The 144,179-nt window shown below is 32.9% G+C and overlaps 2 protein-coding genes across 2 annotated transcripts; one reads left to right on the top strand and one right to left on the bottom strand.

Moving 5' to 3' along the window:
• Positions 1-27,285: 27,285 nt before the first annotated feature.
• Positions 27,286-29,205, bottom strand: LOC118183878 (zinc finger BED domain-containing protein 5-like). Its single transcript, XM_085817838.1, has 3 exons — positions 29,170-29,205; positions 28,122-28,401; positions 27,286-27,968 (listed from the first exon to the last, which is right to left on the bottom strand). The coding sequence occupies exons 1-3, from the start codon at positions 29,203-29,205 to the stop codon at positions 27,286-27,288; spliced, it is 999 nt and encodes a 332-aa protein (XP_085673964.1).
• Positions 29,206-30,562: 1,357 nt separating this feature from the next.
• LOC118183877 (UTP--glucose-1-phosphate uridylyltransferase-like) lies at positions 30,563-136,895 on the top strand. Its single transcript, XM_035353486.2, has 15 exons — positions 30,563-30,741; positions 38,669-38,794; positions 44,253-44,360; positions 65,069-65,251; positions 75,056-75,189; positions 76,689-76,757; positions 84,288-84,421; positions 91,558-91,646; positions 96,567-96,635; positions 96,947-96,978; positions 105,512-105,608; positions 114,533-114,611; positions 123,077-123,243; positions 127,762-127,866; positions 136,643-136,895. The coding sequence occupies exons 1-15, from the start codon at positions 30,715-30,717 to the stop codon at positions 136,748-136,750; spliced, it is 1,527 nt and encodes a 508-aa protein (XP_035209377.1). The 5' UTR covers positions 30,563-30,714; the 3' UTR covers positions 136,751-136,895.
• Positions 136,896-144,179: the final 7,284 nt, after the last annotated feature.

Genomic DNA, 144,179 nt, shown 5'->3' with positions numbered 1-144,179 from the left:
GCTCTAAAGCATGATTTTATCTACAATTTAATACTTAAATTTGAATTCATTTCTTTTGAGCATTTACTTTTAGCATCTAAAATTTCATGCTTCTAGACTAAATTCTACTTTTACATAACTTTCAAGTATTTGTTTGTTTACAAAATTCTAATACATATGATTTTTACAATTTACCATAAAATGAATAACGCATTCTTCGCCAAGGTGGCGGCACTGAAACTAAAGTTCTCATTAATACAAGAATACGAAGTTATTTTACTTTCGGCCCAATTTTGGCTTTAACATAACAGAATTAGTCTTTCGACCAACAGAAACTGCTTGTTCTTTAGATTTTATACTTAAAGAAAATAATACTTTTGCCTTTGCTAAATAAAGTAAAACAAAACTAAGTCTTAACCGAGAAAAATTGACTTCCGTCAAAACATAGAACTTCGTATTTACGCATAACATTTCGGAACAAAAGAAAAAAATTTTTATAGAAGATTTTAACTTATCTTTGAGTTTTCGATGATTGGAACTCCGACATCCTCTTCTGGCAGAACTGCTCCCACGATATGGAATTCATCCACGTCAGTCGTCTCCTGTGTGTCCTTCGAGTTTCGTCCATGTTGTTTTATCTTTTTCGCCCTCTGTATGCTGGCCTCTTGGAGTGGTAGTCGTCGGGTTGCTGTCTTTTCCGTTTTGCCCCTGGACGGCTGGTCTTGGCGTCCTCCGGTCTGGAATCGTGCCTGAATTTCTTCTGTTGGTGGTGGTCTTTTCGTTCCTTCTGCTGTCTTTTCGTTCTCGGGAACGGCGGCCTTGTTTGCACCTGACTCTCTGGCCCTGGAAGCATTTTCCTCGATGCAGAATTTCTACTGCGATACGTTGTAACTGGTGTTTTCCTCTTTACCAAAGCTTCTTTACGCGGCGGCGTTGCTTTCTTGTATTTCTTAAATGCTGGAGTCTGAACGTTTTCATTTCTTCTTTTCGGTACCGTCGCATGACTTGTAGAAGGGCTAGGTTTCTCTTCAGTTCTCTGCTTCTTGGGTGGTGGAGCGGGTGACGTCAATTCTTGACCTTCCACTTCTTTTACGCTTGAGTCCTGCAAGAAACTTTTAAGGATTTCAAAATCATTTTGATTATAATATTTTTTCACCTGATCGGGACTTGCTTTACAGATTTCCCCTCTCTCGTTCTTAAGATACAATACGACTCCCTTGATTTCCTGAATTACATAGGGGCCTTCAAATTTTGGAGCTAACTTTGCAGTAAAATTGTCTGGGACACTTGATAAAGAAAATTTCCGCTTCAACACTTTATCCCCAACTTTAAAATCTGCTTCACGGCGTTTTCTATCATAATATAATTTTTGTCTATTTCTTGCCGTAGCCGAGCTTTTAACCGCCTGGTCAATGAGTTTTTGCACATCTTTTTGTTTAAATTCTTGCTCTCTTTGTTGCACAAAGAATAATTTATCTAATGGCGTAATTAACTTCCGTCCTAAAAATAATTCTGTTGGAGTTTTTCCGGTAGTATCGTGATTTGCCGTTCTTAAAGCATAAGCTAACTCATTTATGTAGCCATCCCAGCGCTTGTGATGTGTGCTAACATAACTTCGAATTATTTTTATTAACTCTTTCTGCGATGTTTGCCTGTGGTCTATACGGAACCATTTTGATATGGCGTATGCCAGGTCCTGTGCAAATGTTTTCAAATATTTGTCTAACGAATTGTTTAACGTTATCTCTAATGACTTTTATCGGTGCACCGTATTTTAAAATGTATCTGTGTAAGAATGCATCTGCGACTGTTTTGGCTGACGCGCGTTTAAGTGGAACAATTTCTGTCCATTTTGAAAAATGATCTACAATTACTAAAAGAAAACGATTTTTATTTAACTCACTCTGGGGGAAAGGACCAAGAAGATCTATGCCTAAAATTTCATTCGGAAATGTAGCGCGAATGCTATTTAAGTACCTGGCCGGGCTGTAATTAATATCATTTATTAACTGACATTGATTGCAGGACCTGACATACGCAGTTACTATTTTGTATAATTGCGGGAAATATACCGCCTCGCGTATCCTTTTTAAAGTCTTTCTGACCCCTAAATGACCCGCTGTTTTCGCGTCGTGTAATTCCTTCAAAATGCTTAATCGAAGCGAGGCTGGGATCACTGGTTTGTACTCAAGATTTTCGTTTGTTGTTTTCGTATAAAATAATAAATTATCTATTATTTCATAGTTTTCTGCTCTATTTCTTATCGCATCGATATCTGTGTGCTCAAAGCTTTCGGGGGTCTTTCAAATACGCATATATACTTCCAAATTCAGGATAAGCTTTCAATTCAGCAATAATTGTTTCTCTAGAATCTAAAATTTTTGAAGTCAACACAGCGCATTTGAGTTCATTTCCTTCATCGTCCAGTTTTATACGAGAAAGTGCGTCAGCTACATTGTTTTCCTTACCCGGTTTATATTTAATTATGAGATTATATTCTTGAAGTTTTAAAGCCCATCTTATTAACCTGGGCGTTAGGTTTTTCCCCGAGTAAAGTCTACCAACAGCCGCATGATCCTAAAAGACTGTTACTGGCGCTTTGCCGAAATAAACTCGAAATTTGTGTACAGCCATTAATACGGCTAATGTTTCTCTCTCTGTAGCTGTATAATTCCTTTGTGTAGGGTTCAACGTTTTACTAAAAAATGCTAAAGGCTGGCCATTTTGCACGAGAACGCACCTACAGCATAGTCCGACGCATCTGCTGCAATTTCCAGGTTTTCGTCCCCCTCCGGGAATTTCAAAACAAGGGCTTTTTACCTTTCAAATGCGGTACTTGCTTCTGATGTCCACGCGAATTTACTTTTCTTTCTTTTAATTACTAACAAGGGTTCAACAATATTAGCAAAATCTTTTATGAATGACCGATAATAAGAACATAACCCAAGGAAAGAAGAAAGTTTCTTGGCGGTGTTGAGAGAACGGAAATTCTTGATGGCTTTTATTTTTGAATCTTGAGTTTCTATACCCTTTTGAGAAATTTTATAACCCAGATATTTAAGTTCTTTAGTTGCGAACTTGCATTTTGAGGCGTTAATTGTAAGACCGGCCTCTTTTAATAATTTAAAAACCTCTTCCAAATCTTTAATATGTTGTTCCAACGTACTACTCGTTATAATTATATCATCTAGATAGATCAAAGTCGATTTTCCTAGGACAGGCTTTAGAACAATGTCCATAGCTCTCTGGAATGTTGACGGGGCCCCACACTACCCAAAGCGCATGCGTAACAATGCATAAGTGCCCGATTTTGTGATAAACGCGGTTTTATGTATATCTTCAGGTCTCATAGCTATTTGATAGTAGCCAGACGTTAAGTCCAACGTAGTCATGTATCTAGTAGATTTAATCTTTCTAATAATTTCCTCTATAACCGTCAAAGGGTAAACTGTGAATTTAGTAACACTATTACGTTTTCTGTAATCGATAGCAAACCTCCAAGCCCTTTTATCCGAAGGAGGAAACTCGTTCTTTTTCCTACATAGTACGACTGGACTCACGTACTCACTAGTTATGGGCGTTATTATCTGGTTCTTTAACATTTCCTGAATATGTTCTTCGATGATTTGTTCTTTCTGTTTATCATAGCGGTAAGGTTTAGTCCTACAGGGTTTGTCGGCAATTAACTGAATATCATGCGTAATAATTTGACAACTACCAGGCCGCTCTGAAAACAAGTTTGAAAAAGTACTCACCAATTGCTGGATGGCTTGGCTTTCATGGTCATTCAAATGGCTAAGGTCCACTTGCGGTTGTTCCACTGGTTCCACCACCCTCCGATCCATTTCCAGCACAATAGAACTTTCCTGAAAATTCAGTTTGGCCTTCGCGGCTTTTAAAAACTCCATACCTAAAATAAGTGGACTTTGCAAGTTTTTTACTACAAAAATTAATACTTTAAGGCTTTCGTTTTGAACCTGTATTTTTAAAGACAATTTTCCAATACATTGACAAGTTTGTCCTTGCGCTATGATTTCTGTGTTTTTATTTTTAAATCGTAACCTATTAAAATTCTTCTTGAAAAAAATATCACTCATAAAATTACCTTCTGCTCCTGTATCGATGAGGGCTTCTACTGGTACATCGCCAACCAAGACTTGTATAATTGGTAATTGTGAGTTTTTTACGATGACCGTATTTAAGCATCTTCTTGAGGGTTTTTTCAAAATTTCCGGGGTCTGGACCCTCGCTTTTACAGGCCCCTCTACTCGTTTAAAGCTTTCCTTTCAACTTCTGCCTTCTGGGTACGCGGACGGTTGTTTTCAAATTTCCTTTTTGGGCCTTGACCTTCGAGCTTCGATGAGTTAGCTTGATAGCTCTTTCCCCCATAAGATCGGTTTGCATTTCTGGTCTGCTCATTTGAAGATTGCCTTCGGATACTTTGAGAATACGATGCCCCTCTAGCATTTTCCGCTATTCTGCGATTTTGGAACTTGACCGCCAATTCGAAGAGTTCCTGCAATGTGCTTGGGTTTCTAATTTCGAAGTAATCTTGAACAGCAGGTAGCAATCTTTTGTAAGATTATTTCAATAATCTCCGCGTCGGGTTTCTTCCCATACATCATATCCGCCAGTTTAATTTTTCGCAGAATAAAGTCCGTCAACTCTTCTATATCCCGTTGATAAAAACTATACAGTTCGGCTTCTAGCTTTGCTCGATCTTTCACTATGGGGAAGGCCTTTAATAACGATTTTTTGAAATTTTCAAATGTATATGTCTGGCCTCCGAATTCCCCTAATAAAAATTTGCCTATATTCTTCCACCATAGCGAGGCCTGTCCTCTTAGTGCAGATGTGGCGATGGCAACTTTTTGTCTTTCAGGCACAGGGTAGAGCTGGAAGTGATTTTCGAGGCCTTCTAGAAATATCGCCACCGAATTTTTTCCGTTGACGTTTGGCTTGATTGACGCTCTCATCGTCTGGACCAGGTATCCATATCCTTCCAATTGGCTTGCCATTTCTTGTTGTTGTCCAGCAGCTTCCATCCAGCTTTCGGCCGTTTCAGTTCGACAAGTGTTCGGGCGCCAATGTATTGTTGCGCGGCCCCAACCTGCACGCAACAATAGTGGTGACTGCTATGAACTGGAAAGTACACAAAGTCTTGAGAAGGGTTTAAATCCCTTTTTATTCAACTTTAGAAATTACAGATGCGTGCTCTTGACGCTCACAAAGTACGCCGACCCGGCGGTAAAATAAAAATAAGAAACTAAAAATGAATAATAACAAGTGTCTACCTACGAGGCTCTCTAAACGTAACTAACCTAACCGCGTTCTAAGATATCGCTGATAATTCAGCAAACTTCTGAATATTACGTCGAAAGATTTAACTATCTGCCGAGGCAAGCACACAGGCCGAAACGCGTGGTTCTTCAATTTCTACCTAGCCACCTCCACGCTCGTGAAGCAAGAAAGCACACTTTCGAACTCGTTTCCCTTCTATTTAACTCAGAATACTTCCACTGACTATTTTGAATACTTTGCGCGTTCTACTAAAATTTACATACTCTGGCATTGGCAATTCCAGGGGAAAGTAAGGCTTGACAGGAAAGATAGTTTGACTTAAAATAAATGTTAGTTAAAATAAATATAAACCCTAGAAGATAAATTATTGCTGTCTAACTGCTGGCCTCGTCCTTGGTTCCAGGTTTGCAAATAGTAGATAGCATCTGGATCTGCAGCAGTATGCTGAATTACCGCCCGAAGTGCCCGGCTTTTGATATAGAGCCCAGTGAGTATATGACGTTAAGAAATGCTGGACGAAGTGAACGGGAGGTCGAAGATGAGTAAAAAGGGTATGACCAGGAGTCACAATTCCTAAGAAAGCGAAATCTGAAAAAGAACAACCCAGCAGAGCAGTGAGGAAAACTTGTGCATGTTTGTGTTGCGCATAAGTAACAGAGCTCAGTCAGGACACAGTATAACTCAGTCATGACACAGTATATTAAAGACATTTGATTGGTTTAAATAGCTGAAGTTTAGGCAGCCAAGTTTAAGCAGTTTGAATGGTTTAAATGACATAGCTTTCTTAGAGAAATTTGCATTCATTCTGTGAGGAAATTTGTCGGCAGTCTCAATCTGTAGATCATTGTGCAAAGTGCTATTACAGATTAAGTAATGCTCTTGTGTCATCATTTTAAGCAACTTATTTTGCGTGACTTGAAGTTTATACAGATCATTATTTCGGGATATAGCCCAGGGAGGTGACGCATAAGCGAATACGGTCCTGATGATGGAAATATAAATATGGAGCTTTTTGTCGAAGATCAAGCTTAGAATCAGATGTAAGCAGGGGAGTGAGACTTTGAATTGCTCTAATCATTTTGGCACTTGCATAATTAATATATTCCTTCCACTTAAAGTTTGACGTGTACTTGGGCCTAAATAGGTAGCTTTATTCTTTATCGGCTCAACTGTATCGAATAACTTGAGTTGCGTAGTAACTGGTGTTTGCGAGTACTCTTTCCTGATAATCAAGAACAATTATAGTATTTCTTCACTTGGAGCACCAGTGCTCAAGTTCAGATATGATTTTTTGGAGCTTTGAAATGGCAAGATTTGGGCATGCAGACATGACAACAATCGCCGTGTCGTCTACATAGCACCCTGTAGAGTCATAAGGAATTTTTTGGAAGCAAGCAGACGGGAAAAAACGGGACTCGAACCACGGACCTCTCGAATACCTTCGAGCGTGCTGACCACTACACCACAAATGCATGCCAAGAAGGCTGATGAAATATCTTATATACTTCTCCTTTTAAAGAGCGACTGGGGATTAGGGGACCCAGTCGCCAAATCCTGGTGGTGGAGAATCATCATCCACCACCCTTTTAGTTCGGGAGTCACTGTAGAGTCATTAGAATTTTTTTTGGAAATGAGACGGGAAAAGGAAGCAATGCCCTCACCGGAACTCGAACCACAGACCTCTCGAATACGCGTCGAACGTGCTTACCACTACACCACGAAGGCATGCCAAGAAGGCGGGAGAAATACCTTGTAATACAATAAACTATTATGATTCATATTCATTGTCGGTAAATCTGCCGTTGTCAGTTACAATAATAGATAGCCTCTGGTGAAACGATATTTAAACAAGGTGAGACTGACCAAGTCTTAGGGTAGGTGGTTGTTTCTGGCAATGTTAGTGTACCTTTCGGAATTTTTACTCTTCGTGAACTGTACAACGGTGGTTTTCAGTGATATTTATATTAATAGGCCTTTGTTTACAGAGGCTAGTGATCAAGAGTGGGCATCATCAAGGCTGAAATTTCTGCACTTATTCATCTCAAAACAACTACAGATTATGTCACCAGAAGCAGCATTTTGTCCGTATATAGAACAAATTTTGCAAACAGTCGGACTAGCATTTTTTAGTTTTTCAAAATAGTACAATATGGCAAAAATGAACTTCTGGGTTCATCTTTAGCATTGCAGAGATGCTAGAATTACTCAGCTTGAGCAGAACAGACATATTTAAACATCCACTTCAATCAAGATCGTTTCTTCTCAGTAGTAAAAAAATTATTAGTAGAAAATTAATTTCTATTTAAAAAATTACAAGACTTTCTGGATAATCCAGTATGTTGGAATAAAAGGAGCTTGCGTACAATGGGAGGTCATTGAGAATTGTAATAAAAGTTACCAAACATTCTGTATTTTGGGATATTTTTTTTAATATCAGAGGATTAATCAGTTAATATCTGAATTCAATTTTATTTTACGTCATTGAGTAGTTCATTAAGTTAATCCATACAATTGTACGTTCCATTAATTTTATTTTCATAGTGTTTATATTTTGATAAATAAAATTCTTTATTTCATAGTAGCACTTTTGTCAGTATAAGAATTTGACAAAATTGCATAATGTAATAAATTTAGCCCAAAAATGTAAATTTATGTCAATTTGGCATTCTTTGGTGCTGCGTAGTGTGAAAATCTCCTAGTTTTCCAGATTAGCTGATTGGCAATTATAAAATTATTATTAAGAAGTACATTTGCTTTAAAATTCTTCAGTTTGTTTGGCAACTGTAATTATAATTTTAAGACTTTAGTTATGAAAGGCCAGTGCTTGCCAATTCTGTACTGTGATAATCTAGCACAGCGATTCTCAACTTTTTGACTAACAAGTACCATCTAAACAAAAAACTGAAAAACTTTAGTACCACCACTACATTTTACAATAATTTTTTTGTCAATTTACCATTAGAAATATTAAAAAAAAATATATATTTTGTCATTTTCACTACCTATTGACTATTTCTATTAAATAGCATAGATAAAAATATTAGATTAAAAACTAGTTACCGTTTTAATTATCTAAATTTAAGTTATAATACTTTAATTCTAAAATATAATGCGAAATTCAGGCCTGTTTGAAAGAGAGACAAATTTCTTTGTGTCTGGTCTTATTTCTCTTATTTTTAAACTCAAATTAAGATCCACTCTTAATTTTGTTTTGTATTGGTTTTTTAAATATAACACGGAAGAAAATCCTTGTTCACACCAATAGGTTGTGCAAAAAGGCAACAAAAATTTACTAGCTTTATTTGAAATGCCTTTCAATTCTTTTTTTTTGGTACAGCCAAAAGTTAACAAGTATGTTATTTCTGAAATCTTAAGTTAAAGTTCGATCACAGGAAATTTCTATCAATTGTTATTTTTCTTCAGGAGATAAAATTTCAGGTACATTGGAACAAAATGGATTCCTAATCAAATTTTCAATTTCATAATTCTCGGGAAAATACATGTTGAAATTGTTTATCAATGAAAAACAATGATTTTTAATGTCGGATGCTAATTCCTTTATTTTCAAATTATTTTCGGTTAGAAAACTTTCTAAAAGTGCTGAAAAGTTTAAAATATTATTAGCCAATTGCTTGATTATTAGTTCGAGTTTTTTATCATTGCATTTATTTTATCTCTAATTGTTAAACAAATTAACACTTTTTCCTTGCAATCCTAAATTGAATTAATCTAACTTTCCAAAAATATCAGCTAAATGTGCTAAACGCGCCAACCATAATCCATTAAATAAACATTTTTGCAATTCAAATTTTGAATCACAGATGAAAATTTGAATTTCTGATTGAAGCTCAACAAGACGATTTAAAACTTGGCCTCTGGATAACCACCTTTCTTAGGAATGTAACAAACGCATTTAATGCTCACTTCCCATCTTTTGATGAAAAATTCTAAATATTCTTGAATTTAAAGCTCGGCTTTTAATAGAATTAACAATTTTCACAACTTGATTCAAAACCATTTTCAGGTTTTCGGGGATTGTTTTGGCTACTTGCGGTGAAGGGAGCAGTGAGTAAATATAGTTTCAGGAGCGACTTTCTTTATTTCAGAAATAACGCCGGAATGTTTTCCTGGTAAAGTAATCAAATCAAATCGTATGATTTCGTATTTCCGATCAAAACAAATTATGATATTGGTGCGTGCGTAGGAGTTCGTTATGGCTAAAGTGCAGAATTGCCCACTTATTTGTTTGGCGCTTTTTACAAGAGTAAGAAGAATTGGATTTTTTTCAATTTTCTTTGACTTTTTAAGTGAAAATAGGTCGATATGTACATGGATAAAATGTCAAGGGAGTGCACTATGCCATTTTTGTGCAATTCTGGGATTTTTTTAAAGTGAAAATAGGTCGATATGTACATGGATATCGAGTATGTGCAATTCTTAAAAACGTACCAAGCAGTGGGCGATTCTGCACCTTCTTCGAATGCACAAGTCCAATGAAAAATGAATAAAATGTATTATTATCACAACAAATAAAACAAAAATGATTAAATTTCCACAAATATGCGTACAATATTGCAATATCTCACAGTAGTTATTTTTTAAACTACTAAAAACGTTCAACAGTGTTAAGTTTACGCTTATGTATCCTTAGATTGCCAATAGATGGCGGTAATGTTTGTGAAAAGAAACTGTGATGTCATAATTATGTATATGTATCAGTTCATCTTTTGTGTTCGTAAATAAACATTGTGTGGAATAACGCTCCTCTGTTCATTACTTTACATTCGATCCAGTCTGATTTATTAGAGGCTTACATATATTTTGTTTATGGTGCCTGCAAACCGGGATTATTACGAACCAGAAAATCGACAGACTGAATAGTTCGAAAATGGAGGGCGTTCTTAAAAATTTGAAAAAGAAACGATCGGTTGTAAGACAATTAACTACGAAATTGATAAGTCGAAACGAATTTAGCAATTAATATTCCGCTAAATGAAAAAATTGAAATAATCGAGGGTTTGTATGAACAGCTGATTGAGAAAATCAACGAACTGAAGTTTCGATTTCGAAATCGAAACAAAAGTAACATCGGAAAAGATTGAGAATGAAGTTATGCTAAGTCAAGAATACCAGGATAAAACTGTTATATGGAGAGGAAGAATGCAACGATTTTTGAAAAGGAATTCGGAATGTTCTAGAACAGTTCATCAGAACGAAACGGCTAATGTTGCACTTCCAGTTGAAACGAAAACAGTGAAGTTACCACGTCTGCAAATCGGAACTTATTACGGAGATTCGTGTAAATGGTTGGACTTTTGGAACCAGTTCGAAAATACAATTCACATTCATAGCGGATTGAGAAAAACTGAGAAATTCGAAGTTTAGAATCGTTAAATGTTACTTCTGGAAGTTATGGAAATATTCTCTCTCCTATTATTTTGCAGAAATTTCCAGAGGAATTAAATTTGGAATTTAATCGAAGTCGAAAAATGGAAGCAGGATTTGATATAAAGGAACTTATAGAATTCTTAAAAATGGAAGTTAACTGTTGAGAAGCTGCAAGTTTAATGAACTCTGCGAAAGCGAATCAGAAACCATACATTCGTCAAAATGAACAACGCACGAAAGTTTATCCGAATTATAAACCGAAAGTTCCGACTGCTTCAGCTGTATCAACAACTGGATACAAATGTATATTTTGTGATAAAGAAGACCATACGGAATATAAATGTACTAAGATGAATTCTGAAGAAAAACGCAACATTTGGAAACGTACAGGAAAATGTTTTCTGTGTTTTGGATGTAAACATTTAGCTATCAACTGTAAGAACAAACAGTTTTCCTGCAAAAATTGCTGTGGTAAACATCATGAAAGTGTATGTGTAAATCCCGCATCAGCTGTCTCCAGTGTAAAAAATAAGGAAACCGAAACATCGCAGAAATTGTTCAAAATTCTTCTGCCAAAACTGGATCTAATATTATACTTCAAACGGTGTATGCTGTGGCTGAGGGCAGAAATAAGAATTGTATTGTGAGATGTCTTCTTGACGGCGGTAGCCAAATCTCTGCAATTCGAGAAGATTTATCAAGAAAATTACAATTACCAGTGAAAGGAGAAACTGTTTTAAATCTGCATACTTTCGGTGAGAAGAACGCGAAGCACTGGCGTCGAAAGAAAGTTGATATTACGCTCCGAAATATTAATGACCCTGAAAAATACATAAATCTCGAAGTCATTGAAGTACCAGTCCTAACAAATGCCGATATACGAGTACCAGTTGTAGAAATCAAATCCAACCTCCAAGAATTGGGCATCACTTTGGCAAACTGCGGTGGCGCCGATGCAATGAGTCATATTTCCCTTTTAATCTACGCGGATAGTATGTGGAAAATAGCAAGCGAAGAAATAAAAAGGATAAACAGAAATGCCGTAGCGATGAAAACCTTGTTTGGGTGGTGTATACAAGGCAAATTTTCTTCATCAGACTTTCAAATCCATGATGTGTGTTTAAACGTAAGTGTAGAAGAGAAACTTCTAAAAAGCGTCGAATCGTTTTGGAATATTGAATCTATAGGAATTAAAAATATTTCTGACGAAGAACAAAATGAAATGGCGTTTCAAATATTTAACAACTCGATTACACAAAAGGGTGATAGATACGAAGTTAGACTTCATGGATAGATCAGAATGTGACTTTAAGGGACAATTTTAAGAATGGTGAAAGACGATTTTTAAATCGGATCGAACAATTTAAATCAAACTTGAACTTTTATGCTCAATATAAAAAAGTGATTGACTGTCAGTTTAAGGAAGAGATCATAGAAAAGGTCGATCTTGGTACTCCATCTGGGAGACGAACTTACTACATACCTCACCGTGCTGTCATCCGTGGAGATCATAATTCTACAAAACTTCGCATTGTTTATGATGCTTCATCAAAGGAAAAAATCATGAATCTCTAAATGATAATTTACTACAAGGACCAAATCTTCTTCCTGAACTTTTGAAAGTTTTGATAAATTTTTGACTTCATCGAATTGCATTTACGTCAGATATTGAGAAGGCATTTTTGCAAATTTCTGTTGCACCTGAAGATCGGGATTCAATGCGATATTTGTGGATTGATGAGAATTCAAGTTTGAGCAATCCGAGAATTCAAGTTTATCGGATGTTTCGTGTAATTTTTGGAGCAAAATCAAGTCCATTTTTGCTAAGCGCTTGCATTAAGCATCATTTAAAGAAATTTAAACACATCTATCCCAGAACTGTAGAAAAGTTAGAAAACTTCATGTAGGTTGACGATTTTATTTGTGGATCAGATAAGGAGGAGGAAGCTATACAAATATATCATGAAGCCAATGATATAATGAAAAAGGCATCAATGACTTTGACCGAATGGAATTCTAATTCGGATACTGTAAAAAACCAGTATAAATCAAGTGACAACTTCGTTAGCTTTAAATTGCCTGACTGTGATTCCGCCTCAAAGATTCTTGGACTTCAATGGGATACAATTAAGGGTATCTTCTTTTTTAATGCACAAGACGTTATTGATTTCATCCAGCCAAATGACCAAACAAAACGTTGTGTTTTGAAAGCCGCTTCAAAAATCTTCGATCCTGTTGGGTTTCTTGCTCCATATGTTGTTCAAGCAAAAGTTCTCTTTCAGGATTTATGGCTAAAAGGTGTTGATTGGGATGAAATTATACTAACAGAATTGCAAGACAAGTGTAACAAATGGTATAGGCAACTATGTGATCTACCTAATATCCAGATTCTTCGGTAGTATTTTCGTGATATTGATGAAACGCCTGAAACACTGGAACTACATTGTTTTTGCGATTCATCTCAAAGTGCTTACGGAGCAGCAGTGTACGTGAAATTCTGTAGCTTAAAATATTCTGGAGCAAGTTTAGTGATAGCCAAGAGCAGAGTGGCACCCCTGAAAAAATTATCTTTACCAAGACTCGAGCTTATGGCAGCAGTGTTATGTGCAAGACTTGTAACTACCGTCCGTGTGTATTTTCCTCAAGCTAAGATTCATTTATGGACAGATTCTCTTATTGTGCTTCACTGGATAAAGAACTCACCACGGCGATGGAAAACATTCGTACAAAATCGAGTGTCTGAAATTCAAGACAAAACATCCCTGGATATGTGGCATCATTGTCCTGGCTCAAATAATCCGGCCGATAAAATCACACGCGGTGTAAAAGTGAGTGATCTTGTAGTAGATCAAGTGTGGTGGCATGGACCTCCATGGCTTGATCAAGATGAAATGAATTGGCCTAAAGTGAACGAGCATAGTAACATAGTAGTAGTGTTGAACATAGTAGATAGTAGAACATAGTAGATTGTAACATAGTAGATAGTGTTGAAGAAAGAGTTGTGGCTCAAGTTACTAGCAGTGTTCAACCTTTACAACCTAGGTTAAAAATAGAGAACTTTAATGACTTAGATAAGCTTTTAAGAGTCACGTCATATGTATTTAGATTCATTAATAATTTGAAGTCACAGAATAGAGTTATTGGTCCTGTGACCAAAAATGATATATGTAATGCTATGTGTTATTAGATTATCACAAGGTGAATATTTTTTGAAGAGTTGAATGATGTTAAATGTAAAAAACCATTGCCTCATAATTCCAAATTGTTTGGGTTAAATCCAGTAATGGATGAAAAAGATTGTTTAAGAGTTGGAAGTAGATTAGTAAAATCATCATTAGATGTCGATGAAATTCAGCCTATAATATTACCAAATAATTATTTTTCTCGTTTAATTATTTTGAATTGTCATGAAAAGGTACTTTATAGTGGTGTAAATGAAACTTTAGTGCATGTAAGAGGGAAATTTTGGATTTTAAAAGCTAGACGTTTTGTAAAATCTGCGTTACATGATCGTAGATTTTGTAAAAAATATAATGCTAAAGCTGGACACGAGATATCGGCTCCTCTTCCTGCTGACCGAGTGGAGAAGGCTCAACCATTTGAGGTAAGTGGCATAGATTTCGCTGGCCCTTTGTATTTAAAGGATGGTACAAAAGTGTATATTTCATTGTTTACCTGTGCAGTGACTCGAGGAGTCTATTTAGAATTGTTATCAAATTTAAGTACAGAGTATTTCATTCAAGCCTTACGTAAATGTTTTGCACGTAGGGGTATTTGTAGAGTTATTTATTCTGATAATGCTAAAACCTTTAAAACTGCTGATCGTGAATTAAAATATTTGTATAAATTATGTAAAGATGAAAAGGTTCTAAATTTCCTTGGTAAAAATGGGTTTGAATGGAAATTTATTGTAGAAGATGCTCCTTGGTGGGGCGGATTCTGGGAACGTTTGGTAAGATCCGTAAAAACTTGTTGAAAACGTATCTTAGGTAAAGCTGCTTTATATTAGGAAGAACTGTATACAGTTTTAGTTGAAGTTGAAGCTGTTATTAATTCTAGACCTATAACTTATGTATACAATGAACCAAATGAACCTGATCCTCTTTCACCATCTCATTTTATAACTGGATCTAGCCCTTAGCTTGTCGAGTGATTTTCTGCGAATCCCTTTAAATCTGTCGCTAGTTTTGGACCGAACTTCCCGTAAAATGTCGCGAAAATAACCCTAAACCTCTGAAAATTGTCAAGCAGTTCTTTTGTTATGTCCCATCCCTCCCAGAATTTTACTTCAATGATTCCGCTAAGTGAGATTGATTACTAGATATTGTTCGGTAGATGTGAGCTCTCAAGAGAATTGCAAAAGGCTAGACTCTCCATGATGACCGTCTTAATGCCGCAGGATACAGCTGGGAAACGTAAAAGTTTGCTTCCCTTAAACAATCTTATCTCTACATATCTTCTCTACATATAATAAAAGAAAAAGTCTATCTGTGTGTGTGCCTTTCGTTCGCGCTTCGCGTAAGCTAATAGACCCACGGCTACGAAATTTGGTATATAGGTACATCTACACAAGAGCTAGTGCACTTCAAAGCGATTTTTTCGAAATTCGAATTCGAATTTTTTTTAATTTCATGTTTTGTGACGAAATCGTGTCATTTTGAAACATAATGGGCTATAGGAAAGAGAGATTTTACTCTACACACTCCATTTTCACATCGTCATGAAACGTAGGCACTTAGCTATTTTACGAACTTAAAATAAATTTCGCGTTACAATAAATCGATTAAATAAGAATTTATTTAACAAAGGGAGCTTAACACTTTTTCAATGGGATTTTTTCTAAAAAAGTTTATTTTTAAAAATGTACAGTTTATTTTTCTTTGATTTTTTTTGACACGTTAAACTTTCATTCTTGCGAATGCTTTTACAGAAAGAATTTTGGAAAAATGATAATATTTGGCATTTTTAAAAGATTTTTTAAATGAAGCTTCCGAGTACACTTCTCACATCTCACATCTTTAAAAATGTGATTTTGGCAACAATTTTCCTGTCTTATTATTGTTGATAGATTTTTGATGAAATCGCATCATTTTGAATAGTTTCATTCTTTTAGAAATATGGGTTTGGCAACAATTTTTCATCGTATTTCTTATGTCACTGTTTTTAAGAGATTGGCATATTTTATTGTCATTTTTATATAAATATAATATATTTTTATTGATTTTTTTTGATAAAGTTGTTTTGTGGAGTAAAATTCTGTGCGGAATTTTATGTTTTTTGAGTTGCTTTCATGTTATTTTTTGCTTATTTCACTGTTTATAAGATATTGAAAAGTTTTGCATGATTTTTGTTCTTCTACGGAAAGTTTGTTAATTTTTTAATTAGGATAATTAATATTTGTATTAAGAGATATAGCTTATTTCATTGTAATTTTTTCCCTTGAAAACATAAGATAAAATATCATTATTTATACTTTGCTTTTCAGAATTTTTTGTTTTTTGCATTCCTTTATTTTATTTATTGCTCATTTCACTGTTTTTAAGATATTGAAAAGTTTTGACTGATTTTTTTAGGAAACAAAATTCTTAACCTTCTTTATACCATTTGAGTTCTTAAGATTTTGCAAAGGAAATTTGGTTATTTTATTTATCAGGATAATTAATATTTGTATTAAGGGATATTGCTTATTTCATTGTAATTTTGTTATACGTAGTAACTTCTTTTATGAAGTTGTTCTACAGAGTAAAATCCTACGCAGTTTTTAAATTTAACGTTTGGAGTTCTCTTCAGCCATTTTCCCGGTACATTTAAAAGCCAGACGAAGGCTCGCAGCGAAGCTGCTAGTTTTCAAATAAATTGGTTTTAAAATTTACCCGGTTAAATTTTAAATTATTACGCATTTTTAACCTAAGTAACCTAAATCTGTATGTCACTGATTATCACCGGAATTTCAATGCAGACTGATTAAACTGCTATCACTAAAATTATATTCTGACAAATATCTGGTGCAACTTTCATTCCTTCTGAGATATTGCTGAAACATTTCGTATTATTTCCGATTTTCTGTATTTTTGTCATTAATTAAAAATCTTTAAAACCTTCAGCATTTTCCTGTATTCTTTAACTGCATGCAACTAATAATTATTTTAAATAATCTTTTTTCCTTAATTATTACGTAGTTTAAATCAGCGTTATATTTTCAGATTTTCACAGGATTAATTTCGATGGTTTTACCGAACCATCATCTTCAGCTGCAAAAGCGCAAATGAACGAGATAAGATATAATGAAAATTAGATTGTGAAAATTTGAAAATATAACGCTGATTTTTGTTGTTTGACTTCCAATTTAATGTTTGTTCGGTTTGTTATTGTATCTTAATTAAACAAAGCAATGTTGTTACTTATTAGCTTACAATATAATTTATTCAATATGGTATTTTTGAAAATATATGGTATTTAAGAAAGAGTGTTGCTGTACATTTGGTAAAGTATAAATAAGCATTTCATTTAATAATTATAAAAGTTATTAACTATTTAATAATTAATAAGAATATGAATAATTAAATATTTTTTCGGAGATATATTTTCCGGCGATATTTTTTTTCTAGGGATCCCAGCATACATTTTTGAAGCATTATGCTCTAAATAAATGTCTTGTTTGAACATAGCATTTATTGACAAATCTGTAACCAAAGGAAATACCTTACTAGGGAGGATATTCAAACAAAAATTTTTATTAGAATAAATATTTTCGTCATTTTAATACTACTAATAATATACAAACATTAATTTAAAGTTCACTATAGTTGAGTGAATAAGATTGCTGGATGTTGGTAGTTTGTTGTTGGCAACCGAACAGTTTAGCTGCTTGTGGTCTTTATTATTTTCCCGATGCGTAACATGAATTCAAGCCAATTTTATTTAGAAAATTGCCCACGAAGGTGTTCTCTTAAAGCAGATAACCCATGACTTCTTTAAAGCTGTAAAATATAATCTGTGGATATTTTCCGTTATACGATAACACGAAGAAAATGATTTCCTATACGAAACATATGATCAGCGCTGTTATTGCCCGCCGTTTAATTAAATGCATCCATCTTATTCCTTACAATTAATTTTCCTTTTTCAAAGAAAGTTTGATTTCAGTAAAATGTACTATTTACAATGTGTCATTTTATTTTGCTCGTTTTTTATGCAAATATTCAAATTCAGATAGATATTGCGTAAGTTCAGAAAGCCAACGATTTTACCGCTACTTCGTTGGCGGCCTTTTGTAGTATTTTGTAGTATAAAAGTAATCGCAAAGACCCAATCATTGCGTACCGACGGATGAATTAAGTTCAGAATTTAAAGAATAACTTTCATTCGTGCTATTGCTGTTAGCATTGACATTTGGACAGATGTTAATTTATTTGAAATTCTTTTAATGTAATTAATTTATATCTTTAAATAACTGATCTTCTGACTGTAATTTTTTGTGCGGAGTATATCTAACCCTTCCGTACACTAACTGTTTTAATTAATTTACACTCCATTAATTTTAAGAGATTTTATATCGATAGATTTCTTTCTAAAAATGTTTCAAGGATTACATATTTTTTTCTTTAGATTTCGAAACATTTTGGATTTAAAATCTTAATAATAAAATTTTTAAAACAAATATTTCTAGAAATTCCTTCGGCGTATTCATTTATTCCATTTAGTTGAAGTTTCGAGTAGAATATCTTCCTTTCAACATTCATATAATTTTTATATGTCAGTTCGCCATTTCTACGGAGCATAGAGCCACACATACGAGTACAAAACTCAGGCATGCTGAAAGCACAGTTTTAACATTTAAGAATGTAAAAAGAAGAATATACCATTATAATAACGCGCATTTGAAATACGAAGGCAAACAAGAAAGCTGGTTGCAACATTTTATATTTTTTCCTGACGAATCAGAAATTGTAATCATTTTTCAATACAAAAATAAACTATTTGATTCTATAACATATAGCCATAAAGGCGTCCTCCGTTACAATTCTTATTTTTTCTTGTTTCTACTAAAATTCGGCAATGTACTATAACAACGTCGGATCCTGTTTGACTTTGTTTGTATAAAGTACCACAAGGCAAACAGTTGTAAAACGATTTATCTTCTTTCGCAAACTTTTAGTCGGCACACAGATAATACATACCTGCTGTCTGACAAAGATACTTCACTCTAAGGACTTTTCCTAAAGTGCTCTTTTCAAAGAGACTTCACACCCTTTAAGACCTTTGTGTCAACTGACAGGCGCCTGCAGAAAGGTAGGGGAAGGAAGACCAGATCGCGTTGTCTAAACACGTCTTAAGCAATCTTTGCAAAATTCGGGCTTCGTGTATACACGTCTTAAGCACTTTTCGTGCGATTTGAAATTCGTGTAAAGACGTCTTAAGCATTTTTAAAGAAATTCTAAAAACGTTTAAACACGTCTTAAGCAGTTAACTGTTTTACCTTCACCTGAATCTAAACTAGAATCTACAAGATCTCAGTTGATTAAAAGATGGAAGCATAGTCAATTAATATTAGAGCATTTTTGGAAAAGGTTTTATAAAGAATATTTGTTAGAATTAAGATCAGTCATGTTTTCAAAAACTCCAAAGAATTCTCCCGTGTTTTAAATTAATGATATTGTACGAGAAGATAATGTGAAACGCTGTAACTGGAAGATAGGTAGGATTAAGGAATTATTTCATGGAAGAGATGATAGAATTAGATCTTGTGAGATTCAGTTGGATAAGGGTGTTGTTAGAAGACCAATTCAAAGAGTTTATAATCTTGAAGTTCAGTAAAATTGATACATCCGTTTACGGATGCATGGGGGGAGTATTAAGTTTACGCTTATGTATCCTTAGATTGCCAATAGATGGCGGTAGTGTTTGTAAAAAGAAACTGTGATGTCATAATTATGTATATGTATCAGTTCGTCTTTTGTGTTCGTAAATAAAGGTTGTGTGGAATAACGCTCCTCTGTTTATTACTTTACATTCGATCCAGTCTGATTTATTAGACGTTTACATATATTTTGTTTAAACAGAACTAATTCAAAATACAGAAAGCTAGTCCGATTTCACCGCGAAATCGCTACGGTCATCAGCAGCAATTTTCTAAACAAACTCATAAAACAACTAACCAATTGATTCCAATGCTTTAAGCTTTTTAAATGCACGAGAATTTTCTCGAAATCAAAAAGAGAAATTTATTTATTAAATGGTAAATGCACGTGCTCTTGTATTTTTAATTTTCCAGTTCTTAATATTCGTCCCGCGCTGCACTGCGCAGGGAATAAAACAATTTAATCTCTAATTCTACTAACATTAGCTATTTAAATACCAAATCCGTAGCATTATTATAATCTACACATGTATTAATTAATAAGCTACTCTTGAAACGTATTATGTTTATCATTTTACAACATTTTCTGCTCTTCCGTCAATCTGAAATATTATTCGTTGTTCTTGACCTTGACTGCAACCGACTAGGTCAAGAAAAAAATAAAAATAAAATTTAAATGTGTGAGGGCAGCTGCGATCACGAAAGCTGGAGGCAGTGTCTAAACATAGCTCCGGAATTTTTAAATGTTTCATTAAATGTTTTCAACTCTCTAAAAAAGTTTAATGCACCTTTCCTATGCAATGTCTCATTCATCAAATTGAAAAAGGAAACTTCGCTTCTTCGAAACTTCAAATTTCTTTTTGGCTGTTCACTATCAACACGAGAAATCCAAAAGAAACCCTGACACGGAATATTCAGATAAGTAACATTCTGTTCTCTATACAATATCTTATTTTCTATCACTAAAGTGCCATTAAATTTCTTTATTTATTATTTTCATAAGATTCTAACATATACAATAGTTAGTAACAGTAGCAAGTCATGTGGTTCTTTTCTTCGTAACTCAGTGGTTTCCAACCTTTTTGTACCGTCTCCCCCTTTTAAAAAAATTGGTGCGCCCCCCTTTAAAAAAAAATTGTTGCGTCCCGTTAATTTATCTTAAAATCAAATTTCATAAATACTCAACTGTATTATAATTTATTTAATGGGCTACAAAATAATATACAATATTATGTAAAAATATAATATATTTATTATAAGAAATATAATAACAAAACAAAAAAGAATATATAATTAATACTACTACAACATAAAAATTTAATGCGACGGTTGAGCTTGTTTTTCAGCACAAATTTTCTCAAACCGTGGTATCATTGAAGAAATCGCGGTTCTCAGTTCCTTTTCAATCATTAAGCGAGATCGATACTTTGTTTTTAAGACAGCTACTGTAGAAAAACCAGTTTCACATAGGTAAGATGTTACAAATGGCAATAAAATTTCTAAAGCTTTGTTTGTCAAAGTAGGAAAATCGTCCTTTCCTCGTAGCCAAAACGTAACAATATTATTTTCAGCTCGAAACATCTGCTTTAATGTGCTATCACTAGATAAGTCAATTATCATTTCCTGCTCTGCTGTCGTAAGGCCAAAATCATCATATTTTTCAATCACAAATGGGTTTCTAATCCATTCATATTTGGACATGTCAAGATCTTTAAAGTACAACGAGAATTGCTTCCATAGACTGGTCAAATGATTATTAATAATGTTGCGTGCGTACGGGTTCGTTATGAAATGAATGCACAAGTCCGATGAAAAATGAACAAAAATTTATTATTATCACAACAAAAATGCTTAAATTTTCTCAAATTATCATGCAGTATTACAATATCTCACAGTAGTTTTCTTTTAACTACTCAAATGTCAATAGAACGTAATTCAAAACAGCTAAAGAACGCTAATCCGCGAATTCGCTACAATCAACAACAGTAGTTTTCTAAACAACAACAAACTAAGCAACTCCTACAAATTGAGATGTTTTCCTCCTTTTATAAGATTTTAAAATCACGCGCTAGAATTTTCCAGTACTTTCTCGAAATCAAAAAGAGATATTTATTTATTTAATGCACGCGCTCTTGTATTTTTAATTTTCCTGCTTAGCTTTCTTTTAATATTCGTCACGCGCTGCACTGCGCGAGAAATAAAACCATTTAATTTATAATTGAACTAACATTAGCTTTTTAAATACCAAATTCGTAACACTGCCCCCTTCCCAAGGACTGCACGTCCCGGGCAGTACAATCCCTGGACAGGAAGCTAAACTTACAACTGTGGCATAAATGCATTAATAAGCATTACATTACAATAATAAACAACATGAACAATAAATGCAATACATAAAACAAATCAAATGCTATCAAATACAAATTAAATACACATTTAAAAACAAAATGGACCATGGTCTTATACTATTTACAATTATTTACATTATGTACTATGGCCATAGTAATGAGCTAACCTGTCGTAAGAGTTCGAAGACTCACGGACCCGAACCACGACGTCATTCGTGTTCAGCACTGTATATGGACCATCCGAAGGTGACTGTAATTTAGGACTCAGTCCTTTTCGTTGAATTGGGTTCCACAACCACACCTTGTCTCCTTTGTTGGATCTCTGTCTAGTAGCTCTAGTGTCGCATCTGGTCTTCATTTTCTCCGTCGCCAAGTTGACTCGCTTTCGTGCAGAACGGTGCATCCCCTCAAACCGGGCCTGGGCATCTTGGATGTGTTCCTCAGGCGATGAAGGCGCATCCGTAGGGCGACTAAACAGGCAGTCACAAGGCAGACGAAGGTCTCGACCGAAAAGCTTCTGGGATGGAGAATAGCTGGTAGTCTTGAGTTTCTTTTCGACCCTGGTATGATTTCGGCAGCTTCCCGAGCTCGATCTTTCGGACAAGGCGTCGACATTTCCAGGCGAGGATCCCTTTTGAGGATGGATAGTCATGCCATCAGATGCTGAAAGCAGCTTATTGTTTTTGAAATCTAAGGAAAAATTGTATTTCCTTAAAAAGTCCAATCCGAGTATGCATGGATCTGTAATATCCGCCACATATGCCGTGTGATGGTAGGCGGCACTTCCAAACGTGATGTTTACGTTTAACTTCCCAGTTATGTCGATCTTGTCACCAGACGCAGTCTGAAGGGTAACGCAGGGCGGCGTCCAGATAAGTTTGTTTCCTAGTTGTTGAGCCAAATCTTTTCGGATGATGGTGACGTTGGCTCCTGTATCTATAGTCATATTGCACGGAACTCCATTAGTATGTCCTATTATGAAAAGTCCATTACTGCCGCCTCTCACTGCAGAAATCTGAAGCGCTTTAAACGGGGGCTTTTCATTATCTGGCAACCTCCGCCCCGCGAGATGGCCACTAATTAGTTTCCCTGCTGCTTGTTAGAAGCGGTCTTAACATCAGTACCCTGGGGTGTTTTGCAGTTTCGTCGTATGTGTCCTTCAGCACCGCAGTTCCAGCACTTAACGGTCGGTTTCTTCTCACCAATATTCCGTCTCAAGGCGTTCAGTTGTCTAGTTAAATCGTCAAGTCGAGCGGTGACTTGATCCCCTGGCTTCTGGACTTGAGCAGCTCTGACTGGGTGGCGGTCTCGACGAGTGGCTTGCTGGGCTGCCTCAAATTTCATGGCGTACACTAGAGCACTTTTTAAATCTTTTACATCCGCCATTCGTAGAGCTTTCTGTATTTCAGTATCTCGGATGCCGTCGATAAAGTATTGCAAGGACAGGATTTCCCTTGTTTCTGTCGGGCATTCCGAAAAGGCGAGATGGGACAGCCTTTCAACATCCGCGGCGAGCTCCTGAAGTGTTTCGGTAGGCTTCTGTTGACGAGATTTTAATTGGAGCCTGCTGTAGTCTTTTAAACACTTCTCCCCAAAGCGCAACTCCAAGGCGCCGGACAGAGCTTCGAAATCTAACCTTTTGTTTTCGGGAAGAGTCTGAAGGATATCCGCTGCGTCGGCTCTTAGAGAAGCGGCGAGATGACAGGCCTTAGCTTGGGAATCCCATCCATTCGTATCCGCCACGATAGAAAATTGTGTCTTATACACCTGCCAGGAGGTCTTCCCATCATATGTGGATAGCTTCAGAGGTGGACGAGCAGGCATTGGTAAGAATTTAAAATCATCACTCCTGCTCCCTGCCGACGCTACGAATTTCTTTAAAGTATCCATTTCTTTGGCAACTGCAGAAACTCTCTCATCAATTTGTTCTTTTACAGAAGAAACTCTTTCTTCTATTTCTTCTTTCACCGAAGAAACTCTTTTTTCAATATGTCCAACTTTATTTTCAACTGCGTCGATTCTGCCTTCCATAGCTTCAAATTTATTTTATGCAAGTAATTTCTCTTTTCATTTCTTCTTGACTAGCTTGAACGGCTTTCATTTCGTCCTTAACGGATTCCTGGCCCAATTTCATTTCTTCCTTAACGGATTCCTGGCCCAATTTCATTTCTTCCTTAAATGATGCTTGGCCAGCTTCCATCTTTTCTTGGAATGCAGCAAAAGCACTAATGAGCTGTCTCAATTGTTCTTCCATCGCTCTTGTTATTGGCATTCAAATCCCACTTCTGACACCAAAAATTGTTGCGTGCGTACGGGTTCGTTATGAAATGAATGCACAAGTCCGATGAAAAATGAACAAAAATTTATTATTATCACAACAAAAATGCTTAAATTTTCTCAAATTATCATGCAGTATTACAATATCTCACAGTAGTTATCTTTTAACTACTCAAATGTCCAATAGAACGTAATTCAAAACAGCTAAAGAACGCTAATCCGCGAATTCGCTACAATCAACAACAGTAGTTTTCTAAACAACAACAAACTAAACAACTGCTACAAACTGAGATGTTTTCCTCCTTTTATAAGATTTTAAAATCACGCGCTAGAATTTTCCAGCACTTTCTCGAAATCAAAAAGAGATATTTATTTATTTAATGCACGCGCTCTTGTATTTTTAATTTTCCTGCTTAGCTTTCTTTTAATATTCGTCACGCGCTGCACTGCGCGAGAAATAAAACCATTTAATTTATAATTGAACTAACATTAGCTTTTTAAATACCAAATTCGTAACAATAAGAACTTTACTTTCTTCTATTTCATCAGCAAGACAGGTAATTTTAAAAGTGGGAAACATGTCACAGTTATTATTTTTCAAACTTACTATCCACAGTTCCAATTTTTTCATAAATGCAGTAACCTTGTCTTTCTGCGTAAAAGCATGAATTTGAGCCCCTTGCATTGATTTATTTAAAATACTGAGTCTTTGAAAATTATCAAGTAAATACGAAAGCTTTACAAGGAATTTCGTGTCATAAAACAAGTGTGCTTCATCTCTATCACTAAGAAATATGGCGATCTCTTCTTTTAGCTCAAACACCCTTTGAAGTACCGTAATTTCCGGAAGAAAGGCCGCATCAGCGTAAACGCCACACTCGAGAAAAATGGCGGGAAAAAATTAAAATTACACAGAAACACCGCATCCGCGTAAACGCCGCAATAGATTTAATTGTGTGTGACATCGTCGTGGGCCGTATAGATGCAAAATATCAACCTATGTCTTGATATATGACATATAAGTTAAGAAAATTGCATGAAATGAAATCATAACTCAAAAATAAATTAAAGGTAAGAAATGTTGAAAATATATTTGTGTTCACGAATATACTTATATATACCCACTAAAGAAGTCCATATTTGTAATACTCAGACTATATTATAAAAAAATGTTGCAACAACGAACTATTAAATTTGGATTACAAAAGGAAATTTTAAATTTTACTTACAAAAGGAATTACAGCAAACTATACATCATATGAAGCCATGAAAATCTGATTCTTCACTTTCTGAATTAAGATTTAGTAAATCCTGATCCAAGTCTTCCAGATCGTCACATTCATCCTCTTGGTTTACAGTCTCTTTATCTAAAGATATAATTTCAGCTTCTTTGAATCCTGCTATTATTGACGATGATTTTACCGATTTCCACGCACTTCCTACCCACTTTGCAACTTCTTCATAAGATGCTCTACGCATTTTGCCGCTTTTGGTATACGTATGCAATCCTTCACTCATCCAACACTCCCACCGCTTTCGGACATCAGCTTTGAAAGATTTATTACCTGACAAATCTAATGGTTGTAAGATTTTTGTCAAACCACCAGAAATTATTGCTACGGTCGTAGACAATTTTTGACATCTGGTTTTCACTGACTCAAGTAAATGCGCACGCATGGAATCCATTATCAATAAGCCTTTTGGTTGGAAAAAAGATCCCTTACGATACTGCTAAACTTTTTGTAGCCACTCATGCATGATTGTTTCGCACATCCAGCCGTTCTCGTTTGCACAAATAATTACGTCATTAGGAAAATTTCCTTTCGGAATAGTTTTCCGTTTAAAAATGATCATCGGCTTTAGCTTGTCACCGTTTGCGGCACAAGCTAACACACATGTAAATGACGTTCTTTCATGCCCCGTCGTAAGCACAGATACAGTTTTTGCACCAGTTTCATCAACAGTTCTGTTTGCAGGAGAGTCAGAAGCTAACGGCGTTTCATCCATATTTATTATCTGTGACCGAAGAAGTTTTCTTTTGTCAATAATATCTGTCACATATTTTAGAAAAGATGCCTTTTTATCCCGCCAGTCCATTGGTAATTGTTGCCCGACTGTTATTCTAGTACGCACAGAAATATTTTTTCTTTTTATAAATCTGCTACACCAGCAAGGCCTTCCTTTGGAATCATTTATGTTCATTTGCTTTGCTTTAAATTTTGCTTGTAAGCGAATTTTTACAGTCGAAATTGCCATTCCTTTTTTTCGTTGCTCCTTTATCCAGTTTGCAAGGTCGTCCTCTAGATTCGGCCACCTTATAGTACCACTTCTTTTGGCTCGTTTCTGTTGTGGCATATTTTTAAGTTCTTCTTTTTCAGTTCTCCAACGTCGAATACATCTCTCGTCCACTTCAAACTCTCGAGCTGCTGCTCTATTTCCAATTTGTTCAGCACGTGAAATTACATTAAGCTTAAAACCAGCAGTATAGCTTCTGTGCCGTTTAGGTGCCATTTTAAAAAAAAATCCGCTCTTACAAACTATCCAACAAGTACTTGTACTTAAAGTTAAAAACTATCCAACAAGTAATTGTACCCAAACTGATGGGATCTGTATCTGGCAGAATGCCAAGAAAAATCCATTCATGCTGAAGGGGAAATACGTCAGAGTTCGTTATTGCGAGGCAGGTGGAGTCGTGTCCGCCTTTGGAAAAAATTGCAGAAAAGGCAGGGGTGGAGAGAGGATGGTTCCTGGAAGATTCATCGAATGGCAGAGGAGAGAGACTATTCAAAATGATGAGAATGCTGATTTCAAAGGGGGAAGAATGTTATTGTTCTGAGATCCCGTTTAGGGTGAATAAGACATGTAGGTCCGTTCAAAACAAACATGTAAACAAAATAACGTTCGCAAAAAGCAACTGAGTGGTCTTTTGTGTTGGAACAACTGAGTGGTCTATGTACAATGACAACGCCATCCAAACTATGTACAATGACAAAGTTATTCAAACTATGTACAATGACCATTAAAGGAAATATTTTATTTTTAGTGCACCTAAACGCCGCATGGGTAGAAACGCCGCACCCGCTGAAAATTTAAGTTTTAAACATGTAAACGCCGCGGCGTTTCTTCCGGAAATTACGGTACTTTGGCACGAGAAAGCCAACGTGCCTCACAATAGTATAGAAGTGATCTATATTCTGAACCCATGTCATCACACAATTTTGCGAAAAGCCTTCCTCTTAATGGGCTATTTTTGATAAAATTTAGAACTCTTGTAATAACTTCAAATACTGTTAGTAGATCTTCACCCATATCTCTTGAAACAAGTGATTGTCTATGAATCATGCAATTCGTCCAAACTGCACGAGGAGCCACCTTTCGAACTAGTGCCTGTAGACCAGCATTTTTTCCTGCCATAGATGGAGCTCCATCTGTGCATAGTCCAACACAGTTCTCCCACAGAATGCCATTTTCATTAAAAAAATTATCAATGATTTTAAAAACTTCCCTTGCTGTAGTATTGCATTCAATAGGTTTACAGAATAACATGTCTTCTCTAACATCAGTTTCCACAACATATCTTACATATGTTATCAAGTGTGCATCCTTAAGAACATCGGTAGCCTCATCTACTTGCAACGCGAAAGAAGATAGTTTTACTTTTTCTATTAATTGATCGCAAAGATCTTCAGATATATCGGATATTCGTCTTCCCACCGTATTATCTGCAAGTGGAATGATTTTAAGTTGATCAGCATATGATTCATCGAGCATCGTTTCTATCATGTCAATAGCTGCAGGTAGCACCAAAGTTTCTCCTATTGAATGGGGTTTTTTGCATTTAGCAATTCTATAAGAAACTTTATATGACTCAAGCAATGCTTTTTGTGTTACAGACATGGTCTTTGAAAACATTTCTTGTTGTTTATTTAAATTCTCTAATTTTCTTTGGAAAAATTCTCTTGTCTTGCCAACGTGATCTGCATAGACTTTTTCAAGATGTCGTTTTAATTTATTTGGTTTCATGCTGTCTGAGGCCAAAGTATTCATACACAGCAAACACAATGGTCGTTCTTCGCCATTAATAACCTTATATGTAAATCCTAATGATAAGTACATTGGATCATATTTTCTATATTTAGGTTTACTATTTTGCAAAGATGTATTTCCGATATTTTCATCATCTTTTCTTTTGCCCTCTGCTTCTGCTTCATTTAAATTTCTTTTCAAGCCAGTTACGTATTTATCCACCTAAAAGGGATATTATTTTAAATCAATGACTTTATATTAATTTAAAATACAATACAATTATATCAATATTTTCTTTTAAATTAAATATCAGTCTTAATTGGGATAATTTTTAAATGTAGAATTAAAAACATTTTTTGTCAAAATTAATTACTGGAATATAAACAACATAAAAATAACTTGCGCTCTTCTTACATAACCGTGAATTTTTCCAATAACAATATTCATATTACTCAATTAAAACGGTTACTGGTAAATTTACGAGAAAGTAAAAAAAGCGCTAGTAATGAAAAAATAGTATATTAACATCGGCCAGGATGTTATTTTATTGTTTCGGATGTTTATAACCCTGGCACTTCAAGCTTGTGCCGAAAAACTACCTCAACATTAAATTTACATTTCCTGGTTAATAAATTATAACAGTTATGAAATTAATTTACTATTATAACAGTTATGAAATTTACCTCAATGTTAATTTATTTAGAAGTTACCAAAGCGAAGTGTTTCATTCTATATATCAACGTGGTTATCGCAAGCACTACCAACGAACTAATTCTGTTCATAGAAAACAGAAACAATCAGATGCTTCTGTTTACTGAAGTTTGGCGCGAGTAAGCACGAAAATACCCGGGATGTTGCGAGTGCTTGTCTTTTGATTCCACGCCCCACCGGTGCTCGGCTCCAAACGTGAAAGCGAGATATTTCGTTCCAAGAAGAGTATGGATGGTGTAACAGTAAGTTCAAATGAATAAAGGTAAAAATATCTCTTACCTTTTCGAATCCGGGTGGCGAGTATTCCATCGACATGAAGATCGTCAAAACTTTAAACTAAATTTAAGGCACATCCTTCTATAGAGATTACAATAAAATTATTATTATTATATACATATATACAGTCATAATTGATTTACACTTAACATCCATGATAATTAAACGCGCTTTCAGATACAAAGCGGTTCCAATTCTCCTACTGCGTAGCAGTTCGACTGTCTCCTCCTACGCAAATCGAGTTCAAAGTTTTTTAATTAATTCTAAAGTTCGCTAGATGATGCTGGGAGTTCAGAGTCCAGTTGTAACAGATGGGATGTTTTAGCATTTGTACCCGAAAAATTCGCGGCGAGGATTGTGGATTACGTACACTGCTGATTCATTTTTTTGACACCTATTCGACTTTTTTGGTTTGTATTCGAAAATGATATTTTGGAAACAGCTGCATGTCCCCTTGCAACAGTCTCGCGCCCCCAGGTTGGAAACCGCTGTCGTAACTATTCCGTAGAGACGCCACATTCCTTATCAGTAGTCCGTTCTTATCAGCCATTCACACCCTTCGGAGGCCCCCCTTTTCGTGCGTAGGAATTTCTTAAGAGGGGAAAATGGGGATCTCTTGACCATCGATGAGTATAGATTGTGATTTTTGTAACTAAGATCCCCGACTTTTTTTTTCAGGTCTCAAACTTAGAATTATGAGCAAATATAAATACAGTGTGACGGAATTTGTTAAACTTGTACTATAATAAATTACATCGGTTAAATTAATAAATTAATTTTATATTTAACTAATATTTAAGAAAAATAAACTGTATAATTTATTTTTGCTGAAATGCTCTCCCACTGTGTATGGATTTATGATTTTGTCAATTATTGTTTTTCTGAAATATGCATGAATTTTTCGGAAACGGTAATAGTTAGTGTTACTTTAGTTAAAATATTATGTATATCTCTGTGATGATATATGTCTTTTCTAGTTAGGTCTCAAGATAAGGGCATACACATTACCATGTAGGAATTCATTTATTTATTTATTTATTTTAACTTAGCTAAGTTTGCTTCTTAAAGACACTAATTTTTGCAATGAACTCCTTTTAACTACACTCATGGACACAATCGTATTTTAGGATATTTTCTAATTCTTTTCCTTTTCTTTCTATAGGCCCTTTTTTTTCCCCCTCTATTATTTTTGGGCCATTTATCTTAAAATTTATTTTGTCCCATCCATTGTTCCATCCGAAGTTCCTTTTTACTCTCCTCAAATACGAAATTACCCCTCTTTCTATATACCTTTCCTTCGCACCTATGCTTGATTTTTCGCCCATCGGTGCAGAAAGACTTAGTGGGTGCAAAACAAGACATCTGTCTACTTTGTTTGTCTGTCTGTCTATTTAAATGTGTCTTTTTTTTCATTTGACAGCCGTAGGTCACATTGAATACGTGAGTGTTATGAGATCGAAGTGTGAACTAAACATGCTGTTTTAAATCCTCAAACAAATATTCTGTACAGATTGTAATTTACTTCATTAAGATTCAAAAGAAAAAAAAATGAGTTGTCATTTAGAAGTCAAGTCTGTAAGCATATTTATTTAATTTATACTTCATTATTAAAAAAAAAATCTCTTTATAGTTAACAAATTGGAGGTTAAATTTATGGTATATGTAATTTCTAACTTTTACTCAATAGAATATGTGTTTAATTTCTTTATCCTTTGAATATCATTTTTAATTTTCTGTCTTATTAGTGTTTTGGTTCTTTACATATATTTGAGAAGTATTTAAATCTGTTTATAGGTGTTGTTGTTTCGTATGTCTTTATTCAGAAATCAATCTATTGACATCAGGCCTCTCGGAAATAAAAATAAAATTAAAGAAAAAAAATCAAAATTACGCATTAAAAATGTTAAAAACACTTAAGAATTGCAGCATTAAAATCTTTATAAAAACCAAAAAATTAAGACAAAAATTTCACAATTAAAATCTTAAAAATTCCTCTGTGATTAGAGGCAAAACAACCATGTGCTCAGGCTATAAAATCTCTGGCCATCCAATACAGCTGGAGAACATTACCACTATGTTGTAACTTGTTGTAGGGTCAAAGTCCAGACAGAAAGTGCTGCTTATTCATAGTATCTGTTTTATAGATAATCTATTGGCTATCAGTCAGTTTGTCTATTCTGCTGAGATGTTCGGCTAAGCACTCATGCCCAGTATGCAATCTGAAATTAGTCACAGCCTCTCTATGTATGCCTGTGACTGAACTCATTCCAATCATTCCTGACATTCTCCCAGAGTTTACCCTTTGATTTAATTGATAATTCTATGTAATAAGCTGACATAAAATTATCTTGAATACTTCTAATTGAATGCAAAGGCATGGAACCCTGTTCAATAAATAACTTTGTATCCTCTTTGCCTAGAGATCTGCTTTTTCATTACCATCAATATCTACTTAGGATGGTATCCACAGAAATTCTATTGTTTTTCCATTCATATTTAGTTCCCTGATATCTTGTTTTATTTTTTACACAAGAGGAGGCTCAGAGTGATGTTGAAGAGCTATTGTCTTTATGACCGATTTAGAGTCAACAAGAATGGTGCTTTTTGTAAAAAAGTCAATTCTAGATTTCAAATTAGATACAGCAAAAAAGACTGCATGAACTTCTCCATCAAAGTTTGAAAAAGGTTGACTTACTGGGGCTGTACTGTGAAAACTGTTTATAGTATACACCTTCACCAGCAACATTATTCTTTCTATAGCCATCTGTAAATACATGTATCCATTTTGTTTCAGGATAGCTATTCGGGTGAAGTGCAGAATCGCCCACTTATTTGGCACGTTACATTTAGCGCTTTTTACAAGAGTAAGAAGAAATGGATTTTTGTCAATTTCCTTTGACTTTTTAAGTGAAAATACATGTACATGGACAAAGGGATTGTGTAATGTGAAATTTTTGCAATTCTTTTATGTTTTTTTTTAAGTGAAAATAGGTTGACTTGTACATGGATATGGAGTTTGTGCAATTCTTAGCGCACCAAGCAGTGGGTGATTCTGCACTTTCCCTTGTTATTGTTCAATAGTGACATTTTTTATAGGAGCTTGAGCAATGAAGTTACAATGCATAATCCACTCTGTTTTGTTAATTAGTTTACAAACAGTACCAGTTGGTGAATGTAGTAAATCAACATTTCCAATCGTCAGCAGGCATTAAATTAAAATTGTAACTTTCTAACATTTTTCAACTAACTATGCTGCAGACTGTACAAGTAAATAAATGTGAGTGCTGAGTTTGATGATTGATCCTTTAAGAATGATGAGTCTCGCCTGTGTGCATTTTCTGTGTCAAACTGAACCCTGACTGGTGATGCCTGCCTCATATTTAAATGTTTAAAAACCTTATACATTTCTTTATTATTTAAGGAGGATATTTTTCAGTTTTTATTTATTATCATCATTACTTTCTTCTCTATTACAAATGAAATAAATCCATTTGCATATAAATATATTCAATAAAAATTGAAATATTTTAGTTTTATTATGTGAACACTCTGCACACAGAGTTGCACTAAATTAAATTGTCATCACATGTCTACTTCTTTGAAAGTAAATCTAAGGTAAGGGTGCAATCCAAAAAGTAAAGTTGCTTGTTTGTGGCATTTTTTATTGTATGTGTTCTCCAAGATAAATGTTAAAATTTTGCTATCATCCACACAAGTACTTCGTTTTAAGAAAATTAAAACTTTCTATTTTCACTGTGATCATTACTTTTTACATCATACAAATTTATTATGTAATACATGGAAATTTAAAAAGCTCTCACTTCAGCTTCAAAAATTTTTGCATTATCATTGGTTTTCCAACTTAATAATACTAAAAACTCGTGCTTTTATTAGCAGCTTCCTGCATTAATATAAAAGTATAAACATTAAAATTGCAGAGCATATGTAAATATCATATCTGTTTTGGGTTGGCAGAGACATTCTTTCCAGAACTTCTAAATTAACAATTAGTTGTGAAAATGTAATTCTTTGCACTCTGAGACCCTTTCTGATATATGGGCTGTTAGTCATTTTTGTCTTGTCATTTTCATTGGTAATATAGTATTTTTTTTTTTTTTTTTTAAGTCCTTCATTTTAGCAAAATAATTTCTTTTATGTGTCATAAGCATATAATTTCGGCAAAATAATTTCTTTTATCATTTCTGCTGATCATTGGCCAAAGGATTTAAATCACTGAATGGATATAGCTGTCCTGGTTTTATTTTGTATGGATCAAGGTGGTTTGCATTATGTCATAGCAATGCCATTTGAAATTATTTTTTATAATGTTTGTAGTTAAATTAGAAATTGTTAAAATACTAATGTAGCTATTTTTAGCTTACAGTTGTATTTTGATAATTAAAAATTATAAATAACATCCTGCATACCATTCTTAAATGCATATAAAAAATTAATTCATCTTATTCTTGCTAAACCATTATGTAATAAGTCAAAATGATACTGTAATTATGAACTGGTACAGATTAATTAATGGTATTGATTAATTATGACTGGAACTTTGTTAGGTACCAGAATCGTTAGGTACTATTTGTTCACAAGTTGTTAAGAAGTGTTTTCTTGCTGCAGTCATGCTATCATGCTTCGTTGTCTTCCTTTGACCACATACTTTGTCTTATTTTGCCAACTTTGGTTCTTGTAGTTGTTTTTACAGGTTTAAATAACATGCCATGTCAAAGTCTTTTAATATCTTATACAACTTTGAAGTTATTTTATAGGCAGATTCAACTAGAAAGATGTATGAAAAATATGAGTCAAATTGTTGCCAAGGTTACACTGGCAGAAAAAATTGAAGGAATTTGTTGAAAATTTAAGCTTAAATGATTTTTCTTGCACAATATCTTTATTTTACCAAGCCTGAGATAGCTTCATAATGCAGAATTGCTCGTCTCTGCAAAAAATTTATAAGAACATAGAAAATTTAATTAGCTACTCTTATATATACCCTCAGGTCGCCAAATGCGACGACAAATTTCTCGCCAAAAATGTTTGGCGAGAAACTCCATGCTGCCATATATCTATCTAAATTTTTTGTCCACATTTCGAACTTTAAGTCTAAAATGTCTCCAAAAATGCGGTTTTCGCACATGCAAAAACCACGTTTTGAACACACAATTTAAGCTAAAAATCTGAAACAAAAACAAAAAATTTAGATTGCAAAAATGTAAAGTTTATAACCAAAAATATTTGACAAGAATCCATGTACACAGCAATATGTTTTAAATTTTAAAAGCATCTACGAATTGCACAATCTAGGCAACAAACAAATCTACAAACTACACAGACCTCGCTTTAGTAAATTAACATAACAATAAATTTCAAAGAGTACCATGCACACAGCATCCTGTTTAAAGATAAAAAAATATACGAATTGCACAATCTAGGCAACGAACGGATCTACGAACTAAGCACATCTCGCTTTAATAAATTAACATAACAACAATAAATTTCAAAGAATACCATGTACACAGTGTTCTGTTTCAACTTTAAAAAACATCTACAAATTGCACTACACACTAATCAACAAAATAAACTAAAATGACTAAAATAAATTTCAAACAATTCAAAAAAACAATAATAACGACAGAAATTCATGCTAAAAAAACAACGAACATAACATTCTACGAAATAAGACCAGGAATAAAATAAAATGCACTTACCATGAATGAATGCTTTTTTGAACAGCAGAAATACTAATTTCATACCGCCTTTAACATGCCACCACGTAATCACTATCATATTTATATGACAGCCAGACGCACTATCCAGAAAATTCATACTATGGTTCACAAATAAATGTTCAAAACCTTCTTTTCCTAAATCTTTGTAAAATTTCCAGCCATCCGAAAAAATACAGTCAAAAGTCTTTAATCCAGACTCGTCGGGACTTCGGCAATTTCGGATTATCGATTTTTCCAGATTATAGATCATCAGTTTAAATCTGGTAAGATGGCATGCAGAAGTTATAAAATTAAAAATATGAAACCGTAATTTATGAAATAAAGAACAATTATGATCTAAAGGATATCAAAATTTACAAAAAAAAAAAAAAAAAAAAAAAAAAAAAACATTTCTTTCAATGCAAGTTGTTTAAGTTGCTTTGTTTTATGTGATAATACTTTCTCTTTAATTCTATAAACAGACATAATTTCTTCTTCAGTTACAAAGTTCCGCTGGTCAAGTCCTATAATTGCTGTGTAGAGAATATCGACTAATTTGTCAATCGAAATTTTTTCGTTTTCAATAACCTCTGTGTCACTTTCTTCACTATCGGAAGCGAATTATAATGAGGAGGAATTTGATTTAAATCATATCAAAGACGGAGTACATCGAGATAAAATACTACATTTAGTAAGGAATTATAAGACAAATAAAATAAAAACATCTGCCCTGAAGATAAGGATAGTGCTGACGGATCAACTTCCAATTCATTGCGCGCCGTGTTGTTTCCCTTCCCCCGCAGAGCAGCGTGAAATTGATAAACATATTTCGGAATGATTAGATAATCAAAGGATATGCCTTTATCCATTTTTTGCAGCAATTCCACTTTTGGTTTAATGGACTTCGAAACATACTTTCGCTTTGTAGATCCTTTACATATTAGTAAATATATATCGGAAATTCTATTTGACATAATCGAAAGTTCAAGCTTACTTTTATAAAATTCCTGTAACAGTCTGCAAAAAATAATAAGCCGGATCCATTTCGAAGATTAAGGAACAACGCAATCTGCAACATTACCTGAATTAGATAATTTCAGCCTAGCTTATACCATCCGTTATACATTAAACGCGCTTGCGTAAACGTATTATGCGCATGCGCACACGCATATTCGCAGCCGTAAAGGTCTTACGCGCATGCGTCGCAGAAAGTTTGTAGATTTGAGGTCCGGATTATAGATCATTCCGGATTATGGGTGTCCGAATTAACGACTTTTGACTGTAGTTGTATAAGGCTCAGTCCACTCTTTAATACACTGCATCAGCATTTCCTTACTTCTATCATGTACAGCCTATAAAAATAATCTCCCAGACCCTCTTGCAACCACGTCTCTCATTGCAACATAGGCCATTTCAAAATAAGCATGACACAAACCAACGAGCAATTAAACCACTTCAGCAAAAGAGTTTTCAATGTCAAAAGGGTTGCCATACAACATACAATTGCACCAAAAACCAGCGCAGAACACATATCACCATATTTGGTGATCTTAGGGTGCATATAAGAGTAGAGCCAAAATTTAATATAAAGTGAGATAAGGAAAATATTGACATTAGTTTTTAAGAAGTATACAGAAAAATGTACTTTCTGATTATCTGTACTCTTCATTTCACTATTTAGTAGTATAAGCTATTTCTCCCGCTTTCCTAGCATGCCTTCATGGTGTGTTGGTCTGCACACTTGGCCGGTATTTCAGAGGTCCATGGTTCGATTGCCGGTGAAGGTGTTGCTAATTCTTCCTTTTGACTGCTTCCAAAAATACCTAATGTCGCTACAGTGGTGCCCGAACTAAAAGGATGTTGGATGAGGATTCTCCACACCCAGGATTTGGCTATTGAGTCCCCTAAAAACCCCAGTCGTCCTTTAGAAAGGGGAAGTATATGAGGTATTTCTCCCGCTTTCCTAGCATGCCTTCGTGGTGTGGTGGTCTGCATGCTGGACCGGTATTCCAGAGGTCTGTGGTTCGATTCCCGGCAAAGCCATTGCTAATTTTTCATCTTGCCTGCTTCCAAAAATACCTAATGTCTCTACAGTAGGATTGCCATGTTTTTGGCACACATTGAAATATACTTGTGACACTAGCCACTTCATTCATGTGCACACCTTTATATGTGGTTGAGTGCTTGTGGATTTACATATTTTATATTTAGCCTTCTTTGCCGATCAGCATCTACTGGCAACCATGTAGACTTTTTTTATTTCTCATAAAATTTGTTTTCATTACTTTTTATTATTATTTACAAACAGAACAGTATGTAAAGATAGCCTAAAAAGGTTTTTCCAAGCTGTGCATCTCAGTGCAAAGTCTGAGATCCAGAATTGCTGGGACTTCACTGATTCTGGATTTTAGATTATTAATTTAAATCTAGTAAGATGGCATGTAGAAAAAAATAAATTAAAAATATTAAATGGGAAATAATAAAGCATAAGGAAAGCAAATGTAACCCTCCCGAAAAAAAAAAAAGCATGGTTTTAATGTTTATCTTGTTTTATTATAATTTATAATGGATATTAAATTAAGCAATTTCCTTTCCTTTTCTCCTCTTTTTTATTTTATTTTATTTCATTTATTTATTTTTTGTGTTGTTTATGTGCATTAGTACTTTTCTCTTTTAATTTTATATGGAGACAATTTCTTGTTCAGTTGCCTAGCTCAATAGTTCACTTTTGTAACTGCCATGTTGAGGATTCTCACTAAATAGACTACTAAAATGTTTTTATTCTCAATATCGTGTCACTTTCCTCACTATTGATGGTGATATTTTCTGAATTTAAAATTGTAAGATTTTGCCATCTGTTAATTGACTGGTGATTGGGATATTATCACTCCAATCAGTTGCATCATCTTCATTTAACTTTTCTTCACATATTTCATTTATTAGAAAATTTCATGGTTGTTTTCACCGTCTCACTTCATACATTTTTTTTGTTTTGTTTTGGTATGTTTTTTCATTGATATTGTTTTAACATTAATGGATCAGTGATTGAGGCATTGTCATTGCAATGTAAGATTTCAGTAATATCGTCTTCATTTAAAACTTACTACAAAAATTAGTTATTGTTTTAATCATTTCTTTTCTTGCCATTTTATTGAATGTTTGAACATGAAAGACAATGAAATTTTTGTTTCATGAAGCTATTATTATTGAATTGTGCATGTAATCAAGCTTAAGATTCTACACAACATGCATAGTATCATACTGTTAGGGCTTCCATGTTATCTCGCAAAAGCATGGTGGGAATCCATTAATAAAAGAGATAACTATTTTAGCCATTATGGCTGCTTTTGTTTTGTAAAACTGGAAGGAATTAAAATTTAATGTAATTAAAAATTTAACAGGTTATTAAATTAATTGAGTCAATTTTTTATGTACTCTTAATAATTTGTATTCATTTTCATTCATTCAACAATGGATGGTTGTCTGAGTGAAAATTATTGTATATAATTTCTGATTGTATTTACAGAATGAGTGAAAATTAACTCTGTAACAAAAACTGTGAATGATAATAAGGAATAGTGGGAGGTATGTGTAATAAAAAATTTGTGTATTGAAGTCAAATAACTGTCAGGGTACGGAAATTCAAAGATTTTCCATCTCACTGTTACTTTAAATTAATATTGTTTAATGACAGTTTATTAATTTGATTTAGTAATTGTGAATATTTTTAACTTTTAAACTATTAATTACTTTCTGTATATTTGCCATTTTTAATGTATTTTCAGAAATTTGGCCATCAAAAGAAAATTAGTGACACTACAGAGTTTAAAGAACTAACAAAGAAAGATGCTGAAATACAACTAGCGCATGAACTTCAAAAGCTGCTTATGACAGTTTCAACAGATAGAGAGGTAAATTTTTATGCTTTCAGAAATATAATTTAGAATGTGTAATGTAGAAATCTGTTTTTAGAAGCTAAATGTCATAATCATTTGATATATATATACTTACTCATTTTTGTTATTGATCTAGGCTCTAGAAATTTTCTACTGTTTTTGCTTAATGTAATAAAAAATTCTCAAAACTAACATTTCATATGTTAATATCGATGACTTTTAAGGAAAAAGAAAAAGAAACAAGGTGTTTTGACCTTCAAGCTGATAACAGATTTGTGCTTTAATATGAGATTCATTAGTTTTTTTTTTTTTTTTTTAATATTCCTGTATTTGCAATGCAAACTGTGTGCATTGATTTATGCTGTCTTAAGCAGTAGGCATGGTTTCTGTTATGGTATGAATATTGATAACTATGCATAGAGGTGTATATGTAAAGGAAATACATACGCCCTTTTGGCAGAAATTAAACTGCAGCAGAGCCCATCCGCCGCAGTTCGCATCCGTCCTCCTGTACTTTTCAGCTTTTGAGAGAAATTGTAATTCTAGTAGGACTGCCCTGGAGCTCTAAATAAAGGGGCTTTTGTATGTAAGTGAAAAAAGAACTTCCGTAGACAAATTTTATTTTAATAATTAATATGTCTTAAAAGTAGATTCTAAATTCTGAATGCATGTCTGTCTTGACACAAGGTTTTTTTTGGTACACAAGGTTTTTTTTAATAAAATGAAGACTTCATCCACATGTTAAAGGCTTATTATCCAGAAAATGGAATGAATTTATGGGATTGGGTAAATTTTTCATCCCTGAAAGTACTAAAAGGGATCAGCCTGGTGTGCATGTGCAATGTTAGTAACTTCCCACTATAGAGCATATGTAGACTTTTTTGAATGATGTAACCCAATATGGAGCCTGGAGTTGTCACTTTTAGCTTTATGTTTGTTTTCACATTGTTATCAGATCAGTTTCAGGGGAAATTTTTTCCCTTGTCCCATTCTGTTTGATAGCTGGAATTATATCAGCAAGACATTGTGATGAGAAAAAATTGGATTCTTCTGGTCTTTGGTTTTGAAGCTATACTTCTCCATTAAATTTCCTTTGATGCTCTCATTTTGTTTCTAGCATTCTCTCTATTCTCATTATTATCACTTAAACTGTTTTATCTATTTTCTTTGGTGTGTTTTAAAAAGAATAGTTTTAATTTTAATCATCCCTTGAAATAGTACATTATCCCATATATTCAAGGTTTAAATGCTTGATGAATGCCTGAGATATTTATTTTTTGAGTGCAATTGTAATTCCAGTCAGAACCCCAAATGAGACAAAGTTTGATATTTTACTTTATTATTTAACTATTTATCACTAATTTCACAATGTATTAAATTTTTATTAATGTTTTAAAATTTTATTGAATTTTAATTTCAATCAAATTATTTTTTTGTTTTAATTATTAGTTATTTTATTTTTTCCTTCTGTTGATGGCCTTCTCTAAGAATCCAGCAGTTCTGACTTTAGAAATTGAGTCCTGAATTTTATTGATATTTATATTTTAAATGTGGGTTTTGTTATTACAATACTGTGAAATACAATGGCAGTGAACTCTAACTCTAATACAGTGTACATATACTCTAATAACTCTAATACAGTGAAAGTTAAAATTATACTAAATTCAAAACTATTATTCATTTTATAATAGAGTCATTGCCAATCTAATGTTTAATTTTGTTCAATTTTAAAATTGGCATGGTTATGTCACTAATTCTTGTATTTAAATCTCTTTCTTAAGGATCGCTTAAATGTGTTATGATTAAGGTGACCAGACGTCCCAATTTAGGCGGAACAGTCCAGATTTCAGACTTCATGTCCCGAGGTCCCTCGCTTGTCCTGACAGGACGCCTTTTTTTCCCCCGCTTTTCTGCAAAAGAGACTCTTAACAAAAAGACCTGCAAAAGGGACTCTTAACGTCAATTTACTCGAATTTGGCACCATGGCGCATTGGTGACGCCTCCCTGATGCTTGCTTCCGATAGAGTTTTGATGTTATCGCTCAGAATATGTGGGCAGCGACCACGTTGGTGGCTAAGGCAAAGAACAGCATGCTCGAAATATTTGTCGCTGAAGCTCCAAGCTGGCGTTGAAGTTCGAAGGTCACGTTTATCAAGAGTCCATAAAACGAATATAGATTTACATTTCTTTAAACTTTGAAGGAAAAGAAAATATTTTTTCACGCAAATAAATTAATTAATAGATTAGTTATTTTGATCAAAAAAAAAAAAAAAAAAAAAAAAAAAAAGTGCAGAAGTCCGAGTTTAAATTATCAGGAAAAGTCAAAGAAATGTTTTGTCAAAGAACATTTCTCCTTAACACCATGTTCCTCAATTTCTTGTAAACATTGCGGAGGGGAAAATTCTCGTTGCTAGGTTCCATCACCAAATCTCTTGGCAAATTTTCCCTCCGCTTTCCAGCTACATAATAGCAAGCTGGTTTACATTACGTTCTGTAGAACCTTTTCTTCTTTACATACATGTTCTTTGGCTAAGGTGGTTTGTGCACCTGATTGTCGTGTTTCGGTGGTTATTTATTTTTTCCTCATGCGAGTGACATTATCCGAGTCTCCATTGAGCATCAGTCATGCCAAAATGAATGTCGAAAACTACGTAATAGCAAACTGGTTTAAATTACATTCTATAGAACCTTTCCTTCTTTATATACATGTTCTTTGGCTAACGTGGTTTGTGCGCGCGGTTGTCATGTTTTGGTGGTTATTTATTTTTTCCTCATGTGACTGACATTATTCAAGTCTCCATTGAGCATCAGTCATGCTAAATTGAAAGTTGAAATTCAACGAGGAATTACAAGGCGAGTTTCCATTCATAAAGAAGGTTAGAAGCAACACCGATAGTGACGTGAGGTGCGACAAATGTGGATCACATTTCTCCGTCGCTCACAGCATTCGTGGAGATATAATGAAGCATTTGAATACGGATTGTCGCAAAAACACCCTGAAATTGTCGGCATCGCCAGGTACAATTATGAACTGTTTTTTAAGATCTGAGTTAGGTGAAAAGGAAGCTCAGTTGGCTGCTACAGAAGGTACCTTTGCGTACTACACGATTTATCACAGTCACAGCTTTAGGTCGATAGACTGTACTTTCAAACCAATGCAAAAATGTTTTAATCCAAAATTCACTTGTGCACAAACAAAATGTGAAGCCATTGTCCTGAATGTACTTTGTCCATATGCAATGAACCAAGTTAAGGCAGAATTAAATGTCGCGAATTTTGTGGCATTGTCTACAGACGTGTCAAACCAAAAGGATGTCAAACTATTTCCTGTGATAGTGAGGTATTTTGTGCCACTGTCAGGTGTGAAAGTTAAAATCCTGAACATGCAATCTCTTTCTGGAGAAACAGCACAGACGATTTGCAATTTTCTTGTAAATGCATTACAACGGCAGAGTCTGACAAAAAATGTTGTTGGCTTCTGCGTAGACAACGATAACACGAATTTTGGAGGATTAAAAAGAAGAGGTAGAAACAACACTTTTGCAATATTACAAGATGCCCTCGAGAGGAAACTGCTAGGTATTGGTTGTGCTGTTCATATCGCCCCCAACGAAATCCAAACAGCAGGAGATTGCTTGCAAATTGATACGAAAGCTGTTATTATGAAAATTAATTTATTATTTCTATATCTACACTGTTCGTGTTGAGTCATTCAAAGAATTTTGCGACTTTGCCTGTATATAGTACCAGCGCATTTTAGGATATGGGAAAACTAGATCGGTTATCACTGATGCCTGCAGTAGAGAGAGTTTTAAAATTGTTTTCTCCACTAAAATCTTATTTCTTGTTGGAAGGGAAATGCCCCACCCTAATCCACAACTTTTTTGAGGATACCTGGGCTGAATTGTGGCTCTATTTCATACATAATATTGCTGCGGTGTTTCAAGCGGCAATTCTGCACATAGAAGCACAGACTGTAACAGCATTGGAGGTATCTTCTGAACTGGATAATTTAATGCATAAATGTACTGAGAGAAGCGCAAAAAGCTTTTTGCCAAAAAAGTACGTATGCTGATTACCCAATTAGAAGAAGAAGGATTGGCGAGAAAAAATGACATTATAAGAATCATTGTAAATTTTTATGACAACTGTGCTGAATATCTGAAAGAGAGGGTTGAGCAATTCGAAGATCTAAATGCATTTAGTTGGGTTGCGTTAAAGGAGCCACTGTCATTGGAAAAAGAGAGCGTACAACTTTTTGGGTGGAAGATTCTGAAGGTTGGACATCAATGATAACGAGTTATTTGACGAAGTAAGCTACATTAGGCGATTCACTTCACCAAAAAAGATTGCAGATTGGAATTGTCAGAAAACTAGTCTCGACTGTCTATGGGCTGAGATTTTTCGTCATTTCAAGGATAAAGATGTGCCATGTGCACAAATCCAGAAAATTATGTAGTTTTTGTTGTGTCTTCCAGGGACAAACGCTGCCAGTGAAAGAGTTTTCTCATCTATGGATATCATATGGACAACTGAAAAAACACAGTTAATACTGAAAACACTACAAGCAATGATATTGGTGAAGTGCAATTTTAAGTTTGGTAGTTCCTGTGATGAAGTCTATGAAAGACTTGTACAAGAGCCAAAACTTCTTAGATGCATTCATTCGTCAATGAAATATGTCTACAGAGCACCTACACAGGATGATCCTTCTAGGTCTGCGGCTGATCAGGAAGGACCATCGTCTGCGTCAAATTAATACACTTGCGGCGTCATGTGCTGGATGGACACATTCAAGCAGTAATGTAGGTAGGAAGTTACAAACTTTTATTTTCCAACTGCTTTTTTTATTCTTTGTTCGCTTTTACTGAAAGCGCATCTGAGTTGTCTCAGTCTGGATCCCAAAGTCTGTGATTGTTGACTTAATAATTAATTCAGTCTGAGATATGGATAAATTATATTTTTTCTTTCAATAATAGAGTCTGTTTAACACACACGCTAATTCACAAATGATGGGTAATTCTTTACAGGACAATGCGACTTCACTAAAAATTTTTCTGCCCTTTTCCCCCCTCTCCCACTCAAATTTGGATTCCTGTGTCCCGCTTTGCCCTACGGAAAATCTGGTCACCTTAGTTATGATGAGTGTTATTAACTCAAAGGCCTTTTTAAAGAAAAGTCCATAAGCAGGGCAAAATTTTTTTATAATTCCTAAAATAATTTTATGGAACATTTTTGTGATATTTACTGTAATTATGGTAACTAATTATTATTTAGTTTTTAGACTTAATGTTAGCATATAATGTAAAAGTACAAAAAGAATACTGTGATATTTTACTGTTTACTACTTTTTTTGTTTTATATCATTTGAGACACGTTTTCACATAATTTAGTTTTGTATCATAGTATTATATAGAATTTATATATGTACTGTTATATGATGAAAGAAATTTAAATAACCAATATCTTGCAGAAATATGAAATCGAATTTGAGGGATACCAAAAATTGTTTAAGCAGTTTTTACAAGGTGTTGGACCATCTATGCAATGGGATAAAATTGAACCTATACCAGCAGAAGCTGTAAGTACTTTGAATCATTTCAACTAATTTTAAAGCAATATCACAAATTTATAAAGTATTTACATGGAAAGAAATAAGAAAATTGTTTTTTTGAAATGCTTCCTATTTGAAAGAGTCTGCAGGAAAAATAATTTACACACATGGCATGTGTGTTTTACTATGTTATTTTTCTAAATACTAATTGATACAGTCTACTAATTAATTAATGGCAGTAATATACAGTGGATGGACAAAAATATGGAAACACCTTGTGAAATGCATGTTTGAAAAGAAAGATTGATTTTAATGAAATATGTAGGTGGCGCTGGCGTTTTTGACTACTGACACCACCTATACAATTTCGTAAATGTGCTAAACAGTTCAGTTGTTGTCGGAGTACTGTTATGTTAGGTTGTCATTGCATTATGTCAGAGTTAACAGACTTCGAATGTGGGCAAATTGTTGGAGCATGTATGATAGGTGCTTCCGTAAGCAAGGTAGCCGAGGTGTTTAGTGTTTCAAGAGGTACTGTATCGAAGATTTATTCCGCATATTTGAAAAGCGGAAAAACATCATCTGCTTAATCACAGTGCGGACGAAAGTGTGTCCTGAGTGATCGTGACTGACGATCATTAAGGGCAATTGTGACAAAAAATAAGAAGAATCACAGCTGCAAAAGTTACTGCTGAAATGAATGTTGTGTTACCGAACCCTGTGAGTACCAAAACAATTAGAAGGGAGCTTCATAAACAGGGAATTGCTGGCCTTGCTGCAATTTAGAAGCCACTCATCAGTGATGCTAATGCCCGTAAAAGGAAAAGGTGGTGTTTAAGTCATAAAGCCTGGACTATAGAGCAGTGGAAGTGAGTAATATGGTCTGATGAGTTTTCTTTCACATTTTTTCCCACTTCTGGCCGAATTTACGTTTGGAGAACGCCATCTCAAGCCTATAATACAGACTGCTTGTTGCCAAGAGTGAAACATGGCGGGGTTTCTGTTATGGTTTGGGCAGCCATATCGTGGTTCTCTGCTAGCCCCATGATAACTGTGTCAGGGCACATGACTGCCAAGACTTATGTGAACATTTTGGCCGATCAAGTTCATCCCATGGTACAAACTTTGTTCCCCGATGGTGATGGTGTCTTCCAAGACGACAAAGCCCGTTCACACAGCTCACATTGTCCAGGACTGGTTTTCTTAGCATGAGGATGAGTTGTCCCATCTCCCCTGGCCACCACAGTCACCAGACCTGAATATTATCGAACCTTTGTGGTCTACATTGGAACGGAAAGTGCATTCTCGTTATCCACCGCCAACATCGTTATCTGAACTTGCCACCGTTTTGCAGGAAGAATGGTATAATATTCCCTTGGCAAACATACAGGAACTGTATTTATCCATTCCGAGAAGACTGCAAGCTGTTTTGGATGCCAACGGGTTTCCTACACCATATTAAGTAGAGAAACATGTTTTTTTAAAGGTGTTTCCATATTTTTGTCCAACCCCTGTACAATTATACATTGATAACATATAGTAATGATCTTTAAAATGTAGTTTATGAGTTCCTAGTATAAAAGAAAGAATGTTTTAAATTGGGGTGAAAAAGTATTTTTCTAATCTTTTGTTTCTATTGAAAAATATCAGTTAAATTTTAATTCTCAGCAAGAAGGTAAGCTTAAATGTCTGAAGTAGTTCTGTTTGGGGTTTAGGAAACAAAAAGGTGAGTGCAACACTATTATAGTACTATAAGGCAGCCAAATGTAGAGCTAAATCTCAGATCATTTCAAGATTTTTGTTTAATATTTTTTATTTGATTTTTGAGAAGCAAAATTATTCATGCAAATGAATTTATCTTTGGCTCTACTATGCACCCTAAGATCACCAAATGTGGCGATATGTGTTCTGTGCTGGTTTTTGGTGGGATTCCATGCTGTGGGATGGTTTGGTGGACGACGCTGTTTGTATGGCAACCCTTTTGACGTTGAAACTCAGAGACGTGGTGGCAAGATTTCAGTCGCGTATTTTAGATTGTGTAGAAAGTAAATTTAGTATTAAAAGGTACGATGTTGGAGTTGTTAATGAGTCTTTTGTTCACTTCTGTGTTTATGAGGATCGAAGTGTAGTTTGGGAATTTCTGTGGGACTTTTAAAACAGAGTCCGAAGTGCGGAGCTTCTAGAGAACTCAGATGAAGAAGGGAATTTCTGATAGTTCTTGTGTTGATTTGCAGTCAAATGCTTGCTGGTAAAGTATGTGGCTGTCAGCGGAGTTTAAGTTTAGGATTGTGGTTTTCGTGTAGTAAGTTAACTTTGGAGGAAGTTTTTATCATTACTTACGAAATTTTGAATCACAGAAAGACATCTGATATAGCAAAATCGTGGCACTTTTGTTGACAGACGTTGTGTGAGTTTTATTCACGTATGTACTATGGTAAGTGCATTTTATTTTATTTTTTTTTATTTTGTAGAATGTTATGTTCGTTGTTTTTTTACTATGGATTTCTGTTGTTATTTGAATTGTTTGTAATTTATTAGTTATTTTAGTTTATTTTGTTGATTTGTGCACAATGCCTAGATTGTGCAATTCGTAAATTTTTTTTTTTTAAAGTTTAAACAGAATGCTTTGTACATGGTATTCTTTGAAATTTATTGTTGTTATGTTAATTTATTAAAGCAAGGTGTGCATAGTTTGTAGATTCTTTCGCTGCCTAGATTGTGCAATTCGTATATATTTTTTTAATTTAAAACATATTGCTGTGTACATGGATTCTTGTCAAATATTTCTGGTTAGAAACTTTACGTTTTTGCTATCTAAATTTTTTTGTTTTTGTTTCGGATTTTTAACTTAAAATGTGTGTTCAAAACGGGGTTTTCGCATGCGCGAAAACCGCATTTTTGGAGACATTTTAGGTTTTAAAGTTCAAAATGTAGACAAAAAATTTAGATAGTAATATAGCACCATGGAGTTTCTCATCAAAAATGTTTGGCAAGAAATTTGGCAACCTGAGGGCGCATATAAGAGTAGTTCCTTATCTTTATCCAGTTTTACATAGATTCATAAACATTAACATCCCAGTTTATATTAATAAAGCCTACACAAAACTTCAGCTCACAGCACTATACAAAACAAGCCAAAATTAAATCAGGAAAGAAAGGGGGGAAGGGAATATTTCTCAGGAAATACACAAAGTATTTTAATGAAATAACCTTGTAGAGACATTAGGTAAACTTGAAAAGCTGGAGAGATGAAAAATGAGCAAAGGCCTTCGCCGGGACAAACACAAACCTCTGAAATACCGACGTAGCGTGCAGAGGCACTACACCACAAAGGCACGCTAGGAAGGCGGGAGAAATACCTTATATACTTCCTCTTTTAAAGGGCGACTGGGGTTTTTTTGGAGACCCAATCGCCAAATCCTGCGTGAGGAGAATCATCATCCAACACCCTTTTAGTTAGGGCGCCACTGTAAAGACATTAGCTAAATTGGAAAAGCCAGAGAGATGAAAAATGAGCAAAGGCCTTCGCTGGGAATTGAACCATGGACCTCTGGAATACCGGCCCAGTGTGCAGAAACACTACACCACGTAGGCACGCTAGGAGAGTGGAAATATCTTATAACCTGATATAAGAATGTACATTTTACATATGATAAAATACAAGGTAATAAAAGGGCAATTTAGTCGTGATCTTTTCTAATCTTTGGAAGTCAAAAAAAGAGCTATGAAAGAATAATCTTGAGCTGATGTACAGATATTCCTACCAATGAACTACTATACTCTCGTTGTTATTTCTATGTGTGCGATATTGGTACCGTCAAAAATACCTAAAAGCTTACATGCCTGAGGCAGCATGTAATCCTTTTACTTTTTGATCAGTCTGCTATGAGCTATAAAAGTACTGCTTTCTTGCAAGGGCATCACAGTGCCAATGAGGTCTCTTGAACTTTGATATCCTCTGCTCCAGAAGGACAGTTGCTGGAATTGTCCTTACTGCATTCTAGTTCCACTAGATGCAATAGGCGAACTGGTCTTTTACTTATGTTGTCATTAGACAAATGAATAGAAAAGACTGTGATGTTATCATCTCATCCTCGATAAATCTCAGTAATGACTCCCATCTTCCATAATAATCTTAGAATCTTGTTTTCAGTATCAACACAATAGTTCCATCTTTCGGATACACGTCTTTTTTTGCCAACTTTGAGTAATGAGCAGACCTTTAGGTTCAAAAAATCTTGTTGCCATTTTCTGCAAAGTGTTAATATTCTGTTAATATTTGTTGGTGTTTAAATCAGTGTGTACAACTGTCCTTTTCTGAAATCTATTTAGAGCTTTCTTGTGATAGTGATAGTAACCATCTTTCTTTAAAAAGTGTCCAGGATCTATAGCTTCTGTTTCTCTTAGATTTCTCTATTTAATTTATAAATGTTTAAAGGTGTAGAATTCAATATAGCTTTACTTCTGTTGTCACTCTTTCCAGTTCACTGAATGTCAGAAATGATATGCGTCAAATTTTCTTCAAAATAATTTTAAGAGATTAAACCATATATTCCCAGAATCCTTCCTGCCAAGCTGTCTTCTCAATAATAAACTTCAATTCTATTCCACGTTCAGAGAATTTATTTTGAGTTTTATTATCCTTCATCAACTATATCAATGAATCTAATTCCTTCTTCACTCTTTTAAAGAAGTGGAAATTTTTTGATTACCAATAGATGATGTACACATTAAATGTACACATGAAATGTGACGTGCCTTTTTCACTTCCCGCAGACCTACTACCACAACTTCCCTTCTCTTTTTTAATTGAGATACTAGTTGGATATGAGAAATTAAGTTAAATTATTTGATTCCTTGAGTATCACCATATGTTGATTGTGCTTGATTAAATTTAAACTGAACTACTGATGAATGTAAGTATTAAACATTTGATGTAACACTTATTTAAACCATTTGATGTTGATCATTTAGATCATAAGATTTTGGTTTTGTCTGCATGGACTACTTTGCACAAAACTTGTTATGTAGAAACAAATTTTTATATTAAGGAATTTAATTTTTGTTAATTAGTTAAATAACTGGTGTTGGACCAAAACAAAGTAAATTTTTAATCTGAAGACTGATATTATATTAATTAATTAAATGAATATCTTTGTAAGTAAATGTAAGCAAAACTCATTAAAACAATATTTTGAAAAATAAAGTGAAGTGGTCATTCTTTAGTGCCTTGTGATTAAAACTGAAAACACTTTTTTCCAGTAATAATGAAAATTCCAAATATCATTTGAATATTAAAATACTCTTTTAATCAGTTAAAGTTTCTATTATCTGAAAACACAAGAAATTCCAAACATATCAAATCCATAATATCTCCCCAATAGCTAGAGATAACTCAATTCAATGTAACCTTCAAAGTCTGTTCATTGAAATGTTCTGAAACTTTCTTCTGAAAACATGATTTGGTACCCAGGCAGATACTCAGACTAAACACTTGACTCATGCTCATTGAAATGCTATTAATACAAAATAAAGACACCCAAGATGAAGGATTAATGCTTAATAAATCACACAGTCACTCAAATAATAAATTAATTTATTTATTCAGATGGTATATTTTATAGCTTACTAATCATTCTAAGTTATATATCGATTAATATTTCAAAGACTAGATAATTTTATTGGCACCAACTAGCATATTGCTTAACTACAATAACTCATAATTAAATAATTCCCAGGTTCTTACTTGGAGACCTATGGAATTCCAGAAAGAAATTTTGACCTTACTTAACATGATAAATCACTAATAATATAATCACAAAAATTTATATTTAACACTCTTGTTAAATCTTGATTAACATAATTTCTGATAACTGGGATAACTGGCTAGAATGCCTACCCAAACAAACTACAAAATTCTTTAATAGTAAGTTTCACACATGGTAGTGCCAAACATACGTACTGCCATTTCAACTAGATACAGAAGACAGTTTGTCTTTTGACTGCTGTCTTACTCAAGAAAAACTAGAACTAGAGCAATTAAAAAATGACCATTAAACCTAGGACTTTACAACTGTAGCATTTTCCACAATAATTATAGAATCACATATAATTAAGACACAATAACACGCCGAATAAATACTAATTCAGAAGTCAAACAACAAAAATCAGCGTTAATTTACAAAATTTTCACAGGACTAGTTTCGATGGTTTTACCGAACCATCATCTTCAGCTGCAAAACCGCAAATGAACAAGATAGGAAATAATGTTTAGATAAGATAAGAAAGCCTGGACAAGAATAAGCAAGTGGTGCCATCTGTTGGCGAAACCAGAACTAAAACATAATTTCTCTAAAAGCCGAAGGCAAATTTGGATTGGAATTAGGATCGTTAACTAGAACAGAAAGATTTTTATGAATGTGAAATGCCTCTAGAAAATCCAGTTCTCCAATGGAAGATGTTTTTTGAATAATTTTGGCAGCAGAAAAATTGAAAGTGTGATTTTCGGACCAACAATGTTGAGCAACAGAAGACTTCTGTGTTTCCTTTTTTCTAACATATGCCTCATGTTCTTTGACGTGAAATTTTAAGGCTCTCTTAGTTTGGCCAGTGTAAATTAAACCGCACTGGCAAGGAATCCTATAAATACCCCAGGAATTCATATCCGGAATGGGGTCCTTGAGTATAGAAGTTGGAATTTTATTGATGGGAGAGTAAACAACTCGAAAGTTAAATTTCTGCAAAATATGTGCAACTTTATAGCTAATTGATGGAAAGAAGGGAATGACAACAGAATTTTTATAATTTCCTAAAATAAGAGTGTGGCTTTTAGTGTGTTGAGATGAGAATTTTTTAACTGCTTGATTAATAATGTTGGGTGAAAAGCCCCTGTCAGTATTGCTTTTAAATAATTTAGTTCTTCATCAAGGGCTAGTTTGGAGGAGCAAACTTGAAGAGCACGGAAAACATAGGAATAAAATGAAGCTAACTTTTGTTTAGTCGGATGACATGATTTAAAGTGTGGTGGAAGGCAAACCGATGAAGGTTTACGGTAAACTGTAGTACTGAAGTTGGATGTGTTACGTGTGACCAGAATGTCGAGAAACGGAAGAGAATTGCAAGTCTCAAGTTCAAAAGTGAACTGAATAGCAGGACCAATAGAATTCATTGTTGAAAGAACTCTATTTAAATCATCTTTATTACCTTCAAACAGGGTAAAAGTATCGTCTACATAGCGGAACCATGCCGGGAAGTTTAAAGTTTCAAATAATTTTGATTCATAATAATGCATGTAGATATCAGCCAGGATGGGACTGAGGGGGCTTCCCATGGCTAATCCCTCAGTTTGCTTGTAATATTTATTTTGGAAAACAAAATGTGTTTGTTTCAAACAGAGTTCAGTGAGAGAAATTAGCTCATCAATTTCGATGCAAGAGAAATGAAATTCGCAAAGTCTGGTTTCTAGACATCTTAATGCACCCTCCACTGGGACATTGGTGAATAATGATTTTACATCAAAAGAAACCATGAGTAAATTACGAGGAGAAATGTTTTTAACCTTATTTTTACAAACTCTATTGAATTTTTTATGGTGTAAATGTTATTGTCTAATAGAGTGGAAAATCTAGAAACTAAATATTTAGCTAATGGACAAAAATCAAATCAAAAAACCTTCGAGTCGCGTTTCAAGAATTCTGTTAAATTGCAAACTTGCCTTACTTCGGTCCGTGATAAGGGATACACGTCAACAATTGTCCAAAATTGAGCATGAACTCTATAAGCTTCATCTTGAACTCGCTAAAACATATCCAAAATTCACTGCCCTTGAACAAAAGTCTTGGTCTAGAACGGAGAATGCAGTTAACCGTCATAAAAACACCCTTGCAGTTAAATTCGAAAAACTTCTTTTACAGTCTTCCAGTCCAAGTAATTCAAAAAATCTTCCCATTGTAAACATCAAGCCAATAGTTAATATTTCTAATGTTAGTCTTTCAGAAGACAAGAGAGAATTCTAAAATATAATTTTAACTTCTCACAAACCTGTAAATTCTCGATTGCAAAGATTTTGGCTCCTATCGAAAAAGCTTTCAAGTTCAGTAAAGTTTCAGATTCACAGAAAGAAATGATTAGGCATCTTATCGCTCATAATGTGAAATTCAATAATAAACCTTTGAAACCAAATCTAACTGCGAGAGAAAGAGCTACAATGCGCGAGATTCATTCTAACCCGGATATTGTCATTTCAAAGGCTGACAAAGGTGGTCAGATAGTCGTCGTGGATAAGAACACTTACATCGATGGTGTCACTAAACTCTTAAACGAAGGACCATATAATCCGATCCCTAAAGATCCTTCACCTTCGGATTTATCCAAAATAAAAACTGCGATCAAATCTTCGCTAATCATTTCAAGCAACTTAAAACATTCGCTTATCCCATCTGTTGCGAATTGTGCCAGATTATATGCTCTTCCCAAAATTCATAAAAGTGGTATTCCTTTCCGCCCTATTGTATCAAATTTAGGTACTGCCTCGTATCCATTAGCTAAATATTTAGTTTCTAGATTTTCCACTCTATTAGACAATAAATAACATTTACACCATAAAAAATTCAATAGAGTTTGTAAAAAAGGTTAAAAACATTTCTCCTCGTAATTTACTCATGGTTTCTTTTGATGTAAAATCATTATTCACCAGTGTCCCAGTGGAGGGTGCATTAAGATGTCTAGAAACCAGACTTTGCGAATTTCATTTCTCTTGCATCGAAATTGATGAGCTAATTTCTCTCACTGAACTCTGTTTGAAACAAACACATTTTGTTTTCCAAAATAAATATTACAAGCAAACTGAGGGATTAGCCATGGGAAGCCCCCTCAGTCCCATCCTGGCTGATATCTACATGCATTATTATGAATCAAAATTATTTGAAACTTTAAACTTCCCGGCATGGTTCCGCTATGTAGACGATACTTTTACCCTGTTTGAAGGTAATAAAGATGATTTAAATAGAGTTCTTTCAACAATGAATTCTATTGATCCTGCTATTCAGTTCACTTTTGAACTTGAGACTTGCAATTCTCTTCCGTTTCTCGACATTCTGGTCACACGTAACACATCCAACTTCAGTACTACAGTTTACCGTAAACCTTCATCGGTTTGCCTTCCACCACACTTTAAATCATGTCATCCGACTAAACAAAAGTTAGCTTCATTTTATTCCTATGTTTTCCGTGCTCTTCAAGTTTGCTCCTCCAAACTAGTCCTTGATGAAGAACTAAATTATTTAAAAGCAATAGCTATTGACAGGGGCTTTTCACCCAACATTATTAATCAAGCAGTTAAAAAATTCTCATCTCAACACACTAAAAGCCACACTCTTATTTTAGGAGATTATAAAAATTCTGTTGTCATTCCCTTCTTTCCATCAATTAGCTATAAAGTTGCACATATTTTGCAGAAATTTAACTTTCGGGTTGTTTACTCTCCCATCAATAAAATTCCAACTTCTATACTCAAGGACCCCATTCCGGATATGAATTCCTGGGGTATTTATAGGATTCCTTGCCAGTGCGGTTTAATTTACATTGGCCAAACTAAGAGAGCCTTAAAATTTCGCGTCAAAGAACATGAGGCATATGTTAGAAAAAAGGAAACACAGAAGTCTTCTGTTGCTCAACATTGTTGGTCCGAAAATCACACTTTCAATTTTTCTGCTGCCAAAATTATTCAAAAAACATCTTCCATTGGAGAACTGGATTTTCTAGAGGCATTTCACATTCATAAAAATCTTTCTGTTCTAGTTAACGATCCTAATTCCAATCCAAATTTGCCTTCGGCTTTTAGAGAAATTATGTTTTAGTTCTGGTTTCGCCAACAGATGGCGCCACTTGCTTATTCTTGTCCAGGCTTTCTTATCTTATCTAAACATTATTTCCTATCTTGTTCATTTGCGGTTTTGCAGCTGAAGATGATGGTTCAGTAAAACCATCGAAACTAGTCCTGTGAAAATTTTGTAAATTAACGCTGATTTTTGTTGTTTGACTTCTGAATTAGTATCACATATAATATTTGTATACATATTTTTATGCAATTAGATTGTTGATGGAAAAGCATCTTTATTTGTTTACAATAATATTTTTCACGAGATGTGTTAGGTTTACAGGTGCTACATACATAGATATATTTCGTATTAATTCTTACATACTACAAAGAGCAAAACTTAATAAGCATCATCTAATAAATATGACGTGATGATAACATAATAATGTAAATTATAAAGTAAAGTCATGCAAAACTGTGCACACATAATGTAAATTATGAAGGAAGGGCATACAAAACAATGCACACATAATAATTATGCACATAACATATATATAACATAATATGCATAATAATGTAAATTATAAAGGAAGGGTGGGCAAAACAGTGCACACATACCCACTTACTTGCATATTACCCCCCCAAATGCAAGTATGCAATGAATATATAATTCAGATTGTTCATGCTGTAATTGTGCTTAATATTAGCTTTGAAACAAATTTTAACTTTAAGGAGAAGAGTCTCTCTTGCATTAGTGATATCTTGTTTGGTGTTATTATATTGTACAGTATTTCAGAGTCTAAAAATTTATTAAATGCAATTTTTTGTAATAAATTAAATAGAGACTGTAAATTATTAGCTAAATTCTTCACACAAAATCACTAAATTTTTCACACAATTATTAATTTAATTTATTAAGTTTTACAGTTAAAAATTAAAATTACTGTTTTACTCTATTATTAACTAAAAAAGTCTTTTCCTCAAAACAAAGATTAATTATTAATTTAAAATAACCATATTGACAATAAGTAGAAATTTAATTCATAGCAATCTCCAGAGACTGAAAATACCAATCTTCTGGCAGGACATTACAACCTAAGAGTTCAGGATCTTCAGAAGGCTTCCACTAAATATACAGCTGCAACTGCCCCTTGGATTCGATGATTTACCATCTATAAAGTAAAATTGCGCTTATTTTTCCGAAGACCAGTGATGAAACAAAAGCAGCATATTTTTCTGAAGATCAGTGATGAAGCAAAAGCACGATATTATTTTCCTGAAAACTTGTAATGAAGCAAAAGTACTGCATTATTTTTCTGAAGATCAGTGATGAAGCACCATATTATTTTTCCAAAGACCTGCAAAGCTGAGACAATCTACCACTAATCTGCATTTTTCACCAGGAAGCAGGACCCATAGAGTAAGGAAATATAGCCATGGCTTTTTTCTAAATCTTCTTTGGAGGAAATTTAACAACCAATTCTAACCTGCCCACTCTGTCAACCTCCAAAGAAATCTCAGTATCCTGCCTCCCATCAAAATTATTGGCAGCTTAAGAAGATTAAAAGTATTAAAAGTCCATTGTAGCTAATAGTTTAATTTTGAAATCTCCTTCAACCAACCGAAACCCCTCAAGGGCTCACTTTTCGTGAGTACGGATGTGGCAATCCTGAGGTACCCTAGCCCTTCAAGGGATCACTCTCTTGGTGAGAGATCACCCTCATGATTCTGGAGCCCTAGTGATCTTTCCTCCATTCCTTTTCATCTCTTATCTATTCTATTTCTATTTACTCCACTCTTGTGATTTTCCTTTTGGGAGTTTGGGGCTCAGAGTGAGATTCTGTTACTGCCCTTAGTTTGTAGTTTTTTATGGATAGAAAACCGCCTACACATTTGCCATGTATTGTGACCTATAAGACCAGAAAAGAGTGTCCTAATAGTTGAGGCGCGAGGTCTGTCCCCAACACACTGCTTGTACCTCAGCTTCAGATTGAAACAGAAGGCACTTACCCGTCCCCTTTAGTGTCAAATGGCTGGTCACTTGCCCTTGGAGACAGTAGTTTGGGAAAGCTGAGTGTGGAGCTTCAGATTGGGTACAGACCCAGTTAAGCCTGGCTCTGGATTCTGCATCCCCTTAGCCCCATTCACAAGAGCAGGTTCGAACGGTGGCGAAAACCGGTTCTTCCAACATGTCCCGTTCACATGGCAAACAAGCATTAACTGGCCCTCAGAATTGAATTTAGAATTTGCTAGAATTCTCCTAAGTCTCTGGAGCTGGGCAAATGGGAACATTTCTCATACTGCACTACATGATAGCGCGGTTCACTTAATTTTAGTAAAGAACATGGCTGACATGCAACTGACTGCTCACTGGACTGTCAGCAAAACAATCATGTTGATAGATAGCATCCCCCGAAAAATATGGAACTGTACAAGATATGGAAATTTATAAACAATTTCACTCCAGACAATGTTATCTGATGCTGGGTGTTCCAGAAATACTGTTCAAATTAAAACTAAAGTTAAGGCACTCAGATGCACATATCTGCTTCAACGTGACAAGGGACTCAGTACCTTTTGCATGATTTTTTTTTTATTTAAGAACTTTCATCTACTTTTTATGAATATTATTAAATGGTTTTGTAAGACAAAATGATTTTAAAATTAAAAAAAAAAATTTTTTTGCCTTATTTTTTTCAATTAAAATTTTTTGAAGAAAAACTTAACAATTAAAATGTCTTTCTTCTCTTACAATTTTCAAACTCTTGCCTGCAGCTTTTTTGATTGTATTTATTAGAGTGTTCTTAATAACTTCAATGATTGATTTTGCAATTAATGAATTAGTTTCTGAGAAAAAATAAAAACACATTTTATGTAAAATGTTTGAAACAAATTTTGATCTTAGTCACATTCTGCTTCATTGCATATCTTTTTAAAAAAATAAAAAAAATCATTTAATTAATTTCCTTTTAATTTTTTTTTAAATGTGAAGTTTGTTTGATAACCTGTGAAAATATTGAAAGTTTGTAACCTATATATTTTCAGATATGAAATTTTAAAATTAATGGGTGTTTAAAAATATGAGCGATTTCAAAAATTCTCCCCCCCCCCAAAAGTTAAAAATTTCAATTAATTTTTTTTTCTGTGCTGTGTCTTATGGTGCAAACTATAGTATTCTAAGATTCTGTGTTTATATGTTAACGAAAATATTTTCAAAAAATTGTTTAACTATAAATTTGAAAAAATCCAATCCTCTAAATATCAAAATCATGACACTGTACCCGCAAGCAATTATGTACAAAGTTTGAATTCGATATCTTATCAGGAAGCAATTTAAAAATCAATGACCATCTTTTAACCATAGTGACAAGTGCCAAGAGTGAGCGAAATAAAAGCTTATAAAATAATAATAATAATAATTATAAAGCATAAATAGGAACAATTACGAAAGTTCCGGTACCAGTTGCAAAAGTACCGATTACAAAATTAACAACAGTAAACAATATTAAAATTATGTAAACAGTATTAAAAATCAGGTTTTTGATGTAGACAAAACTCCTTCATGTTTCCTTTTCCTCCTCTTGCTAATGGCAGCTGTGTGAAGGAGCATTGCATGTCAATGGGGCTCTTGTTGGGCTCTGTGATGCATGGGGCTGCCAGGTCAAAATCTTTTGTTCCTTTCAAATATCACCTCAAATACACAAACAAATGTGGAAAACGTTTTGTCCTCAAAAAAATTAAAAACAAATGTAAATGCTGATGCTGAAGCTCGTACACTCCATTTTCTTGTAATAAACGATTCTAATGTCAACCTGGAAAAACTTTATCCTTTTCTAAAGCAATAATACGTATATCAAGTCCACTGTTGGAGAAACAAAAAATATCAAATGGCTATGATTTGGAGACGTCCTTATTGAAACTGCCTCTGAAATTCAATCTGTTAATCTTCTAGGATTAAAAAAGTGTGGACAAGCTGGCATAAGTGTGTCAGCTCATAAAACACTAAATTATTGCCAAGGTATTATCTCGGAGTTTGACCACCTTTTCATTTCAGAAGAGGGAATAGTCTGTGGTTTGTCTGACCAGGATGTCTGTGTAGCAAGACAGAGCAAGATGCACAGAGAAGCTCAATTGATCAATACTAAGCATATAATCCCGACCTTCAGTTCGCCTGATCTGCCAGAGAGTATACATGACTGCCCTGTAAGATCTACATACCAAACCCTTTGCGATGCTTTTAGTGTCAATGCTTGATCGTTCAAAAATGTCCTGTCATGGGAGACTTGGATGAGCACATTGCTCTGTGGAAGGCTATGACGGTGATAGTTGCAGTGCTGATCTACTGTGTGCAAACTGCAAAGGAGAACACACAGCATTCTTGCATCAGTATCCAGAATAGAAATCGGAAAAGGGAGTACAAACCATAAAAATAACTAAAAATATTTCATATGATGAAGCTAGAAAATTAATAATGTACACACAGCCACCAAAAAATATCTTTTGCTGGTGCTTTAAAATCTGTGGAATTAGTAGGCACGCAAGCAATAGTAGGTGTATGAAATGAACAATCAGAACAAAACACGCAACAAAACATTGAAAACAATGCATAATATTATGAAAATACCATACAATAAAGAAACAAAGGATAATAAAACTTGAAATAATAAAGAAAAAAAAAAAAAAAAAAAAAAAAAAAAAAAAAAAGAAAATTTCAATGCCTCCAAGGAATCAAAGTGTGAGCTCTTTTGAGAGTATCAATTCTGAAGAATTAACCTTTGATATGGAGGTGAAAGAGTGACTGGGCATCCCAAGGCACCTACGTTCATGTAAAACAAAAACACAGCACCAGAAAAGTAAACATCATCCATAGTGGCTGCCCTTGTTTCGTGGAATTGTCGCTGCTTCCACCAAGATCTCGTTGATTTCAAAGATTTAATTGATAAACACCATCCTGTGTGTTTGGTTTTGCTCTTCTAAAAGCAGAGAAAGAAACTAAGTTTCGAAGCTTAATTTTGTCAGGTAAGACAATCTTGTAGGTGAGCGCGTGAATCTCACTTGACTATCCCTCCGTTCATATCCTTTAACAAAAAATCTTCAATTTGTTACCATTCAGGTAACTATAAGGAGTGTGGTTTAAGCTTGTTGTGTCTATATGCCTCCAAATGAACACATCAATCAATGAGATTTAGATAATGAGATAGAGAAGCTGCATTAAACTTTTATCATGATGGGGCACTTAAATGCTGAAAGTCTGCTGTGGGAAAGTAAGGAGACAAATCCTCAAGGAAAAAAAATGAGGAAATGATCAGAGATGGTCTTTGTCTCCTCAATAATGGACAGGATACCTATTTCCTACAAAGACAGGATACATACAAGGATGTTTCATTCACTCACTCCTTCTAGATGTTCACCATCACTTTTACCCTTTCGCACATTTATTATAGGGAATGACTTTTATAATAGGGATCATTTCTCCATTTTTATATCTCTTGCTAGAGAATGCACTCGTTTGATGACTGTGTATGAAAGGATAGTCCTAGTGTAGCTCAATCATGTCGTAAGAGGCGACTAAAATAGGTGTCCAGCTATATTCCTGGACACATTCGTTTGGAGTAATATGCTTTCATTTGGAGGTAAAAATATATTCTGTTTTAAAAGAACTTCCTCCTACCATTTCAGAATCATTGTACATTGATGACCTCCACATTAGTTGTGAAGGTTCAGATATGAGATTTGTGAAGGGACAATTGCAGATCATCCTTAACAGGATTGAAAAATGATCAAACAAAGAATTTGTGTTTTCAAAACAGCAGATTGTGTGCACTTTTGTGGAAAGCGAGGCCTCTATCCTGAACCTGAATTAATCTTAATGGGTCATTGATTCGAAGCAAAGAGTTAGTTTTTAGGGGTGATGTTTGATTGAAAGCTGACTTTTCTTCCTCATGTTTTATATCTGAGGAAGAAGTTATGAGCAAACACTCGGGCACTGAGTGTGACTCTTTGCTTTAAATATATAGAGTGCTTATATGATCTAGACTGGACTATGGCTCAGTTGTTTATGGATCTGCTCAGTCTTCCGTTTTGTTAAAACTAGATCCTGTGCTTGATCAGGCTCTGCATATTAGTTCTGGAACCTTCAGGACATACCCTTTCCAGAGTCTGTTTGTTGTCTTATATGAAACATCGCTGCAGGCAAGACATGAGTAGTTTCTCTTCACTATTATTTCAGTATATTATCCCAGCCACAACATCCTTGTAAAATGTCCTTGCTTGGTGACATGTGTGATCTTTTATTTGAAGGTAGACCATCTTGTGTGCCTTCTTTCTCTCATAGGGTTTGCTCCATGATCCCAGAATTTCATATCCCTGATGTGTCCATTCAAGTAGACAGCACTTTGAAATACCACCTTGGGAGAATGCACAAACCAAATTTCTAGATGTCTTCCATCATCACAAGAAGAGAAACACTAATGAGATGTATACAAACAGATTTTTTTTGGAGCACAGACATAAATATGGCAGTTACACTCTTCTACACTCATGTCCATAAATTAAGGATAATGCAAAATCAGGCAAAGGAAGAGTTAGAAGCAAAACAAATTTGACTTATTTGTAAAGCTTATTTATTAAACAAAAGGTAAAGAGCAAAAAAAGATGCTATATGTTTGATATTATTAAAAAAATTAGCGATTTTTTCTACCTGGAGAAAATTACAAAAAAAAAAAAAAAAAACCTATATACAAAAAACCAATATTACATGGTTGGTATGATTGTTAATACATTGTATGTCTCCCAGACGATGCAATACAGTCCGTACAACGCCTAGGCATGCTGAGTATCAAATTATCGATCTGATCTTGGGGGAAATTACACCACTCAAAAAGCAATGCTCTCCGAAGTTCCGGTAGACATGTAGGAGGAGGTTGATGGGCTGCAACTCGTCGGCCAAGCATGTCCCACACGTGCTCTACTGGATTCAAGTCCGGTGAGAATGCTGGCCAGTTCATACGGGTGATATCCTCCGATTGAAGGCATTCGCTTACGATGTTTGCATGGTGAGGACGGGCGTTGTCATCCATAAACACAAATTGTGGGCCCATGGCGCCCCGAAACAAATGTACATGTTGTTCCAGAATGACGTCCCGATAGATTTGGCTTGTCATGGTTCCAATTTGAACATGCAGGTCAGTTCTGGAACCCAGAATAATTCCACCCCAAACGAGCACTCCTGCTCCACCATAACGGTGTCGTTCAGTGATATTTTCTTGGTGGTAACGGCTACCTGGAGCTCTCCATATGAAAGTCCGGCGAGAATCAGACTGCAAGCTAAACCTGGACTCGTCGGAAAACATCACACAAGCCCACTGTTGCGGTGTCCACAATGCATGCTCTCTACTCCAGGCTAACTGCAGGCAACAGTGAGTTGCAGTAAGTGGAACACATCTGACAAGTCTACGAACATATAGACCAATCTGCCCTAAGCATCTGTATACGGTCTGCCTTGAAATTGTCGTACCAGTGTCTGAAGAGAGTTGATGAGACAGGTCTGAGGCTGTGCTCCGCCTGTTTCTTTTGTCAGTAACTGCCAAATACCGGTCCTCATTCGGCGTTGTAACTCTGGGGCGACCTATGCTGTAACGTCTACTCACATTACCATCATCTTGGAATCGTTGCCAAAGCCTGGAGATGACACTCTGAGCAATTCCAAGTTCGTCTGATACTTCCAGTTGGGTACGCCCACATTCCAGACGGCCGATAATTCTACCACGTAAAAAATCATCCAAATGCTTCCTTTGTGTCATAACTATTCGGTTATTGTACTGAAATGCTTATAAAGTGCCTGCAAACAATTTTACTTCTTTGCCTGTATTCCTTATACATCACTCTCTTACACTCTCGTCATTGTGACGTACGATTGGTGTCATTTGGTTACTTCTTGAAATTTGCATATGATTCTTGAAGATGTGTGTAGTGATTTTACAGGTGATATATTTATTTTAGAGTTCAATTTCCGCGTGACTCGGAATTATCCTTAATTTATGGACATGAGTGTATATACTGATGGTTCAAAAATAACTGGCCATGTTGGGGCAGCATTTGTAACAGGTGACAACATGCAGGACAGATGCTTACATGACTATCTCTCTGTCCTAAAATCTGAATGAACTGCCATATACTATGCACTTACCTTCATATCTAACTTCAAATTTATTATTTATACCAACTTGTTTAGTGCACTAAAAGCCTCAAGAATATTCTGTGATACAAAGAATCTAGTACTTGTTTAAATCCTAAGGTTAAATTTAAATTTAAGGAGCTGTGGTTATTGTATTCTTTACTTCTGGGTTCCTGGACATGTGGGCATTAAAGGGAATGAGTAGATAGCAGAATAGCAGTATTAGCAGATATCGCAGCAAAGTCTGCTGTTGAACTATCTAGCTCACTTGTCCCTTTGAGAGATATCAACATCATCATCAAGCAGAAGATTCTGACTAAATGGCAGTGACTTTGGGACTCTTGAATAAATAATAAATTGAGAGGGATAAAACCAAAAGTAGAATTATGGGAGGCTAATAGAAATGAAAGGGAGAAGGTTCTTTTAACTCTTCTTAGAATCGTTTATTCTTGTGCTTCACATAATTATTTTTTGAAACCCAAAAGTGAGCCCATTTGCTCAAAGTGCCCATCTATGGGTGCATGACATTTAAGAAGAATGTATATATTTTAAAACTCTTTTATTAAAATATTTTAATAGCTCTGACTTCTTGACTATTTAATCCGAAAAGAGGTCAGTTTGAATTTATTTCAATATTTGTGAGAAACTGGCTTTTGCTATTTAATTTTATAGGTTTTTAATTGCTTAATTTATTTTTATGTCTTATTTATATTGAGATTTTACCTCGTTGTAAATTTAAATTTATCACATGAATTTGTTTTAAGTTAGTGTAATATGACCATGCATCATAACCTTTCAGGTTATGCACCATTAATCACATCATTCATCTATCCATTTATCAACATTCATCCATCTGAAAAACTGCAGTCATTAATGACAAACCCCTGAAGAGGGTTTCAGCCCCCTTCCCATTAGAAATGAGTTTAAACCTTCTGTTATATTTCAAAGTGGAAAAGTTACATGCTGCCTTTAACTCCCAGGAAACTTCTTCAAAACGCTCAATTAAGACAACCCACAAAGCTTCTTCCATTGGAAGCAAACAGTTTATCTATAGAACATGATGCTTCTGACCTTTTCAGGCAAGATCAAACATCCTTCATCAAGTGTAATTGAGAAAAAAGATATAAAAACTGTTTTTCTTCGATGTCCAACACTGACCATCAGCAAGTCAAGGGCTCTACTTTCCTATTCCCCTCAGTTCAGCTGTTAGAAGAAGACTCTCTCTGCCTACAATCTTCTCCTAATTCTCTATTCTGAGAATCTACAAGAGTGGAAAAAAAATACATGCTTTTACTTCCAAAACATATTAAAATTTTAATTGAACTTTTATTAATTAACTTTAAACTCCTTAATAAATTAAAATTTTGTGCATAGGAAATAAATTCCTTAATACTATATTAATAGTATAAAGTAGTAAAGTTAATGATAACTTTTTTAACAACAAATTTCTTCTCATTACAAAGTATTTGAATGCAAGCAAGAAATTTTCTGTTGACAGATCTGCTATTACTGCACAAGTAAACCATAAAATTTACCTTATAGTTTGGCGTATACGCACACCTATAATTTCAAATTACATTTTTTAGTTTTTAGGTATACTTGCTGTGTAATGCACCCTTTTCTTGATGAAGAAACCTGAATGATACTTGAGCAAATCTTTTATCTTTTGAAGTCATTCATTTGAAGATTTTCCTCAGGCTTTCGAACCGTGGTATACTGAATTGACAAAGCAACAAGGGGAACAGTATGTGTGTAGGATGCTTGAGGGAGTAAATAATTCTGCAAAGAGGGTGCATTGTATTAAATGTGGGTGTGCACAAGAATGTTATTATAATGATAGCAAGAAATGAATCACAGACCACAGAAAGACTTTGTTAATTTGCTAATGTTTTCATATGTGTTTTTGTAAACAACCTAAAAAATTCAAATTAAAATTTTAAAAATAAAAGCTCATTATTCTAATAACCATTCACCATTATAAATAGAAAAACAAAATTAAAAGCTAGTATGTAGTGTATTTTGAAAATACTGCTTTCACCAATAGTGCAAGTCATGAAATTTGATAAATATTGATATACAGAATATATGAAGTAACTTTATAAAGTACATTTATAATGGACCTTTAATGGTCAGCTTTTTATAATTTAGAAGCTGCTATTTGTTTTATCATCTGTTCTGTTCCTGTCAAATGTTTTGACAGTTTTTAGATAAAAACAGTGTGACGGACGATTCTCATCTTTGATGGAACGTTCATTTAAAATTACAGAACTTTCTGTTTTCAAGAGAATTAATCTTCTGGTAAATTAACTACGGAAGTGTGTTAAAGCTCTTGTGCGGTTTCCTTGCGAACTATCACAGAGTGTCCGCTAAATGACCGGAAAGGTAATCAACAAAAATAAGTCATAAGAATGACCCCCGCCCTGTGCGGTTCCTTGCGACAATAATGTAAAAGGAAAGAAAGAGGTTTTTTTTGTGTGGAATTATGCTTAGAGAGATGCTGTAGGTAAGTCACACCATGCAATGGAGCCACATCATGCGGAAGTTTTGTATAATATTATTGGCTGTATTGTATTGGTGATTTACTTTTTATTAATCAAGAAATCTATTAAGTTTTAAAATAAATATTTAAAAGACCTCTGGTCTGCTTATTCATCCATCTTAGATGTTCTTATGCTACAACAGCATTTATGTTTTGTTTGTTTTTTAGATAAAAAATGCATTTATGTTTTGTTTGTTTTTTAGATAAAAAATTATGATACTCTTGTTGAACCTCCATCTGATTCAATCAAAGAAATGTTAAACAAACTTGTAGTAGTGAAATTAAATGGTGGTCTTGGAACAAGTATGGGATGCACTGGTCCAAAATCCATCATTCCAGTCAGAAATGATCTGACATTTTTAGATCTTACTGTGCAACAAATAGAGGTAAGTTTTTACTAAGCTTATTCAAAATCTTTTATATATTATAATTTGAATCAAGATTCCTATCCGTTGATTAATGTGTGATATAACAAAATAACTGAAAATATTCCTATTCCTGAAATTTGTTTGCATACTGTTGAGTCCTACTTTTTCGGTATTGGCCAAATGTAAACCAACAGTGGCACCATATAAAAATAGTTGTGTTGTTCTTGGCCGCTCTTGTTTTATTGGTTAACATATCATAAATATCCCTTAATGTCATGAAAGTTTGAAAGGAAGGTCTTTTGCAACTCAGCTGGGTGGTGATTTCAATCATTTCTTTAATTTTGAGGCTGTTTTTATATGGCATTTGGTGATGATTTTTGCCTTACCCCATTCAATTATTAAATGTGAATGCTTGAAGAAGTATTTGACTAAAGATATGCTATTTTCATTGTTGAACTTATTGGCAAAGACCTTGGAGTTCTAAGAGATTTTCCCTTCAGATTGTAACACGTCTAGGATCTGTCTCCAAATAAAAATGAGAGTCATCTATAAACAGAGCTTGGCTTCATTCTCTGGTATTTGTCATGATGATCTCTGCACCATTGCAACTGGCCATATTTGACCTCCTGAATTAATTGGACATAAATTGTGAATTTCCTTGCATGTGGCCGTCTTTTATGCAATCTGCCAGTGTTGGTTTATCAGGATAGTTGAGTTCCTGTAAGTGCAGTGAACTCCCTTGCAGTCTGGGGTGATATCATTTATCTTTCTTTTAGAAACCATTGCCAAATAATGGTCCTAAAAGACAGTCTGCCATGGCACATTTTTTAGCTTGACCTGTTTGAATACATCACTAGCATCTTAAACTGTTTCCACATCCTTTTGAAGATGCTTTTGGCTACTGTCATATAGGCAGTATCTGGTCTGCTTCCATTCTCTGAATCACATGCTGCTCCTCGCAATCCATCAAATGCCTTCTTAACAACACACCCACCTTCCACATAGGAAAATTTTACCAAACTACTTGTACATTCTTTGAAATTAGAATTTGAAGCATGTCCTTACACTTTTTTCCACATGTGCTGGAAGAATGGGCATACAGCCTTTGATTATTTCAGTGTAGTAAAGGTAAACACCAGCACTGACCTTGAGCTAGCAACCAACCACCTTTCATTAGACTTTACGTAACAGAATTGACATAAACCCCTTTTTTTATAGTTGTTCATTTAAGGTTTTCCTCTTAAGGTATTATAAATGGGAAATATGTTTTAAGAAATGTTTGTAATTTAATGTTAACTACTTCAGAGCTTTTAAGGAGGTGAACTCAAACTAGTTTCGATTAATTTACTTTATAGATTGTGTTTAATGATACATACTTATGTCTTATTTTTAGTATAATATTGCACAAGGCGAGGCATAGATAATTGCTTTGATTTATTCAGTTCAGTTTGCTATTAAGTCATTATTTTTTTTTTTATTAATGTTAGTTAAAAGTACTTAATTTTCCTTTAAAGAAATGTATATTAACCTTGTATCATGATAGCACTTGAAAGCAATTAAAATTTTATTTAAAAACTGTGCATTAACAGATTATTTTCTTACTTGTTTTTATACCACACATAATGCCTGGCATATTAACGCTGCAATATTATGCTTTTAAAAATAAGTCTTTTGAAAAAAAAAAAAAAAAAAATCAAAGCACCATGAAGTAAGTGGTTGTTTTTGATGAAATTGAATATGTGTATACCTCATACACAGATAATAAAATGATTAAAAAATCAAGGTCATAGTACCTGTTCACAGCTCACAATCACCGAGTGTTCAAATTAGTAGTTGGTCGAACCACCCGTAGCAGCAGTGTATGCTTGAATTCGTCGAGGCAAGGAGTGGTAGAGGGTCCTAATGTCATCCTGTGACACATTCTGCTAGGCATTCATCAGTTGTCGCTCCAGATCTGTGATAGTTTGTTGTGCCCGAATCTGGTGGCCTACTATGCCCCAGACAATCTCGATTGGTTAAAAGTCTGGTGACCTTGCTGGCTAAGGAAGAGTATCAACTGCACGGAGACAGTCCAGAGATATGTGAATGGTATGCTGCCTGGCATTATCTTGTTGGAAAAATGGCCCCAGGATGATGTGCATGAAGGGAATGCAACCGGCCGCAGGATGGTATCAACATATCATTGAGCTGTTAAAGATGTAAGGAGGTTGACTAAAGGTGACCTGTTGTCATAAGAAATAACATCCCACACCATCACACCAGGGGTTATGGCTGTATGCCTTTGTAAAACAAAGGCTGATTGGGATCGTTAACTCCGTCCTCTCCAGACACGAATAGGGTGGTCATCTGCTTCAAGAGTGAAGCGGGATTCATCGCTGAACACAATACGATGCCAGTTTGATGGCAGCTATGATGATCGGCTGCCACACCACTCAAGATGACTCCGCTGAAGTGGTGAGGTCAAAGGCAAACTTCTTAAAGGCCTCTGTGAGCATAACCCCGCCTCAGACAAGCGCTGTGAGATGGTGGACAGTACCGCGGCGTAGACGTGGCTGTAGTGTGTTGAATAGTCGACAATGATACCATTGGGGCAGTTTGTGCCTGGCAAACAATCATCCTGTCTTGCCTCACATTTGTGCTTCTTGGCCTTTCAGAGCCTTCATTTTGTCGGCAATTTCCTTGTAGCAACCACTGCTGCCAACATCTTTGCACAGCATTGCTGTACGCTGAAGGTGGCGGCATATTGCTTGGTATGACCACCCAGATTCATGCAACCCTACAATGCGACCATGTTTGAAGTCGTTTAGATGTTTGTAAGGTCTTCGATATAGTCGTAATTGCATCTTTAGTTGCTTCTTTACGGAATTACAATGGCAGCAACAAAAAAAGATAAACTTTTCCGCCTGTGTTACTGGTTTTATACTTTGCGAATTGCGCACTAGAAATGTGTGCTATGATTGCATTTCCTGTTCATTTGCCTTGAAACTTTGATCATTTGCATGTTTGACCAGGATGTTTTTGCATACCAAATGTCATCACGATTACAAACGTCCTACTTGGTGCTTCGATTTTTTTGCAAAAGAGTGTAATTTTAATAATGCATTTTTATATTTTCATATATGATCTTAAAAAATGTACGAAATTTATCAAACAGACTCATTTTTAAATTCTTTTTTAAAATTTTAAATCATTTTCCACTTGATTTCATGTACTGAGGTTAATTTGTCTCTTTGGATTTTTAAAAGGATGTTTGTCAACAATATTACATTTAATGGAAAATCTTGGGGATAATATTCAATTGCAGCTTTGAAGTAAAATAGTATAACCTCTTTTTCATATAAATTTTCAACTTTTATGCTGTTAGATAGACTATTTATCAGCAATGATATTGTTGTGTTTGATCATTGTGAAAATTTTTAAGCTCTTATATGCTATTATTTTCATTTGATGTAATTCTGTAATAGAAATTCATTTTTAGATAGTGCAGAATGAAAATTTTGTTGTTCACTGTCATCTTAGCACTTTGACTGCTATAATGTTCAGATTCTAACCATTTACTAGCATCACTTGTATAGATTTTATTGTATGTTCTCAGCTCTTTTTGCAGTTCCTTGTATTCAAATTACAATAGACTTCTGTAGAAAAAAATTGTAAAATTATAATTAAATTTTATCATATAATTTTTTTTATAAAACAGTAATATAAAGCTACTTAATAATATATTACTTCAATTACACATTATAAACAGCAGATAGAAATGTCAGAAGATTATATAAATGTTTCAAATCAGATTAATGCCAATAGAACTTCCAAAATTGTGCATATGTCATAGTAGCTAGTAATCATTCGAATTATGTCAGTGTTTATGTGATACTGGCAGAACAAAGTCACATTAACATGATGCCAGCTGATGATCACTAGCTTCCAAAATCATTTATGCATGAAAGAGTGACCAATAATTGCTGTCAGTGTAAAATCACATTTGCATTTCTTATTTAACATACTATTTTTCTTTTATTAAGTTTGTTAAGTTATAGCATCTGATAACTTAACAAACTTAATAACCGTTCTGCTCATAGTCACTATAGTTAAAAACATTAGTGTTATTATATATATAAATGTTCACTTTTGTTCCAAATTAAGTAATAAGTTCCATAACTAGCTTATATTTATTAACTATCAACATCAATACTAGTAGAATTACAGTTGAATTGAATTATAAACAAAACAGTGCTTTTTTATGAATGTTTTAATTTTCTTAAAATTCCCAAGCAGAAGTAATTTGTATTATTATAATGTTACATGCGTGTGGGTTTATAAGGACTGAATGTACCCATAACCAATGACAGCCTGATAAAGCTTATTTTGTGAAAGCATTATTTGCCACATTTTGCATCAAATGTGGCAAATAATTGGTTTAATCGAGGGAGGTCAGACACAAATGGAGGTCACCGAAGGTTTTAATATCCCTCAGTCATATCAAGATGTGGAAGCTGCTTTTGAAGCACTGGATCAATTTGTAAATAGCCAGGTCAAAGATGGGCAAGAGCAACAACTGCATCAGTTTTCTGTTGTTATCCTTTTAAAGGAACTGCAAAGCAACTACAAGAGATTTGGTTTTAGACTTCCAGGCTACCACATTAACTCAAATTAGCTGTTCTGCTGCTGTACAAAGGGTTGAGCTATAAGCTTGAAAACGGTTTGTGTCCCACTCTTTACAGCTTCCAGAGGGGCCCCTTTTAATCTGGTGCCATTGTAATGTTCAGTAGAGCCAAGGCAACGGTATTGTGTACTGACAGGTCCAAATATAGTCTGATTTTAGACATGTTTTGATCTGGACAGAAGAAACACGCAACTTGCCTTCCCTTGTCCATGAAGTATCCTGTTTCTGCGATTGTGGTTTAATGGTTTGGAGAGGAATCATGAAAAATGGCTGCATGTCTTTTAAGGAAGTTGTAAGTGCTGAGAGATATATGGATAAGGTATTGGAACCCCAAGTTAGACTGTTTAGGGGTGCTGTTGGACCAGGGTTTTTACTAATGGAGCATATGTAGTGCCTCATCGAGCATATGTAGTGCTAGAATACTTGCAAGCAGAAGATATCACCTGGGATGGATTGGTGACTTTGCTCACCTGTGTGGGCTCACCGTCCTGAATTTCAGAGTGCTGAATTTTTCCCAGGAAACTCCAAGAGCTGAAAATGGACTTTTAGAAGAGTGCCTTTCAATCCCACAAGACTTGATCAACACTTTGCAAAGTCTATGAAATAAGATATGAGGTATGCATATCTGTCCGACATGGCCATACACTATATTAAAAAATTTTTTCCACAGAAGTGATATTTAATTTTCCTATCAATTTCCAGTTTCCATAAATTTGGTTTCAATTTCAATATTTTGCAAATAATCAACTGTCAGACATTGCAGTTTATGCTAACTGATGCTATTGTACAAATTTCTGTTTAATAATTTTTCATTAAGTATCAGTTATGTTTTATTTCTGTCATTATCCTTTAATTTAGATGACCAGTGTACATAGGAAAGGACAAGTTATAATTATACAGAGATCGAACCCAAATGTCACCAAATGGTAGCCAAGTTTACCAACTTTCAAGCTGTTTAGAACTGTGTAAGGACCAACCCAGGGTGATTGCGGTTTAGGAGAAAGTCCTTTTTGCCGAATCCGATTCTGTAACCATATCCTCAGTTAAGGAGAAAGTCCTTTCCATTGAGTTGGATTCCGTAAACACACTTTGTCACCCGTTTGACTGCTACGCGGTGCAAAAGCGCTGCGTTCATTTGTCTCGAAAACCGCGATACAGGTCTTTTGCGCTGCGAGTTTCAGTATGTCTTTGTTGCTTTGTGGGTGTGAACATACGTAGTCTTTACCTTTCACGTACTTTGTAACATAAGCGCATTCTAAAATAATTAACTGTGTCGCGGTTTTCGAGACAAATGAACGCAGCACTTTTGCACCGTGTAGCAGTCAAATGGTTAAATCAACATGCTGTAGCTGTCATCAAATTCTGCATCCCCAAGTTGACTTGCTTTCATTCAAAATTTTGCATCACTTCAAACTGTGCTTGAGATCCTGAATGTACTTCTCAGGTTATGAAGATGCATCTGAAGAGCAAGCCTATAATCGATCACAAGGCAGTGAAGGTCATGACTAAAGAGCATCTGGGATGGGGAGTAGCTAGTAGTCTCATGAGCAACACTTCAATAGGGCAGTAAGAACAGACATAACTTCTGGTCCCCAACCTGTTGGTTTTTGGAAACTATTAGCGAGAGGTTGTTAAGGAGGGTTTAATTAAACCTCTCTACCATGCTGTCTGACTATTGATGTAAAGGTGTCATTTGGGTTTCGTCTGTACCATGTAGTTTACAGAGTTCTCTAATTACAGCTGAGAAAATTTCTTGCTTGATCCAGATGTTGCTAAAGAGGCACTCCAAATTTGGAAATCCAATTCTGTGACCTCTGCTACAGTGGCAGCCTCTTGATAAGGGATAGTATATGCTTTGGTCCATTTTGCAAAGTAATCAATGACAATGAGGATGTAGTTGCTGCCATCAGCAATTAGTGGCAGAGGGCCCAGGATGTCAAAAGTGATGCATTCAAAAAGCACTTCTATATTGTAATGTTGCAGTTTTCCTCAGGTGCGTTTCTTCAATCCTTTCTGGCTTGCACAAGCATTGCATGATCGGCACCACTTTTGGACGTGAGCCTGTGACTGTATTCCAGTAGAAGCGCTCTTGAACTCTATGCAAAGTCGTGATTATTCCGAATTGGCCTCCTATATATCTATATAGTTTTTAAGGATATCTTGAGATCCGGATTCTTAGAAGTATCAGCTTGTCATCAGAATGCCTTTCCCTGATATGATTAAAAACTTCTCATACAAGGCATTGTTTCAGATATGGAGTGAGTTCCAAAGAGTCCACTATTGTTCAGTTGTAGGACTGTAGACAGTTGTAGGACTGTAGTTGGGACAGGACATTTCTCATGTCACCTATTGCACTACAGATTCCTGCCCAGTCTTTGGTACTTACTGCCTTATTCCTGAGTGTCTCATTGTATGGTACTAGTGCTCTTGTGCGGCTTGTTAGTGTGCTATTTAGTGTGCATATGATGGAGCCCAGTACATGAACATTCTAAAGTAACTAACCTATCCACAGCTACTATATATGTAAAATGCACCAGGATAACTTATGTGTGTATTTATTTATGTATATATGTATGTATCATTGTAGAAATGGCCTGTAACCAAGAGTAAAGTGTTTAATTATTAACGTGGAATGTTTATGTACATGCAACAACATATGCATATGCAAAACAAACATTATTGTAATAATTTATTCCCAGTGTTTAAACCTAGGTGCACATAAAATGCACCACAGTAATGTTTAATTATTAATGTGTAATATTTATGTAACAGCTGCAGTGTGTGCACCAGTATACAAATATTGTATTCTAAATTACAATTATTGTAAAATGCTCAAATTTCAATATACAGCACCAACAAAAGTTTCTGTTAAGCTCCTGATGCTGCGCTTTTGGGGCACCAAAGAATTATTATGTTGTACAGTTGTGGATTCCGGACGATACCCGAATAGTCCTAGTAAGCCTGCCGGATTATTAGGACTACCCGGTTACCCGCCCGATCTGCTCTTCCCTGTCACCTGTAGGACTGTAGATCAAAATGTCCTGCCAGGTAGGTAGGTTTCTTATTTGAAGATAACATTCTCTCAGTTATGGGTTTAGTGTCACCATTTTCCAAATGGTCTCTTCTGACTTCTTTGTCTTTCCATTTGTTGAGTCACACCAGAGATGGGGAAACTTTGTATACTTGCCCAATTAAAATGCGACTTTGGAGGCCAGGACCCAATATCATCGACCAACTTTTGTTTGGATGCCAGTTGTAGAGACCCTTAGTTTGTTGAAGCAGGAGACATGAAAAATGTAGTTCTCTTAATGGGACTTAAACTCCGTATCTTCCGATACTAGCCAGATGTGTTTGATGTGTTTCCAGTTAGACCAAGAAGGCATGTAGTAAGGAGGGAGACATACATTACATCTTAATTGAAAAAGATGCATGATCTTGGGTATTTAAAGGAGTAAAGATTTCCACATCATCTTTTATTTAAATAATAGTGTGCATGACACAAACATTAATGAATGATTGGTTTGAAAATCATTTCATAACTGGAGGCATGGCAATATTTGAAGCTAGCTGGTTTGCCGAAAGATGCAAAAATTATTCTTTTAGTGAAAAATAATATCTCAGCCTTTTTTCTTCTGCAAAATTGTACATCCGTGATTGAGCTAGAAGATATCAGAATGCTACATGTTTGAAATGCAGATATGTAGCTTTTTTTGCAGATATATAGCTTTTTTGCAAATATGTAGCCTTTTTAAAATCTATGCAATATTTTCTGAACAATGGGAAGGCCATTCAAAAATTTGTTGCCTAAAATATGCTAAATACCTAAAATATGCTGTGCCAGATAATTAGAAGATGTGTTTGTAGGTATTTTAAAATATGCTTGGCATAATTTATGGCCATCTATCATATTTCATAGTGATGATGATGATGATGATAGCTGCAAATTGGAAGGTTTTCAGACATACACATTGAAGGCAAAATTTTCCAAATAATGAAATTTGCGAACAAATGCAGAAGATTGATTACAAATGAAGAAGATATAACAGAAGTTTTCCATTGCATGACAGTGCCTTTATCATCAGTCAATTAACAGATGGCAAATCTGTAATATGGTTTTAAAAATAATAGTGAGGAAAGTGACAAAGGTATTGTTAAAAGCAGAAAGATTTAAACACTGAAAGAAGTACTTAATAAAACAAATAAATATTATGTTTTTTTTTTTTTTTTTTTGGTAAATTTTGATTTTCTTAAGGTTATAAACAACTATTTCTTGTAGTATCTAATTTTATAATTTCTACACATCTGCTTGCTAGATTTAAGTTGATGGTCTAAAATACAGATAACTGATGTCCTGATGATTCTGGATCTTGCATTTTGAAGTGTATTTTGTGCTGTATGAATATTTATAGTGCTTGTATAAAAATCGTATTATTCTTTTAAAAAATGAGATATAGGTTGTGATTTTTAACTTATATCTGAACTTTCATAAAGCTTTTAAAGAAGTGCTGCTAGGTAGTTTTTTTTTTCCTGTTTTTTCAGAAGCAATGCATTTTTTGCCTCAAGCAAAAAAAGATATCTTTGCATAGTTCATGAAACATTTTTGATTTGATGCTAATTGTTGTAAATGCATGTAAATAAATAATCTATTATCAAGAATTTAACTCTGATTCAGAGAGGCACAACACTTCACAGAGATAATAAATATATTATGATAGCATGGAAAAGTTAGGATGAAAATTTTTACCCAGAAGTAAAAAATCATAAGTGTGGAAAATTTATAATTTTGTTTGATTGAAAAAAATTATTTTTTTAAAAAGAATTTTAAAATAGCATTTCCCAAACTATATTTGCCTATGACCTGGTCAGGTTAATCCCACTATCAAAAATGGTTGAATTGACATAGAATCTCAGTCTTGTAAACTGTTAAATTAACCATGAAGAGTCTTGCTATATCAGAACTGTGCTTAAACTTGTGTTCAAATTATTTTACTTTTATAGACATGAAGGCGCTTATTAATTTATTTCTGTTTTGTCTTATAATGCAACTTAGATTCCTTTCTAATTCCTAACATGGAACTGGTCACTCATTTTGGTTTGGGAAGTGCTCATCTGAAGCATTATTACTTAGAGACTTAGAGCATTTGTTTTCACTCTTATAGCATTTGAATAATACATATGATGCTGATGTGCCATTAGTACTTATGAATTCATTTAATACTGAGGAAGATACACAAAAAGTTTTAAGAAAGTATCGAGGCTTCAGGATAAAAATTCACACATTTACACAAAGCAAGTAGGTAAATTTTGTTTGAACTGCATGCTATCTAGTCTTTGTTGATACTTTCATTAGGACTGTTGGTGTTATAATAGGCTAAATTAAATATGGGGAATGTGAAGCTCAAATGACATTAGCTAGAAGAATAATTTAGTTCTTAAAAAAACTGTATGTGTAACTTTATTTCTCTGTTTTGTATGTTATGTATGTTTGCGTGCACACTTGCAATTTATCTGATGTTATTCATGTGTTGTATATCAGTTATGATCATTTCTAAATATCTGGGAAGAAAAATTCATACTGATGTTTAATCTTGCAGTTTTTATGATATAAATGGCTCACAATATTGATAATTATAATGTCAGTAATTTTCTTGTCAAGTATATTTAAGAATTTCTGAAGTACACAAATTATTCTAAAAATAGATTAAAAATATAAATGTCGTAGAAATACAAAGCTTTTTTGTAATATAAAAAGGCTAGAGCTAAGTTTTTGAAAATATTTGTCGAAACTGTGCATGTGCTTTTTAAAGATCAAATAATGTCTTTTGTTTAATGTTTTTCTTTTTGTAATTCTTAAACAAATTATATCATACTATTTGGAAAGATGTAAAAATAATCTAACCCAAAATAACATTTGAATGTATGATATGATTACTTGATGCAGATAAAAAATACTTGCAATAGAATTTGAATAGAATTTGGATATTGTCACTTTAATCAATATTAAAATAGCTTATACTTCAGTAAATTAGAAATAAGAATTGCTTAAAATTTTGCTTGGAATTTTTAACTTTAAACCATTAATGAAATCATTTTCATCTTTCATTTGCTAAATGGAATGTACCACAAGTTCTTTATACACTTCATAAGTGACAAGAATTCCTTTTTAATTTAAAAACTTAATTTCTATGGCAAGCTGCTTTTATTTATAGTGATCTGTGAGCATTAAATTTTTTTAAATTGCTTCTCTATATTTTAATTTAATCAAATTGCTCGCAATTGATGTATAAGCTCATAAATTAAAGGGCTTGCAGCAAGAAGGGCCCAGTTCACATTTTTAAATTTTCGGAAAATTAAACAAAATTCTCAAAAATTCATTTTTTAACTTCTGTTCTAAATGTTTGTCTTTATTAAAAGTGCTAGTAAAAATGATCTTTTATGGTTATTTCAATGCAAAGAACGATTTTTTTTTTTTAACAAAAAAGACTCGTGAACACAAAATCTACCAAAGTGGACATGGGCTCTTCTTGCTGCAAGCCCTTCAGTTATGTCTCTTAAATATTGAATGGAAAAATTCTGATTTGTGCATTTTGATTTCATTTTTACACAACTATATTTCTGAATATGTTTTAATGTTTAAAGTAAGTGTGTAATAATTACAATGGAATATGTTTTCAATTTTCAGTTGTGTATATATATATATTTTATTTCGAAGGTATAAATGCATCATCTTGTGTAATACTTATACTAATTACTTAGCATTGTTTTTGATATTGTTGTTATTTTGCATTACAGGTATCCCAGAGTAAATAAAGAAAGTTTAATGCCTATTGCATATTCTCTTGAAGAGGATGATCCAGAAGCGTAAGTTTTACTTGAGTAATGGATAATGTTGAAAAGTAATTCCTCATGTTGCCACCTGCCCCGTTTTTACCTGGATGAGCCTTTTTTGATTTATTTTTAGATTTATTAGTTTCACTATTAATTTGTCCAGTTTTCATATAAATAGTGAAATTATGATGAAATGAAATAAATTAGCAAAACTATTTACAAGTATTTTATTCTAGTGAATAATAAATATAATTTCATCTCCACCCAAACTTCCGAATGAATCATTTAATTCAGTTCATTTTGAATTTCTAACTTGCAAATATTTTAAAGCAAATGTCACTGTTTCAATGTAAAAGTTTTTAATTTCTATGTTAATTATTCACTATAAGTAAATAATTACTCAATATGTATATACATTATTTTATAAACATTAAATAAATAAAATAAATAATTAAAAAGGTAATTTTTATTTTGCTGCTTGTTTAAACCTTTCGTTTAGGTTTAACCGAAATATTTTTACAACTGAATTTTTTTATAAAGCAGCCAAAGCAGGTTATTAATTTTAAAATCAATCAATTGGCTAAGTATTTTAATGAATAATAAATTAATAAAAGAGAAAATCTAATGAAAACAATAATAAAATAATAGAAAATATTTTTTCTCACTATAAATAATCAAGAAATATTTAACTTTTTAATTTCTGTAAACATCCCAATTTTAAAATGTTTGGTTCAGCTATTTTGAAAAGGTGGCAACACTGACTATTTCACATAATTAACATCATATGATTTTCCTTATTCAGTTAATTTTATAAAATATGTATTCTCCTTGATTGTTAGGAGTGTATCAAAAATGCCGTTAATAGTAAACATAAGAAAAAATTTTATTTTTTTTAATTGGTTTTTATTTTATTATATTGCAGTCAAAATATTTTGACACTGGTAGTTCATACTGTATTTGGTTTCTACCTGCCAAGTGTGTTGACTACATAGAGTTTTGTGGTTTTCCTTATGTCCATGGGAATGCAAGCCAGTTTCTCTGTAAAAAGCCCATGAAGGCATCTCTCCTAAAATAACTTTCATGTGCTTTGGCTATGATCAGTCAACCAACGGATTATTATTAGTCCTTCAAATAATATTTGACTTATAGTCTTAGTCAAATTTATTTATAAGATTTATAATTTTAGTTCAGACTAGAATTGTGGATTTTGATATATGCTTTGAAAGATATAAATTTCATGCAAATTAAATTTTTATTTGTATAAACTATATGATCACACAAGAAAAACTGTCTTAGACATGGCATTTCTTCTCACAAATTAAGTGTTACAGCAGGTGCCATTTAATTGGATTATGTTTGTCAACAGTTATTTTGATAACATTAACTGATCAGGAAAAATATTCTTCAAAATAATAATGAAATTAAACTGAATACAACTAGAAACATATAAATAGGTACTTTTGCATCATTTTAATTAAGCTATTGAAAAAGGTTGTTTAGCCCGTCAACACACGCGCTGAGGTAAAATCCACCCCACGTGTAGTCTTTTCTTAGAAAATAAGGGAAGGTCGTACATGACCTTTCTAGTACTTCATGTACCTTTCAAGATCAAGGTTAGGAAGGGGTCATCCAGAGGAATTTTTCTCCGTGTCCTTGGGATTATGTGTTTTCGGGGAAGGAATGTGCAATGGAATTATAACTACCCATGTACTAACGTTTCACTTCTAGAGAGACATTCATTGAGATGAGTGCGTACGAGCAAGAACAGTAACGACTGCGGGTTCTTCTCGCTAGTTTTGAAACTGATAGCGAAATGGAAGATTCCGATTCTGAGTGTGATAATATTTCTGAAAGTGCTCACGAAACTGATTCTGACCAGTAATATGATGATTCACATGATTTAGGGAGCATATCTTTGACATCAAATATTTTTTATGTTTGAAAAGATGGAACTATTTGAAGTAAAAATTTATCCTCGAAAAACGTTCAGACACGGCCACACAATATAGTGACACATCTACGTGGTGTCAAGAAAAGCTTTAGAAATTTGAAAAATCCAACTGAGTATTTATTGCAAATTTTTGATGAAGAAATAATGGAAGATTTGGTGAAATTAACAAGCATATACATTTTATCAATAAGAAACAAATTCTCTAGAGAACGTGATGCACAAGAGACAAATGTAGCTGAATTGAAGGTATTGTTTTTCCTATTGTATTACACTGGATTGCTGAGAGCAGCACTTCTCAAAACAAAGATTTGTGGTCAGCTGACGGAAGCGGAATAACTGTTTTTCAAATAACAATGTCTATCAACCGATTCCACTTCCTGTTGAGGTGTATTAGGTTTGAGGACATAAATTTATGAGCAGAGCGAAAGATGATGGCTAGACTTGCACTTGTTAGAAATTTTTTCAACTATTTATCAAAAACATATGAAAAATATATTCTTTATCTGAATATTGTACTATAGACAAAAAATTAGAACCCTTTTGAGAAAGGTGTCAAATTCAGGCAATATATAAAAAGTAAGCTCGCAAGATATGGAATAAAAACTTTTGCTTTGTGCGATTCTCACACATTTTACGCATACAACCTAGAAATTTATGCAGGTCAGCAGCTTGTCAGACTGTATAGACAATCAAATGTGGCATTGAATGTTGTACAAAGACTTATCGCACCCATAAGTGGCACTGAAGGAAATATAACTATGTACAATTGGTACATGAGCATTCCCTTGGCCAATGAATTATTAAAAAAGCACAAATTGACATGTTTTGGACACTTCAAAAAGATAAGCCTGAAATTCCAGAAGAATTTCTGCCAAATAAAACAGGCTTCTGTATTCTTCGCGTTTTGGGTTTAGAGATAAAGCATTAACTCTTACTTCATATGTTCCAAAAAAGAGTAAATCAGTTCTTGTCCATGCATGAAGATAATCAAATCAATCCATTGTCTAAAGAGCAGCTCAAGCTCGAAATGATAACATTTTGCAACTCTACAAAAGGTGATGTTTATACTGTTGATGAGTTATTTGGAACTTAGTCTGTTTCAAGAAAATGCTGTTGCTGGCCTCTAACGGTATTTTTTGGACTAAAGAACATTGCAGGTATAAATGCTTTTATTATTCATTGATCAAATAACGAGTTAGGTTAGGTTACTTAATTACGGCAAAGCCTCGAGGGCTATCTGCCTTCGGGGAGGGATGCCTTCGTGGAGAACTTTTTTGTGAAGGAAAGTGGCTCGTATACATGTTACACGTGGGTAAAACCACAAAAACACCCATGCAGCCAGCCCGTTCGCAGGATTCGAACCTCGGACCAAACTACCAGTGTTTAACGACTTTACCGCTTTCATCAAATAACAACCAAGTGAATATGAATCAAAGAGCTTTCCTCAAAGATTTAGCATTAGAGCTTGTAAAAGAACATGTCCTAAAAAGGGCTGCAATTCTATCTCTCTCGAAAGAACTCAAAACTGGAGTAAAAAGGTTGGCAGGAATAGAAGATATTGCAGACCTTCACCCTAAGAAATTGTTCGTAAAAATGTGTTGTCTCACTATGTGAGGATTGTTCAAAACGAGATTATTTAAATAATTAAACTCAGGTAGGAGGGGGAAGAAGGGAAACCTATGTGTTATTTATATATTTTAATATCGTATTTAGAATCTATTCTTTGATATGAATAATTGTATGACATTATATTGAGTTTTAAGGAAACAAGCTAGTAAGAATGCAGCCTATTCATATTTTTCTAGTGCTTTATCAAACCACTCTTTATAATAAACACTTATGTTTAAAAAATATGTACGTATGAAAATTGATTTTTCTAATATAAGAAATCATATATGCATCTTATATAAGTTAATAATTTTGCATAAATTTCGATTTTTATGGCTTAATTTAGGTAACCTGTATGGAAATGTTTGTATATTATAATGTTTGTATTCAAGATAAAGCAAGATTATCTTGAATTAAAACTGGAAAAAAGATTTAAAAAAATTTACAAAGCTATTAGTCATTTATGAATTCATTTAAAACAAAGAAAATGCATTTATTTATATGTTGGGGAGTGAACTCCGAAAAAAAACCACTGGGGTAAAATTTGTCCTGCGCGTGTACTGAAGGGTTAAGAACTGTTCATAATGGCTTTTTGCAAAAGTTCAGTTATAAACTGTTTATAACAATTCTTAAAATTATTTTACTGAGCTGTACACCCCTGATCGTAATACTGAAAGGACATTCCTCATCGGAAGAGAACATGCCGATGTAAAATTTAAAACTGGACCATAAAGCAACTGTGGTTATTTTCAGGAATTTTATTTCCCATACCAGAAACAAAAACATTTTGCAGAATTTGTTTTTGCTCTTGAAGGAGAACATATGTCTGATTGCCCTCAAAATTTGCAAAACTAAGCATTCTTTTTTCCTCTCCCTTAATAATATATTGACGATATCCCTTAATAATATATAAACAATTGACTATAATTGAAAATAAGATGTTTAACAACTTAATCCCTTATTTGGCAACATTTCTTTCTCACTTGCAATTTTTAAAATAAATTTTTGGCCTTATCTGGTAATTTTGCCTTTTGTTTGATGACTTTATTTCAGTTTAAAAAAACTTTATTTCATAATATTTTGATCATATTAATATAATTGTTCATCACAATAAGTGATGCATTTTCCATGTTTTCATATATAAATGGGTGGGAGTTTGGCAATTTGATAACAATATCTAAATAATAACATTAACCATGATCAAATTTAGTGGTGTCTGCGTAAAATTTTGATTAATTAAAAAATTAAAAATACTATATGTCTGTCTAAAATTTTGGTCATATTATTAAATGGCAGGTATAGCTTATAGAAAAGAACTGAAACAACATGTAAAGTTGATTTCAGGATTATCTTCAGTCTTACATTTAAACAAAGAAAAGTCTTACATTGCAAATGTTAAATGCCCGAAATGTAAATCATAGAAAAATCTTTTTAAGGATATGCATTTAGAATGCAACAGAAGGAAGGAAAAATGTTAGAAAGCAAAATAATAACAATTAAGGATGATTGAGAAGCCAAACTGTTTATGGAATGGATTACTTACTTGGAAGTTTCATGATTTTGATCACAAAATCTTAATATAGCCAGTCAGTAGCCAGGAACATCTAATTTATTTTCTCTTGAAAAGTCTTTCGCTTTTGTAGATGACTTTTGAGAGGAACTAACTGGCTTGGTAGAGGACTTTTAAGGGAAATTTAAGAGTTTTCTGCTTAATGTCTGTCATATTAGGCAGGTAGTCCTATGTGTTATATTGTATAAAATTAACAAAGCAAATCTCTGTGTTCTGAATTGCTGAAATATTTTTCCTTTGAATAAGTTATGCAAGAAAATTGAAGCTTCATAAAGTATACAATGATTAAAAAATGCATAAAGAAAATCTTAATTGTCAAAATTGAAGTAGAAAGAAAATTTTTACTGCACTTCAGTTATCAAATTTCTGAATTTTGCAATAATTATGTAAAATGTGGGAAAGAAAGAGCTATATTGCATTGTATTTGTGTGATACAGACAATTGATGCCAGAATGCAATTTTTGATTTCACCATTCACTGCAAAAGAACAGTGATGGTCAGACACATTAATTAAAATTATTAGGTTTTAGAAATCTCTATTAAAAAGCAAGTATTTTAAAAGGGATCTATTCTTGTAAAGAAGAGAAATTTGAGATTTAAACTTCTAAGCAAGCTGTGATAAAAGTGATGAGATGTATCTGGAGTAAATTCAAAACTTTCTTCATGAATTTTAAGATAAATAATTAATTTTAATTCAAATTTATTAATTCAAATAATAGTAATAATTTAATAGTAATAATATATTTAATAATTCAAAATAATAGATTTTAATTCAAATAATAATAGTGCATTTTATATTCGGAAATTTAATTTGGGATAATTTTAGTTGATGCATATGTGTTATATCTGTTTTAATATGTTCTTAATATTAATTATGTTTGCATTCATTTATATTCAATAAATATGTTAAAGTTTTAAAAATTAATTAAACAAAGGAGACTTTGTAGTAGTAAAAAATAATAAATAAAATAATAAAGTATCAGTTAATCTATAATAATTTTATTTTCCTTTATGTACCTAATTATATTTTAGATGTGCATATCTATTAAGGTTCATTAACATTTTCTATACTTAAGTATGATTAATAATTTTATTTTTGTGATTCATTCAGATGAAGATTATGAAATTACATTAACATGTATACTGACTTATGTTGTTTTTTGTTTTTGAGTAGTGCCAATTAAGAGTGAATTTAAATAATGGATATAATATATATTTTAGTTCTGTATGCAGTTGGAAAAAACTGTTTGCAAACTGTGTATCATAATATATTGATGCTGTGTTAAAGTATTTGGTGTAGTAATTTTTACATTATTGCAACTTGTCTTATGATCTTGTGAGAAGCAAACACTTTGAGATAATCGATGCTTCAGAAAGTCATTGGTGAAGGTTCCATAATATCTTCTGTAGACAGTCAGCTAAATCAGTGGTTCTCAACCTTTTGAACCAACGCGTACCATCTAAACAAAAATTGAAAAAATTTAGTACCACTACCACATCTTACAACAATTTTTCAATTTATAAATAGAAATATTATAGAAATATATATTTTGCCATTATCATGACATATTCACTATTTGTATTAAATATGCACACATAAAAACATATTAGATTAAAAACTGGCTACCATTTTAATTATCAAAAATCAAGTTATAATATTTTAATTCTAAAATTTAGTGTAAAATTTGGGCCTGTTTAAGAGAGATAAATTTCTTAATTTTTCTTTAATGTTGGATGTTAATTCTTTTAATTTCAATTAGAAAACTTTCTAAAAGTGGTAAAAAGCTTAAAATATTATTAGCCAATTGCTTGATTATTAGCTCGAGTTTTTTTATCATTGCATTTATTTTGTCTCTAATGGTAAACAAATTAACACTTTATCCTTGCAATCCTAAATTGAATTCATTTAACTTTCCAAAATTGTCAGCTAAATATGCTGAACACGGCAACTATAATTCATTACATAAACATTTTTCCAATTCAAATTTTCAATCACAGGGTGGGAAATTTGATTTTCTGATCGAAGTTCAAAAAGACGATTTAAAACTTTCCCTCTGGATAACCACCTTACTTCAAAATATAAAAAAAAGCATTTTGTGTTCACTGCGTATCTCTTGGGATAAAATCGTAAATATTGTTGAATTTAAAGTTCGGATTTTAAATTATAGCAATGCTCTTATTCCAAGAAATATCATTCTCAGACATAAAATCACCAATTACTTTGAAAATTTTATTTGCAGTTTCATCTTTACTCTTAACTAAATTATATTACAAAAGCTTCCTCATTTTTTTTTTTTTAATGTAAGATTAGGTTTTTATTAGTCACTCTGTTGATGTACTTTTATTACACAAATGTATGTTAGAAAATATTTAACTCTAATTAAACTATGTTTTCTGTATTGCTTTTACCTGCACATATTTATTTTAATTTTAGGTGGTATCCTCCAGGCCATGGTAATTTTTATGAAGCATTTTACAAATCTGGACTTTGTGAGCTTTTCCTCAGAGAAGGACGTGAATATTGCTTTATTTCTAACATTGATAATCTTGGAGCAACAGTTGATCTTAGTATCCTTTCAAACGAAAATATTTAATAAAAGAAATTTTCTAAGAAGTTGAATGTACATGATTATTTTTTTTTAACTTTAAATACAGTGAATATAAAATTTGGGATTTTAATGCTATATTTTGTTTTACTCAGTCTGCTATAAATAATAAAAAAGTATTTATGTTGATTATTATTAAATAATAATTTTCCTTTATATTATGGAATGGTAATGATGTTAGTTGTCAGTTACTGATATTAGCTAATCAGATATAATACAGACTAATTTTTTTTTTATTTCAAGACTTCAAACATGAACTGCTTGATAGATAGTCTCTGTTCTCTCTGTGCTTCTACAAAAATTTCTTAGGGTTGCCATATTCATCAGCAGCAAAGCGGGCACAAAGTGTGCTCCTTATCATTATCAGCAGTTTTCCCTAGTTCCTTTGATTTCACCTCAAAGGAGCAACATTAAATCGTCAAATATACCAGAGGATACGTACTGTGAATGTTTTTCACGAAGTCAGGATGTAAAATTAAAAGAGATCAAAATGTGGTTCTACATATAACAAGGTTATAATGCACTCATATTGAAAAGGCACTCCTGCTAAAAAAATAGGCAACAAAAGCAAATAACAGAATAAAATAAAAACTATTTAATGGATGTGTATGAAATTGATCTCTAAGAAGTTGGCGTGGTGTTACTAGACCACGTAGCAAACAATAAAGCAAAGACATATAAAAACACATGCATTACAACTATCACATTGTGAAAGACCAAATTGGTCAGAAGAATTGCATTGGAACATCATGCTAATAACAGCTATGATATTGTCTAGCTGAAATGCATGCTTAAGAATGAGTAAGGCACAATAATATCGTTGATCACTTGTTGTGGCAGTAGTGCCCATTCCTGTAGTATTGTATGTTGGAGCTCAGGAAGGGTGCCTGATGGCACACTGTGACCTGCTATCTGTCATCCCAGCCTATCCAACACATATTTTATAGAAATAAGGTCCAGTGATCTAGCAGGCCATGACAGATGTAGAATGGTTTCACTCTCCAGATAACTCCGCACCAATTGAGCTCTTTACAGGTGGCCACTATCATCCATAAATATGACATAGTACTCATTGCGGTGATAAAAAGATGTATAAGAGAAAGTAGAATTTCGTTGCGATATCGCATGCTTGAGATGGAATCGCCTGGAATCATGTAGAGGTCAGTGTCTCTGTTTGTTGCTATCCCAACCCATACAAGTAAGCCTTTTCCTTTGTAATGGTCTCTTTGAATGATGTTTGGCACTGAAAGACCATTCTTGACTTCTGCAATATCATTGCTCTTCAGGAATAATTCTGGATGTTAAATCAAGACTCATCTGTAAAGAATACGTGACTCCACTGCTTTGATGTCCAACTGCGATGTTCACAAGCCCAATTCAGGCATGCTGTGACATGCGATAGGGCAAGAGAACACAAACCACAGGTCATTGGGTATACAGTCTACCTTAATGCAGTCGACACGACTCAGTTTGGTGGGGTATAGATCATCTTGCAGTAACAGAGATGTGATGCCAGCTGTTGTGCTGTTAGTGATCTATGGCATCTTGCATATAGCAACAGGATGCAATCATCTGCCATTGTAGTAATCCTCCACCCACGTCTTGTACAGAGGTTTTGATCCCTTTGGTAATAATTCCACAGCCTGTTAGATGCATATTCAGCTCTCTCACAACAGCAGATTGTTTTGCACCAGTTTACAACATCCCGACAGCCCTCCAATGCATTTCATCCTCTTTTGGCTATCTCAGATATCTAGGATCTCTGCTTGTGAACTGACGCATAGGTCCAGCATGCCTCTTTTTAAGGCATTGTGATGTGACTGCAGGATTTGTTTTATGCTAAGTTTGGTTGCCTATTTGCATTTGGTGATGCAACCTCAACCTTATATGTAAATTGTATGTTTTAATTCCCCATTTTACATTTGTATCCTAGCATTTGTTGCTTATATTTTGTAGCTCCATTTCAGAACCTTGGTCTACTGTTATTACCGATGGGCAGCCAAAGCGAAATATGTGCATGTTGAAAATAACTCTGCTAATAGTTATAGTTTTCATATTGGGGATAGGAATGGTTTCAGACCATCTGGAAAATCTTATCTATTAGAGTCAAAAGGTATGTGTTACCTTCTGATGGTAGTAATGGGCCAACAATGTCTATGAGGATTTGAAAAATAGGCATCAGGAAGAGAAAATACTTTAGTGTGTATGTATTTTCGATCTTTGTCAAGTATTTTCGATCTCTGTCAAGGATTTCACCCAATTTTTGATATGACGCTTCATAATGAGCCATATATAACAAGAACAAATGAGTTTCATAGTAGCTGCAATTTCTTAATGAGATTGATTATGAAGATGATTAAAGATGAGTCTGCAAAAGGAATCTGGAACAAAAAGACAAAGAATGTCTATAGAGATGTCACAAAGAATATTGCCATTAGAGTATTGGCATGTCTTTGAATTCCAGCTGCAAGAATGAGGTATTGTTTTTGAATAGGTGTTGTACTTCCGGATGTTAAGCTTCGAAATTTTTTTTAAAATAAAAATACGGAGATTTTGTAATGGCATCAATTTTGATTCTCAAAAGAGTTTCAACAATGAGGCTTTTAGAACCTTGCACATACCTAACGTTAGTAGAATACTCAGAAATAAAATATCTAAATGATGTAACTGCCATGGTGTTTGTGGGGGTTCTGCTTAAAACATATATTAATGCTTTCTGTCCCATATAAATTTGAAAATTCCTGCCCTCTAACATGTTTTGGAATTTTTTAATCACAGAATAAATTGGAAATAATTCTCTGCCATATGTAGACCATTTCTGTTGACTTTTTTTGAATTTCAGAGAAAAGTGCTATATGTTCCCATGTTTCCTGAGACAACTGTAGAAGAATGCCGCCAATTGCGATATCATCTGCTCAGATGCTTAACTGGGCTCTGTAAATAGGGTGTCAAAAGGGTAGCCCGAGCAATGGCATTTTTGGCAGCAATAAAGGCTTATTCATCATTTTCATTCTAGATTTAAATGTGTGAAGGAATCCTGAGCACAAGAATGAGATTTCTTTTTTATTGATATGTCCTACTAACAGTTTTATCAATCCTCTGAGGGACAGGACCAGCTTTATCCAGTCATGAGACTTTTTGTCACTTAGTATGTGCTAGCTGATAATTTAAGAAAATTTTCTTTCTTACTTTCTTCAATAATGTAAATGTCACCTTAATAAATGTAAGTTAAAATGGAGACAAAAATAATTATAGAAATTTAGGTAATAAATGCTGTTTAACTATGGATCCTAATGAGAGACTTAAACAAAAGCACTTAGAGGGTTAAAGGATAAAGAATGTGTGCTGCTGTAGGTATGAAACATCTGTAAAATTTAAACATTCGTAAAAATTGAGGAAGCTGATTAAGAATGGTAGGTCAAGAGAAATCTAAAATACCTTTAACTTTGTCAGGAAGAGGTTCAGTTCCAATTTCACTAAGGTGAAAACCTAAGATATCAATAGATGCTTGCCAAAGATGCATTTTGAACTTTTGTGCAAAGTCCATATTCCTGAAAGTTTGAAAATGATGCTTTCAAATGCCTGCAGTGTTTCTCGGAATCTTCTAAATCTCATGTGACATCATCATGTGACCTAATGAGAGACTTAAACAAAAGCACTTAGAGGGTTAAAGGATAAAGAATGTGTGCTGCTGTAGGTATGAAACATCTGTAAAATTTAAACATTCGTAAAAATTGAGGAAGCTGATTAAGAATGGTAGGTCAAGAGAAATCTAAAATACCTTTAACTTTGTCAGGAAGAGGTTCAGTTCCAATTTCACTAAGGTGAAAACCTAAGATATCAATAGATGCTTGCCAAAGATGCATTTTGAACTTTTGTGCAAAGTCCATATTCCTGAAAGTTTGAAAATGATGCTTTCAAATGCCTGCAGTGTTTCTCGGAATCTTCTAAATCTCATGTGACTTCATCTATAAATCATTGAAAAGTTGCAGATGTGTTGCATAAGCTGAACTGCATATGTAACTTTTGAATAAACTGAAAGATGTACATATGGGAGTTTTATGAATATCATCAGGATTGATAGGTATTTGATAATATGCCTTAATAAGATGAACACGACTAAAAGTTTTAGTGCCATGCAATGCAGCAATAAAATCAGCCAAGCAAAGAATGAGATGTTTAGCTTACATTGCTTGGGCATTCAGTGTGCAATAATCGTCTACAAGTAAGGGAAGCCATGTGAAATGGGGTTGCATAATTACTTCTTGAACTATAATGAACAATGTTGTGCTTAATAGGTTGGTTAGGATCTAATAATGTAGTAATAGAAGGAAAGTCTTTTGAAAAAGTGATGATAATTGTGATAAAGTGTATCACTGAAAACAGTTTTTACTGAATAAATGTGTCATTTTTCAAATAACCTACAGTTTAAAACTACATTTGAAATCTTTGAGATGTTTGTTTCTAAAATCAGGCACTAATTCAAATTCGAAGAAATGAAGGAAATCTCCTCCAAGAATGGATGTAGTAACATTTGTTATTAGAAAATCCCAAGTAAACTGTTTTCTTAATTTGGAATCCAAAGAAAGTGCTTTTTTGACCATAAACATGAATAGTTGAAGAATTAGCAGTGAGAAGTGTTTTTCTGCATTTTTAAGAATTGTTAGCCAGAAGTAAGGACATGTTAGAGCCAATATCAACCAAGAAGGAAACATTTGTTCTCCATTCACAAACCAACAGGACCAAGAAGATGCATGCAAAGAAAGAAAGTTTCAATAGACATATAGTAAACAAGTTTACTACCGTGCCACCAAATCACCAGGTATACAAGAAACAGAGGAATATGGTACAAAACCAAAGAATATGCAGGATTAGTTCTTTGATAGAGCTTTTCGCAATAATTTAAACTCTGATTCTTGTAGATATTTTTACTCAAAATAAACAAGCCATTAATTAATCTACTTAATGTGGACCATTAATTTGATTTATGTTGATACACTTTGGGGGGGGGATTGTTACACAGAAGTTTGACCTCTTGACAAATGTGACCTTCAACAGCTATTTTGCATATGCGCAAGTGGTTTGATGGAGCCACTCTTGCTTTGGCAAAGCTTTTACTCTTAACATACATGTTCTTTGAACAGGTGATGTGAAATTTGAGACAAAGAATAAATCACCTCTATTCTTTGCTGCCTTTATCCCATGATCAAGGGTTGGTACACTTGTCTTTCCTACAGTTTTCTCCAAAACTGTCCATGATACCAAACAAATAGAATAATCTCCATATTTTGAACTGCTTCTTTCCTTTATTGCACCCATGATACCAGCAAATAGAATAATTGCAATCTCCATGATTTGACAAGAGACTACAAGAAAAGGAAATATGATCAATACATTTGTTTAATTTTTCTATATCATTAAATGAGTTACTTTCAGCAGATTGATCGAATGTGTGGGAAATGATGCAAGTTCCAGAGATTGGATTTACTTCTAAACTTTGTTAATTAACCACAGCAAAAATAGACTGAATAGTTGAAAGCAAAGGCTGAAGGAATAATTCTAACATTAAGTTATCAGGAACATTTTAGAACTCTTTTCAATGTTTCATTATTCCTAAGCAAATCGGAAGGTTTTTCAAGAGTCTAATTCCTCTCCAGATAATAACTGGCAGATTTCTTGCTGGGAAGGTTGTTCTGACTGGTTTATTAACTTAGTTTTTAACTTTGTATAAAGGTCAGAGTCTGGTTTCATAATTAGATCTCCAACTAATGATACATTATCTGGAAGAAGATGGGAAATTACACAATTATATTTAGTACTTGATTCTGTGGTAGATTTGGGGTGGCAAAAATAAGTATACTTTCACACATAATAAACTAGTTGGGATTGTTTGATTATAAACTGGAGTTCAGATAGCATGTAGGTTAAATATTGTGCAAGGTTTAAGCCAAAAGAAAAATGCAGCTAAAGAAAATGGAATATGAATGCTAAATAGAAAACAAAATTTTGAAATGATCAATAATTAGTACTCATCTTTGATTTGGAGGATGAAAATCAATATAATCCATAAGTTTTGGTTAGGACATCTTGAGAGATAGCGAGTTATCAAAAACGAAAGTACTTGCAAACTTTCCACAAAATCTTGTTTAGCGATATCCAGAAGTCACCATTATTGAATGGTGCTGATGTTAGTTTTCTATAGCTCATTAAATATTACCACTGCATTCATCAAGAACTTTGATCAGACACAATACACATTAAAAATTGTTCTTTATTTCATGATTTCAAATGCACACCAGTCAACAGACATTCTGTTCTTTCCCTGCTTCTACAAAATCTTCTCCTTAGGGTTGCCATATTTATTGGCAGCAACATAAGCACAAGGCACATTTCTTATTGCTATCACCATAATATAAGAAGGATGAAAGGAACTTATTTTCTTAAAAAATGTTGTTTGCGTAAAGTCAATCAGCTGTAACAATTTCAGAAACTTTTAATTAATTCTCTGGTTTCAGTAGTTTCAATAGAATTAACAGACCACCTCTTTCTCTAAATTTCATAATTTTATTGCAGTGATTGTTCTTTTGTGAGAAATGGCAAACCCTATATAAATATTGGAGAAGTCAAACAACAAGAATCAGCATAATATTTGTAAATCTACCTATGCTGATTCTTGTTGTTTTGGCATGTTCTTTTAACCTGCTATAAATAGTTTAGAATGTGATAGAAGAATATAAATTCTTGAACCCAAATTCTTTACTTTTTATTTCTTTTAGAAATTAATTTTGAAATCACTTAGTGTTACAATTCTAATGTAATTTTAGTAGAAAAGGGTTAGGCATTGAAATTCTGATGTTGCATACTTTCACATGCACATATGACAGGTATGTATATTTCAAAATTTATATTGCTACAAAACTGTTATGTTTTTATTATTGTTTCAGATTTCTTTAAGGAATCAAATTCTAAGTTTTTACCCTGCAAGCTAAAATAAAATGTCATATATGCAGTAGCAATTTTTTGGATGTTTCAAATTTTTATTTATTTTACAAATTTTATTTTTAATTTATGAGAAAAATGTCTTTAACTTAAGTAAAGATATTCTTAATTCATTGCTTCATCCAACACAACAGCCCTCACCTGAATTCGTCATGGAAGTTACTAATAAGACAAATGCAGATGTCAAGGTAATTTTTCCTTGAATAAAAATATTTATATCAGATATTATTTCTTCTTTTTTTATTTATCTCTTAATATACAGTATATTATTCAAGAAGCCTGAGCCAGGATAAGGTTTTCAAAAAGGTTCAAGAAGCAAAAGCCAGGATAAGGTTGCAACAGTACTTTTTTGATTATATGCAAACAAATTTAAAGTGCGATAGGGTCAAACTTTAAATATAAAGTTCTTGATTGATTGTGAAAATTGTGACTAAATTTCTGCTTTAAAAAAAAAAAATGGAGTATGTTGAAGAAGATATTTATAGAAAGAATCATTGGTATTGTATTTTAATATAGTTTTAAATTTATTCAGTTTCATTATTTTGTTTAAAATTAGCATTTGTATGTTGCAACTATTTGGATTTCCTAGTACACTGCCTGAAAAAAAAAAAAAAAAAAAAAAAAAAAAAAAAGGGGAGGGGACAGTTCTATATCTTTCGTTCTACCGGCTCAATTAATGAAATTCAAATTGCATTTTCCATGTCTTGAAAGCCCGACTTCGGATATATATTAGATTTATATATAGCATCATTCTAACATAGGTATTTTGACACAAAATCGGACTTTTTCTGAAATGACATGCCATTTTTTTTCCGTATTTTGATTCTATGACTCAAATTATGCGTAAATTTTAAATTTTATAAAATTTGGTGCGAAATTTATGGAGAAATTCAAATATTTATCTTGGCATATATTTTTATCTTTCGCCAAGAATAGTTTACTTGGCTAACTTCTTAATTTATAGCAACCTATTTTCCTTTTCTTTTTTTTCATTGTAGAGGAGCAGGAAAAAAGTCATTCTTCAAACTTTCAAATAATTTTAACAAAGTGCATATTATTGTTTGGCATTATTATCGCTTATAAATAATAAAAAAAAAAAAAGCAAGACAAATTTGAAAACACTCTAATATGTAAATTTATGTATATATTAGGAAATTTTATAAAAAACTAATTTTTTATAGGTTATAAATAAAAAAATGTTTTTTGAAAACTTTATAAAAATATTTGAAAATACAAATTTAAAAAATAAATCATAAAAAATGTACGAACTATATTTGAATGAAGCCTAAATTTCGAATTCTGGAAGAAGGAATCAAGTAAGTTTAACAATAATAATAAAAAAAAAGATATTAGTAAATATATATCAAATTCAATTAACATTGAGGAGCTAAAATTTTGAGAGCAAATTTTTTAAAAACTTCTCATGCGATTATTACAAAACTTGGCAGTTTGGCATAATTTGAGTCTTAGAATCAAAATATGGAAAAACATTGGCATGACATTTCATAAAAAGACTGATTTTGTGTCAAAATACCTATATTAGAACAGTGCTATATACTATAAACCTAATACATGTATCCTAAGTCGCTCTTTTGAGACACGAAAAACGCAACTTGAATTTCTTCAATCGGCCCAATAGAACGGGAGTTATAGAACTGTCCCATTCTTTTTAAATTTTCCCATTCTTTCTTTCCAACTATGGTGGATGCACTAATATGTAAGTACATTTTCGTACTTACATATTAGTGCATCCTTCATAGTTGAAAGTCACTAAATTTTCAGAATGCACCAAATGCTTTAAACCATGCTGATAACAATTCTCCAGATTTGACATACAATGTTGCCATTTTCTAATGCCTTTATTTTATTATATTCCACAGGTTTTTGTAGTCAAGTCACATTTTTTGTCTTAAAATCGATTTTAAAGTGTGTACTTGTGGATTTTGCATGCAATGGAAATAAAAAAAAAGGGGGGGTGGGAAACTGTGGTAAAATATCTACAGAAATAAAGTATTTTACCGTGAACAGCTCTTTTTGATCCATCTGTAAAAGGATCAAGAAATTTCCACCATAATTAAAGGAACAAAATACACTTGTCAGTTTTATGAATTGACTTTGCAAGAATTACCTAAAGCATAAAATATGTATTGTACAATGAAGTTTTTTTTTTTTTTTTTTAAATTCTAAGTCCTTTTCTCTCTCTCTCTCTCTCTCTCTCTCTCTGTCTGTGTGTGTGTGTATGTGTGTAAGAAAATCACTAAATGTGTCTGGATGGTTGTACTAATCTGTAAGTACTGAGATTTTCATGAGTTTTGAATATAATAATAAATATCAGAAATTACCATAAATATGTGTGTGATCTTTTAGTGTTATCAATTCAGTTGAGTTCTAATTAAAATTTCCTTTCAGTTTTATAAAACACTGCATATATAAAAATTCATTGCATTAATTTTGAACACTTTTATATCTTCCTAATTCTAGTAAATTTTATAACTGGAAGGAATTTTCTTCCTTGAAGAATTTTACTTTAAATTAGACATTGATTGTGTCTAAAAAAACAGTATCTTAAAAATTGTTTCTGAAAATTTATTTCAGCATTGCATTTAGCATCTTTTATAAGTTGACAGGTTTAGCTTTGAAAATGTAGTACTGCACTTTAAAAAAAAAAAAATATTTAAGAGCAACAGAAATAAAATTGCGGACATTGAATATTCTTTCATGTAGTGAATGAAGAATTATTCTGCAATGTCATAGTGTCTGCTTCTTGTTTTAGTTTTCCTGAGGAATACAATGAATTAGTTAAGTAAGATTATGTTTGTCATGATTAATTTTTAGAGAAATGATAATTCTGCTGCATTTGAATTGTTATACATTTAGCAAAATTATTCAATTGTGTTTTGTCTAGAAAGTATAAATTTGAGATTCTTATTTATTTAAGGTGTAAGGTTATTATTTTGCATAACCATTAGTTTTATTATTTAGCTCTTTACTGTGACTTCTCTTTCTGTTTCCTCACCAGAATGCAAATTAAATTAATTATTTAAGCTGAGGTTGTCAGATTATAAGACAGAGCTTGTTTCTGCCGGTGTGCACGCATGTTGCGTTTGTCCCAGTTCTGGTAGCCTGAATCATTCAGCTTTGCATTATTGCTGCTGAGTATTTAAATGCTTACTGCAATTAGTTTTGTGAGCCAAGTTTGCATTAAATTGAAACGACTACTAGCTTATTTAAATTATATATTGATGCCAATTGATTTAAATTTTAAACTGTTACTTTAAGTTATCTTGCCACAGTGCTGGCTGGAGTTTTGTGAAACATGACACATACTTTTCTGTTAAAGTTTTGATTTAATAAAAAGGTAATTTTTAACCTTCTCAACACATTGTCATTATCTTCAAGCACAGCTATAATTTACTACAAATCTGTTTATGCTACCAAAGAGAATCAAACTCTATAAAGGTCTGTAAAATTTCTTGGTCTAAATGTAATTCTCTTAGGGTACTTAAAAATGAGTCACTAATCATAAAGATTAAATCATGAAGCAAATGAAAATATGCAATTCAGATTTTTAAATTTTTGAAAATGCAGTATAAATCTTTTATTATGCTCAAAATACTAAAATCGCAAACAAAGAATTTGCAATTTTTCCTAATTTAAATAATTTTGAAATATCTGATGGATTAAGCATGTTATCTGAATGAAAAGTTCTGATATTTCGGATACAGGTCCAGAATATTGCAAGGAAAATATTCTGATATTCCTCACTCAGGTTCAAAATATTGCAAATAGTATGACAAATAATGAAACAGCATTCATTAAGTGCACGATGAGTCATGCAAATATTGTGATTGCCATAATCATCTGTTTGTACTGTTATGCAGTGTGCATATGCAAAATTTAAATTTTACAGAAGCACAAGATTCTCAGTAGGAAACTAACTTCAATTCAAACTTCATTTTCAAACCTAATAATTTTTTTCTCAAAAATGGATGATGACATATTGTGAATTCACAGTATTTTATGGATTATGGAGGTAGATTTCACTTTGAGGACAGTAACAGAAAGAACTGTAGAAGACAGGCATACTAGTCTGTAATATTCATGCTAAAAAATCATTGCATTCTTAATAAAAGAACGGTTTAATGAATATTGAGTTTCATTTTCAGCCCATTTTTAGGAAAGCATTATACTGATGATACTAATATGTTACAGGTTAGATGCTATTCCTATATTATGCGAGAGATTATACAGACAGTATAATCGGACATGATGAACTATTACTGCATATGTCCTCTATTTTTAGAAACTTCATTTATTTTCTTGTTTCATAACATTTTTGGTAAGAATTGTATGATTACCTGATGAGGGGGCAGAATATGGATGTCAAGATGTTGCCTCCATATTTTCTAGATTTAAAGCAGATAATTTGTGGCAGGTGGTATGTTTCAAAGATAAAAGGTTTGCTAAGCCAGATTTTATGGTTGTTAGGCATTTACTGTCATTCTATTTGAAATGTTGTATGTTATGAAAGATAATGAAAAGTTTTATTTTTTTGTATATAACTGCAGTAGAAGACATGTTGAGCACACCTTATAAATTTATTCATATAATTATTTTGTTGTAAAATGTCATTTTTTCCAAGGTGATGTCAGTTTAAACTAACTTTTCTGCCATTATTCTAAACTAAATTTAATAAATCTTTCTTTAGAATTTTCTTTAGCAAATTCTTTAGGTGGTGCCAGGTTAATAATAACCCTTCTAAGGGTACAAAACATGTTATTAAGTTATAATAAAGTTTCTACAATTATTTTAAATATTAAACTTTATTTTAAAAAGCTCTTAATAATATTTCCTTATAAAATATTTCAGAATTACACTTCAAAAGCAGGAATAAATCATCATTTATAATATATCTAAACCTGCAAGTCAATGAAATAATTTCTTCTGCCCTTAAAATTACATTTGGACAAATGAGTTTTTGTCTGAAGGTCATTGATGTATTTTATTTCTTTGTTAATTATTGTTAAGGTCTTTTATAGTCGTTATTAGCATATCTAAATGGTATTTCATATCTAATCTTCTGTTTATTTATTAAAACCTTTTTCTAGGGTGGCACTCTTATTCAATATGAAGGCAAGTTACGATTATTGGAAATAGCCCAAGTGCCCAAAGATCATGTGAGTCCATTTCAAAAACATTTCAGATGGTTTTTTTTATTTCATAATTTTCTATATTAGTTAAACTTCATAAGCTGCAGAATAGTTTAAGTATTCAATAATTTTGACATAAAAATTTAAAAAATCATTTGTTATATTTACTTGACTACATATTATAATATGAAAACTGGATCAAGAATTCTTATTGCTTTATGTCTTGTAATGATTAAAAAATTGAGTTTTATATGCATTATACTTTTTGAGTTCTTTACATTTTACTTCCAAAATTCAAAAACTGTTTTTGGTGATAAATATTTTTTTTATTACTGCAGGTTGATGAATTCAAGAGTGTAAAGAAATTTAAGTAAGTTAATTAATATTTTTTGTGAAATTCATTTGTTATTTTTTAATTAGACCTGATAACTAATTTAAAAGTTAAACACCAAAATTTAATATGTAGTAGCATCATAAAGTATTTTTTGTAAATTAACAAATTATTATGATTTAAATAATAATTTGTTATTTAATTTATTTTCCTAAAAGTAATTTTAATACTTAATTATGGTAGAAAGTCAGAGATCGGGATTTCAGAATCTTGCATTGAACAGATTTTGGAATTTGCTTGTTTTAAATTATCCATTTAAATCATCTAAGAAGGACATTTAGAAATTATAAAATTAAAAATATCAGTAGTTTTTTTATGAAATAATGAAGCATTTATGACCTTAAGGGAACCAAAATTAACAACAACAAGGCTGAATATTCATTTGCTTACTTTATTAAACATAATTTTTTCAATGCAAGCTGTTAGAGTTATTTCATTTTTTGTTTTGTTATTTCATTCAATTTAATTTTATGGATAGACATAAATTCTTGTACAAAGTTCCATCATTCAAGTCTAGGAACTGCCATTTTGAGAATTCTCAATAAATTGTCATTCAAAAGTTTTTCATTCTCAGCAGCCTCTGTTACTTCCTTTATTATCAGTATTGATATTTTCTGGACTTAGAACCGTACTACAGATTTTGTCATCCTTTGTTGGCTGGTAATTGGGACATTGTCATCGCAGAGGAAAACTTCTGTTATATCATCTTTATTTATTACTTTTCCACAAATTCCATTAATTGGAAAATTTTGCTTTTTGTTTGCAATATTGAAAAACATTCTAATTCACAGCTGTCATCACCCCTCAGGGCTCACTTTTGTGAGTATGAGTGTGGCAATCCCGAGGTACCCTAGCCCTTCAGGGAGGGAATCATCTTCTTGGTGAGACAGGTGTCACGATCCTGGAGCCCCAGTGATCTATTCTCTTTTCCGTCTCCTTTCTTCTTGGCTGGAACTTTTTCCCTTCCCTTCCCCCTTGTGGTTTCTCTCTTCAGAGTTTGGGGCTCGTCACAAGAGACTGGAACAGCCCTTGTCTCTAGTTTTTGAGTGGCAAGAAAACTGTCCACGTGTTTGCCGTGCGTGGAGACCCGTGTCGCTGGAAAGGAGGGTCCTGGTAGTTGAGGGGCGAGGTATTGTCCCTAACATACTGCTTTGGCCTCTTCTTCAGATAAACAGGAGGCACCTTAGTCGTCCTCACGGGTGTCAATCGGCTGGTCACTAGCCCTTGTGTCAGTAGCTTGGGGGATAAGCTCTCGGGAGTACCTGCTTTCGGGAAAGCCAGCTGTGGGGCTTCAGTTTGCGTATAGGTCCGGCTAGCCCTAACACAGGAATCTGTGTTCCCTTGTTGGGCTCTGTGGTGGGCGGGGCCGTCGGACCCGAACCTATTCTTCTTAAATATGGCTAATTCTAAAATATACTTAATTAAAGACTTCGAAGTCAGTCCCGTCGCTCTAAGCGCTAGTCCTGAAAAATCTGCTAAAAAAGTATGTATAGATGCAAATGCTAATAATCCTAACAATAGTCCCTGTTTCCTTGTTGTCTCCAGTTTAAACCAGTCCACATGTTTTAAACCAGTCCTTCTGGCGAGCTTCAAAAGATGTCTCCTTTTGTTATAAATAAATATATCCATTCTTGTATTGGTGAGCCCAGAAATATTAAGCGTCTCCACTGTGGAGACTTGCTTATTGATACAGCTTCAGCCACCCAGTCTGCTTCCTTACTTCAAATAACCAAACTTGGTAAAGCAACTGTCACTGTAACAGGGCATAAGACATTGAATTATTCTCATTTCGTAATCTCGGAAGTCGACCTTCTGTCTGTTTTTGAAGGAGAGTTCGTTTCCGAGTTAGCTGATCAAAAGGTTTGTGCTGCAAAGCGGATCAAGATGCTTAAGGAAGGTCAGTTGATTGACACGAAACACGTCATCCTGACCTTCAAGTCACCTGATCTGCCGAAAAATATCAAGGCTGGATATCTTAACTGCCCCATAAGACCGTATATTCTAAAATCCTATGCGATGATTCCAGTGCCAGCGTTTCGGCCATTCCAAGATGTCCTGTCATGGGAACCTGACGTGCGCTCGATGTTCGTTGGTTGGCCACGATAGCGAAAATTGCACTGCTGCGGCACTGTGTATAAATTGCAAAGGTGACCATCCAGCATTTTCCCGATCATGCCCAAAATGGAAAACAGAAAAGGAAGTACAGATGTTAAAAGTCACTAGGAACATCTCGTATGCTGAAGCCAGAAAACTAGTTCAAAGCACACAGCTCCAATCAAACAAATTAACACATACCATTACCACTCAAACCTCAATAAGTACAGAGACTGCACAAAATAAAACCCAGCAACCTGCAAGCAAGAAAAAGGAAAATCCAACACACGTTGTACAAAATAAAGAAATAGTTATTCAAAGCAAACCAAAAATTGTCCCTTCAAAATCAATTAACAAAAATAGAAGTTGCAGCGATAGTTCTGTAGATGAAATGATTTCTGAATCTGCAGATTTAGATAGTATGGAAGTGGAAGAGGGTATGGAAGTCCCCGAACATCTGCTTCCGCGCAAAACTAAAAAGCAACACAGAAAGATCAAACATCAAACATAATGGCCACCCTCGTCTCATGGAACTGTCGTGGTTTCCACCGAAATTTCCTTGACATCAAAGCTGTGATCAATGCTTATCAACCTGTGTGTTTGGCAATGTAAGAGACAAATCTGAAACCAGATCAACATGCAAAACTTCGGAGGTTTTCTCTCATCAGGAAGCATAACCTTGCAGGTGAGCGTGCCAGTGGAGGTGTATGTCTCCTCACCTCACTGGATTATCCCTCAAGTTCCTTTTGTTTGACGACATCCCTCCAAGTTGTCGCTGTACAAGTAAATTTTCATATTCTAGTTTCAGTCGGTTCTCTTTATTTGCCTCCTAATGAGCACAATGATCAGTAAGATTTAAATGACCTTGTGGTGCAGCTGCCTGAGCCTTTTATCATAATGGTTGATTTTAATGGCCATAGTCCATTGTGGGGAAGCAAAGACACCAATTCACGAGGAAGACAAATTGAGCAGATAATTGAAGATCATTGCCTTTGTCTCCTGAATAATGGGCAGGAAACATACTTCCATGAACCTACAAGGACATTCCACGCTCTTGACCTAGCTATCTGTTCACCATCTCTATTGCCATTTTGCAATTTTAGTGTTGGAAGTGATCTGTACAACAGCGATTATTATCTCATTCTTTTATCTCTTGCACGAAGAGAAGCAAACCCCATGTCGAGACTTCCTCGGTTTACACTAGATAGGACAGGCTGGGAACTCTTCTCTTCCACTGCAGAGCTTGCACAGAAAATGGTAGAAGATGTGCTTATTGATGATGCAGTGGAAGCAGTTACAACTGCTATAACTCAGTCAGCTATGCTTCTCCATCCCTAGAACATCAGGAAAAATACTAAAATTTTCGAAACCATGGTGGAATCGTGACTGTCGTGAAGCGCTAAAAAAACAGAAAAAAGCGTGGGGAATTTTTCGTAGGTATCCTACTCTGCGAAACCTCATAGCTTTTAAAAGACACTTAAAAGATTTATAAAGACTCATATAGTGCTCTTAAATTGTTGGAAGCTTTTCAAAACACCCAGAATCCTGTGGTAGTGGATGTTCTCAAAATTCATATAAACTTAACGATTCAAGGATATGAAATCTTGTACTGCTTGGTTCCTGGTCATGCGGGAATAAAGGAAAACGAGCTTGCAGACATCGCAGCAAAGTCTGCTGTTGAACTGTCCAGTCGCCTCATCCCTTATAGAGACATACACTGTGTGATCAAGGGGAAGATCCGAAAAAAATGGCAGCAAATTTGGGACGTTCAGCTTCACAACAAGTTAAAAAATGTCAAGCCTAGAATTGAGCATTGGGACTTTACTGGAAATCGTAAAGAGGAAGTTCTTTTGACTTGCCTCAGAATTGGTCACACTAGAGTGACACATAACTATCTTCTGAAAGCTGAAAATGAGCCTATTTGTTTTTCATATTTTAATTGAGTGTCCATGTTTTAATAGTCTTCGTCAGAAATATTTTAATAGCTGTGACTTATCTCTCCTTTGATCGGAAGAGAGGTCAATTGTAATTTATTTTATTATTTAAAAGAGACTGGCTTTTATTACCTAATGTAATTTATTTTGAAGATTGTGTCTTGAATTTTAATGTGTGTTTTTACCTTGTTTTTATATGACTTCATCCACTGGATTTGGTACATTTGTGCACTTGTTTTATTTATTGTATTTTAATTTCATCAATTGTAATCATCCCATCTTGTGTTTGGCGCGGTATAATCATCTTTGGTTTTGCACCATAACCTCTCACTCTCTCTCTCTTACAGCTGTCATCATAAAGCATAGCTATCGTCCACTATACACTCTTGGAAATGTATCATGAGACTGGTGATTAGAGACATGTAGGTCTGCTAAATGTTGTGGTGCTTATGTTATACATAAGTTAAGCCTGAATTATATTTAGCTATTTATTATACTTGCATTCATTTCCCACATGTGCTTATGGCTTATCTGAATCCTGAATAAATTCCCACGTAAACTTCAGACTTATCTGGACAACAAATCAATTGTTCTTAATTAAGCAGTACTAAATTTATCTTTTGACCTATGAATATCATTTACAAAATGTATTTTTTGCATATAGAAAGGAATTTCTCCTCATCATTACACTCAACACTTTGCAGTCCAGTTGGCTGAAATCTGTAAATATCTACCAAGCATGACATAAACGTAAAAGGTTACCATGCTGCTTGGTATTCATTTATTAATATTACCCCCCCCCAAAAAAAAAAAAAGAAACTGAAGATCTCACACTCTTCCTGTTTCCCAAGAGTGGAAATCATTTTTTTATTCTAAAAATTCGTAACATCAGTTTGGTGCCCACTGGATGCTGCGCCCAAGGACAAATGACCCCTTAGCTCCCCTATAGCTATGCCTCTGGAATCCTCAAAATTCTCTAATCTTCACAACTGTTAGTCCCAAAATCTATGGATTAATAAAATTCTACTATAATAGGAATTAATAAGATGGCTAACTGCCTACTCACTCCAAAGCCTAACTGCCTATTCAGTCTAGTATGCTTGCTACTAAAATACTAAAATATTGCAGTTGTTTCTCTCATTTATCACAGTATAACTACAGATGATGAATAGCTATTAAGAGATGCTTTAATAATATTGAATATTTTTAGGGTAAATGTGTGTACCAAGTGCCTCTTGAGTTACAATAGGATATTTTCCTGAAAATATATGAATCGGATGAATGATGCATATATAGTAGTAGTATTAGTAATGATAATAATAACATAATGGCTTATGAGTCGTAATTATTGTTATGAATTTTGTATATAGTTAGATAATTTTAGTAAAATTATTTGTAAAATGGTTGTACAGAGGCTATTCACACATTTTTTAGATGATGTATATTGTATTCACAAAACTAAATTGCATAAAATTCTTGTGTTTTAAATGTTCTATTTGACATCCCTTATTCTGAACTAGTTTTCGACACCGCAATTTCCAGGATAATAATGCCTTTTGAAGTGGCAGAAGAGGTATTCTATCCCATTCCTCCCGAACAGCTTTCCAGAGTCCTGTTAGGGTTATGGGACAACGTGTGGATAATGCAGTTTTTAAAAGTCCAAAAGCGCAAAAATCCATAGGTGACACATCGGGAGATTTAATAGGGATATCAGTGAAGGGTATGGCCTTGATACCAGTTTTTTTGTTCCATTTCTTTTAGGAAATTCACAGTGGATTTTTATGTGTGACTGCTGGCTTTGTCCTGATGGAGTCTCACAGATTGATGGCACTGTGGGTAAAGTGATGGTATTTCATTCAAAAAAATTGGCGATAAAATATGTTCCTGATAGTATTTGGAGTTAATCTTGACATTTTTTTTTGCACTCTCTTTATTTTTAACTTGCCATTATAAGAAAAACCAGCAACAATCATGAATCCCTTAGAAGAACTTTCTTTCGATTCTTTGAACCATGTACTTAAATTTTTTTCTCCCCTTTTATGATAATAAATGGCTCTTTTTTTGTTACAATCATTTAAATACACCCATGCTTCATCTATCGTAACAATTGTTTTCCATTTTTCTTTGGATAAGTGTTTCTCATATAGAATTTTGCAGCGTGTCCTGTGTTGAGCGATATGCTTTGGAAGAAGACGATGCACATTGTGTTTTTTCGCTTTCTTAAGATTTAAATCAATGTTTATTATTTTGTTTACAGTGGACACTGAGCATTTTAATGATTTTGCGACTGTCCTTTGACTAGGGGGATTTTCTTTTAACATTAAAAAACGTACTTTTGCAATAGTCGAAGATGTCCGTTTTTTCCTTGGATACTTGTTTGGAATTTTTGTCCCACTTGAGGCTCCAATTTGATGTTTTTTCCCTTTCTTGTTGATGATATTACCTATCGCCGCTTTAGATATCACAAAACCATGACTCTCACATCATTTTTGGATAACGGAGTATGCATATTTCTCTTTGGAAAGAACTTAAATGTAGCCTTCAAACCACTGCTTTGTTAAATTCGCCGGGTTCAATCCCTGTATGATGTTAATGGGTATTGCAATTGAGTAATTATAATTGATGCTCCACGTAACTAACCATACTTAGGCCTCATATGCCTTTCAGTAATTTTGAGAAGCAGAAAGTACTAGAAATATCTCAGAGACCAAGTGAAAACTATATAAGACCAGTGAGAGCATCTGCTCTCAGTTGTTAGTTCAGTGTGAGTTTGAAGTACTGAGATATCTCTGCATTAGTTTCGCTCTGTAGTTGTGCATTGTGTTTAATATTCTTAGTAGTATAAAGTGTAACTACTGATTATACTCTGTGATATTGTGAAGAGTTGTGTGACTATTTCTGCAGAAAGTTCCAGAACTGTGAAGTTTTTCTTTTGGTAAAATAAATTTTATCAAGCTGTTATCAATTCTGTATGCATTCACTCTATTATGAACCTGTATGCATGCAGCAGTATAAATAAAATGTTATGATACTTTTATAATAATTTGCTGAAACTATTATTACTTTAATTCAAGTTTGCAGAACATGAAACAAACTGGATTGCAGAAAATCTTTGATACCATATCATAAAACATTTCTGAATGTGCTTATCATTCAAAAGAAAGGTCATCAAATGCAATTTTAAAATCTTCAATATTTAATAAGTGAGCAGAAAACCGTGCTCGCTTTTATTTGTTTACATTTCGTAGCTGACCATATTTCGCCTTGGATCTTTGAGCGGTACTGCTCTGAAATATTCTCCTTCGTTTCAAAAGTTGTCGTTATACAAGTACGGATGCTCAAATGGAAGCTTATTTCACGTTCCTTTCCCAACTGGCCACTGCGTTTACAATGCAAAGGACTGTTCAGACAATCAGGCCAAGGATGCATCCTGTTAGGTTTGATTACAGCCTTCTCGAATGTGTATTACAAATGACATCACTGTGCTATGATATGGGCGTGTTTTTCATCTGGAAGAAGATCTTTTCTCCTTTGGTTAAGTTTCGTGATATGACAATTTTGGAAACAGCGAAGAAACAAATGTGTGTCTTCAATGTTCTGTGTTTAGTATTCGTATCCACAAGGTATCTATTCATACTCAATCAACGATGTTCTACAACTTTGTAATTAACTTTTTCTTCCTATCTTGTATTGTTTTCAAGATACTCTGCCGTTTTTCACCAGGTGGTGCTGTAAGTTTTCTTATCAAGTAGCGCACAGCTACTTTACTATACCTAGGCACCAATTTCTGAATATAGCTACAGCTGTTCGGCAGTTAAACAGGTGGTATCAGACTTTATTGGGCATTCTTCTATTTCAGTACATATATTTTTCAGTCTATTGATTTGGCTTTAAAAAGTGTTACCTATTACCTTTTTTCGAAATTTACAGTTCCATGGCTTTAATTTTTGCAATTGATTTTAATCATACACTTCTAATTACAGAAGTGGTTTAAATGATGAAAATATCCATGTTTTGGGAATGTCAAATTAAAAAAGTTTATTTATTTTGCACCCTACCCAACATATATATATATATCTGAATATAAATAACAAGACAAGAATAATTCAAAGTACAGTAATGTGCATAATTTGTTTAATACGTACACAACATATGTACAGAGTGCAAATGAAGTCACACATAATGCAATGTGATGCTTCATACTAGTACTTGATTGTACCGAAAGTAACAATATGATACTCATGAGTACTGGTTGTTTTTGTAATGAATACAAATAGGTACACAAATTATTGTTACTTTTACAGCACTAGTGTAAAATAAAAATAACGTCTTCCCATCACTGACTGCCTACTCATTCTATTGTGCCTGCTCATGCACTAGGGGAATCAATGATGGTTGCCAACATAGTTTTTTTTTAAATTAAATATAAGTTATCATGTCTATAGATTGCTGTTACATTTATTTTTATACTTGTATTTTAATAGAATTTTCAATACAAATAATTTGTGGATTAAACTAGAAGGCATTGCTCGACTAGTAAAAGAAGGAGGCCTTGATATGGAAATAATTGTTAATCTGAAGGTATTGTATTATTTAAGGCATTTCCATTAAATATAATCTAAAATTTCATATTTAATATCCTTAAACTTAGCTCTTAATTTGTATCTGCAGAAATGAAAACACTAGAGCTGTATGAAAAATATAGACTTGATTTTTTTAACATGGGAGTTGTTATAGTACAGATTTCAAAAACTATCTTATCAGTTTGGTGAATCTATAAAAATTATAATTCCCATCCCCACCTTTGTGGAACTCCTATTATCAAAAAAAAAAAAAAAAAAAAAAAAAAAAAAAAAAAAAACGTTGAAAATATATTAATACTTTTTAATATTTACTTTTCTGAGGATGTATACATTTTTACAGTCAAAAGTCGTTAATTCGGACACCCATAATACGGACCTCAAAGCTAAAAACTTTCTGCGCATGCGCCACGTTGACACATGCGCATAAGACCTTTATGACTGCGCATATGCGTGTGCGCAAGTGCAGAATACGTTTTCGCGTTTAATGTATAACGGACGGTATAAGCTAAAATTATCTAATTATCTATTTCAGTTAATGTTGATGATTGCGTTGTTCCTTAATCTTCGAATTGGATACGGCTTATTATTTTTTGCAAACTGTAAGAGCAATTTTATAAAAGTAAACTTGAACTTTCGATTATGTCAAATAGAATTTCCGATGCTGGAGCTCCCAAAGGATCTACAAAATGAAAGTATGTTTCGATGTCCATCAAACAAAAAGTGGAATTGCTGCCAAAAATGAATAAAGACATGAAGAAGGTGACAGAGAGGTTAGTGAAAACGAAAAAATTTCGATTGACAAGTTAGTCGGTATTCTCGGCACAGCAATTACGGGACTTGAACAGCAGAACTTTGTAGCTGAACAAGAAATTATGTCTGTTTATAGAATTAAAGAGAAAGTATTATCACATAAAACGAAGCAACTTAAACAACTTACATTGAAATAAATATTAAGCTTTTTTTTTTGTAAATTTTGATACCCTTTAGATCATAATTGTTCTTTATTTCATAAATTACGGTTTCATATTTTTAATTTTAGAATTTCTGCATGCCATCTTACGAGATTTAAACTGATGATCTATAATCTGGAAAAATCGATAATCCGGAATCGCCGAAGTCCCGACGAGTCCGGATTAACGACTTTTGACTGTATTACAATGTGTAAATTTATATGGAAAATTAAAAATCATTAATTCATTGTAATTTTACTCTTTTAAACTTATCTACTTTGAATTGTTTTAGGTAACAATAATGTCAAAAATAAAAATAATAATGATAAAAAATTTGAAAGGGTTCAGATGTTAAGGTCACTCAGAAGAGCTTTTTAGCTTATCTGTAGAGATTATCAATAAAGATGGCACTGGTGGAATAGTGAAATATTTGATAGATTAGGATACTAGATGAATATATATTGAGACTAATATGGAAAATTATATATCTTCTGTATATTTGATTTGAAAAATGAAGATGTATATAACATAATTCTATAAAAATATTTAATTAGATATAATCATGATTTAAATGCATTTTTATTTAAATCAATGAGATTAAAATGTTACAAAATCATATTCTCAAGAACTTATATTTTTGTTTTTGAATAGCGTAGTGTGTTAATCATTAACATACGGATTAAGTTTGACTGATTTTACTTTGCCAAATGGCAGAAGACTCAAATGAAAAGTGAAGAAGAATGCATTTACAGTAAACAACACAAAACATTTCAAGACTACTTTTGGGCTAATTGGATAATTATTTTAGTTTTTAATTTTGTATTTCAACATGGTATTGAAAATGTTTTTTAAAATTTTGATTTGATTTTCTAGAGAAGATGCAGGAATTCTAGAGTTCCATAGAATACAATTTGAAGACCACTGCTCTTTTTTTTTTTTTTATTTTTTTTTTTATTTATTTAAGTTCAACTCTGCAGTATTCATGTAATTTGCAATCTACTGCTTTGAATTAGTTATTTAATTTTTTAGATGGCAACACTAAAATTGATTGTTGTTTTAATCATTTCTTTTCCCCACCATTCTATTACCCATTTGAATTTAAAAATAGAATTTTAATTGCACCATCTAAGAATGAAAGAACTAATTAAAAGTGATAGTTACATGGTTATCAATTCTGCTACATCAATCAAAACTGTAAATTAATGGTAAAACAAACTTAAAGCAACAAAGCATTATTTAAACTTGTTGTTCAGATTTGCAATTGTACAGATGCCTGTGTGTTTGTGTAACTGTAAAGTTAAGTTTAAGATCCAAATAAAGCAAGAATTATGATCAAATATCTGAATTTTATTGGATTTTTAATGTAATTGGAATAATAATGTAAAGATTTTGCTTAGATGTTTGATAGAATTAAAATTGCTGCTCTGCGATGGATGATTTGTTAGTCTGGTGAAGCAGTGAAGCATGCTGTAAATTCAAGAATATTTGAATATTTTTAAATATAGAGAATTTAGGTGATTAAACTTAATTTTCACAACTAATGCATGAAAAAGGCTTCTGCACAATGCACATAATAGTATGATATGATTTTATGATTTTACTTGAGAGTTCCTAACATATAAAAAGTCTACATTTCATAACCTTTTGAGAGATGATTTTTTAAAAGATATTTAACTACATGGGTTTCACACTATACTTGTGTTCTTCACTTTTTATTGATGAAAAGTAAGGAATACTTGAACAGCACAAGTACAGCTTCTGTTATGAGCAATATAGGTATAAGTTCTTTAATTAATATACTAAAGATATCATATTTATATCTTTATATTTGCAGTAGTGCTTTTTTCTTTAAAATTTAAAAATGTGACCTATTCTCCATTTAGTTGGCTAAATGAAGAAAAGGTCATCATCTCTTCTAAATTTTTAGCATTAGCTGGTATTAGAAAAGTTTGTAACCTAACATATGTTAACAAGACACAATAACACGCCGAATAAATACTAATTCAGAAGTCAAACAACAAAAAGTCAAACAACAAACTTCATTTTATTCCTATGTTTTCCGTGCTCTTCAAGTTTGCTCCTCCAAACTAGCCCTTGATGAAGAACTAAATTATTTAAAAGCAATAGCTATTGACAGGGGCTTTTCACCCAACATTATTAATCAAGCAGTTAAAAAATTCTCATCTCAACACACTAAAAGCCACACTCTTATTTTAGGAGATTATAAAAATTCTGTTGTCATTCCCTTCTTTCCATCAATTAGCTATAAAGTTGCACATATTTTGCAGAAATTTAACTTTCGGGTTGTTTACTCTCCCATCAATAAAATTCCAACTTCTATACTCAAGGACCCCATTCCAGATATGAATTCCTGGGGTATTTATAGGATTCCTTGCCAGTGCGGTTTAATTTACATTGGCCAAACTAAGAGAGCCTTAAAATTTTGCGTCAAAGAACATGAGGCATATGTTAGAAAAAAGGAAACAGAGAAGTCTTCTGTTGCTCAACATTGTTGGTCCGAAAATCACACTTTCAATTTTTCTGCTGCCAAAATTATTCAAAAAACATCTTCCATTGGAGAACTGGATTTTCTAGAGGCATTTCACATTCATAAAAATCTTTCTGTTCTAGTTAACGATCCTAATTCCAATCCAAATTTGCCTTCGGCTTTTAGAGAAATTATGTTTTAGTTCTGGTTTCGCCAACAGATGGCGCCACTTGCTTATTCTTGTCCAGGCTTTCTTATCTTATCTAAACATTATTTCCTATCTTGTTCATTTGCGGTTTTGCAGCTGAAGATGATGGTTCGGTAAAACCATCGAAACTAGTCCTGTGAAAATTTTGTAAATTAACGCTGATTTTTGTTGTTTGACTTCTGAATATGTTAACAAATTTATTATAGCATGAAATATTTTACTGTGTAAAAGAAGATGAGTAATTTTAAGGAAATTGTGGCACTATTTAGGAATTTTTGAAAAGTCTGTTGTGAGACTATATTAGACATCATGTTTTTAAATCATGGGTTTACTTCTATAATCTAGCATTCAGTACAATGTTCTTAATTCAATAGCTTCTCACTTTTCCAAACTTATACAGGCTGCTAAATGATTTGTAAAATCGAGACTTCATAAATGGGAATTAAAAAACATCAGAAATGCAATTTGCACTTGCCTTTATTTGTTAAAGATAGATAAAATTACTGATTATGAGTGCTTCATATTTACTCTTTGATTAATATTTGAATGTGTAGAGTTAATGGTTGCAAAAATCTCAGAATGTTTATTTGCTTAAAAAAAATGTGACATGTTCCTAATAGTCATTCTGTGCATTATTTAAAATCTCAGAGTGTCCGCTGCACATGCTTTTTCTTTGTTAGACTGTCTGTGGCACTCATATTCAACACTTGATCAATAATTTCATCACTGGATAGTTCTTCCATTGCATATATTCTCATCTATGCATTCAGAAAGCTCTGAGAAATCTGGTCATCAGGAACTTTTTGGTTTTTCTCTCAACATTCTTGCTACAAGCTTTTTTACTAATATCAGACTCATTCTTGCTTATTTTTTGTAAGTTTATTTAATTTTTAATAAACTTTGTGTGCTGAAATTGATTGCTGTTGTTGCTTATTCCATAAATTAACTAGTGGATGCATTGCATCAAATACATTTGTGTCATATTGTTATGGTTCTCTTATCCATTGGCACAAAACTGAAACAGCATTTGATGCAGAAACTCTTTGGATGTCTTCTACATGAACAATACAGTATCCACTGCAAGGAAAAGTTTTATGCTTTGTTTCTGAAAAATTTTATTTCAGCTCTCATTTACTTCATATAAAGCATCCATGTTTTATTGTTTGCATAATATGTTTGGTTGGGTCACTTATTACTCAAGTGAACGGTGGTCAAACATTGAAGCAAGTCTGAAATGGTTACATCAAAGTCAATCAAAAATCAAGGTAATACTGATTGTTTTCTGCTAATGTCATAACAATGTACATCATGCATTTCTAACTATGGGCCAAACTCTTAGCAAAGACTATTTTTTGAGTATTTTACAATATTTGCATGATGTAATTTGTAGAAAATGATCTGAATAGCAGCAAAATAACTCACAGATTTTGCACTATGATAATAATCTGCTAATAGTGCTCTTGTCATGAAATTTTGGTTCCAAATTAAAAAAGAAAGCATTATCCAAATTTAGTAAAGAAGGAATTGGGAATATTTCAACCTCTGCATTTCATAATTTTGGATTAATTAATAATTTTTTTTTGCTAAAGAAGCAAAAAGCAAACTTAAGCATTAAAAACCTGAAAATGAGTAGAAAATTAAAACAACATATAGCAATTAATTAAGTTTTAAATTTCTGTACTCTATTATTAAAAGTTATTATTTAATTAACCTCTTTAAAAATTTGTATTGACAGTTTTTCAAGAATAATATAATTTGAAAAAGTGGAAAAGGGAAGATGATTAACTAGGTGAGGATTAATTAATAATTTTTGTTAAAAAACAAGAAGGAAACTTAAGTATTCAAAAACAGAAAATGAGTAGAAACGTTAATGCTGTGTATAGAATAATTTTAATATGTATAACATAATTTGATATGTATAACTGTATAACATAATTTTAAATTTAGGTACTTAACTAAAGGGTCATATATTAGGTAATCAGGTCATGATATCGGGTCAGATACTTTCTTTTATAAAGTTTTGTTAGCAGTTTTTCATGAAAACTATAATCTAGAAAAATTAGAAAAGGGAAGTTATTGCATGAGGTTTACCTATATCAAAATTGTTTAAATAATTATGAAATTGTAAAATTAATTTCTTTCATGTTTGTTAATATGATACTCATTTAGTAAAAATAAGGTCTTGTTATGTTTCAGTTTTCTGTCTTCTTAAAGTGTATCAACATTTTGATGTACAAGCTGCAGTTAATCGTTTGGATATTTGATTGGTTAATTGTTTGAATTCCTAAGAGGAAACATGTCAAGGGGTAGCTACATAACATTTCAGCAGTGGATTTGTATTTATTGGATTATGCCAAAGCACAGTAGGGCTATCTGCCTCAGGGAAGAGATGCCTTTGGAGGAGGAGGTGGATCTAAAAATTCTCTAAAAATTATCCATGTTTGTGATATCTAGTCCTGCTGATGAATTGCAAAAGATGTCCCCTTTTTCTGTCACATAAATACATATAATCAAGTGTAGGTGAGTGTAGGTTTTCATTTAGATATAGGTCTTATTCAAGTGTAGGTCTTCTCCAGGTTCTGACACTAATTTTGAAATAATCTATGAAAGATCTGCAGACAGGCAGATCTGTAGACTTTAAAGACATTTCATACTGACATCTTGACTCTTTATCTAAATTTTCTAGCATTAAATTGATTAACATTATTTCGGTTAACTGGTTAGGTTCTAATTCCATTTATTTTAGTGCGTGCAGATGCTTGTGCACTCTTTCAGTTAATTTTCAATTAATTTAATTTCAATTCAATTAATTTTCAATTACTGTGGGGATTCTTGATGTATTTTAGGTATTGATAATAGTTTGGTAATGTGGTCATTGATTATTAACTGTTTATTTTCAAATCTGGCTATAACCGTTTTCCACAGAGATTCATAAGTATTGTCTGTAGTTTGAATCTTGTTCGCCTTACTGATAAGAGCCAACTGCAAGTAATGTAGTTTTTGTCACTCACTGAAATATTTATTTGTCATCAATTATTGATTTAAATTTAACTTTAAAAAGAAACCATTCTTGTTTAACAACAATGTTAATTTCCATTGAATTTAGGCAAGGGAATCTCTAGCGAGTTTAACTGAACTTTATTTGATGGCACACTATTAGAAATACTATAATTGCTATGAGGCTTAGTGCCCAGTTTCTTTAAAAAAGCATCTTAAACTTACCTAAATTTTTTTAGGTCAATCTCTATTTCTGAGAAGATAGTTTTATGCTCTTCATAATTGTCATCCTTTAAAACACCATAAAATTCATCTTGAAATTGTGTTTTTCTAATAACATATATTACTATAATCAAAATGTACTAGGAATGATTTATTTAAAATAATCACATACAAAAAACTGCTTGCAAATTTTTTCTAAAGTTATTGTGACTTTCATCTACACAATAACAATAAGTTCTTCAGGTTTATTTGAAATGATTTTAAAGTTGTCGAGCTTACATTCGAGTTCTTTAGTATCGTCCTTTGGTTCATTATTAGGGCAATTGTGTTATTTGAGCATTCAGATTACCTCTTCTTTGAATAAGAACAGTGATACCTGATGACACCATTTTCCTAACATTAGCTAGTTTCTTAAAAAACAAAAATAAAAAAAATTAGTTCAGGTATTACCGAGATTATTTGGCTGGTCGGACCACAGTTCTGGACTGTAACTAAGAAATAACTTCTTTTGAAATTAATCTTTCATTTATTCTCGATCTAACCGCTCAGTTGGTATCCATTCAAAAGTAAAACAAACATCAGTGTTATCAGTTATATTAAACCAACTTGTATCAAAAAGAAAAAAACTAGTATATTGTCACATATACACTACATCATTCATTTCTAGGCAATGACGGCAAAGCATCCAGACTTTCAGGTGCTTACACTACATATTGACTCAAAATTAAAATTTTGTATTCTATAAAATCAGTCTCAGTACTTTTGGATCAAAGTAGTAAAATGGAAGCTTTTCTGAACCTGTTGTGTTTGCTCAATATAATATTGTAATACTTTGTTTGGCTCTGTTTAGCAGAGAGAAAATACTGCTGCACATATTATTATTAAAAACAAATGTTTTATGTGTATTCTGAAAACAAACTACTTTCATCTGCATCAAACACATGTTCCTCTAAGAATTTCCAAAGCAGCTGTTTTAGCTTTTCTTTTATCTCTCAGTGACAAATTTTATTTCTGCATTTTCATTGCAAACTTTCTGTTGCCTTGTTACAGCATAAGTTTCTGCAACAAGCTATTTGATCCTTTTAAATCGTTCAAGTCTATCTCCTAGGAGGAAAAAAAATTAGCTTTCTCATTCAAGAGATTCCCATTTGATGGAGATACTTTTGCTTCTCTTCCTTCACCTCTGGAAATTTTGTTTGCTTGAATACAGCTGATAAAGATTATATGCGTAAAGAAGGAACTTTGGAAGGGAATCACATTCATTTTTATATTACAAGAGGAAAATGGATACTTTCTGGAAATATTTCAGGGCAGATACAAATCTTTTGTCTAGCTTTGGCTATAGTACCTGATCAATTCTTTGGAATCTAGTACATTTTTATGATTTCAGTTTTCAACAAGACTCAAACATCCACTTTTGTCTAATTTTTTTCTTAACATTCACAGATAAACACATTTCCTTTTTGCTTGTGCTGATCAGGAAATCAAATTTTTCACCAAGTGAAAAGATGAAAATCATACTAGTGTTAGAAGCTCCTTGACTCAGAATAAAATATTTAAAAGTCTAGATTACTTAATCACACTAAAAACAATAGATTTTCCATGTACTTTGTCAGCAAGTGATTTTTGAGAAAAAAGTAAGTTCCTTTGTTACAAATTTCTTGATATCTACAAAGTATATTGTTGATTTTGATTGTGGAGGAATTTCCTGTTTCCACGTATAGTACGGGCCTTTTGTTATCAATTTGAGATGTTGGAAAAGTTTGGAGAAATATTGGCATTTAACCAATTCTGTGAGAGTGTTTTCTTTTTAAAATTTTTGGCATTGCAAGAGAAATGGTGAATAGATAGGGAGAACTTGACTTCATAAAAAGCAGAATGTGTAATTTAAGTTGTGTTATGAAGCAGAATATGAATTTTAACTTTCCCATAGAACTAATTACCAACAGTTTTTAGTCTTTATTGCCTTAAATTAAATAGTGCAAGTATTTACTTTACTTCTCTCTCCCATTCAGTAAACTGGCAGGATAATTTATTTTTTTTATTTTTATTTTTAGCATCTTGATAGTGGTATAAATGTTATACAATTAGAAACAGCTGCTGGAGCTGCCATGAAAGATTTTAGTCGAGCAACTGGTGAGTTTTAAAAATATGTTGTATAAAAAACAGAATGTTGTACATAGTAAATACATTAGAACTTTTAACCCTTTGCGGCATGGTGGGTCAATATATGTCCCACTTAATTAATATTTATTTTCTCAGTTAGCAGTTTCCGCTAGATATTTTCTAATCTTTTAAAAATAATCTATTTTAGTTATTATTTTCCTCAGTAGATGTTACTACTATACCAGGGCTTAAGTTTATAAGCAAAAAAATTTTCAAAATAGGATCACAAGAGTGATATCCATGTATCTCGCATTTTTCAATATTTTAAAAATTTTGGTATACAATTTATGATATGTATGATTCTTTTTAATATTCAAAGGTATTTTATTTTCAAAAATCTTAATTGAATTCAATATTTTATAATATTAATTTTGCAGTTGAAATAAGTGGGTTAAAATTTGTCCCACCACACACTTGAATTTTCGCTCAATAGATGGCAGCACTCACGATTATTTTTTCTTTTCTTTTTTCCATCTACTTTTTTCGTGATTGCACGCGTTTTTACATCCGTTGTATGCTCTGATGTGCTAAAATGTCTAGAAAAAAATTAACAACTCAGGAAGCTTTGGATCTTTTTGCTGAACTGCAATCTGATTGCGACTCATATGCTTCAGATGTAAGTTCTGATTCAGATGAAATTGAAATCCAGAAGAGAATAACTGAGGTTGAATTTAATGCTGAAGAAGAAAGGGAATTTGTTTCGCTTTTTAAAGACACAGACCCATCTATGCATGTGGCTGCCATCTATGCATGTGGCACTGTAAATATGAATCAGAAGTATCTACCCAAAAATTTAAAAGACAAATGTATGTCAAGAGAATATATAGACTTTTTTCCCTGCTATGCACCAATGTGCTATAAGACATGTGCTAGTTGCATGGTGGGACAAACGGTATCCCACCTTCCCCCGTAAAAAATAAAAGCGCAGAATTTTTTTCAGTTAGCGATGATTCAATTTATTGCATAAAATGGAAGGATAAAAGATCCATTTCTATCCTGTCTTGCTTGGAAAAGGCAACTGAAATGAAAGAAATTAATAGAAAAGAACGAGATGGAAAGACAAAAAAAGTACTTTGCCCAAACAGCATTATTTCATACAATAAGAATATGGGATATGTCGACTGATTGATCAACTGAAAGTACTATATGAAATAGACCGCAAAAGCAAGAAATGGTGGCATATGATTTTTTTTTTTTTTTAAACTTTTTAGATGCGAGTATAGTAAAGTTTGTTCGCGAACCCGATCATGATGTAAAAACAATGAAAGATTTTCTGCTCTTATTTATAGAAGGTCTAATTGCACTTGCAGGCAAGAAAGAGCTGAAAAGAAAATTGAAATCCCCAGTTCAAATAAAAACTAAAAACCCGTTCATACAACCAGAAAAGAGTCTAAAAAATGTAATTCACATGCCAAAGAGAACGAGCAGGAGAAGATGTGCATATTACAGCACATCGAAAGAAGAACGACGAACATTTTGGATGTGTGAAACATGTGAAGTGCCTCCACGCTTACAAAAGAATAAAACAACATGTTTTTCAAAGTTTCATGAAAAATGACTTTTTTTCAATTTTAATCATATATAAATGTTTTTGAATCAAGTGCCAATTTTAATATTTTATTTAGTATCATATGTACAAGTATCAAATTTTAATCTTAAAATAATATTCAAGAAAATATTTTCTTTTGTTCCTAAAATTTAAAAATATTAAATATATATATGCAAAATGTGCATGTGCAAAATTTTATAAGTCATGCATATATGCAATAAGTACAAAATGCATTTTAGTGTGTTTATTATATTTTAGAATGCACGCTTTATTTTGTTTATTCATTCCACATATGATTTTTTTCCCTGCTATGCACCAATATGCTATAAGACATGTGCTAGTTGCATGGTGGGACAAACGGTATCCCACCTTCCCCCGTAAAAAATAAAAGCGCAGAATTTTTTTCAAGCCTTAAAGGTACTTAAGTAAGTCCATTTGACTTATTCTAAGGCATTTTTTTAAAGATTAAAATATATTTTAAATATGTGTGTCGCAAAGGGTTAAAAGAGAAATGGGGATATTATATGTATGAAGAAAAGACTGGTTTAAATAAATTCGCTTTGCAAAATTGTGTCACATGTTTTGCTTATAGTGTGGTAACTGCTTATAATGTAGCAGTATATTGTAGTTTAAAAAAAATGAAATAAAGAAAGGTCTTTGTACAAATTTCCATTTAAAGATCTTTTGTTAATTCATTAAGCATGGCATATTATAAATTCCTGTAGAGTTTATTTGTAAATATAATGAGACACATTTAACCTTCAAATTTCAACACATTTTTAACCTTCAAAATGTGGCTTATGGTATAGTACAAATTCTGATAATCTACATGCCTTTGGTCCAAAGCTTGCACAGAGTAATGAATTTTGTAATTTATAGGTCATGTCTTTATGAACATTTATATCATAATTATTCAATAAAAATTCATTTAATATAGAAGTATATTTTTTAAATATTATGATATATAAAGAAAATGATGTTAGGCAATGGAATATGTTGTGAAAAGTTAAAATGGGGATATTTTTTACTAATTTTTTGAAAACACATCCAAACGTTTTGCATAAAAAATTGTATACCCAGCAAAGAAACTACCTTCAAAATAATTTTTGTGCCCTTAAACAAAACAAAAAATAAACAAAAACAGTTTGCAAAAAATCCCAACAATAAGATGTTCCGTGCATGCACTTGACATATTAGAATTGACATTTTGGGATTTATTAAAAAAGAAAATTTCTCTGTTCAACTCCTTTTTCTTTACCTTGTTTTTCATTTCTAATGCTAAAAAAGCTTTTACAAATGCTTTTTTTCAAGTATCTATCCCTATTCACTCACCATTTGAAATATATCTCCTCATTGCATAGAAATGAATCAACTACAAAATGCAAGTTTTAATGTTAAATCTGAAAAGTTGTAAGCAAATACATTCTTTATCTGTGTTACATAAGTTAAAATAAATTAACTACATAAATTCAAAATTAATGCTAAAAGACAACAAAATATGCACTGAAAAGTAGGGATTTGTCTTTTCTTTACTTTATAGTAGCCACTGCCAGCCTTTGGCACTTCTGCCATTCGGCGAGAAGCTTCCCAGTGTAGGCTGGACATGACTGTGGGCTGCAAGCTCAGTTTGTTGGCAAGTTCACTGCAGCAGTCTGAGGAGTCTTTGAAATGGGACTTTAGGAAAAAAAGCTCTCCCATTTCTTTCCTCGACAACCTATATTGTTATATTTCCATTCTACAGTGTGTTTTAGCCCACAGAATAACATTATCTACATAAAAAAAGTTTGTGACACTGAGGGTCTTCTCAGTCATTATCCTCATGTCATCTAGAATGATGCTGAAAAGGAGACAGCTAAGGACTCCTCCCTGGCCTTGTCTTAGATGCTTATATTGTGATGTTGCATTTACAAATTTTGTCAAAATAAGGCCTAAGAAATTTTTTATCCATTTTAACATGTTTCTTGTTCTCAGGTTACACAGGAGGAGATTTCTCCAGACTTTATCATAAGCCAATTCAAATCAATCAACCAGGACAGCCAAAGTGGAATGTTGCCAATGAAATCCATCCTTGACCGCCTATTGAACTTGATTGATGATTTGGTTGACTGATATGTTGGAGGGAACCCCTCTGCTTGTCATTTGTATTATGTCATTATTGCTCCTTTTGTATCTCAGAAGTTTCATAGCCTAATCTCAGCTATTTTGTTCTGATATTTTGGAGCATGTGTTGGTGAAAGATATGGGTGGCCTATAGCTACTGATTGAGATTATTTCCATTGGTATAGAATCCATTTCTGCCAGGTTAGGTTAATGAGTTTCAAAAAACTGTCCTTGGTTATATCTCCTAGGTTCTTGATAAATTCTGGGAATACTCTAACAGGACTGGCCGATTTTGTTCTTCATAGAGATGATGAGCATATCAAGTTTTTCCGTAATGAAAGGATCATCCATTGCCAACCATTCTTAAGTTGCTGGATGGCTTCTTATATTTCTGCTCAGGATTTCCCTTTGATCCTCCATGCTGACTTTCAGAGAGCTAACAGAGGCATAACATTTGCATGAAGACATGGTTACTTTGGCTGGGTTGATCAGAGTTTTGCTGTTAAAGACTTCCATTTGTGGCTTTTTCTGTCTTACAAAGCCCATGTCCACACACTTTTGGCTGGCTTTGATGATCCTTTTTATAAATTTTTCTGCCGACTGCTCTGGATTGTCACTCATTATGCTTGGTAGAAGATCTGCATTTAAGATTTGGTTGTATTTTGTCCAGTCCTTTTTCTTAAAGTTTCATCTTTGTAAGTGAGAGACAAGGGTGTTACCTTCTTTCAGACTGATTTCCAAAAAGAGAATGTGATGCCCACAACGTTTCACTGCATCTTCTAATTTGAGAATAGACCTCTGTGTAAGACTTACATGGACCAAAGCTAAATAAGATATGCTGTTGTGGCCAGTGAGAGTTAGGAAGGTGGGGTCAGATGCTATCTGATGTCCAAGTGTACATATGTGTGTGTCTTACATAACTAAAAAAAAGATTTGAAAAATGTAACGAACAAAAAATGTAAAATTCCTTACTCAGCATTTATTTTTGTAATTGTTGGTTGTAGATATGTGCTTCCAATAACAAAAGTGTTTTAAAAAGTATTCCTTTTTTGGAAATTTCAAGTTAAAAAAAATTTTGGACAAATAATGAAAACTAGATTTTAATGAAGTCTCCTGGCTCCTATACTTATATTTGGGAAAGTTTTATACTTGTTATGAATAAAAATACAAGAAGTTTGATTCCCATATGACCAAAATTGTTCAGAATATTTAATTTCAAAATTTGTAATTTTGGATGTCATTTTCAACTTGCCTTGAGGAATCAGTTAATTAAGTTAGAATAATATAAGGAAATAAGTTTAACTGAAGTGCAGCAAAAAAGTGTGTTTAATTTAATAGGTCGTACAAGGAAGTCATGTGGTTTCCTCATCAGATTTTTTTAAAACTTTATTTTATTTTATTTTTAAAATAAACTACTCTTTTTAACATTGTTTTTATATACAGTTCTTTAAATCAAAACTCTGAATGCTTAATTTCCTCTGTTTCATTACTTTTTATTTGTATCATAATAGTAAAAAATCTCATAATTGAGCATATAAAATCATTTTGAAAGTAAAAATGTTTATTTATCATACTCTCAATAAATACTTTTTTAAAATATTTTTTTTTTGGTAGGCACTCAAATTCAAAATTAAAAGCTGCTACAGTAATTGGAAAATGGGGAGGTGGGTCAGTAGTTCAACAAAAGTTTAAATTACTTATACCTTAATTTTTGTATTTGATTTTCAATTTATCAATATTATGTATGCTTTTAAAGAAAAATCACTAAATAAGTATTTTAGACAAATTTTCAAAAAGTAACAAAATTTAGGTTTTTAAAGTAATTCAGCTATTTCTTTGATGCACAGTCACTGATGAAGAAAGGAATTTAGAATATAGCTTCAAAATTAATTAAAAATTTCATTGAGTGGAAAATTAATTGAATCTAGAACTTAATATAGAATGTCCTTTTTCCATATATTATTTAATTCGTTTTTTAGCATATGTTTATTTTTCTTAGGGATAACACTTCCCCCTGTGATTTAAAAAAAAGCCAGGTATAATTTGTCATATAATAAATTTGTCAATATTAAAAATATTCACAGTTTTGGATCACTGGGCTTTTTATAGGTGTACTTTAAAAGCTTTTTTCCCCCCACTTGTAAATGAAATTCATTCTTTTTTTTTTAAATTGCGAATTGAAATACTCCAGTCCATTGAAGAGCTCTTTCCAAAGCTTATAAAGGAGGATCTATTAAAACTTTCACCAAAGCTTCAGAACAGTGAAATTCTGCAACAATGTACACAATATGATGTGCTTAAGATTTTAATGATAATCCTTTTTAAAGCTGTATGGGCATTTTTTTAAAATTTACAGTTATCAAGACTTATCAAAAATAAGGACAAATGAAAGTAATGAATTTAACAAATACCAACAAGAATGAAGTAATGACAGGAGTAAAAGTAATTAAAAGTAATAAAAGCAGTTGAGAAGACATGTGCAACTGGGGCAAGACTGAGAAGAACACTTGAAATGGTAAATACTTTTTTCCTATAGCCAACATTTTTTAAAAACAATAAGATTTTCATTTGGTTCAACCCTATTTGAAAGTATAAGCCTTGTTACTAAAAGCCTCTGCATAGATATATCAATGAAAATAGTTCTGGACTGGTAGTATGCACAGAATACTGTGAATGTGATAGCAGATGCTATTACTGCATTTGACTTGAAATTGTCACTGTAGCAACTGGGAGTGGATTTACCAGGCTACTTTTGATTCCTTGGAAGAGCAAAACAGTTGTTTTGCCAAATGACTGGATGGTGCTTCACAATATTATTGATTTTAAAGAAAAAGAAACTGTCAAAAAACAAGAATACCAGATGTTTTAACATTTTAAATGCTAAACTTGTTTTATCTTCCTTTCCATTCAGCCTAAAATACCTGATCTGACTGATATGTTAGCAGCCAGAGATTTATGTAGAATTTGATATAAAAGTATTATTTTTAAAATTATTTATCATGTGTCAACAGTGGCAGATGGTCTGAATCAGTGACCTACTACTGATATGGTGCTTAATGTGTTAACTCAAGTTTGAACTAAGTAACATTGTTCGAATGCTTTTGTAAATATTCTTCTTTAATGCCATTTATAAATATAGTTTCTTCATTTCTGATCATATTGTTTTCTGTGTGTTCTTTTTGTTTATGATTTAATTTTCATTACCACACTAATTTATTCCTTATATTAAACTGCATGAAAATGCAGGTAAATAGTTAACAGTATTTTTCATTTAATTATAAAATTGTTTATTTTTTTTCCTTAACTGCATTTAACAATGATTTTAATTTAACCATGGATGCCATCTTTGGTATTTATTACCCCGGTAAACTATGTTGTCAAATGCCTCAATCTTATCAGAAGTTTTTGATAGCATCTCCTCGTCAGTCAATAAATTTCCATGTTTCCTGGTTTTTAATTTATCTGAATTTAAACCTTCTCTTTCAAATACAGTATTGGATTATTGATTATTAAAGATCAAAAGAGAAAGAAAGGCTATGAAGAAAACATTGTTAACAAGTTCTTAAAAACGTTTCGGAAGTGACATTACCATTTCTTAGCAAAAATTAAATCTGCATTAAGTTTAATTTTTTCTGAATGATTTTCAGCTTCATTTTTCAAGTTAATTTTGTTCGAACTAATGTCTTTTTTCCATCATAGAGATCTGAAGAACATTTTGTTAATATTTAATAATAATTAATAGCTAAATTAAATGAATTTTTCTTTAAATCTTTAACTTGTGCACTGCTAAGTTTACATAGATTATTATGTGCACATTGATTAATAATTTTATTTTTATTATGTTTAAAAGCATTTTGAGAAATAAAAGCTTTTCTTTCCTACTTGGGTTATTATCAATAAAAAATTTAAGGAAAATTGCATAATCAAAGGAAATTAGCTTAAAGTAAAATGTAAAGAAAGATGTTACATGTTAAGTTAATAAATTTTATATGAGAATTATGTTTTAATTTAATAGTATAGTGGTATAAAGTCGCTTTAAGTCTATTTGTCAGTTTGGAGTTCTTTTGAAGTTATATCACAAAAATAAACCTCTCAGTTATTCACATTTTAAAGTTGGTGCTATGAAATCGGAAGTTGATACTTTTTAAAATTGAAACAGTTTTATTGCATCATTTGTGGAAGACATTCTTATTGTTCACTTTCAAAGAACTGAAACCTTCAGTCATAATGAATATTAAGAGTTAAAATCTTAATTGCTTGATGATTTTACAAAATTTGCCAGGTATAGCAAAGACTGTGTGACTGCATGTAGAAATATTTTAGTTATTTATAAATTCTTTATTAAATTTAAGTCTTAGTGAAAGAAATACCTTAATTATTTTCTTATGCATTGCGGTTGGAATGAAGCATAGTCAAAGTTTTTAAAGCACTTTATTGACCATTTTCGTAAATATAGAATATTTCAACACTTGAGCTATGGTCAGATTTGCTTTTCATTATCCTTTTGATTCTAGCAATTTAAAGGATTATGAAATTTTATTATTATTATTCAGTTCAGTTTTGTTACTTGAACTTACTTTCTAGTCCATTAGTAAAATGTAATGTATTATATAACTGCATTTTATGGTTCAGATATGACCATTTTCTCATAGAAAAGTATCATTTTTGTAGTTGTGTATTCTTTTTGGCTATATTATTAGATGTAGTTTGAAGTGTATTTATTTTACTTTCCTTTGAATAACAAAGAGTTTAAGTAAAATAAATAATAAAAAAAAATTCATTTTAGGTATAAATGTTCCACGTAGTCGTTTTCTACCTGTGAAAAAGACATCTGACCTTCTTCTGGTTAAAAGTAACTTGTATACTATGCAAAATGGATCATTAGTAATGAGTTCTTTGAGAGCATTTCCAACCGTTCCTCTAGTCAAACTAGGAGATAATCATTTTGCTAAAGTAAGTATATTCATTTTCTTAAAATAAGGTTATTTTCTCACATATATTTAATGAATAGCTACCATTCAATCTATTCATTAAATATACGTTCAGAGCTATACATGAACAGATAGATGATGTTTAAGAAAGGGAAAAGCAGCATTATAAAAAAATCACATAATGAGAGGTTAACAAATGCACATCTGAGTTCTTTTAAAGAGGATTCCAGAATTCATTTCACTGGTGGCATGAATTCACCATATGTAATGAAGAATGTTTTTCTATAAAGGAGTTACTTCAACAGCACATGAAATTTTGATGATTTGTGTCAGTTGATAACAAAGTAAGCCAATATTTGCATTACTTTTTGTATGGCCCTTACATATGTTCAACCAATTAAAATGATAATTAATTACATTCTTTGATAATAAAGTATTAACATAAGTAATTTTCTCTTTAACTAGCACAAAAAACTGTATTTAAAACATTAACATGAAACATATTTGTAACACAAATTAAATCCTTAAATTAAGTGTCAAATATTATTTCAAAACTGTTATATTAAAGGCTGTTAAACAAAATACAGTCAAAAGTCGTTAATTCGGACACCCATAATCCGAAATGATCTATAATCCGGACCTCAAAGCTAAAAACTTTCTGCGCATGTGCCGCGTCGACACATGCGCATAGGCATTTACGCTTGCACGCAAGACCTTTTACGACTGCGCATATGCGTGTGCGCAAGTGCAGAATACGTTTTCGCGTGCGCGTTTTATGTATAACGGCTGGTATAAGCTAAAATTATCTAATTATCTATTTCAGTTAATGTTTATGATTGCGTTGTTCCTTAATCTTTGAATTGGATCCGGCTTATTATTTTTTGCAGATTGTAAGAGCAATACTATAAAAGTAAACTTGAACTTTCGATTATGTCGAATAGAATTTCCGATTCTGGAGCTCCCAAAGGATCGTACAAAACGAAAGTATGTTTCGATGTCCATCAAACAAAAAGTGGAATTGCTGCAAAAAATGGATAAAGACATGAAGAATGTGACAGAGAGGTTAGTGAAAACGAAAAAATTTCGATTGACAAGTTAGTCGATATTCTCGGCACAGCAATTAACGGAACTTGAACAGCGGAATTTTGTAACTGAACAAGAAATTATGTCTGCTTATAGAATTAAAGAGAAAGTATAATCACATAAAACGAAGCAACTTAAACAACTTACACTGAAAGAAATGTTTAATAAAGTAAACAAATAAATATTAAGCTTTTTTTTTTTTTTTTTTGTAAATTTTGATACCTTTATATCATAATTGTTCTTTATTTCATAAATTACAGTTTCATATTTTTAATTTTAGAATTTCTGCATGCTATCTTACGAGATTTAAACTGATGATCTATAATCCGGAAAAATCGATAATCCGGAATCGCCGAAGTCCCGACGAGTCCGGATTAACGACTTTTTACTGTATATGTAAGTCTTTAATAATCAGACTGGATCGAATGTAAAATAATAAACAGAGAGTGTTATTCCACACAACGTTTATTGACAAACACCAAAGACGAACTGATACATAATTATGACATCACAGTTTCTTTTTACAAACACTACTGCCATCTATTGGCAACCTAAGGATACATAGTCATAAACTTAACAGCTGTAGATCAGGGGTGGGCAAAAGTTAGCCCATGGTCAAGTGCGGCCCTTTAATTGCTTAATCTGGCCGATTATGAAATCTTGTGAATTTGGCCCATTCTGAAATCTTTTCATCACTTTCCAACCCGATTTTGTATGTAAACTGCTGAAATCAGCAGCATAAGTGTGCATCTACTGTTACAGTCTATTTTCGCATATGTATATGTGACATACTAGTGATCAGCCTAATTTGAGAATCTTAGAAATGCTAGAAAACATTCAGCAAGGAATATTATTCTATCATTGCTTGCAGCATTAATTTAGAAATTGAACAGTGACATATGAATATTTAGATAAAAGACGACTGATTAGAAAAGGAGCTTAGGGAAAGAACGTTTTTCCACTGAATTTTTATTTGAAAATGAAGCAATAAACATGCCAGTTATTTGATGACTCATAGGAACAGATCCTGTGTTTTGTGTATTTGTAATTGTTTTAACTGTAATTGTATTCTTCTAAAATTTCTACTGGGGAGAGGCTTTCCCGTACCATGTTTTGCAAACAATAAACTTACTGAATCCTGCCTCCCCCTTACCATATCCTGCAAACAGCAGCAGACATCACAAAAGATCCTTACAGCTCTTCCGGCATGATGCACTGAAAAAGGTTTTTTGAGCTACTGTTAATAGTATCTGCCTATCCCTGGTCTAGATTAAGTATTTTATGTGTAACCATCTTATATTTGGAAATGCTGTTATGCATATTAGAGTACTGAATAGGCAAGAAAGTAAAAATAATTTAATGTGAAAAATATCGACATTAAATGCTATATTTTGCTTTTCTTTATAACATTTTTCAGTGAACAAATTATAGTTTAATTTTTTTTAAATAAGCTTTTATTTTATTTTTAAAAATCAAACTGTGACTCTTATCTGGGATTTAATTAATCTCAGTTAGTTCAAGTTAAATTAGGTATTACATAGATTCTGTGGATGAGTTATTACCACTAGAATAACTAAAACCTTAAAGAAAACAAGCACAGATGTAGTTTAAATTTATTCTATTTCGCCACTTGTGAGGGTTGACTAAAATTAATACAACATAATGTACCAGTCAGCTGGAACTGGCTGAGAACACAAGCTTTCTTTAATACTGTTCTAATTAGTATTATATCTAATTCTAAACAGAGGCTACAGAATTCACCTTAAGAACTTTACAGTGGCTCAAAATTCTATCTATTTTGCAACATTCAGTCTAACGTGAGACAGCAGTTATATGTCAAAATAGAAATTTCACAGCAAACAGTGTTAGCCTGAATACTCTCATTACCACTTATACACTATTCTTCTAGTTTTACAATAGAACTGCTTGCCATTTAAATCTACATAAATTCTGGAATAAGTGAACCTCATGACAAAATAAATAAAAACTTTGTAGTGAAACTCAAATATAATGCCACAAAACTTCTGATAATTCAGACTTTAATTGGAGGAAAATGTTGCAGTTCCAAATGGGTCCTAGTTAACCTGAACTGAGTACATTATAGAAATATGGCTAAGTATTAAATTGAAAGAAGAGCTGATGAATAGAATAGAAAGAAGAGCAGAATGATGTCCTAAATTGATGCCAGTCAACAGGGTATCAACTTAGGACAAACTAGCAAACTAGTGTTGTTACACTGAAGCCATTCCAATTGAACATGTTAAGTGATTATATATAAATATTATAAAAATATAAATATATATTTAAAAATTTTACTTTTTTTGCAAAAATTAATTGATCTTGGAGTCTGATTTTATAATTACAGGTTAAATTTTTGTAACATGTCTTCTAAATACGCTTCACTGTCTTTAATTCCTTGAAAATTTCATTCATATATGATTCAATTAACTGTTATTGGTAATGCTTTTATTCATAGATAAAGTATAGAGTATTTCAGTAAATGATCTGGAAATTATTCTTTAAGTTATTAAATAAAAAAAAATAATAATTTTTTAGATTAATTTATTAATATTTTTAGATTAAATCATATCAAAAGAGTAGCTCAAAAGAATTGAAAGGTTCTCCTTCCCATAGAATAGCAAAGCAAAAATTTAATGACAGAAATTGGTTTGATACAATTATCATAAGTTACTGAATGAGTAAATCTAGATGAGTTTTCTTCATTTTAACTTTTAAAATTATATAGTTATGTTATGCTGAATGATGATCTGTTATTTTAAAGATATACCTTTTTGTGTTTAAAGAATTTTCAAAGTTTACATTTATTTAAATTTATAAAACAGCATGTAAAATAATGTTTTATAATATATAAAGTTTTCAGTGCTTATGGTGTTAACAGCAAAAAAGCCAAAATTTACCAAGAAAAGAAGACATAGTTGCAACTTTGGCAGCATAACACAAAATAATTGCAACTCTATGATGTTGCCAATAAGCCCCTGTTTTAGATTTTTTTTTGGAGTTTATTGTTCAATCATGGGTCTGTGGGATCTGCCAAACAATTAAGTTGATGCAGTTTCAACAAAAATGTAATATATTGTTAAATAACCATCGCTGTTCCAATTTGCATGAAATGAAGTTTTGTATGATACAGTTGAAGAGTGTATGATGTTTCACAACAGCAAGGCACCACCTGTATTTGTATTTAGCAAAGTTCATGTGGTGGCAGAAAGTTATAGTTCAGGGTTTAAAAAAAAAAAAAAAAAAATTAAAACTATTTTAGAAGTAATTATTAAATATTTTCCACCTGAAATAAAGAAATGCTATCAAATTATTGCCAAAGTTAACCAGTTCATCTCCATTAACACATACCTATTTTTATGTACCTATATTTTTATTCATTTATTTCTCATGTCATTATTTTTATTCATTTATTTCTCATGTCATTATTTTTCTCTAGGTTCGAGAATTTTTAAGGAGGTTTGCTAGCATTCCAGATATGCTAGAATTGGATCATTTAACTGTTTCAGGAGATGTTACATTTGGGAAAGATGTATCCTTGAAGGTACTGTAAGAATTTTCTTATAGTATTTCATAAAAAACATATGTATATATAACTTTTCTTTCAGTTATGGTTTCTGATATCAAAATATTTGAAGAATTAGTATATAAATAGTGAAAAATGTTAAAATTTTATTAATGCTATTAATTAAAGAATTAAATCAAAACATAAAAATATGTAAGTAAATAAGAATATTAATATGGTATATCAAGGATGGCCGAACTGCACTATGATAGAAGATGCATGGTAGATTTAAAGAATGTTCGAGAGACACAGCTGGATTTTCCAAGAGCTGCAAATCCATTTTTATTTAAAAAAAATAATGAATGTATGAAGTAAATTAATTAGAATTTTGCATTTTTATGTAATTAATGTGTTTTTAGACTTTCCCAAATATGAGATGATTTTTTAGCTTCAGAAGTATTCTTTAAATTAAAAATCAGAATCACTTTATAATTAATGCTCTGTTTGATTCATTTCAAATTCAAGCACCTTCTTATTTTAATAGTGAAATCCATTAAATATTACTGCTGATTTACATGTACACAAGTTTCTGTGAATATTTTTGAAAGGAAGTAAAAAAAGGTGTTTCTTTTTAAAATATTATTTAAAACTCGTAATTGAGTTATTATAAAATGTAAGGAAATAATTCTTTTAATACTTTTCAATTTTTTTAACCTTTAATTTCAACAATACATATTGTAAAAATTCTTTTTTTACTACTTAAATATGCTCTCATTGCTTTACAACACCTTTTAACAGATTAATTAAACAGTTTTATAACCACATTTGTTAACAGAATTTTAATTTAAGTTCACAGTTAAATGTTAAGGTAAGAAGTGTTAAATGCAGTTAAATGTTAAGGTAAGATAATATTTACAATCATCATAAATTTAGATGTATTTAATAACTAGATTTCTTCACAGTAACATACACTGGAGTTCACGAATGAATAAATCCTTCATTTCCAAATACATTTATAAGTAATTTAATAAATATTTACATATTTTGCTAAAGGCAAATACATGGTTTTTTCAAGGATATGTATAAATATCCATATATTTTTAATATTTTTCATTTTAGGCAGGGGCAAATCTTTAATTTCTGTGCACTCACTATTTTTCGAGTAAAGTAATTTACAATACATTTAAAAGTCTTTAATCTAGACTTCCATAATCCGGACCTCAAAGCTACAAACTTTCTGCGCATGCATAAACGTATATACCTTTACGCAACATAATAAGTTTACGCATGCACGTTTAATATATAACAGACAATATAAGCTAAGCTAAAATTATCTAATTATCTATTTCAGTTAATGTTGCAGATTGCGTTGTTCCTTAATCTTCTAATTGGATCCGGCTTATTATTTTTTGCAGACTGTTAGAGCAATTTTATAAAAAGTAAGCTTGAACTTTCGATTATGTCAAAAAGAATTTTTGATTCTGGAACTGCCAAAGGATCTACAAAGCAAAAGCATGTTTTGATGTTCATCAAACAAAAAGTGGAATTACTGCAAAAAATGGATAAAAGCATATCCTTTGTTTCTCTAACCATTCCGAACGTCGCGGCGCGCAATGAACTGGAAATTGATCTGTCAGCACTATCCTTTTCTTCAGGGCAGATGTTTTTATTTTATTCGGCTTATAATTCCTTACTAAATGTAGTATTTCATCTCATTGTACTTCGTCTTTGATATGATTTAAATCAAATTCCTCGTCATTATAAATATCACGAATACACATCAAATAGTTTTCTGGTTGCAATTTTCTAATTTCGACTATGCGTAATGTATGCTTTACGCATGCGTGCGTTGAAAAAAATTTTTAATAAAGTAAAAAAATAAATATTAATTTTTTTTGTAAATTTTGATACCTTTTAGATCAAAATTGCTCTTTTTTTCATAAATTATGGTTTCATATTTTTAATTTTTGTAATTTCTGCATGCCATCTTAATTTAAACAGATTTAAACTGATCATCTATAATCCGGAAAAACTGATAAACCGGAATCGTCGAAGTCCCGACAAGTCCGGATTAAAGACTTTTGACTATATCATATATCAGAATTTTTTACATAAGAAATATGTATAAATGTAAATTGAATAAAATTTGCATGCATTCATGCTTTCTTGATGTGACACGTTCACCTGGTCACATCATTTTGACCGCACATGGTACTTCCTCTGAATTACAGGATTTCATGGAAATTTCAGTTTTAAGACAAGTAAACCCAAAGTGATTTTTTTTTCTTTTATATAAAAGTGTTTAAAAGGAGCAACTATTAAGCATCTCCCCAAAAATTTTTAAAAAAGTACATGTTACAATATTATATGGATGAAAAATTTTGATATTTGGAACAGAAAGTAAAAGTAGTGAATACTCTGTCAAGGGAAAGAATTATACAAATTTTCATGCTTATACCACATAATTATAAGGAAGTTGAAGTTTAAAGTGTGTTATATTTTTGCAATATTTTGATATTTTAAAGGTACCTTAAGGTATTTTTCATTCTTTATGCATACCGTTTTTGCTAAAGTCTATATTATTGTAGTCTAATAGCTTAGAATTTTATAAAACAAACTCATAATCAAAATTGCAGTAGCAAATTATCGAAAAATAACCAAGGATGTGATTTTTGCATAAATGCCACTAAAAAATGCAGATTGCATTATCTGACAATGAATGTTTCTTTTATGTGGAAGACATTAATTCGATTTCGATTTGTGTGGAAATACGATCAAAGCGCTGTCAAGGATGCTCTGGTTGTGAGCAATAAACACCCTATCTGGAGACCAAAGCTTAGAAGCACTGCTTCAGTCATAGTGCAGAATTGGCCCCTCCTTTTATTCTTATCTCTGTGTCCTGGATAGAAAAATGCTACCTCCCACAACCATTTAAGAGGGAAAAGTGTGGTCACGACTAATGCCAATACAACATTATTGTCACTGGTCATTGGATATTGTCATTGGTCATGGAGGGATTTCCTAGCTAGTAGCCAAAAAAATGTTAAAGTTTGACAGTGAAATACAAGAACCTCAATTAGGAGTAAAATTGCTTTTACACCAGATCTGTCTTTTCTTAAGTATTACATTTTCCATTCTTTATATAACTTTATAAGGATCCACATATTACACTTGAAGAAATCAGAGTTGAGCATCAAAAGAAATTATTACAACTAAATATTCACCTCAAAAGGAATTTTGTCCCAAAATTGTAACAAAATGTAGCTTTGCATTCAAGATGGGACATAACTTCTATTTTAAACCCAGAACTCCCACAGCAGGTAAATGCACAGTCATGCCTTGTTCTATCTCCATGTTTGTATTCTTACTGAATAGAGCTTTTCTAATTGATGGCACACAAAGATTGAATACACAAGAAAGCTCATAATCAGACACTCAATAATTGAAACACTCATAACAAATTTCAAAGTACACATTTTCCTCTTGGAGGTAACAAGGATTATTCATAATCTTCTAGGAAGTAAAGCTCCTTGTTTCAGTAGAATCAGTAACATAATAATAGAAGAAATTTGTCGTTGTTACTCCCAGTTTCATACAGTAATTTCTGAGAAAATACTCAGCTTTCCGAATAGTTTGTAACATATCTTATGTTAGCTAACCAGTTATTAGGATTTTGAACTTTACTATAGTTTCTTTCCATAGTCTTCACCAGAATGCAAATTTGCTTTGTCTGTATTTAAGTTGAGGGTTTTGAATCTTAAAAGGAAAGAGTTTCTGGCACTCATGCTTGCTGTTAGTTTTTCGCTAGCTCTGTTTAAAAGTAATATTTCAGCTTTGGCATTCTCACTATCTGATGCTTTAAACTTATGCACCAATAAATTAACTGAGCAGCTTATTTCATATTCTACTAAATATGTTATCTTAGACTATGTCACCCTTGTCTGAATTTATCTGTTATTGATTAATTTAATCTAGCAATAGTGATGGTTCATCTGTAACACAGATTGTCCCTTTTGTGTTCTATTTCTGACTAAAATAAAAAAGTTACGAGGAGTATTCAGAAAGTAAGGAATGTTTTAGAGTTAAAAAGAAACAAAGTACAAGAAAAAAAATTATATTCATCAGAAAGAGCGACTAAAATTCTACTTTTCTACATAGTCACCAAACTAATTGAGGCACTTATCATAGCGGTGGACAAGCTTTGAAATTCCTTCGTCATAGAATTCTGCCACTTACAATCTCAGCCACTCAGTGACGCGCACCCGCAGCTCCTTGTCGTTGTCAAAGCGCTGCGTTGCTAGCCAGTTTTTCATTCTTGGAAATAAGTGAAAATTACTAGGTTCAAGATCGGGACTATAGGGCGGATGAGGAAAAACCTCCCATTTGAATGAATTAAGGAGTTCATGAGTGCGGTTTGTCGTGCAAAAACAAAATTTTGGACGTCAACTTTCCTCGGTGCTTGTTCTGAACTGCTCTAAGGTTGCGCATAGTTTGACAGTACTGCTCAGAGTTTATTGTGGCACCACGTTCGAGAAAATCAATCGGAAGCACACCTTGCCTATCCCAAAACACAGTCACCATAATCTTCTTTGATGACAAGGTTTGCAAACATTTTCTTGGTCTTTTGGGGGAACATGTGTGCCCCCACTGCATGGGCTGTAATTTTGTCTCGCAATTCACGTGTCTTACCCACGTCTCGTCACCAGTTACAATTCGATCCAGTAATGAATAACTATGTCTGTCATAGGCCTCCAGAAATGTCAAAGCTGTCCCCATTCGCTGACCTTTATGGTGGTCTGTAAGCAATTTCGTCACCCATCTTCCACAAAATTTGCGGCGGCCTTGCTTTTGTGTGACAATTTCAAACAACAAAGTCCATGGAACTTGTGGAAAACTAGGTGAAAGCTCCGTTATTGTGAAATGGCGGTTTTAACGAATCTTTTCATAAACTTTAGCAAACAGTTCGTCAGTCACATTGCTAGGGCGTCCACTCTTCTCTTCATCATGAACGTTAGTTCGGCCATTTTTAAACTGAATGCACTATTTCCAAATTGAACTTTCATTCATTACGTTGTTTCCGTACACTTCACTCAGTTGCCAATAAATTTCCATAGGTTTTAGGTTTTTTGCCAACAAAAACCGTACCACAGACCGCACCTCACAACTGGCGGGATTTTCAATTGCAGCGCACATTTTAAATTTGAATATCAATAAAACAGGCAGCATGGAAATGTTCCCGTTGTGATGGCTGGACACCGACTGAGATGCAGAGCATGTAGACTCCTAAATATATGTGATCGCCGCGCACCTAGCGACGTCAGACAGAAATGTTCCTTACTTTCTGAATAGCCTACGTATTTTAAGTTATTGTTATCTTCTCCTGATAATAAGGGTATTAATGATCTTACCTCCTTCTACCCAGTTTGTTTGATGCTTTGTTTAACTTCTCAAAGATTAATTTGTGGAAGAGTAATATGTAATCTGACAAAAGCAATTGTTACACAGAATCCCATGTAACTTCCAGATGAGCAAATCAGTAGACCATGCAATTGAAAATGCTGTGTATAATACTACCTCTGGTCAGAACTTAGGGAGATGAGAGAAATCATTTTGCTTCACATTTAGTAAGACATTTGCAACATATGATGGCAGATATTATAAGTACTTTTATAAACCTGGGAGTGGACATGAGTATCTTTAAAATTATTTCCCTTACCTCACCAATAGAACTTTATAGCTGATAACTGACTCCAAAATGAGTATAAAAGTCTCAGAGACTGCCTGTAGTGTTTCTGCATAGATCTAACCTTATAGAATATTGTTACAAATATATTGGGTTGTCAACTAAGTAATTGCGGATTTCACTCATAGATGGCTTCAGTTGAATTCTTAGGGTTGCAGACGTAGTACAAATGTAAAACACATTTTGTTATTTGATAGTTGGCAATTCAGCTGTCAATCAGTAAAAAACGTTTTTTGATCGGTTGCGTAGTTTTTGTTTGGCGTTCGTTGAAAAATGGAAAATCAAAGGAACATTTTCATCATATTTTGCTTTTTTATTTCTGCAAAGGGGAAAACGCATCGCAAGCTCATAAAAAGTTATGTGGCCTTAAAAGAACGGCAGTGTCAAAATTGTTTTGCCAAATTTTGTTCTGGTGATTTTTCACTCAAAGATGAAAAACGCTCTGGTCATCCATTTGAAGTTGATGACAACCTAATCAAAGCAATAATCAATTCGGATCGTCACAGTACAACACGTGAGATTGCAGAGAAGCTTCACATACATGCATTGAAAATCGCTTAAAACAACTTGGCTATGTTCAAAAACTCGATACATGGGTTCCTCATGAACTGAAAGAAACGCATTTAACGCAACGCATTAACAGCTGCAATTTGCTAAAGAAATGTAATGAAAATGATCCATTTTTAAAACAACTGATAACTCGCGATGAAAAATGGGTTGTTTACAACAATATCAAGCGGAAAAGATCATGGTGCAGGCCAGGTGAACCAACTCAAACAACATCAAAAGCTGATATTCATCAAAGGAAGGTTTTGTTACCAGTTTGGTGGAATTACAAAGGAATTGTCTACTTTGAACTCTTACCACCCAACCGAAAGATCAATTCTGATGTCTACATTGAACAACTAACAAAATTAAACAATGCAGTTGAAGAAAAGCGGCCCGAATTGACAAATCGAAAAGGTGTTGTATTCCATCATGACAATGCAAAACCACACACATCTTTGGTCACTCGGAAAAAAATTATCGGAGCTTGGTTGGGATATTTTGCCACATCCACCATATAATCCTGATCTTGCACCATCTGATTAATTTTTGTTTCGATCTTTACAAAACTCCTTGAATGGTAAAAATTTCAATAATGATGATGTCAAATCGTAGATTCAGTTTTTTGCTAATAAAAACCTCAAGTTTTATGAATGTGGGATTATGATGCTGCCTGAAAGATGGCAAAAGGTCATTGATCAAAATGGGCTATACATTACAGAATAAAGTTATTTAGTTCCATGAAAAAATTGTCTTTGATTTTCTAAAAAAAATCTGCAATTACTTAGTTGCCAACCCTATAGTTGTAATAAAATTTCATACTTCAGCAGCAGTATAGATGTACAAGTTTATACTGATTATATATTGCTCATAATTGAAGGAAAAGTAAGAATTAAAACAAACTAAACACGTTTTTTTTTCTGTTGTAAACGTGGTGCAAAGAAGAAATCTACCTGCAACATGAAAAAATTGTGTCAGTAATAATAGGCAAACTAAAAATACTGAAACTACAATTCTTTAATCCAGTTCTGATTCATGACTACCATATTAATACAAATAGGGCAGTTAAATATTTAGGAGTATTTCTGAGCAACAAAATCAGATGTTTTTCACCTTTGTAAACCCCGATAAAATAGTAACATTTATGAATAATAAATTCTTTGATCTGATGCCAGAATCCTGGAATCTCTTCTCTATTTTGAAGGAAGGGTGCCATGATGTGATAGTGTCCACAGTCTGTCATACAACTTCTGACTGGGCATTGAACATTATCAGATGAATAATTTAAAAACTCTTTATATCTATATCTTTAAGCAAAGTCTACTCAAATGAACTGTAAGGGCTCAAACAAATCTAATATTTAAAGTGAAATTCAGTTGCCATAAATTCTGTCTGGTCATTTGAAAAGGTTTTTGCATTGATCACATTACTGGAAGAAGCTCTTATGATTACTTTCTATTAGTATCTCGTGAACTCAGGTTCACATCTTCCCTAGTTATACAGCGTTTTACTCAGAATACCCTGACTCCTTATGTACTTTTACGGATTTAGAGAAGTAATACTGGTAATTATAGATAGGCTGGCCAGAAGACCTGTTACTTCTTCTAAAGTGAGTTTTCTTTCATAATCCATGGGCAGAATTTTTCAGCCTGGAAAAGAAGACCTGCTAGTAAAAAAATACATCTTTTGAGAGGACTTTAAAAGTTGTTATCTGTATAAATGAACTTTCAAACAAATTAGGGATATTTAAAAATTTATGATGTTTAGATTTCTCATCTAAACCTAAGTTAAGGTTGGATTGACAAATAGGGATATATTTTACACTTTGGTTGAATTTTTACCTTTGTTGTTCAGAGGGCAATAAGCTTCTTCTGTAGGAGTTCTTTTGCCTCTCCAATGGTGCAGCAACTATAAGACCAAAAAACAGTTTTTTTTTTTTTTTAAATTTTTTTTTTTTTTTTTTTTTTTAAATTTGGAAATTTGGAATTTTTTTTTTTTTTTTTTTTTTTGTGTGTGTGTATGTGTGTGTGTGTGTGTAGTGAAAATTGCATTTAAAGAAAATCATAGTTTGTGTAAACAGGAAATGTTGTCAGCCTGCATGTTATAATAACAATAAGCTATAATATCTCTTTTAGCTTACTGATTATCAACTAGTAAGTAACAGTTGCCAAAACACATAATGTAACATCTATGGATAATAAATGTACTATAATTTTCAATTTCAGTTCCCCATTTCCCTACTTTGTACATCATATATATGTTGCAAGGAAATATTTCTTTCTTTTTTAAAAGGAGAGAGAGAGAGAATTTTCAAATTTTCAATTGTGCATTTCATGCTGCTAAGATAGAGGTGTTAAGATGGAATCTGAAAAGTTATATTACAGTTACCTTTGTTATTAAAATATAATTATACCCTATTTCTTGCATAAAATAGGCATTTTCTCATCTTAAAAACTTTATAAGACATATCTGAAAACATTTATTCCCTTTTTCCAATAAGAATTATTATTTTTTCTGTTGTTGCAGGGAACTGTAATTATCATAGCAAATCATGGAGACAGAATTGATATTCCACCTGGTTCTATACTAGAAAATAAGATAGTCTCTGGAAATTTGAGAATCCTGGATCATTAATTAGTGCCACGGCAATTAGAAATGTTTCAGTGCAAAAAGAAATCAAAAGTATTTTATGTAGTTTGTGTGCCAATCAATTTTATTATTTATTTTACATAGTTAAGTTAATCAATTTTAAAATGTAGTAAATGATGGCTTGTCTTTCCATTGTACTTATTTTTTTACACAAATTCAGTCATTGTCACTACATGATTCTTGATACATCTGTAATTGCATGTCTTCCTGTTGTTTGATTTCCAGTTGATTTTACAAACAAAAATGAAATATTAATAATCAAGTAATTATGCATTTATTGCTATATCTGAATATTCTGAATACTGAGTGTTTTCTAAATGAATTATTCTTGTATGAAACTAATTGTAAGTATTTATGAATGGGGATATGTTATTGTAGATATATCACACAGTAAAATTCATCATACATGAAATTTTGAGAAAGAATATTTGATCTTATTACAAATAACAAACCGTCATAGAAACCCTTTTTTTAGGATTTAGGTCAAACATTTACTAGGATATAAATTATCACATGTGAACATACATTGAGAATTAGTCTGAGAAATTGAAAAGATGGAAGATGGAAAGTGGAAACATTATTTCTTTGAAATGGTACAACACATTTACGTAACATAGCTAAGAATATTTGTATAATATATACAAATGAATTTTACACCAGTTACTCTATTTATAGTTATTAACATATTGCACTTTTAGGATATTATGTAGTTTTATAGCAAGAAATATTTATTTTTTCTACTCTTTCTATTTGAAGGTATTGATTAAAAATATTCTGTAACTAATGATTAACTATACGGCCATCCATTTTCCAGTTGATCAGAAAGTGGGAAATAATTTGTCAAAGCATTCTTTTATAATAATATGAAATTATGCATTAAGAGTCAATACTTTTTTCTATTAGTTGAAAAATTAAACTTTTAAAAGGTATTATCAAGAAAGATTCTAGTCTTGTATCTTTAAAATTAAAAATTAGGTTAAAAAGCATAATCACTGCATACATATGAATTCATCTGTTTGGTAGAAAGAAGGTTCCATCAACATTTATTATTAATTATTCAGCAGAATTTATCATTACGCATTTCATAGTCATACATTTTAGTGCTGTAGTTCTTGGCCTATGATACATATACTATTTAGAGGTATGCTATAAAAACTGAAGCATGCTATAAGAGTCACTATGGTTCAATAACTTTGAAAATAATCTCATGACCACCTGAATTTCTTAAGAATGAATTATTCTACATGAATTGCATGCATATGAACTTCTGAATGAATTAATCTGCATAGGAGAACTGTGAATTAAAATTTAAATTCAGTATTGCCAGTTCTGAAAATAAAAACAATCTACATGAGCAGTAACTGTATGTAATTTGTTAAGAATGAATTTCTATGAAATGAGCTACCATTAGCTGATACTTGCTAAAGGTGTTAAATTATATTGCTAAAAGTATTATTAATTGAATTCTTCATTAGAAGGCCGTCTGCATAAGTTATATCCAAAGTTATTAGACAATAGATATATTCTTAAATTCACTAAGTGTCAGAATTGTTATAAATGTTTAGATGGTGAATTTTTTGATGAAATTTCTCGTCTCTTCTTTATCTCAGAACTTAACCCTTCTGTATCGTAGACTCTAGTAAAATGATATGATTTTATAAGATTTATTAAATTCTTTGTATCATTTATTTATTGATATGTATAATTTATGAACACAAAATTTAATGTATTTGTGTTTTTCTTTCATTTCAGAAGTTACATGATTCTGTATATATTTAAAAATGTAAACACAAGTGACACGATAAACACTGATACAATTTTTCCAATAAAACTTAAGCAATAATTACTTTAAAATGTTTAACCCCTTCGAGCCAGGTAGCGAAAACACATGCTTATCGCGGAGGCCGGCAGTGTCTTCCGCGAGCGTCTCTCCAGGGCTGGGGGCTTTTTTGCTACTAAGCCTAAATCTATGAAATTTCCGAAGTATCAACGCATTGTTTAATAATGCTCTATAGAGTATTTAAACGGCTTATGCTTTATAGATATTTTTATATATATATACTTTAATTACCTTATTTCTTGTTTAAATGCATATTTTACACATTTTATTTTAATTACTCACCATTTTATGACTTTTAACATTATACATCTGAAAACTAAATATATTACTTAAAATTCTCTTTTCATATGAAAAATTTTAAAACAGGGATCTACGCACAGTCCTACGTTACATTCCTTGAACTCGTAATAACTCATGTGCCGTTTTGGAGGATTTTTCCGGGAGTGTGAACAAACGAAGCATTGTCGTCTCATTTTCTTATCAGTCTCTTCTGAACAAAGTTTTGGAAAATGTCTTTCAGTTAATCTTTCAGAATCAATATCAGAATTTTAGAATCAATATCTGAAATATTTTGCGTCATTTCTGCTATTTCATGCTCTGTTAAACATTTTCGACGCTTCGGCATTGAAACGGTAAAAACAGAAAGAATTCACGTCTAACAAGATCTAATTATTTTCTAAAAACTGAACTGTAAACTGAAATACTCAACGCTTTAGCGCATATAAAACTTCTACTTACAATAAACAACTACCACGTGCGAATAAAGTGCGATTTAAAGAGACGTCATAAATCACGCCATTCGGAAACATTTAGTTCCCCGTTTGTTTATATAATCAAAAACGCGTGTATGTGAGTCATGCTTCTCTCATTTCGAGTAGAAGGTCTAATGTACATGTATCTGAAACCATATGGACATACAGTGCCATCTTGTGGCAGAAATAATAGTTTGAAAAACGTTCCAAGGTACTGGCACAAATACGTGACAGTCGGTAGTAAACGCAACAATGCTCTGGCACGCCTGCGCGTCGGCCGGTAGATAAGTGTGTTCGTTGCTGGCACGTATACGTGACAGTTGGCATGAAGGGGTTAATATTGATAAAAACTGCTGTGACTGAACAGATAACTAATCTTTATAGTTGAAGAATTGAAACTGTTGGCTGGGATATAGAATGCGTTAAATAATTGATATACATTTAAATAGAAATAACATAATCGTTTTAAATCTATACTCTTATATTCAAGAGAAAAATGTTTAAGAATACATTATGACAGCTCTAAAATCATTTTACCAGTAATACCCCCTGAATGATAGTTATGAAATGTTTGTTTAAAGACAATAAATTTTATTACCATGTTTAACTATGCTGTTTTTATCTGCTAGGTGTTCATATAGCAGATAAAAACAGCATAGTTAAACGTGGTAGTAAAATTTACTGTTGTTTCCAGAATAAGAATTGTGAAAAATAATGTGATATGGTTTATAACATGCTTTCCAAAAAGTAATCCTTAAAAAATTTTAATGTTAATATTGTCAGACTAACTAACTAATATTTCATTCTCAAAGTGTGTTAGTTATTAGCATGCCTTGCTAACTGATAAAAATTTGATATCCAGAGGTAATAATCAATAATTTTTAATTGAGAGAATTACACTAAAAAGGCTACATTTGATTCTCTGAGTGCAGTTTTAATAAAAGGAATCAATCTTTCATGTGTATAATCTAAAGAAGTATATTAAGATTAATACATGTACGGCATACTGATTCAAAAGCAGTTTTTATAGAAGCTATGTATTAAAGGTATTTATTTATGATTTTGTAGTATCACTTTTCTCTTAAAATTTCAAATAAGGCTGTAGGAACCACTTGCTTATCCTCTAAGTGACAACTGTACATGTAGTAAGTTCTTGTAGGAACCACACAAGAAAAGGTTTAAAAGTACCCTTTATTAAACTCTTGAAAATTCACACCGCGATTTGACGCTAATACACTACTTCTCACTTGGATGGTAGCTCAAATCACAAAAACTGAAATAGCGGAACTAAACTAAAAATTCGAAGATAGTCAGAAGTAGTAGAAATTAAGCTACAGGGCTCAGAAACTCCTGTTTGCTAAAACCGCTCAGATGCTTTTGTTACATAAAACCACGACGAAAATCTAGTGGCAGCAAAGTAAAAGCTGTATCCCATGTAAACCAGCAATAACTGCAAAACTGGAAGCTTGCAACAGAGATGATGATGGCAACAGCCTAAACTCTAACTTTCCTTCTAAAACTCGGTATTTAAACCTTTTCTCTTCAAGGTAGAATTTACATTCCTTTACATGCGCTACCAAATTTAATATTCTGTCATTGACAATTAGGGGAATGAAGGCTTATAGGAAAAAATGTAAAATTAAATAAAATGTGTTATTTAAAATAAATATAAAACCCTAGAAGGCATTTAGTTCCATAAATTTGTATTTGTAAAATAAATAAATGAAAAGCTAAAAGATTCTTTACTTTGTAATGAAGAGTATAATACATATACGAAGATGGAATGAAGCAGTTACTATCTCTTTATGTAGAAATGACTTTTTTTTTATTATACATCAAGTTCTAAATTCTAACAAGCTGTATTTCTTAATCTGTTATTTTAGCACAGAATTGTGGTTGTCTTATTTCCATAAACTAACAGTAATTTTTATGAAATAGCAGTCATTACTAGTTTCCCTTAGTAAGTTCTCCCCTTAGAAAGGTAGCCATAATGTATATTGTGTCAGATTTTTTTTGTAATTGATAGCTGAGCTCAATCCAATCCAGTAGTACCTTGATGGGAAAGAGGAGGACGGGGACTTCTTGAGAACGATGAGGTCTACCAATGCCTGAGCTGCAAATTTGCTGAACATGGTAATTCCGTCTGAGGTTCAAATTCCTGCAAATGGGCTGGCTTAATGGGCTTTTCATGGGTTTCCTCATGTGTAACATGTACACAAGCTAGTTTCCCTTGAAATTTCACTTAAAATACTTAAATAATTAAATATAGAATATTTAAATGATTCAAATAACAAGACCAGTTGTAACTTCTGTTGTGTGTTCCGGATAATTTAGCTAAGTTAATAACCATAAAAATAAGGTACTATAGATATTCTGTGAGGTGAACGGGAATATCTAATTATCAAACAAACTGACACGGAATTAAAAGACTTCACGTTTATCCTACCTCAGTACTTGTGAATGATTAAACTAAAATATGGAAATATTTTTTGCAATTATCGTATTATTATGTGTATTAATTTACCAGCTAACCTGGACCTGGTTTCAAGATAAACTGTTTTTCACAGTTTCTATCAATTCAATAATTTTAATCTAATTTGGGTAGAGGCTGCAAGCTTTACCTAGATTGACAGAAATTCAACTGAATTGATTTACCATGTCTGCATTTAAACTTAGTTTACAATATTCAGAGCAAGATCAGCATTGGAGTCACGAACATGTATATATATATATATATATATATATATATATATATATATATATATATATATATTAATCAGCAGATCAAACTCCCATTCTCTTATTCGTAAATCTCTACATAGTAAAACTGCTTGACTCTCAAATCTGCATAAATTCTGGAATGAGCAAACCTCATGGCAAAAAGAGATAGAGGGGAAAGAATATAATTGAATAAAAGTTCATTAGTAAAACTTAATTGCTGCAACATAACCCCTATTACAAATTACAGTTAGTGGTGGGTTTATGCTAATTCACAGCAATTTGGCAGAACTAGTTATTAGAATTAAATTGTAATATTTAAGCAATTTTTTACTATTTATTAACTAGTTTAATCATTTGTGTAGGCGGTGATTCAATCCTCAATTTTAAACTGCGCCCAGAGGTAAGACATCATGCCATTAAATTTATTGGCTGTACTGTAATTATTTCTTGTGTTGACAAGCAGTGTTTAATATTTTGTAGTGCTGATCTCTTTCGATGAAATTATTCCATAATTCAAACAAATAGTAATCCTAAATGCTTAGTTCTTCTTAGCAAACTTAGTTACCTTTACTAGGAATAGACTTGTGCAGTTGCAAATTGCACAATGTTGCTAGCAAATTTGTCTAAGTCATACTAAATTTTAAGGACCAGCTGAGAAGTCCAAGTTTATATTTGATAAATCTATGCTTCCTCTTAATTTTGCAACTTCTGAAATTTTAGTTTACTTTCCAGCAAGCGGCAAGTTGAATGTGGTAAAAGGAAATAAGGGTTTTTCTTAAGTTCAGAGCTTGAAAAGATAGTTTCTAAGTGGCACTCTACTGCGCTATCCGGCTATTTTGGCTAGTCTGGAAGCTTTGCTAATGAATTTAATTATGATTGAATAGCGAGAACTGTTGTTTTGCAGTGCTGCTAATGTTGCCAACAATGCCGCTTGGAATACTGACTTCATTTTTATTTAAATTTCATTTTAAGTAATATTTCTGTTAGAGAGTAATGTGCCGTGGATTTTGCTGAAGAGGATTAGACACGAACAAAAATTTATAAATTCTTTAAGACGACAGCGCATGACGGAGATGGTTATAACCTTGAAGAGATGAAATTCGGTGTTGGTATTTATTTCTGTTGCTTTTCGGAAGTGATCAAGTTGCAACAACGTTCATTGCAACTTGAATATTAAGACCAATGATATAATTTGAATACTGATGAGTATTACAATAATATGCTCTGATAAATTTATCAAAACTGGATAAAAAGGGGAAGTCAAAGTAGTCATACTGTAATAAATAATTTCTTTTAATCTGACGGATGACATAATAAATAATTAGTTAAAAACATTTTACCTGAAGAGAGCAGCACAAGGTCAGCAAAACAAATTATTCCTTATTTTTATTCTTAATAATATTGAAATTCTTTAATATTCCGTTTTGGAATGACGAGTATAATGTTTCATTCTTGTAAAAATGAGAACATGCTGAGTAGATCTACCTTTTATCATTATTTTTGTATCTATTGAAAATATCTGGTTGTAACAAAAGTTTCCCCCTGAAAACGCTCTTAATAAAGTTAGGGGAAAAAAAATTCATGAAAGCCGTACCTTTAGTCTGGGTAGTAAACACCACCCAAATGTATGGTTTTCTGCCAACTTTTTGGTATTAGTTTTAAAATTTTTTGGCACAGAAACTTCGTGGTTGCGAGTCCAAAAACAGATCAACGTCATTTCAGATGTCCTGAGCAGAATGGAAGATAGCACTAGCAAGATGTAGTTACAGGTGTGAAGAAAGGTAGAAGTCCGTAGGAGCGATGTCAGGGCTGTATGTTGGATGTGGCAAAAGATCTCATTCGAATCCGTACAGAGTCCAGCTAGTGAATGCAGACACATGTGGCCTTGCATTATATTGATGGAAGCTCACTTTCCGGCCTGTGTTGTTGAAGTTAATCCATTTTTTATCATAAGTCCGATCCAGAATTTTGTCCTTGCCTTGATATTCGAGCAGATTAGTGCAGGTCTGAACACGTTTGTCCTTATCTGCTAAAGTCAGAGCATGCGGCACCCAGCATTGTACACCAAGTTTATACGATGCGTAGCGCGACTAATGGACAT

The sequence above is a fragment of the Stegodyphus dumicola genome, chromosome 5 (assembly GCF_044657685.1).
Source record: "Stegodyphus dumicola isolate Sdum_Otavi_A_Nest chromosome 5, ASM4465768v1".
Taxonomy (NCBI): Eukaryota; Metazoa; Arthropoda; class Arachnida; order Araneae; family Eresidae; genus Stegodyphus; species Stegodyphus dumicola.
The sequence above is the reverse complement of the archived record's forward strand: the minus strand, read 5'-3'. Positions and strand labels throughout refer to the sequence as shown.

Coding starts and splice junctions, on each gene's coding strand:
- LOC118183877 (XM_035353486.2), top strand. CDS start 30,715: ATGAGTTGTCATTTAGAAGTCAAGTCT. Junction 84,422..91,557: donor TGGAGCAACAGTTGATCTTA/GTATCCTTTCAA, acceptor ACTTAAGTAAAG/ATATTCTTAATTCATTGCTT. Junction 91,647..96,566: donor AGACAAATGCAGATGTCAAG/GTAATTTTTCCT, acceptor ACCTTTTTCTAG/GGTGGCACTCTTATTCAATA.
- LOC118183878 (XM_085817838.1), bottom strand. CDS start 29,205: ATGTCGATGGAATACTCGCCACCCGGATTCGAAAAG. Junction 28,402..29,169: donor CGCCACCCGGATTCGAAAAG/GTAAGAGATATT, acceptor TATCCCTTTTAG/GTGGATAAATACGTAACTGG. Junction 27,969..28,121: donor AGTCTATGCAGATCACGTTG/GCAAGACAAGAG, acceptor CCCATTCAATAG/GAGAAACTTTGGTGCTACCT.